The following is a 136,064-nucleotide window of genomic DNA, read 5'->3' as shown; positions in this document are numbered from 1 at the left end:
GTATACTCCTACAAGGTATATAAAGAAGGCTGAGAGTTGAGGGTGGAGAACAAACACTGAGAGATCTTTCCAGCATTTCCAGACCCCACCCTAAGCCTAAGATACCTTAAGAGGAATTTGAAGCTTATGACCCATTTGAAGCTTATGACCCAACTTGTCATGTGACCCATGACACGTTGTTAACCTCTCTGTGCTTTTGTTTCCTCATCTATAAAATGAGAACAATAATAGCACCTATATTATAGAGTTGGTATAAAAATCAAATGACTTGATGAATGGAAAGTGCCTAGCACAGTGTCTGGCACATAGTAAGCTTTCTGCAAATTTTGCTTTAGTGTTATTAAAAATTATGATGGAGCACCCTTTCGTAGGGTTAGCAACTTTCAAGCAATTAACATTTTGAAGAGTAAAATAAGGCAAGCTCTGTGGACTTGTGACATAACAATGTGAATATAACGAACGTGTGTACACTTAGAAATGGTGAAGAGGGTACATTTTATATTATGTATTTTAATGCAATTAAAAATTAAAATACAATAATCGATAATCAATAAAGATCTGGAGGTTGGAAAAACTAGGACAAATTAAATTAGTTCTAGTATTTCTTAAATTAAAAAACTTTCAACTTCATTAAAAAGAAAAAGATTTGGAGAAAGATGTTTACTTCTGTTTGGGGCATTGAGGTTTCCACATGATCAGCACAGAGTGACACAGCAAAGCAGATGGAAAAAACCTGGAAGACTGCTTCTTCATACATATGCCTTTGTCCATGCCATTCCCTTTGCCTGAATTGCCTTTTCTTCTCTACTGGGAGAATTTCTCATTGTCCTTCCACATTGAACTAATACCTCTATGCAGGCATTTCTAATCCACCTCATATACTCCACTGCTCCAGAGAGAACTAATTCCTTTTTTCTCTGCCCCAAACTTCAGTATCTAGTGAATTGACCACAGCACTATCTACCTTGTCTTGTTACTTACTTACATGCCTCTTTTCCGCACCCATACTGTCAAACTCTTTGAGAGCGAGAATTAAAGCTTACCCATCTTCCTTCTCCTAGCCTGGGTATTCAGTATAAACCCATAAATGAGGAGTAAGGGGCAAAAATTATCCCTCATCCTATCCATCTCTTCATTACCTTCAAAATAATTCACTTGGCTCCTGCTCTCCCAAACCCTTTCCATGGTCCTTCCCTCTTTGGGGCTCCTGTTTGGTATGACTTTATGATTTGTGGCATGATTAACTAATTATTCTTTCTTATAGGTAACTTCACATACTTCATATACTATAGGGAGAAGAACCCATCTTTTGTCTTAATTGATTAATTAATAAGGGAGACACACAAAAATGTTTGTTGAAATACATCTTGCTGGGCCCCAGTCCCAGAGTCTTTGACTCATTGGTCTGTAGCTGGGCGTGAGAATTTGCATTTCGAACAAGTTCTCAGGTGATGCTGCTGCTGCTGGTCCAGGGCCCACACTTTGAGAACTGCGCTGTAGTGTTGGCTCTAAGAGTAGTTTAGTCAGAAAGGCTCCTGGAGTTTAGAGCAAAGTTCTGATAATAAAGGCACAGAATTTCAACCTCTCTTCTGCATTGCTCCCACCAAAGCCCAACAGAAAGAGGCCAAGAGACTCCAGTGGGAGGGGGTTGGGAGAGGGATGGAGGGATGGAGTGGGAGGCTGAGATTAGCAGATGTAAGCTATTATATATAGAATGGATAAACAACAAAGTCTTACTGTATAGCGCAGAGAACCATATTCAAGATCCTATGATAAACCATAATGGAAAAGAATATTTTTAAAAAAGAAGATATAGATAGATAGATAGATAGATATCTGAATCAGTTTGCTGTACAGCATAAATTAACTCGACATTATAAATCAACTATACCTCAATAAAAAAATTTAAAATAAAAATTTTTTTAAAAAAGAAAGAGGCCATGAAACTGTCTTCTTCTCTCTTCATCCTCTGTCTCTTGTAGTTTGGTCCTCCCAGGACTTCTCTAGTTTGGTACTCTGCTACCTGGAATAAAATGAAAATAGTGACCATATGGGATAGAAGAAATAAGATGCCAACATTAATGAGGTCTTTGTGAAATGAATCCAAATGAACTCTCCCTTGATGGGAAAGGAGAATTGCTCAGAAAAATACAAAGGGCTGCCTCTGTGCTTTATTGTCTACAATTTTCTTTAAGATATATCCATATAAGCAATGATACATAAGGAAAACAGTGAACATTAACTTAAACCTACACCCTGGAGTAGTTAGCATTCAAAGGCTCAGAATGTACGAGTCACATCTAAATTCATTTGGAAACCTCTCCAGTGTGCACAGTCAGACTATATAAGCTGTGAGGGCAGGGGCTCTGTTTTGCTAATTATTGTATCTCCCACATTTAATATAGTACCTGGCACCTAGGAACCTTCAGTTAATCAGTCAATACTGGTGGGCATTGATGAGATCATGATCGGATTGTCCATAAATATCCCATCAGATCCATGTTAGGAATGCACTGGGGAACTCCTATCTACAGTTTAAAATAATCCGTCCATGTTCCCCTCATTCCTACAGCCTCAGCTTATCCCAGGCATCAGAATGGGACTTGTAAATTTTTGAGGAAAGCATTCCAAAGTTTGGGTCCACTGAGGCACAGAACCTGGACAGGAGCCCACTTCCCAGGGGTCTGAGGGAAGTTCTGCTCACAAAGACCTCCTCTGACATCCATTTACTTGTGCAAATTCCTTTAATAAAATCTCTTCCAAGTTTTTTGTAACACTTTTCTCAGTTGCAATTTGTATTTGTTGCGGTTTTTGTTTTTTGGTTTTTTTCCCTGGGCTGTGCCACTGTGTGGCTTGTGGGATCCTAGGACAAATACACACAATAGGCACACACATACATGCACATGACAAAGCTTTTTGTTTGGTATGGAACATTTTGTGGTTGATTCTTGTAGGCTCTGACTGATGTGGACAGAAGGGAAAACCAGTACATCCAATTTACATTTTATTCTAAATTAAATAAATTCTTAAGTAAATAATCAGTTTTATTACAAATACAATCATAGTCTACAGAAAGTTTATATGAAAATGAATACCAATTTAGAGAAACATGAAGTCAGAATTCTGAGATATTCTGAACTATATTTCTTCTTCTTTCTATTATTAATAACTGCTTCCTTTTAAGTATATGCTTCTATCCTAAACCAACCCTTTCCTTTTCTATCTACCCCTACCTGAGGTGACCATGAAGGGTAGTGTCAGATAGCTTTTTAACTGCTGATAGCGCCAGTCGTGACTTTAGAAATTTCAAAAAACAAATTATCTAAAAAAAAATGAAATAATCCCATTTACAACGGCATCTAAAACAATAAAATACGTAGCAATAAATTTAACTAAGGAGGTGAAAGATCTGTACACTGAAAACTATAAGACATTAATGAAAGAAATTGAAGAAGACACAAATAAATGGAAAGATAGCTCATATTCATGGATCAAAATTATTAATATTGTCAAAATGCCCACACTATCCAAAGCAATCTGTAGATTCAATGTGATCTTTAGCAAAGTTCCAATGGCACTTTTATAGCAATAGAACAAACACTCCTAAAATTCATATGAAACCACAGAAGACCCCAAGTAGCCAAAGCAATCTTGAGAAAGAAGAACAAAGCTGGAGGCATCACACTTTCTGATTTTTAAACTACATTACAAAGCTATAGTAAACAAAACAGTATAGTACTAACATAAAAACAGACACATAGACCAATGAAACTGAATTGAGTGACCAGAAATAAGCCCATGCATATACAGTCAACTAATATTTGGCAAGGGATCCAAGAATACTCACTGGGAAAGATACAGTATTTTCAAATGGTGTTGGGAAAACTGGATATTCACATGCAAAAGAATGAAATTAGAATACTATCTCATGACACTCACAAAAATTAAAATTAATTAAAGACTTAAATATAAGATCTGAAGCCATAAATTCCTATAAGAAAACATAGGGGAAAAGCTCATTGACTTTGGTCTTAGCAATAATTTTTTGGATATGACACCCAAAGCATAGGAAACAAAAGCAAAAATAAACAATACATCAAATGAAATAGTTTCTTCACAGCAATAGAAATAATCAACAAAATAAAAAGGCAACCTATGGAATGGGAGAAAATATCTGCAAACTATATATCTGATAAGGAGTGAATATCCACTATATATAGGAACTTATACAACTAGCAAAATAGCAAAAACAATTCAATTTTTAAAATGGGCAGAAGAGGGAATTCCCTGGTGGTCCAGTGGTTAGGACTCCAAGCTTCCACTGCAGGGGGCACGGGTTTGATCCCTGGTCAGGGAACTAAGATCCCACAAGCTGTGCAGTGTGGCCAAAAAAAAAAAAAAAGGCCAAGGACCTGAATAGACATTTTCCCAAAGACATAGAAATGGCCAACAGGTACATGAAAAGGTGTTCAACATCACAAATCTTCAGCGAAATGCAAATCAAAACTGCAATGAGATATTGTCTCACACCTGTTAGGATGGCTATTATCAAAAAGACATAACAAGTGTTGGCAAAAATGTGGAAAAATGGGAACCCTTGTTCACTGTTGATGGGGATGTAAATTGGTGCAGCCACTATGGAAAACAGTATGGAGGTTCCTCAAAAAATTAAAAGTAGAACTACCATATGATCCAGCAATCCCACTTATATATATCACATATATCAAAAGGAAATGACATCACTATTGCAAAGGTTCACCTGGACCCCTGTGTTCAGCACAGCATTACTCACAACAGCCAAGAGATGGAAACAACCTAAGTGCCCATCAGTGGATGAATGGATGTAGAAAATGTAGTATAGATATATACAATGGAATACTTTCAGCCATAAAAAGAAGGAAATCCTGCCATTTGAGATGTCATGGATGTACCTTGAGGGCATTACACTAAGTGAAATGTCAGATGGAGAGAGACAAATACTGTGTTATCTTAATTACGTGTGGAATCTAAAAAACTCAAATTCATAGACACAGAGTAAAATGGTGGTTGCCAGGACCTGGGGAGTGGGAGAAATGGGGAGATGTTGGTCAAAGGTTACAAATTTTCAGTTATAAGATGAATAGGGCTTCCCTGGTGGCGCAGTGGTTGAGAATCTGCCTGCCATGCAGGGGACACGGGTTCATGCCCCGGTCCGGGAAGATCCCACATGCCGCGAAGCGGCTGGGCCCATAAGCCTGTGCGTCTGGAGCCTGTGCCCCGCAACGGGAGAGGCCACAACAGTGAGAGGCCCGCGTACCACTAAAAAAAAAAAAAAAAAAAAAAGATGAATAAGTTCTGGGGATGTAAAGTACAGCATGATGACTATAGTTAGCAATACAGTATTGTCTATTTGAAATTTGCAAAGAGAACAGATCTTAAATATTCTCACCGTATACACACAGAATGATAATTATGTGAGGTGATGGATGTGGTAACTCACCTTATTATGGTAATCATTTACCAACATATACATTTATCAAATCATCACATTATATGCCTTCATCATACACATTGTTATTTATCCATTATATCTCAATAAGGTTGGAGAGAAAAAGAAACTTCAAACATGCTTCACTAGTTAAGTATTATATTAATACTAATATAGCCCAAATACACTACTTTGAGTTAAAATCAGGAAACCTCTCCATTTCTGCTCTCAATTTCAATCAAACTGCAGCTGAATTTGAATATTAACTCCAGAGCATAAACACTCCCTGAAGTCCCCATGAATGTGGTTTGCCCGTAACACTGGCATGTGATAGGAATATGATTGAAGCTTGATTTTGGCAAATTCTGTCTCTCCTTTGTCCATCACTCTGTCTCTGCTTTCTGTGTAAAGAGAATCGCCCAGCTCCAGTAATACCAGCTCCTCTGTAGAAGCCTAACCAATCTTCCATTGGAAGTTGTTTATTTTCCTTTACCACTCTTGTCAGTCAAATTGTCCCACCAATTATTTTTTTCTTTTCTGATCCATTTAAAAATCTATTTAAATGTAGTTAACAGCCTGATAATATGCCTGGAATTTGGCGGGGAAAATGTCGAGGGTGTAAAAATCTCCAAAAGTTAGGCTGCATAAAGTCTTATGGTTGGCATATCATGTGGTACAAACAGATAAAGCAGCTGTGTTAAAGGGTATTTTGTAAAGAGTTAGCTCACTTGGTTTTATATGGGTATTAGAATCCTGACTTGAGGGTGTTAGCCTAAATAAATGTCATAATATATTATCTGAAAGAGTTCTTGTCCACAGACCTTTTACTGTAAACAATAAAAGTATTTCTGGAGTAAGAATTATATCAATAGTATATCATATAATTATAGATTATCTTATTATCTTATCCTAATAGCTTATTATAGTATTCTATGTACTATCTTAGGCATAACTAAGGGGTACTCATAAAAATTTCCTATTCATCCTCAAAAACAAAAAAATAGTGGTAATAAGTACTCAGTACAACTAAGGAAAAAATTTGTCCTGGTGTGTTTGGAATTTTTTTTCTTTATTTCATCCCAGCTTTCCTGATCCTTGTCTATATATTTTATATTTTGTCCCACACCCTTCTGCTCCAGGATGTTATTTTCTCATTTCCAGATTATTTCCACTTTTTCACACATATTCTTTGGTCTTCCATCTGCTAACATTTTCTTTGAATACTTTGCTGTCCAAAATGTGAGTAGCTCTCTTTACTTGGTAGTCTCCTAGGATACACATTAGAACTATGATATTCTCAGCAAGCCAGCTTTCTGCTCTCCTCATTCCAGAGGAAGCCAGCAGAGAAAGGCCTGTTTCTGTCCCACTGTAGGTCTGCTGATCTGAGACTCCACCTCTGGAGAGCAGGAAGTCATACTATTGAGGAAAAAGAAGTGAGAAACCACCCGGAGCTGGGGCCACTCCTTGCTTACCTCTGGGTCTCCTCTGTCCTTCCCTACTAATTGTAGGCTCAATTCTTTCTTTTCCAAAGCCATTCAAGTGAACTATACAATATGTCAACATTCAAATATGAATGCATCAGGGCAAATGCAGTTGCCACCCAACCCCACCCAAGCTTCGACAGTACCTGAACCAGCATTTAGTTTCCTAAGCAAGAAATGAAAGAAAACTGAAAGTTCCTAATAAAAGAGGCAAAGGAGAAACAGAGAGATCACATGCTCAGATTATACTTGGGAAAAGGACTGTTTTTCAACAAATATCTATTGATCAATGTTATAGAATGGATTGTGTCCCCTCAAAATTTATATGTTGAAGCCCTATCCCCAATCAGTGCCTCAGAGTGTGACTGTGTTTGTAGCTAGTGTCCAGTCTGCCAGCTGACCCTGCAGATTTTGGACATGTCTCCACAACCACATGAGCCATTTATAAATCGTGTGTGTGTGTGTGTATTTGATTTATATATATAAAACAACTTCAGCATGTCAGACATAATAGGGGAAATATTTAAAGACCTTTCCTTTGACTTCAAAGAAAATATTTCATAACATAAGATACACACAAAAAGTCTAATAACAAATAAGAAAAATACTAAAGAAATGCCTTGAATAGCATATGATTTAGTACCTAAAGCATGCTACAGGCATTACTCATTTAGAAGACAGAACAGTGGGCTGGGTTAGAGGTATAAGGAAAAGTTCAAAGGAGTACAGTGTGTAATTGAGAAGTTTCAGGGAACCTCTTTCATACAGGTTTTCATTATGCCTTTATCGCTCTTTTTAACTTTAAATCCTTTACCGCCCACCCCCCACCCACGCCTGCCTCAACAAAAGAAACTCTTCTTTTTTGAAAGTCAGTACCTTCCTCCTCAGGCCTAACCACATTATTTTGACTATGAAGCACTGTCTGATCCATACTAAGCCACTCTTTTTGAATTTGACTGGACTATTTGGGGGAGGGGGAGAGGGAGCAGAACAGATATAAGTGCTTCCTGTGAAGTATAACCGTCCTTCTGGAGAAGTAGACTATAAGGGATTGATGTGAGAGAGGAGCAAAAGTTTTCCTGGAAAGTCAGCAATGCTGGGCACATAGTAAGCATTCAATACGTTTTTGTTGACTACTTAACCAACAGGACACAAATTCTGCACAGCAAGATACTGGATAAAATTACATTATACCACCAGCCACTCTTTTATTACTGTGGTTATATAACATGTGAGCCCCAGGGAAGAACACACTGTATCCTCAGGCCTCTTAGAACAGTGTCTGGCTGTGGTGGGCATTTAATAGATAGGAATGAATGAAAAAAATAATGACAGCAAAAAGGCCTAATTAAGGTGATTTCAGCAAAAATCATACAGTAAGAACCTCCAAAAGTTTGTCCCTCCATAAAAGCAACCAAAAAAGCCTGGCAAGAATGATCAGAATCAGCTCTAGAATTCAAAATTAACCTAAGGCTTTCAGCAATCCAAGGAACATTTAGTTAAGAAAAAGAGCTGAACCCTGGTAACAGCAATGAGCTTTGTGGCATTTTAACTTACCTTAGTCCCATCCCCCAGTTCCATGGCAGCCTTAAAATAACAGCCTGCATTTCTAATACTGGCAGCGAGCAGAAAGGATCTCATTCCCAAAGAAATGTCACTATTTGATCTATCTGCTAGGGGTTCCCTGGAAGACCACTGGAAAGGCTCTTTATTCAACTTCACACAAACTTGCCTGGTACTAACTACCTTAGGGAGGGAGGGAAGAGATTTTACGGAATTTTTCAACATCACAGCTGCCTGAGATGTTGACACACACAGTAGACTAACCAGAAAGCTTAACAAGAAAAGCTGAGGCATGAGATACCCATAGGGACTTTGAAAAACTCTGACACTGAAAACTTCATTGGAATTATTTGAAAAAGTCATTGAACAAACAAATAACTAGTCTAAGAAGTTGCAAAATGATAAACCCTGAGGAGGCAGGAGAATCTGCTTTCCCGAGCTGCCACATATTATTATTTGAGATGTTTAATAAAAAAAATTATGAGAAACAAGAAAGTATCACCTATCAACAGGGAAAAAAAAAAACTATCAATAGAAATAGTCTCTGGGATTTCCCTAGGGTCGCAGTGGTTAAGAATCCACCTGCCAGTGCAGGGGACATGGGTTCGAGCCCTGATCCGGGAAGATCCCACATGCCATGGAGCAACTAAGCCCGTGTGCTACAACTACTGAGCCTGCACTCTAAAGCCCTCGAGCCACAACTACTGAGCCTGTGTGCCACAACTACTGAAGCCCGTGTGGCTAGAGCCCATGCTCCGCAGCAAAAGAAGCCGCCTCAATGAGAAATGAGAAGCCCACTCACTGCAACAAAGAGTAGCCCCTGGCTCACTGCAACTAGAGAAAGCCTGAATGCAGCAACAAAGACCCAACACAGCCAGAAAGAAAAAGAAAGAAAGGAAGGAAGGAAGGAAGGAAGGAAGGAAGGAAGGAAGGAAGGAAGGAAGGAAGGAAGGAAGGAAGGAAGAAAGAAAGTCCGTCCCTGAAGAAGCCCAGATGTTGTACTTACTAGATAAAACTTTGGGTCAATTATTTTAAATATGATCAAAGAGCTAACAGAAATCATGTCTAAAGAGCTGAAGAATGTATGGGAATGATGTCTCATCAAATAGAAAATATCAATAAAGAGATAGAAAGTTTTTAAAAGACCTAAATAGAGATTCTGAAGTTGAAAAGCATATATTCTATGCTGAAAAGTGTTTTATATGCACTAGAGAAAATGGATTTTGCTGCTGTTGGGTGTTGAAGTGTTCCATGGATGTCTGTTAGATGTACTGTTGTTCAAGTTTATTTCCTTGTTGATTTTCCTTGTGGTTGTTTCTACCCATTATTGAAAGTGGGATATTAAATTCTACAGCTATTATTGTTGAATTGTCTATTTCTTCCTTCAATTTTGTGAATTTTTTGCTGGTTTTTCAGACCTGTTATTAGGTGCATATATTTATAATCGTTATTTCTTCTTCATAGATTGACCTTTTGTCATTATGTCATTTTTTTGGTCTCTAGTAACAATTTTTGTCTGAAAGTCGGTATTGTCTAATATTAGTATAGTTACTCTAGCTCTCTTTTAGTTACTGTTTCATGGCATATCTTTTTCTGTCCTTTCACTTCGAGCCTACTTGCATCTTTGAATCAAAAATGACAATGTATCATTGGATCACTTTTTAACTTTTATATAGCCGTATGCCAATTTCAGCCTTTTGATAATTTAATATACTTACATTTAATGTATTAAAGCTTAAGTTAGGTCACTCCCTATTGTTAGAACACCAGAATCACAACTAACCGCTGAACAATCATCGACAGGAAGACACTGGAACTCACCAAAAAAGACACCCCACATCCAAAGACAAAGGAGAAGCCACAATGAGACAGCAGGAGGGGTGCAATCACAATAAAATCAAATCCCATAACTGCTGGGTGGGTGACTCACAAAGTGGAGAACACTTATACCACAGAAGTCCACCCACTGGAGTGAAGGTTCTGAGCCCCAAGTCAGGCTTCCCAACCTGAAGTTCTGGCAACGGGAGGAGGAATGCCTAGAGAATGAGACTTTGAAGCCTAGCGGGATTTGATTGCAGGACTTCAACGGGACTGGGGGAAACAGAGACTCCACTCTTGGAGGGCACACACAGAGTAGTGTGTGCATCGGGACCCAAGGGAAGGAGCAGTGACCACATAGGAGACTGAACAAGACCTACTTGCTGGTGTTGGAGGGTCTCCTGCAGAGGTGGTGGGTGGCTGTTGTCTCACCCTGAGGACAAGAACACTGGCAGCAGAAGTTTTGGGAAGTGCTCCTTGGTGTGAGTCCTCCCAGAGTCCACCATAAGCCCCACCAAAGAGCCCGGATAGGGTCCAGTGTTGGGTCACCTGAGACCAAACAACCAACAGGGAGGGAACCCAGCCCCACCCATCAGCAGACAAGAGGATTAAAGTTTCACTGAGCTCTGCCCACCAGAGCAACACCCAGCTCTACCCACCACCAGTTCCTCCCATCAGGAAACTTCCACAAGCCTCTTAGATAGCCTCATCCACCAAAGGGCGGACAGCAAAAGAAATAAGAACTACAGTCCTGCAGCCTGTGGAACAAAAACCACATTCACAGAAAGATAGACAAAATGAAAAGGCAGAGGACTATGTACCAGATGAAGGAACAAAGTAAAATCCCAGAAAAAAATGAAATGGAGATAGGCAAACTTCCAGAAAAAGAATTCAGAATAATGATAGTGAAGATGATCCAGGACCTCGGAAAAAGAATGGAGGCAAAGATTGAGAAGATGCAAGAAATGTTTAACAAAGACCTAGAAGAATTAAAGAACAAACAAACAGAGATAAACAATACAATAACTGAAATGAAAAATACACTAGAAGGAATCAATAGCAGAATAACTGAGGCAGAAGAACAGATAAGTGACCTGGAAGATAGAATGGTGGAATTCACTACTGCAGAACAGAATAAAGAAAAAGAATGAAAAGAAATGAAGACAGCCTAAGAGACCTCTGGGACAACATTAAACACAACAACATTCACATTATAAGGGTCCCAGAAGGAGAAGAGAGAGAGAAAGGACCTGAGAAAATATTTGAAGAGATTATAGTTGAAAACTTCCTTAAAATGGGAAAGGAAATAGCCACCCAACTCTAGGAAGCACAGAGAGTCTCATACAGGATAAACCCAAGGAGAAACATGCCAAGACAATAGTAATCAAATTGGCAAAAATTAAAGACAAAGAAAAATTATTGAAAGCAGCAAGGGAAAAATGACAAATAACATACAAGGGAACTCCCATAAGGTTAACAGCTGATTCGTCAGCAGAAACTCTACAAGCCAGAAGGGAGTGGCATGACATATTTAAAGTGATGAAAGGGAAGAATCTACAACCAAGATTACTCTACTGGGCAAGGATCTCATTCAGATCCGATGGAGAAATCAAAAGCTTTACAGACAAGCAAAAGCTAAGAGAATTCAGCACGACTAAACAAGCTCTACAACAATGCTAAAGGAACTTCTCTAAGTGGGAAACACAAGAGAAGAAAAGGACCTACAAAAACAAACCCCAAACAATTAAGAACATGGTAATAGGAACATACATATCAATAATTACCTTAAACGTGAATGGATTAAATGCTCCATATAAAAGATACAGGCTCGGGCTTCCCTGGTGGTGCAGTTGTTGAGAGTCCGCCTGCCGATGCAGGGGACGCAGGTTCATGCCCTGGTCTGGAAAGAACCCACGGGCCGCAGAGTGGCTGGGCCCGAGAGCCATGGCTGCTGAGCCTGTGCATCTGGAGCCTGTGCTCCGCAACGGGAGAGGCCACAATAGTGAGAGGCCCGTGTACCGCAAAAAAAAAAAAAAAAAAAAAAAAGATACAGGCTCGCTGAATGGATACCAAAACAAGGCCCATATATATGCTGTCTACAAGAGACCCACTTCAGACCTAGGGACACATACAGACTGAAAATGAGGGGATGGAAAAAGATATTCCATGCAAATGGAAATGAAAAGAAAGCTGGAGTAGCATACTCATATCAGATAAAATACACTTTAAAATAAAGAACGTTACAAGAGACAAGGAAGGACACTACATAATGATCAAGGGATAAATCCAAGAAGAAGATATAACAATTATAAATATATATGTACCCCACATAGGAGCATCTCAATACATGAAGCAACTGCTGACAGCTATAAAAGAGTAAATCGAAAGTAACACAATAATAGTGGGGGACTTTAACACCTCACTTACACCAATGGACAGATCATCCAGACAGAAAATTAATAAGAAAACATAAGCTTTAAATGACACAATAGGCCAGATAGATTTAATTGATATTTGTAGGACATTCCATCCCAAAACAGCAGATTACACTTTCTTCTCAAGTGTGCATGGAACATTCTCCAGGATAGATCACATCTTGGGTCACAAATCAAGCCTCAGTAAATTTAAGAAAATTGAAATCATATCAAGCATCTTTTCTGACCACAACGCTATGAGATTAGAAATCAATTACAGGGAAAAAAACATTAAAAACACAAACACATGGAGGCTAAACAATACATTACAAAATAACCAAGAGATCACTGAAGAAATCAAAGAGGAAATCAGAAAATACCTAGAGACAAATGAAAATGAAAACACGACAATCCAAAACCTATGGGATGTAGCAAAAGCAGTTCTAGGAGGGAAGTTGATAGCAATAGAAGCCTACCTCAAGAAACAAGAAAAATCTCAAATAAACTATCTAACCTGAAGGAACTAGAGAGAGAAGAATAAACAAAACCCAAAGTTAGCAGAAGGAAAGAAATCATAAAGATCAGAGCAGAAATAAATGAAATAGAAACAAAGAAAATAATAGCAAAGATCAATAAAATAAAAGCTGGTTCTTTGAGAAGATAAACAAAATTGATAAACCTTTAGCCAGACTCATCAAGAAAAAGAGGGAGAGGACTCAAATCAATAAAATTAGAAATGAAAAAGGAGAAGTTACAACAGACACTGCAGAAATACAAAGCATCCTAAGAGACTACTACAAGCAACTCTATGCCAATAAAATGGACAACCTGGAAGAAATGGACAAATTCTTAGAAAGGTATAACCTTCCAAGACTGAACCAGGAAGAAATAGAAAATATAAACAGACCAATCACAAGTAATGAAATTGAAACTGTGATTTTAAATCTTCCAATAAACAAAAGTCCAAGACCAGATGGCTTCACAGGTGAATTCTATCAAACATTTAGAGAAGAGCTTACACCCATCCTTCTCAAACTCTTCTGAAAAATTGCAGAGGAAGGAACACTCCCAAACTCATTCTATGAGGCCACCATCACCAATACCAAAACCAGACAAAGATACTACAAAAAAAGAAAATTACAGACCAATATCATTGATGAATATAGATGCAAAAATCCTCAACAAATACCAGCAAACAGCATCCAACAACACATTAAAAGGATCATACACCATGATCAAGTGGAATTTATCCCAGGAATGTAAGGATTCTTCAATATATGCAAATCAATCAATGTGATACAGCAATAAAAACTATATGATCAACTCAGTAGATGCAGAAAAAGCTTTTAACAAAATTCAACACCGATTTATGATAATAACTCACCAGAAAGTGGGCATAGAGGGAACCTACCTCAACATAATAAAGGCCATATATGACAAACCCACAGCAAGCATCATTCTCAATGTTGAAAAACTGAAAGCATTTCCTCTAAGATCAGGAACAAGACAAGGATATTCCCTCTCACCACTATTATTCAACATAGTTTAGGAAGTCCTAGCAATGGCAATCAGAGAATAAAAAGAAATAAAAGAAATTCAAATTGGAAAAAAAGAAGTAAAACTGTCACTCTTTGCAGGTGACATGATACTTTACATAGAGAATCCTAAAGATGCCACCAGAAAACTACTAGAGCGAATCAATGAATTTGGTAAAGTTGCAGGGTACAAAATTAATGCACAGAAATCTCTTGCATTCCTATACAATAATGATGAAAAATCTGAAAGAGAAATTAAGGAAACACTCCCGTTTACCATTGCAACAAAAATAATAAAATACCTAGGAATAAAACTACGTAGGGAGACAAAACACCTGTATGCTGGAAACTCAAAGACACTGATGAAAGAAATTAAAGATGATACAAACGGATGGAGAGATATACCATGTTTCTGGATTAGAAGAATCAATATTGTGAAAATGACTATACTACCCAAAGCAATCTACAGATTCAATGCAATCCCTATCAAATTACCAATGGCATTTTTTACAGAACTAGAACAAAAAATTTTTAATTTGTATGGAGACACAAAAGACCCCAAATAGCAAAAGCAGTCTTGAGGGAAAAAAACGGAGCTGGAGGAATCAGACTCCCTAACTTCAGACTATACTACAAAGCTACAGTAATCGGGGCTTCCCTGGTGGCGCAGTGGTTGAGAGTCCGCCTGCCGATGTAGGGGACACGGGTTTGTGCCCCGGTCCGGGAGGATCCCACATGCCGCGGAGCAGCTGGGCCCGTGAGCCGTGGCCGCTGAGCCTGCGCGTCCGGAGCCTGTGCTCTGCAACGGGAGAGGCCACAACAGTGAGAGGCCCGCGTACCGCCAAAAAAAAAAAAAAAAAAAACACAAAGCTACAGTAATCAAGACAATATGGTTCTGGCACAAAAACAGAAACATAGATCAATGGAACAGCATAGAAAGCCCAGAGATAAACCCATGCACCTATGGTCAACTAATCTATGACAAAGGAGGCAAGGATATACAATGGGGAAAAGACAGTCTCTTCAATAAGTGGTGCTGGGAAAACTGGACAGCTACAGGTAAAAATGAAATTAGAATACTCCCGAACACCATACACAAAAATAGACTCAAAATGGATTAGAGACCTAAATGTAAGACTGGACAGTATAAAACTCTTAGAGGAAAACATAGGAAGAACACTCTTTGACATAAATCACAGCAAGATCTTTTTGGATCCATCTCCTAGAGTAATGGAAATAAAAACAAAAATAAACAAATGGGACCGAATGAAACTTAAAAGCTTTTGCAAAGCAAAGGAAACTACAAACAAGATGAAAAGACAACCCTCAGAATGGGAGACAACCCTCAGAATGGGAGAAAATATTTGCAAAAGAATCAACAGACAAAGGATTAATCTCCAAAATATATAAACAGCTCAGGCAGCTCAATATTTAAAAAAACAAACAACCCAATCCAAAAATGGGCAGAAGACCTAAATAGACATGTCTCCAAAGAAGACATACAGATGGCCAAGAAGCACATGAAAAGCTGCTCAAAACTACAGTGAGGTATCACCTCACACCATTTAGAATGGGCATCATCAGAAAATCTACAAACAAATGCTGGAGAGGGTGTGGAGAAAAGGGAACCCTTTTGCACTGTTGGTGGGAATCTAAATTGATACACCCACTGTGGAGAACAGTATGGAGGTTCCTTAAAAAAACTAAAAATAGAATTACCAAAAAATAAAATTACCATATGACCCAGCAATCCCACTACTGGGCATAAATCCAGAGAAAACCATAATTCAAAAAGACACATGCAGCCCAATGTTCACTGCAGCACTATTTACAATAGCCATGTCATGGAAGCAACCTAAATGCCCATCGACAGACAAATGGATAAAGAAGATGTGGTACATACATACAATGGAATATTACTCAGCCATAAAAAGTAACGAAATTGGGTCATTTGTAGAGACATGGATGAAACTAAAGATTGTCATACAGAATGAAGTAAGTCAGAAAGAGGAAAACAAATATCATATATTAACGCATATATGTGGAACCTAGAAAAATGGTACAGATGAACCAGTTTGCAGGGCAGAAATTGAGACACAGATGTAGAGAACAAATATATGGACACCAAGGGGGGAAAGCGGCATGGTTTGGGGGTGGAGGGGGGTTGTGTGGTGAATTGGGAGATTGGTATTGACATATATACACTAATATGTATAAAATGGATAACTAATAAGAACTTGCTGTATAAAAAAATAAATAAAATTTAAAAAAAATTAAAAATTAAATAAGCTAAAAGGAAAAAAAAAGGATAAGTTAGGATTTATGTCTGCCATTTTGCCATTTGCTTATTATATGTCTTTTTGTTCCTCAATTCCTCCATTACTGCATTCCTTTTTGTTGTAGATATCACTTAAATTTCCTTGTTTCTTTACATGTTTTTTCTTTTTTTTTTTTTTTTGTGGTACACGGGCCTCTCACTGTTGTGGCCTCTCCCTTTGCGGAGCGCAGGCTCCGGATGCACAGGCTCAGTGGCCATGGCTCACGGGCCCAGCCGCTCTGCAGCATGTGGGATCTTCCCAGACCGGGGCACAAACCCGTGTCCCCTGCATCGGCAGGCGGATTCTCAACCACTGCACCACCAGGGAAGCCCTACATGTTTTTTCTTTATTGGAGTATAATTGCTTTAAAATATTTTGTTAGTTTCTGCTGTATAACAAAGTGAATCAGCTATACGTATACATATATCCCCATATCTCTTCCCTCTTGCATCTCCCTCCCACCCTCCCTATCCCACCCCTCTAGGTGGTCACAAAGCATCGAGCTGATCTCTCTGTGCTATGTGGCTGCTTCCCACTAGCTATCGGTTTTACATTTGGTAGTGTATATATGTCCATTGCACTCTCTCACTATGTCCCAGCATATGTTTAAATTATGTCTTTAGTGGTTGCTCTGTGGATTACTATTAACACCTTAATTGGTAGCCATCTAACTTGGATTAATATAAATTTCAACAGTTTACAAAAACTTTGCTCTTACGTAGCTCCACTCCCTCCTACACTTATGCTGTATAATCTCAATTGACCTATCTTCAAGTTTGTTGATTCTTAATCCTGCTCAAATTTCCTTTAGTGCTTGTTTCCTTTCAGGTGTTATATTTTTCAACTCCAGAGTTCCTGTTTGGCTCCTTTTATAATTTTTATTTCTTTATTGGTATTCTCTATTTGATGAGATATTGTTCTCAAACTTTAGTTCTTTAGACAAAGTTTTCATTTAGTTCTTTGAACGTATTTTAAATAGCTGATTTAATATGTTCTAACATTTTGTCAGAAACTGGGCATTTCAAGTAATATAATGTAGCAACTCTGGCAGTCAGAGTCTCTCCTCTTCTCAGTTCATTGTTGTTTCTTCTTCTTGTAATTGTTGATGGTTTAGTGACTCTTCTGTACTGATTCTGTAAAGTCTATCTTTTGTGTGCAGCCACCAAAGTCCTTACTCAGTTAGCTTAGTGGTCAACTAATAACTGGAGAGAGATTTCTTTAAGGCAAAAAATGTCCTTAAACCAATAAATCTCTCAGACTTGCTGAGGAGCTCTGTGGTTATATTGGAGCATATCTTCAAATTTAGCCAGGCAGTATATTGGCCTTCACTTCCTGTTTGTGCAGTCTCAAGGTCAGTCAGAGGTGAAAGCTTAGGACCTTCTCAGGTCTTTCCTTTTTCTTTTTTTGTCATGGGGTGTGGCTTGCAGAATCTTAGTTCCCTGACCAGGGATTGAATCCAGGACCACAATAGTGAAAGTGCCAAGTCCTAATCACTGGACCACCAGGGAATTCCCTTTTTCTTTTCTTTTCTTTTTTTTCCTTATGGCCTTTCCTGAGCATGTGCACAGCCTGACTCATGCACATGGCCTCCTAGAATCCAGGAATATGTTGAAGCTTTCAAAGCCCCTATGGTCAATTCATTCTTCAGCTTTTCCCTTTTAAGCTTTTTGGTTAATCTGTTGTTTGCCCCAGCTGTGATCAAGGCTTGCTTTTTCTGTCTTTTTAATATTTGAATTTTATTGGAGTACAGTTGATTTACAATGTGTTAGTTTCAGGTGTACAGCAAAGTGATTCAATTATACATATACATATATTCATTCTTTTTTAGATTCTTTTCTCATATAGGTTATCACAGAATATTGAGTAGAGTTCCCTTTGCTATACAGTAGGTCCTTGCTGGTAAGGCTTGGTTTTAAGCTTTGTCAAGTGTGATTGAATGGCTTTTATTTATTTATTTATGTATGTACGTATTTGGCTGCGTCGTCTTAGCTGCAGCACACGGGATCTTTGTTGTGGCATGTGGGATCTTTTAGTTGTAGCATGCAGACTTCTTAGTTGCGGCATGCATGCAGGATCTAGTTCCTCAACCAATGATCGGACCCAGGCCCCCTTGCATTGGGAACGTGGAGTCTTACCCACTGGACCATCAGGGAAGTTCCTGAATGGCTTTTAGTCTGTGGCAATGTTTTCCCACCCCTGATGCAATACCCTTCTGAGTTCTCTACTTTTTGTCCCATGATATAGTTGGGTTTTCCACTATGGCTGGTGGGAATACAAAGTATTCCAGTCCTTTTGTGAGCCCCAGGGACCATTCCTACTAATAATTTCAGGTGGTTCTTTTGCTGCCCTTGGGTAGTTTCTTCACATGCATATGCTGGTAAGACTCATCTGAAAAACTCAGCAAGACCCTCTGCCAATCTCTGTATCCTCTCTCTGTGGTCATCTTTCCTCTCTGGTACTCTGCCCCGAGAATTCCAGCAGGCTGGCCCTCTAACCCTCAACTCCATTTCTTCAACTCAGTGGGACCACTGAGCTCCTTTTAAGATTGCCTTCCCCTGCACTGTGACCTGAAAACTCCCCATGTAGTAAGATGGAGCAATCACAGGGCTCACCCGAGTTGTTTTTCATCTCTAAGGGATCATTACCATGGGCTAACCGATGTCCAGTGCTTGAAAACCATTGTTATGTATACTATGTCCTATTTATTTTTTAGTTGTTTCAGATGGCAGGGTAAATTCAGTCTCTGGTACTTCACCTTGGCTAGAAGCGGAAGTCCTCTTGCCAGTATTACTGCAGGAGTCTTCCTGTTTCTACCTGTCCAGAGTCTATTATCAACAATGGAGTTTAAATGATTCTTTAAGGGCTTCCGCAGTGGTTGAGAGTCCGCCTGCCGATGCAGGGGACACAGGTTCGTGCCCCGGTCCGGGAAGATCCCACATGCTGTGGAGCGGCTGGGCCCGTGAGCCTTGCCGCTGAGCCTGCGCGTCCAGAGCCTGTGCTCTGCAACAGGAGAGGCCGCAACAGTGAGAGAACCGCGTACCGCAAAAAAAAAAAAAAAAAAAATGTAAGTTAGATCTTATTACTTCTCTGCTCAAAACTGTCCAACGCTTCTCAATTTCTCTCAAAATAAAACAATGTCTCAAAAAAAAAAAAAAAAAACCAATGTGCAGTTATCTTAAGGCCCGTTTAATCTGGTCCTTAAATGCCTTTCTCCCACTATTGCTCTCTGTGCTCCATCCATACTGACCTCATTGCTGTTCCTCAAACATTCCAGGCACACTTCCAGCTTAAGAACATTTACTATTTACTATCTGTTTCCCCTACTGTGCCATAAAGCAAATGATGGCAAGGATTTAACCCTAACATCTAAAATAGTGTGTGGCACATAGTAGATCCCTTAAATATTTGTTGGATGAAACTCTGAGCCCAATCATAGAGCACTTAGGGTATTAGGAAAGTTACAAAACAGGCGCTCAGCCACAGGAGACAAAACAGAAATCCAATTATCAAAAATGGAGTATAATATCAGAGTCTTGCCAGTAACAAAGATCATTTGATGCGAAGTGTTATTGTTGGATGAGAGATATTTAATATGTTTTACCAAAGAGTAGAATTTAACCTAGAGATTGGGCTGAGATGGGGATACAGTGACGCAAACTGTGGGAAGCAGGACCTGATATTAAGCTCAGCCTGAAATACCTCAAAAACATGACTTCAAAGGGCAAAAATGTCTAATAGCAGAACTTCAGGAGGAACTTGGATGTGTACTTGGAAAATATTATTCCTACTAGAATTATTTGAAGAGTTGTTATATAAGACCATCATTCTTCTTTAAAAACCGATTTGTCAAGATTTTTAATGCTGATGAAGATGTGAAATGGGACCTTAGAAACTAACGGTAGAACTGTGTTGCAAACTTTTCAATTTTTAAGAAATTGTGGTAAATTGTATATAATGTAAAATTTACCCTTCTAACCATTTTAAAGGGTACGGTTCAGTGCTATTAAGTGCATTCATGTTGCTGTGCAACCGTCACCACCATCCATCTCCAGAACTGTTTCAATACAACCATTTTTTTTTTTCAATTTTTTGGCTGAATCGCAGGGCTTGTGGGATCTTAGTTCCCTGATCAAGCATTGAACTCGGGCCCTCGGCAGTGAAAGCACTGAGTCCTAACCACTGGACTGCCAGGAAACTCCCTCAATTCCACCATTCTTAAATGAAAACCAAAAAAAAAGTGCAACGAAAATTTTTTCTAAAAGTATTTATCCACCTATATAATTGTTGACTTACCTTCAATATCCTGAAGAGATTAGTTATACAGTATAAGTAAAAGTAGGAGAAAACATGAATAAAGCCCAGAGGACCTCCTAATTCCTTGTGTGTACATTCAACCACATCTTGTGTTCTGTCTTTGAAGCAGAAAGACTTACAGGTCTCTTTGTCTAAGAAGAAAAACACGTGTCCTAGACTCAATCCTCTTTCATAACGTCAGATCTCATCTTTCTTTCAAACATACCTTACTAGGAAGACTGCCTGGCGGTCCCTTCATTCTTTCACTCTGTGGTATCTGCCAACACCAGTTCTCCTGGCCTTGAAAATGGTGGAGTTCTACGCAGTGGGCCACCTCATTTGAAGCTGGCAGCAGTGTGTGGGCTGAGGTCTCCGTCTGCCCAAGATAGAGCAGCATGTAGTACCCACAGCAGTTCTAAAACATGTTTTTTGCTTTCCAAGGTAGTAATTATCTTGGTGTTCCCATTTAGGCCAGAGAATTATAGAAGGTACACAATATTTATTGCCTGTCATCCTTTGAGTGGCCATAAATTGGCAAGTTCAATTCCTCACAACTCACATCTCAGCTGCATGGAGAAATTCACTTCTTCCTTTATTTTCACACTCACCTCCTATAGATTCTCTCTTTCCATCCCTCCCCCAACCCCCAAATCTCCCTGTCCTCATCCCTCATCATTCTTATAAATTTGTCCCTGCTGCTTCTCTTTTCGGACCTGGTCTTTGTACGCACACAGGACATTTTTGTTCTTGAATATTTTTGTCACCACTTTGGAAAGCTTATCCTCCCTTCCAGGTTTAACTACATCCTACATACAATATAACACACATTTAATACAGGTTAGAGCTAGAAGGGACATCAGAATTAATCCAGTCTAATTCCTTCCCTTTCCAGATGAGGAAACTGAAGCTTCTCAAAAGTAAGTGATGGCTGAGGCAGCACAGAATACTACTTCCTGTCTCTCCATCCACTGCCCTTTCCATTACACAATGTTACTGCCCTAAATCATTCAATTTACTAGACCCCTGTGCCTGTGAAGCTATGAGCTATGCCCAGTACATGTTATCCCACCATCAGACAAGGCAGCACAAATCTGCCACAGCACCTATATACTATAAATATTTATATAGAATAAAGTATATTTATACATTAGATTAAACATTATTTATATTGAAAACATAATACATGTAAATATATATTTATAGTAAGTATATATTTATTTTACAGACCTATTCTTACTACAATGATACTTGTATTAGGTTTCTATTACTGTATAACTCACTACCACAAATTTAGGGATTTAAAACAACTCACATTTATTAGCTCACAGTTGTCACGGGTAGGGAGTCTGGGCACAGGTCTTCTCAGGGTGTCAGGAGGCTGCAGTCTCATCTGAGTCTCAGGCTCCTCTTGCAAATTCTTGGTAGAATTCAGTTCCTTGGGACTCTGTTCCTCGCCCTCTCTTCTCCCCTCCACAATGGCAGTTTGTTTCAAGGCCACCAGGGGTGTCTCTGCTGTTTCAAATCCAATTTCTCCTCTCTGTCCTCTAGAGCTTCTTTTAACCAGCCCAACTGATTGGGTTGAGCCCACCAAGGACAATCTCCCATTTGATTAAAGCCAACTGATTAGAGGTTTTAAGAGTTGCAAAATCCCTGTACCTTTGTCATATAACATAACCTAATCACAAGATGATAGTTCATCATACTCAGAGGTCCCATTTAAAGGGAGATAGAGCATGTATACCAGAGGATAGGAATCTCGGGGGTTTAATGGAAGAAATATCATTCTTCTCACCTCCTGAGCATCTAGAGCTATTGCAATTAATTTCCCTTTACCAGATCATCATAAAACAGACCAAAGTGCTTGAAACCCCCACTCTGAGAACAGAGACTAAGAGTTCCCCTAAGGGTACCTTTTTTTAACATTTTGGCTTCGCTACTATGTAACCATTGGAAGGTCACTTAATTCTTCTAAATCTGTCTTAATCTTTCAAATACTGTCTCCAGTAAAACAAGATAATACTCTCTATATTAATACTCCCCATCTTCATTGCATTTATTGTCTATCTTTTTAGGGAAGAAAACTGCCCTCCCCTCCCTCTTATTCTTGTGGGAAACTTGCTCTATTATGTAATAGGAGGGGCTGATCTAGCTCGGCAAAACTTATTAGCCATCCTAATGGATCTGAAGTGATATCTCAGTGTAGTTTTGTTTTTGCACTTCCCTCATGATTAGTGGTGTGTTAGCATCTTTCCATATGCTTACTGGCCACTTCTCCATGTTCTTCGGAGAATGTCTTTTCAAGTCCTTTGCCCATTTTTGAATCAAGTTATTTTTCTGTTGCTGCAATTTAGAATTTCTCAATTCTAGATATTAATCCCTTCCTTATCAGACAAAGGTTTGTAAATATTTCCCCCATTCTATGGATTACCGTTTTACTGTAGATATTATGCAAATTTGTTTTAAATTGTTCACAAGTATTTTTTTCTTCTCTCCATCTCCCAGCTGAATTACAGGCTAGTGGAAGACAGAGATTATCGTTTATAGTTCTTTCATTATCCTTCAGTGCAAAGGGGAGAAATCCTAGGTGAGCTATTTATTTAACATCAATTATGTTCCAAATGCTATTAGGTTTACTTTTAAATCAAAAAAAAACCGATCATTGATCATTTTTGCCATAGAAAAATTGGTGCAAAGAGAACTTAACTTCCACACAATCACAGAACTAGCATGTGGCAAAACTGAAATTTAGACTCAGTTCTAACTTGACTTTGACAATACTTGTCAAGTGATTAGGCTAGGGGGTTATTAGACTATTGGACAAATCATAGGCTTGACTGGTCTCATTAGTTTACTTCATTGCAAATTCCTTGAACTGGGCAATCTGTATAGATCTACTCCAAGTATAATATATTCATGTTATCCAAAGTCAGGTCTGACCCAATGTATACTCGACCCAGTATATTTCAAGCTCTTTGGCAGAGATGCCTTACATGAAGTGGTCTGGAATTATGCTAATTCATCTTACACATAAATTGAACTTATGTTTATTATCTATGTCAGCAAATATATTACATGTTTCTGACTAATGTTGGCATGTGTTTTCACTCAAATGGGTTTTCCTGGAGATGGAGTGGAGTATATACTGAAATAAAATTATAAAACTGTTTTCAAAATATTGAATTGGTTGGCAGTCTTTTTTTCTTCTGATACCCTAATTATGCCAAAAGTGGATTTTGAAAATATTCCCTGAGTGTGTGTTTAAATACTCAATTGATTTTATTGAACTGGTACAAATGACTTCACTATTCTTGTTGGCACTTTATAGTCCCTGGATGTTAATTAGACTTGGCAATTCTTTAATCTTACCACATCCCTATTATGGGCCAGCTGTCCTCCATTAGATCTAGTGTCACTCAGGCCAATCCAAGACTCTGCCTGGTTACTGGAACCAAGCCATTACTTTTTAAAAATCAGCTCACGTCTTTTATTCCCATCCTTTGGTAATTAAGCACATGACCAATTGTGGGATTCACTTTGAATATAACCATGGAAAACTTCGCTGTAGTTTTCCCAGGTACTATTTTTTACCATTAGTATACATATATTTCCCCCCCAAAGATTAGGTGTTCTAGCAACACTCAATTTGTGTTCAAATTATTTTCAATGTTATCCTAAGAAAAATCTGTCAAAGTTTATTTTCGTGTTCTCAGTCTCCTTTCCTGTATTAGAACTCTTTGGTTGCATGTAATAATTTAAACAAAGAGTAAAAATCTATTGGAAAAATACTGGGATATTTCAGGTAACTAAGCCAAGGAATTAAATTATGGTAGGTGCAAATAATAGCATTTTATATAGCTTTTTAAAAAAATTGAGGTAGGGATTCCCTGGTGGCGCAGTGGTTGAGAGTCCGCCTGCCGATGCAGGGGACACGGGTTCGTGCCCCGGTCTGGGAGGATCCCACATGCCACGGAGCGGCTGGGCCCGTGAGCCAAGGCCACTGGGCCTGTGCGTCCGGAGCCTGTGCTCCGCAACGGGAGAGGCCACAACAGTGAGAGGCCTGCATACCGCAAAAAGAAAAAAAAATGAGGCAGTAGTATACACACTTGTATGGCAAGATATTCAATGTAATATATTGTAAAGTTATGGAACACGGTTATATCATAATCCTATTGGGCTAAGAAAAAGGGACATGCTTATAAAATAAATTCAGAAATTCTGGGAGGATATGCAAGAAAATATTAACAGTGATTCCCTCTAGGGAATCAGGTCAGGAGTGGGAGAGGCGTCAGTAGATTTTTCTTTTCAGTTTGTTCTCTTCTTGAGAACTGTTTATCTACCAAGAGCACTGTGGCAGTCATACAAGTTTGCCAATCAGACCTTTCCTATAACTCGCTGTGAAAAATGTAGTTGGCTTGCCAGCCTCCAGCTGACATTCTTTTGGATCCACCTCCGTATTCTGCTCCAAGGCCACTCTCTTCCTGGTTTACTCCTAGCCAATGACTGCACACAGCAGGGATACTAGGGCTCAGGGACATAATATACAACCACTGGTATGGTAAGTGAATTTCCCCCACTATCTCCATCAGGAAAGAAGACTAGAAATAGTTTGCATCCACATGGAATGGATAATATTCATTTAGTTTTGCTCCAAGGATATGATATAATCTAAATTATAGGCCATCTGGACATTCCACAGAACATCACATAAATGCATTACATCGATGACATCATGCTTATTGGACAAATGAACAAAAGGAAGCTTGGCATACCAGAGGCCTTGCTGAGATACGTGTTCCAGAGGGTGGGAAATAAACTCTAGAGATCTGGAGATCTGCCATTCCTATAAAGTTTTTAGATGACCTGTACTAAGAGGCATCTGGAACATCCCCTACAAAGTAAAACACAACTTGTTACATTTACATCATCTGCTACATGGAAACACACACAATGCCTGGCGGATCTCTCTAGATTATGGAGGCAACACATTTTGCCTAGAAACACTATCCCAGCCTATATACTGGATGGTATGAAAAACAACTTAGTTTGAGTAGGGTCTGGAGTAAAAAAAGGCTCCGTAGAAGATTCGGGCTGTGATGCAAGTAGCCCTGCAAGTTGGGCCATATAATCTGGTGGACCTTATGGTATTCTAGGTACCACTGGTAGAAAATGATGCAATGCAGCCATTTTTGTCAGAGGCTCATGGAACTGTGGAGGAGCCGTTCCCCAAACATATGTGTGAAGAGATCTGTGCAGCATATATTAGAGGTGGAATGTGGTTGCCACAGGTGTTCCACTCAGATATCTTCAAGAAAACCTAATGTGAAAAAAAAAAAAGCCGGAGGCACACTTCCTGATTTCTAACCATGTCACAAAGGTTTAGTAAACAACCATATGGTGTTGGCATAACAACAGACACATAAACCAATGGAACAGAATAGAGAGCCTAGAAATAAACCCGTAGGTATATAGTCAATTAATTTACAATGCAGAAGTCAAGAACAGACAATGGGAAAAGGACAGTGTCTTCAATAAATGGCGTTGGGAAAACTAGACAGCCACATGCAAAAAGACTGAAACTGAACCCCTACCTTAAACTATACACATATACCATACAGAAATATTAACTCAAAATGGATTAAAGACTTAAGAGTTGAAAACATAAAACTCCTAGAAGAGTTTTCTAGGTGTTAACTAATAGGTAGTAAGCTCCTTGCCACTGGTCTTGGCAATAATTTTTCGGATTAGACACCAAAAGCAAAAACAAACAAGTGGGACTACATCCAACTAAAAAGGTTCTGCACAGCAAAGGAAACCATCAACAAAATGAAAAGGCAGGACTTCCCTGGTGGCGCAGTGGTTGAGAGTCCGCCTGCCGATGCAGAGGACACGGGTTCGTGCCCCGGTCCGGGAAGATCCCACATGCCGTGGAGCGGCTGGGCCCGTGAGCCACGGCCGCTGAGCCTGCCCGGCCGGAGCCTGTGCTCCACAATGGGAGAAGCCACAACAGTGAGAGGCCCGTGTACCGCAAAAAAAAAAAAAAAAAAAAGAAAAAGAAAAGGCAACATACTGAACAAAAGATGTGCAAATCAAATATCTGACAAGGGGTTAATATTGAAAAAATATAAATACAACTCAACAGCAAAAACAATCCATCATAGGGCTTCCCTGGTGGCGCAGTGGTTGAGAATCCGCCTGCCGATGCGGGGGACGCAGGTTCGTGCCCCGGTCCAGGATGATCCCACATGCCGCGGAGGGGCTGGGCCTGTGAGCCATGGCCGCTGAGCCTGCGCGTCCGGAGCCTGTGCTCCGCAACGGGAGAGGCCGCAACAGTGAGAGGCCCGCGTACCACGCGCAAAATAAATAAATAAATAAATCCATCATAAAAAATGATCAAGAGGAATTGATTTGATTAGACATTCTTCCAAAGACATACAAGCAGCCAACAACAGATAACGTGAAAAGGTGTTCAACATCATCGGGAAAATGCAAATCAAAACTCCAGTGAAGGTCATCTCACACTTGTTAGAATGGCTATCCTCAAAAAAAAAGGGTAGATGACTGCTAGTGAGGATGTGGAGAAAAGGGAAGCTTTGTGCCTGCTGGTGGGAATGTAAGCTGGTGCAGCCACTACGGAAAATGGTATGGAGATTCCTCAAAAAGTTAAAAAATAGAACTGCAATTCCACTTCTGGGTATACAGCTGAAGGAAACAAAATGACTATCTCAAAGAAAAAAAAAAAAAGAAACACCTCATAGGAAGAGATCAGATTTGTGGTTGCCAGAGACTGGGGGTTGGGGGATAGGGGGAAATGGGTGAAAGTTGTCAAAAGGTATAAACCTCCAGTTATAAGATGAAAAAGTCCTGGGGATGTAACATACAACATGGTGACTACACTTAACAATACTGTATTGTATATTTGAAATTTACTAAGAGAGTAGATGTTAAAAGTTATTACAAGAAAAAAAATAACTATGTGAGGTGATGGATGTTAAACTTGTGGTAAATATCTTGCAATACTTACACACATCAAATCATTGTTATACATTTTAATACAATGTGATTTGCCAATTATATCTCAATTAAACTGGGAAAAAAGTTTATCATACTATCCTAAACTATTCCTTATGGTACATGGTATGCATTTTCCTTACTTGTCTCGGTTTAGGAGCAAAAAAAGAATATTTATGTTATGATCTGGCAGGGGAAAAAATGAGATAAAAGGTTTTTTTAAAGACATATAAAATTCCTCAGCCAATGAAATGTGAGAATGAGGAATAATCCGTCTATATTAGGAGAAATCTCTCTCTCTCTCTCTCTCTCACACACACACACACACACACACACACACAAAATGATCCAACCAAAAGAATTTAAAAGGAGCTTAAAAAAGAAAACTGAAAGGAAATCATGGACTTCCCTGGTGGTGCAGTGGTTAAGAATCCACCTGCCAATGCAGGGGACCCGGGTTTTATCCCTGGTCCAGGAAGATCCCATATGCCACAGAGCAACTAAGCCTATGCACCACAACTACTGAGCCTGCGCTCTAGAGCCCGCGAGCCACAACTACTGAGCCCGAGTGCCACAACTACTGAAGCCTGTGCACCTAGAGGCTGTGCTCCACAACAAGAAGTCACCACAATGAGAAGCCCGCGCACCGCAATGAAGAGTAGCCCCCACTCACCACAACTAGAGAAAGCCCGCATAGCAACAAAGAACCAACATACCAAAAATAAACGAATAAATTAATTTTTAAAAAAAAGAAAATCAAGAAAGAAAACCTTACAGATTTCCACTCTGAGATGAAAAAATATTTGGTCTTGAATAAGATTTCAATAACCAAAATTTACAGAATTAAAAGACAGTATTTATTAAATGCTCAACTATGTGCTAAGAATTATACACGTATTATAGCTTAGCTAATACTTACACATTAGACAAGCAAAGTAGGTACAATTCTTTCCATTTTTTTACAAACACTCCTTTATGGCTTGCAGAAGGTGACTTGTCCAAAGACCATTTAAACAGTAAGTAATGAAATCAGAATTTATATCAGTATCTGCTTACAAAGCCCATTTTGTCAAAGCTTACAAAGCCTATTTTGTCAAAAGTACTAGGGCTGCCTCTGTATACTATACACATGTATATTATTAGATCCCCTACAGTTCAAATAAAGTAGGTCAGACATGGTCTCCAGTCACAAGATTAAAATGTAGTGAGCAATGCTATGACAAGTGTGTGCTAGAGCCTTGTCAGAGTGAAACAGAAAAAGGGCTGCATTTCTTCAGAGATAAAAACATAGCAATAATTATTCGCATGGACAGATAAACTGAGATGAAAGGGGTAGGAGAAAATCCACATTATACACATTTTAGTGCCTATCTTTGTGTCAAAAGGAGTAATCATATCAGAATATTTTATAGAGAGATCAGTCTGTCAAGAACCAAGGAGTTTAATCTTGCAAAAAGTGAAGAAAAAAAAGAGAATGACACATGTGGAGCTAAAAATCAAGTCTAGATATGCAGACTGAAGTGAACCCATACAAAATGGAGTGAGCAGAAATAACTGACAAAAGAACAAACCATGCTCCATGCTATTTCATTTCCAGTTCTGGTGTTTTTATTTTAGAAAGCACATTGAATAAACAGGTTAGAGCTATTGCTTCCTTGTTCTGCGTACTTCTATCCTCCATTTGAAAAAACATAGTCTTCATCCATTCTGTGAGATCAAAAGAACCTAGGGGGGAAACACACAGAGCTCACTTAAATCACAGTTTTAAACAGTCTTTATAATTAGGATGAGACAAAAGAAAAGGAAAATAAGAAAATTAACTAATGTGACAATAAAAAAATACAAATTGTCTAGATTGCCAAAAAGAATCATAACCCTTTTTGTAATTACCATATTTCATCTTGGTGTTCTCAGCTGACAAAGGTATACTAAGGTATATAATTCATTAAAAATTAAAAGCTTAGGGCTTCCCTGGTGGCGCAGTGGTTGAGAGTCCACCTGCCGATGCAGGGGATATGGGTTCGTGCCTCAGTCCAAGAAGATCCCACGTGCCGCGGAGCGGCTGGGCCCATGAGCCATGGCCGCTGAGCCTGCGCGTCCGGAGCCTGTGCTCCGCAACGGGAGAGGCCACAACAGTGAGAGGCCCACAACAGGTTTAAAAGCGCAACCTTACTTCCCAGATTTACTTGATTCTTCTTCAGGAGAAACTATTCTTATTTCCTGAAATTTCTTCTCTCTAGAATCAACAATTCAATTTATAGGTCCATTATTTTATCTACTTTTTCAAGATGCTGCCAACACAAAAGCCAAAACTTTGGTCTTTATCACTGGAGTTTTGTGAGACTTATTTCAGTTAGACATCCAGGTAAGCATATTTTCCTAGTGACTGATTTAAACTGTACTATAGAGATAATTTATATTTTATAAAAATCGACCCAATTTTAGACACTGAATTTCATATTAAAAAATACGATCATATAAAAGATGTGTCAGCAATATTAGTCCTTGACAACCCTATAATATAGACAATTGTGTTTTATTTTAGCACCAAGAGGAAAAAATTGATGTAAGAACATTTTTTTCTAAAACTTCACAGAAAGTTACTGTAGCAAAATGCCTGAACAAACAAAATTAAACTTAAATGCTCTTACTCTAGTGCTCAAGACTACGTTTTCAATAAATTATATAATGAACAATAAATTTTGGTTCAGATTAAGATTCAAGCTTCTTTCAGTTCTAAAGCACTGATATCTCCATATAATAGCCAAAATTTGTGCCAAAATTCTTTTTAAAAGTTTAGAAATTCTAACCATATTAACTGAGGCATGTATTCTTGTGTTCCATACTAATATATGTAAAACTATATTTAGCATTAAACAATTTTTTAATAGAAGGTAACTTCTTTTTATACTATCTTTTTTAAAAAAACACAGAATTCACCACGTATTTAAACAATAATATCAGTTACTCTAGCTTCATGTTACTATAATCCTTTATTCCAAGTATACACAATAAGTCCATTTAACTATCTACTTCCCGTTGCTAACCTAAAAATCTGTCAGAAAAAAAAAAAAAATTCAGAATATGTTTTACCTTTGTTGCAGATTGATTCATTATCCAGAATAGAAATAAAGGTAGGCCAGAGGAGAGGTAGAGGATTAGTGGTATAATAGATCTAAGAGATCCATTTCTCTTCTCTCTTGACCAGAAATTGCAAAGAACCTCTTTGCATCTTCTCTTAACAAGGGACACCTTTTTATTCTCAAACCCTGTAAATGATGTACTCATTAATTCTACACACAAACCACCTAAAATGGCTGCCCACAGCTTGCCTTAGTATCCTAACCACAAGCCCAAACAGTGACAACTTTCTTTCTAACTCACAGCGGTCTCATTGAAGAGCACTTCACTTACTCAGTACTACAGAAGAGTCTTTGCACATAATGCAAAGAGCACCATATTGGCAGTTAGGACACTTCAGATGTAGTCCTGGCTCTGTAATCTTGGTTAAGTTACTAACTTCTCTGAACGTTAGTTGCTTTACCAATAAATCCAAGGTTACAGTATATGACCTCTAAGCTTTCCACTTTAAAAAGTCTAAACTTCTATGGTAGGCCTCTGTAGGCCAGTAGTTCAATCTGTTACTACAGATACTATAGTAAAACAAGTAGTTGAGTGAATAAACGGGTCTGTAACTTATTAAAAGAATGGAAAATTACAGTCTTTAAATCTAGGGACTTCAAAATATCACTTCAGTTCTTTTATTCAGCCTCATCCAATTCTAAAATGTAGAAAATCACAATACTGGTACTGATGCACGCCTTCATGTCTGAAGGCAGCTGTTGATGGAAAGGAAATAGACCTATTTACCAGAAAGAACACAAATGAAAATGGGGACAGGACACACACACACACACACACACACACACACACACACACACACACACACACACACACACACATACACACACACACACACACACAGAAATAGGTAGGCAGAGACAAAAAATGACAACATTGGAAAAATGAAATCCGGAGGGACTGAATGACTAAAGAGAGAGATACGAAACCAAGAAAGCAGAAGCACAACTGAAGAAAGAGGAAGAGAAGGGCAGAGACAGATAAGCAAGACAGAAAGGTGAATATGCAGAACGGAACTGATGGGCAGGTACAGTGACAAGGAAATGGGACTAGAAAGGAGAGATATAGCCAGAAGAAAAGGTCATTTTTACCACAAAATATTGTCAAGTTACATACTTCTGTAGTTATCCCCCCAGTGCTCACACTAAAAAGGGGACACTTTAATTTTTACAAAATGATTAATAATGCATATTTCATTCATCTTGTAGATTTTTTTAAAAAAATCACATTTACTGTGAGATAGCAAAATTTTTGCCATCATTAAGGTCTACATATTGGATATGATAATAACTCGATGGAGTGGGGAATCCTTTCACAATGTATATCAAATCATCATCTTACAATTTTATCTGTCAGTTAGACCTCAATAAAGCTGGGGGGATAAAAAAGGTTTCACATGTATCAAATTTCCTAAAATTAGGAAATCCCTAATTTTACATATTGCTAATTTTTTTTCCAAACTACAGAATGATAGTACCCCAGTTAGGACAAATTCATCCTACATCAAGAATTTACAGGCATTCATGATTACACACCACAGTGACTTATGCGACACTGGTATCATATTGAAAACACATTCTTGAAATTAACTTACCATTTAAGAGTCAAGATCAGGGATCGTAGTCCCGTTTCCATTTTTGCCCCCTTTGCTTGTCGTGGTATGTCATGCTCTATCTCTTCTCCTATGCAGATTTCGTCAGTAGCCATCAGTCTGAAGAATTCTTTCTTCTGCTGCCACCTACCCGTTTATTTCTCTGCTGCAGCAGAAGAGTATATAGAAAAAGTTCTTGCTTACTATTCATATTAAACAGAAAAATTCCGTAACATTTCATATTTTCACATGTGTATGAAGTTCCTGTTTCCCCGAAACCTCCCCTCCAAGTTAAAACAACAAAAATCCCAATCACAGAAGATCAAAACATGTATGATCAATGTTCATGCTAAGCTGGAGGAGGGGGAGCTGGAAAGATTTAGACACTCAGCAGTTGCCATCTCAAGGAGCCATTCCTTTTCTGTTACTTTCCTTCTTCACCTGTCCCTACAAATAATAAATGCATAACTTAAAATTTTAACTAGGTAGTCACCTCCTCCAAATTTTAAGTTCAGAGACTACCAAAAGACTTGTGGAAGATGCAGCAATAGAGGAGTTTTCAAAAGTAATTCTAGAAACTAAGAGTGTTAGGCGCTTTACCTGCTTGAGTTTTCATGTTCTGGACTGCTTATTGCCCAATGGCTCTGAATACATTAAAACACGAACACATACGCCACCTACATTTAAAATAGGGTAGCATTTGTAGGCCCATATAAGCAATGGGTATATTTTTTGCAAAAGAGTAGTAATTTCATTAGGTCCTTTTAAAAGGACTGACCACAAATGCACATTTCCTCGAACTGTATACATACATAAAAGAATTAGGGCAAAAAAGGGAGAGTGACAAAGGTAATAGTGGTTGTAGAACTGGAAATTAATACCACATAAATGTTTTGTTTTCTAATATCCTGAGATTCATTTCTATTCCCAGTCTCTTTATTATTGAGGTCTAGGTTTCAAACTTATTCTTTATTCACTACTAAAGAACAATATGCAAGAATGAGCTAGTGATAATGATGAACTAGTAATAATGGCTTTTGTTCCACCCTCCCACTACCTTTACCCCAAAATAAAAACGTATTTTGTGAACTTAAAAAATAAAACAAGCACTGACATAAGCACCAAAGGCTAGTCAACAGTGGCAATGCCGTGGCATTGTTTCTACTTTCTCATTCCTTCCCCCATCTCAAGCCCCACCCTTTGACCTCTGTATATGGGATGAGCCTGAGCAGGAGAGTTGGTGATGTCAGGACTGCGCCGTTCCCACGGATGCTCCTAGAGGCCTGCTGTGCTTCTGGGAACTGGGGCACAGGGATGGCTGTCTGACTGAAACCTAAAACAACAACAATTCACCCCACCCCTCATGTTCCCAAACCCCACAGTAGCAGCCAGGTATATATGCTATATAAGGACCATCTAATATAGTTTGAATATGGTGAAATCTGAAAGCAAGATCATTTTTAACATGGCAGTGATCCTGGGGGGGCGGGCAGCGGAATGGAGGTTCATAAATCCTTGACATCCCATGCAATCACAGAGTGCACACATGCTAATGCTAGCCATTCTCATCAGCAAAAGAACATGATCTTTCCATACGTCATAAATTACTGCAGGAGTGCAGCCAGGATTCCTTCGTTGGTAAATTTCAGTTCAGGACATAAATATTTTTATCTTAAGATGCTTAGGGGAATGATTCTCCCTACCTCATATGAGTGAACTGAAGCACAAAACAAGTTTATGACTTATTTTATGCCTTCAGCTGTAGAAACAGCATTACAAGCCAGGATTTCCTATTCCCTAACTAGTGAGTTACTAGACTTACAGCCTCCTTGGATAGGACATCCAAAGAGAAACATATCTTGAAAAGGTCCTGACTACTGACACTGAAATTCTACCTATCAGAAAGAAGATTATCTCCCATTAATGATAATAACTCATATTAGAGCTAAAACTTTGGGAAGGACAGGAAAAAGCAGGAAAAGGGTAAGGGGACTGGGGTAGACAGGAAGGGATAGTAATATTGACGAATAGGAAGGCTATTAAAATGGATAAGTTGTATTCCTGTTCCTGCCATTAACTTTGTTTTATGGGCTTGATTAATCTGCTTCAAGATCTTGTGCTTCAGAAATGCCCTCCAATCTGTTCAAACCTATAACTTTTGAATATTTAAACCATTATTTAATGATAATCTCGAACGGCTGACATCTGTTTTAGAATTAGTGTATCAGAAATGCTAAAATCATTAATTCTGAAATCACGCTGCTCCTGAAATAACTGAAATGCTATTATTACCTTTTGCCTCGTTACCTTTCACTTTTATAATGAAGTCACAGAAAGAGAAGCACTACTAAGGTCAACTGAAGGGCTATGTTGAGTTTTTACCACATATATAACCTAGAACCTAATTTTACCTTTTCAAAACTCTAGTTTTCCATACCTGTCAACTCCTAATTGATGTCTTTATACTGTGAGCTCACTGTGTATTCGGAACACCAACCCCTGAAAAAGCTTAAGCCAGAGTAGCACAATGGAAGAAACATACAAACCCAAAACAAAAACAAAGCTAAAAAAGTCACACTCTGAAATAATTATAGACATATACGCAAGGAATGGAGATATCTAAATGGCTACGACAAATCCCCAAAGAAAGTCCTGGGTTCATCCCAACCAATTCAAACTTTACCCCCAAAACTTTTTCTATAACCAAATTACTTGCTAGATATGTTTATACATTGTTTTTTGAAATCAAAGTTATACCACAAACCCATTGGTGCCTTCAAAGTACATAAAAGAAAGGAAATTTTAAAAAGAAAGTAAAGTTAGCCTTGTGATGAAAAAAAGGAGAAAGAATCAAATTACCTGCCAGCAGGCTGGGGCTGTGCCTGAATCCAAACCGCTGCATTTACCATTCATTCTACAGCTGCATTATTGGGGGAAGGGGAGTTTAGAAGGGCACTGACCCCGAAAGTTCTCAATACTTCTCACTCATCATCAGGAAGGGGGAAGAAGGAAAGTTTTTTCTCTGGGTATTTTTTTGTTTGTTTGTTTTTGTTTTTTTGGCTCCTGAAAAGGCTGGCAAAGAACAGTAATAGTGCAAGCAGTTAGAATATTTCTTTAAAAACAATTTTAAAAATGCAAAACATTAAGGAATTTAAAACACCACATTTTCGTTAATATAGAAAGAATTTTCACTAGAGTTAGGCAGCCACCCCAAAACAGCATGGCAAAAGGGCATTGGTATAAAGGAAATAAAATACCACACAAAAATCCAAAACAAAACTAAAAACATTTCAAATTAAACCTGGAAGACTAGAAGATTCCAACAGCAGATTTCTGTCCACTACTGAAACATTCCAAAATCCAAGCTTCAAAGGCGCCTAAATGTATCTTAAATGAAATTTTGTTTTGTTTTGTTTAAGAAAAAAAAAAAAAAAAAAAAGAAAGCAGTGAACCTGGTTATAAATCCTGCAATATATTACATTTAAAAATATCCTAGTACAACAAAAACAAATTATAAAAGAAATTAAACAAACAAACAAACAAATAAAAACAGTAGCAGCAGAGGTTACCTGTCTGAGCACCTACATTTTCTTAGGAGGGGATCGTGTCTCACCAGCCATATAGCCCATAAACCTTCTCAAAAAGAGTGAGCCAGGAGAAAAACGTAACACAAGATTTGATTTCACAATGTCTCTAAGCGCCCCACACCCCAAACTGGGGACTCACTGAATGAAGAGAATTTCTTTTTCCTTTGTTTTCTTCTTGAGAAGAAGAGATGATCTTGAAAGTCAATTACTTCTTTCAATGCCTTCGATACCTTTTCAAAAGTCTGATAAAGCGCTTGATGAAAGCAAGTCTCTTGATGGATTTTTCTAATGTTCCAGGGTATTTTCTTATTTGATAGCATATACAGAAATATTTCAAAGTTCAGTGGAGTTAAAGCCAACAGAAATGACCAATCAAAAGAAAATAACTATTAAAAATTTTAAATGGAATAGTTCATATTTGTGTTTATGTATATACATAGTCCGCTTTTCATCATGGGTGACATAAAAACAATATCAGAAACAATTACTTTTAAATACAATTCAGAATTACAATTTTAACAATGTACAATAGTTTAACAATTCAGATTTTTGCATGATAAAATAACAACTATACATATTTGATAAATACACATTTTCACCTCTCATAATAGCAATAAAGATTTTAAGAAAGTTACTCAACAATATGAAAATATATTTAACTTTCACTTAAATATCTGGGCTGTTTTATTTGGGTTCTTCCAGTATGGTTTGCTCATATTCTTTACCTTACTTTTTGAAGGAATTCAAGAGGATAGTCATGTTTTTAAACTCTAAGATGTCCATTCCTGTCCATTCAGTGTACGATCCAGAAATATGTTGGTAAGGCTATGTTTTAACATAGTGTGAATGCACAAAAGATGGGCGGTGAGTAAACCTAACTGAAATAATCTCAGATAGTTCTTCTAATGTACTTTGTTAATTTGTTAACTTTTTACAAAGGCTACCTACATTTTTCCTGGTGCCTTATCCCACCCAACAGAAACCTTGAGTTTTTCATCAAATAGACAGGGTGTTCTATTTGTGTTTTAAAATTCACTAATCTATATACATGTGCTATGTAACTATTCAAAGTGTATGTATCATAATCTATGTGGCAACCAGATGGTCTCTACACACATATGAATGATGATTTAATTAAGCGATTCTTTCTCCCTTGTTTATTTCTCTATCCCAAATAGTGTGCATCTTCCAAAGTACGGTCATTTAGTAAAAGAAGTACCAAGTGAGCCAGAGGTACTTATATATTCCACAATATGTCGCACAATAACCCTGTACAAGTCAAATTCTTTTAGATGAGAATATCCTAAAATAAATTAGAAAGTCCTCTTATGTATCTTTTTCTAAGGTGAAATGAGACACTGCACAGATCAGAGGTACTATTCTATTTGTCAACAATCAACCTTTCACTCCATTTTAATATTATTTAATTCTATGGAAAAAAACAAGTTTTATTACATTCCTTTTTCAAAATGGGGGAAAAACTGTACAAGTAAGCATGATCAAACCTCTGTTAGAGCTGGTTAATACTGATCTTATTGCCTCGAAGTCTCTCTAGTAGTGTCCAAGAAATTATGTTTAATGTCCATCTGAAGGAAAAAAGCACTGGAGAAGCAAGAAAGGACTCGGGTAAAAAGCTTCAGAGGATTGTAGGGAGATGGAACTTGCCGCTTAAAAAAATTACGTTGAGCTCTGGTGCATCTCCATTTCTTAACACACCTTCTAAACCATTCACTTGGATAGCTTTACCCATGTTTAAAGGCTCATATTATATGCAGTTTGGGGGCTTTTATAAATTCAGAAATAAAGTAATATAAAGAGTAGAATTTTGAAGGCTTCAGAGTAGGGCTATAAGAGACTCAATACTGCTAAGTAAGTCCCCAAACAAAAACGGTCACTCCACCCCAACCCAAAACCTATGTGTAATAGGGGAAAATGCACAGCAAGAAGCAGAGGAAAAGCATGTAGCCTGGAATAAATCATACACTGAACAGTCTAGAACCAAAGAAAAAAAGCAAACAACATACATATACACAAAAGCCTAAGCAGCAGCTATTCTCCTCATGTCTTTAGGTGAGTACCTCTACCAGTAGATTATAGTTATGAAAATGACTCAGTTGTTTTTTTTTTTAAAGTAAAAAACTGTTTCCCAACATGCTCCATTTTCTAGAATCTTTCCTTTTTGATTGGTTGGTGTAAACAAAAAGCAAAGCACATAAACATGCAAGCATGCACGTGCGTGTACACACACGCACGTGCACACACACACCCTCCTAAAATGTGAAAAATGCAGATATGTAACGCTGGTATTAGAAATCACTTCAACTTTATACTTAGGAACTTATAGACCCTTGATTTGCCCCCCAAAAATATTTTTTCTTGTCCTTATTCTTTAAATGCCCAACCACCAAAAGAAAAAAGGAAAAAAATAAAAGGCTTTAAATGCACATGTTTCAAGTCAGTGTCTTGTTAACAAAAAAGGTAGCATTTTCTTCACTTTGGCCATTGTTAAAGATGCAGGCATAGATCAGGGAATGTTAAGACTAGCATGTATTAAAAAAAAAAAATGCAACATTAACAGAGCATATATCTTTCAAAAAAGGCTAAAACACTAACAAATACAAGTCAATGCACATATTTTTAACTAGTGCAATTTTATCTACAATGGAGTAAATGTTATTTTGTGTGCCAGACATTGCAATACTGTTCATTTCCCTTTTATCATGCAAACATGCCAACTTTATCATTAAAAAAAAATCTTTATTGGGTCACATTCACGTTGCCCTCCCACCCAAATTAAGGGGGAAAAAGTCAGTAACAGAGCTCCTCAAGATTTCATAACTATGAACATAAAGCTCCTAGATAATAGTGTATAGGCTGAATTTTCAGATTTGTATAAAAAAATTATAATTTAGGTAGATGTCTTCCTCATGGATTACAACACAATGTTAAGTTACACTACTCTGAAATCTGTACCAACTGTACAAAAACAAAAGCAAGAGACCATGAAAATATTATGTTCTTCATGGCCTGAGAGCCTACACATTTCTGAGTAATGTAAAACTATGAGAGCCTGACATTTTTCTGTATCTCACCTCTTCTGCCTCTCTATCTGTAGGATTTGTATATCAAAGTCAGTAACATCTTAGTAGCAAAGGTCTCGTCTATCTCCCCTTTCTTCCCGCCTAACTAATCCTACTCAATTTTCTCTCATCTTTCTGAGCATTCTCCATGAACAGCATTGCAAGTTGGTTTTAAAAAAAGAAAAAAAAGAAAAAGAAAAAAGAAAGAAAAAAAGGAAAGAAGAAAAAGAAAGTTTTACAAGGGTTTTGTTGGTTAATTATTTACTGGTGGAATCACTCCACCAGGAGTTTGATTTCATTGGCTAGCAGTTGGTTCATGTTGAATAGGCCCCCCGGGAGCTTGGTGATCAGCTCTCGCTCCGTGGTTTCAGGGTCGCTGTCAACAGAGCTGGAACTTGCGCTCATGTTGTCGACAGCAGTGTTGGCTGGGGGACCCAGCTCCGGCTCACTAGTCTCACTGGCCGTGGACACCACGGAGAGCAGGGACATACGCCGGGTGAGCCGGCCAGAGGGCAGAAGGGAGGCGGCATAGTCCGCTATGATACCAGCTACATCTAGATTACAAGCCTTATCAAAGGCTATGAAACCTACATTTGCATTGGCCTCGCAGACACAGAAGGAGCCGTCGTCTTTCGTCAACAGGTCAATGCCACACACATCCATTCCCAGGATATTAGACACCTGGATAGCTAGCTGTTTCCCTTGTTCACTCAATGAGCACATCATCCCGACACCACCTGGCAAAAGGGAAATGAGATAAGAAGTTACCAAAATGATAAAATTTTGGAGTAAAACTAAAGCTGACCTTAAAGTTAGCCTCCTAGGCTAAACCTCTCTTCCAAATCAGCAGAATAGCAAAAGTGTTATTCTAGTGTAAAATTGGGACTCTGAAGTCTAAGATTCTTTCACTAGGGAATCCCCTTCCAATGCAGTCTCTCGACAAATTCATGACTTAGTACTTTTTCCATATGCTATTTTTTTATGAAGACATTAAACTTTCACTGAAGCCTATCTTACTTGCAATAACATGGAACTTTTGCATAAATACAGTTAAACCACTTAATGTTGTTATTGGTTTTTATCAGTTTCAGATTTTGATTTGTAAAAATAGAGATGCATAACAGGGAGAGGACAGAATCTAGGAACATGCTTCTCTTCCTCCACAGTCCCAATTCTAATCTCTTTGCTGTTCCTAAGCCAAAAGCATTCTGAGGTTTCAGGTAGCTGGAGGAGTGTACGTGAAGTCTTCACTGGTATCTGAGAGAAAAGAATTAGAACTAGTTGGAGACATGCTTCAAGACTAGAAAGGACTAGATAAGGACTAGAAAGCAAAAGAATTTTGACAAAACCTTGGCTAAAGGAGCTCAACAGGAGGAAAGCTGACATCAGTACTAGGTAAGTATGCCTGACCCAAAGAGACCAAAGGTAAATGCACATATGACCAGAGTCCCCCTTACCACTGTGGCTGGAAGAGTAGGGGAGGGGAGTGCAGGAAGGAGGGGACTGGCACACTAGCCAATGAATTAAATGACACTGCTTCTCAGCATCCACAGTACTGAGGCCATCTGGATTGCTCCAAATAACCAGAGCAGAGCTGTGATGTGATGTGACAATAACAAGAACAAATAACAAGCTGTCTATGACTTGAATGAAAGAAATAAGAGCACAAATTCAAGTTTAGCACAAAAAGACTCTCTGAACTAAAACAAAAACATGATTACCCAACTTAAAAGTTTCAACAGAGGAACTGAAGGAGAGTTGCTTTTGTGAGCCTAACTTATAACCTGGAACATCTACTGTAAGAAATATTTTGAAGCACATAACAAAAAACCTGAGTTGAAGTCACAAAAGAAGGATAAAAAATCTGGATAACTGAATCAGAAAAACCCTAACACCCAGAAGGAGAGAAGAAATTTTCCTGAAGCTTAGAAAAACTGAATCTGATAGAAACAGCTTACTAAAATCCAGGTTGGGCTGACTGAGGAGAGACACATATCTAAAAATATCCTGACAAAATTGTTTAGCATTTCAAATAAAACAAAACAACCAAAAATAAGAGAACAAAACAAAATAAACAACAAACTTACAAAGAATATAAATTACCTACCCCCCCTCCCAAAATCAGAGTAGATATGGACATTCAATTGCAAAAGCAGCAGAGCAGAGGCAGGACTCACACAATTTAAGAACCCTCTCAGCCAATATATCATTCTCCTTTGAGCAAGCAAGCAAGCTATGAGCTATCTACCACTCACATACACCATCCAGGGAAAGTAATCAAGAAAAGATACTAACATAACAGCAAATGACTAAGGACAGAAACCTCAAGATATAGGAAGATGCAGATGCGGAGTAACAGTGATGAGTAGCGTGATTCTTGCAGTACAGGTGTAATTAACTCTAAACAGATAAAGACTGCCTGGGAATGGATAAAGTAAGTGCTACATAAGGATTCTTGAAACAGAACAGACACACAATAAAAGAAATTCTATTACAGATTTGAACTAAAACTATTAAATGGTTTCAGTAAAACACTGGAATACAAAAAGCCCAGGGAAGCAGAAATTTTTGTCTGTTTTGTTCACTGCTATATACAAAATACTGCTATAACAGTACTTGATACTTAGGAGGTACTCAAAAATATTTGTTCAGTGAATGAATGAATGAAGAGGGAGGAGTAGAAGGGGAGTAAAACTGTTCTAATCCTCTCATGGGAAGAGAGAGGGAACAAGAGGTGATGCATTTGAGAGTAGAGATTTCAAGGAGTTTGGATATGAGGTGTTAGACTAGAGAGGAGATCAAGAATGACTCCAAGGATTTTGGTCTAAACTAGAAAGATACAGTTGCCAAAAAACAATAAGGAGAAAACTGTGGATGGGACATACTGGGAGGAGGAGTTAGATGAGGAGTTCAGTTTTGGACATGTTAAGACTAAAATGTCTAACAGACATTTACATGGAGATATTCAGGGGCAGTGATTTACATGTGCCTGGAGTTCAGGAAGAAAGCCTAAACTGGAGAGATAAATTTGAAAATAATAACATAAATAGCATCTAAAGCCATGAGGTAGATAAGATTACTAAGAACGTAAAATAAACAGAGAAGAAGAAAAAACCCAGACTATGCTCTGAGGCGCTTCAACAGTAAGAAATCTCAGAAGATACACACTTAAGCAAATCAAAATCAGCAACATTCTTTGGACCAATGGGTAAAATGGGTTAGAACACAGCTTAAATGAAATAATATGACCGAAGAGGGAACTTGTTAGACATTTCACACACATGTGCAAATTGGGGTACAAATTGAGCCTGGGTGAAAGCAAATTTATGATTCAAAGAAATCCAATTTCATTACTAGAAAAACAATTCTATACATTTATTATATTCGTGGTAAATCTATGAATCATATTTACATGTGAAAGATACGTTTTTCAACATATTAAATAAAAAGATCTAAGTTATATACAAATACTCACTGAATAAGCTTTAATTAATATTACTTCATATCCTACAAAGACACTTGCATTGCTTTTACCTAGTGAGCAGTTGCTTTGCATCCTCCCATCCGTTGAACAGCGTAACATGGTGCCAACCACACGGCCTCCCACAACTATGACACGTACATCCCTTCCATGAGACTCTTTAACATACTTCTGAAACAGGTATGGAGCTTCATGGCGAATAAGATGGCTCAGATCAGCCAAATGGTGTTTATCGCGAGCCAAGAAAACTGCTTTGCCTGTGATTGAAGAGAATAAAAAATGTAGTCAACAAACTATGAGCAGTTGATATCATTACCTGCATTTTCTTGTGTCCCAATCTACTTTCTCAGAACCAACTACTTTTTAACCAAAGTAACAGCGCTATGGTAAAATGTATATAAAGACAAAGTAAATATTGGGGTTCTTAAGATTTGTATTCCTCCAGGTTAGCCAATAACACTAGCCCCACTTATCAACAAAACATTTTTCTGAGTTAAAACATAGGTTTTATATATTACACAATATTAAGATGCCATGTTTGCATATAGTAAAATAGCAGTATGTTGCTATTTCTATGCCAACAGAAGTGTCTGCTTTTAAAACATGGTTATAAATCCTTTGACATTCTTGCCATCAAGAGGAGGCGGAATCTATATCTTATCTCTTGAATCTAGGAGGGGACGTAATTGCTTCAGAAAAATACAGAATAGGCAATTCTATCTGACTTCTGAGGCTAGATTGTAAAAGGTCACACAGATTCTTTGTTCACTGGAGCATTCAGTGCAGGAGCCCTGAGACTTCTTGGCTGCCATACTGGAGAAGCCAAGTAGAAACAGTGCAGTCAAAAGTCCCAGCTGAACCCTGACCCAGCTATCTCTGTCAAAGCACTAAACCTTGTGAAGTACATGGATTTATGAATCATTTTATGCCTTAAGAAATAGTTACTCAATCTGAAGTTATTAAGATATTTTATAAACTGTCTTCAAACTATATAAATTGGGATGGGGATGATGGAGTTGGTGATCTAGAATCCTTGCATTGTTGAAAAGGAAGATAAAGATATTGAGACTCAGCCTACATTAAAGTATGCATCTTAAAATCTCTAGGATAACCACTAAACAAACATAAATGTGAGTTGTTGTTCCAGCCTAGCGGAACAACGCACGAAAGCCTTCTGTAAGTCTGAGGTACCATGTACCTAGCAATTTCCCTACAGTAATTCTTCAGAAGCTCTGTTTCAAAAGCTATAAACTTCAATTGACAAGACTACTGTCTAGTCAATAACCATGAGCAAATACAAGGTAGATCTAATTTAAGCCTTAAAAAATCTGTTTTGTATAACCACTTATTAATTCTCAAGAGTAATTTCAACATTATGTGTGGTAGCAACTACTCATACACACCTCTATGACCCCGTGTATTCTTCACTACCATTGGGAACTCCAGTACCTCTGCTTCATCAATCATTTTAGCAAAATTTTCATGACCACCTGGTTTGAGCAAAAAAGAAATTTAAGAACAGCAACAGAGGTGTTTTGTGATAAATTTTATCTATACTAAAGTCAGCAAGACAAGAGAGGTATAAGGTTAAGAACCTGATGGCTAAATTTTGTCTTCAGTTAAAGAACCACTCCTTTTAAAATGGATAAAAACTATCTTAAACTATAAATATTCTAATATACAACTCAAAGAAATTAAAGTTTCCTGATTCTATAATATTTTTCATATTTTTAGCCCATATTTCTCTACCACACAAATAATAGAAGCCAAGATCTACTTTAGTATATAGAATTCTATTTGGATTAAGAAACAGAAGAGTGTTGGGCTTCCCTGGTGGCGCAGTGGTTGACAGTCCGCCTGCCGATGCAGGAGACACAGGTTTGTACCCTGGTCCAGGAAGATCCCATGTGCCGCGGAGCGGCTGGGCCCGTGAGCCATGGCCACAGAGCCTGCACGTCCAGAGCCTGTACTCCCCAACGGGAGAGGCCACAGCAGTGAGAGGCCCACGTACCACAAAAAAAAAAAAAAAAGAAACAGAAGAGTGAGGCAGTTGGGTTGACTCATCCAAAGCTGAGAAGATGACACATACGCAAGCATGGCTCTCTCTCTCGTCAAATACACAAATTAATATTTCTTATCTCTATTATAAATCAGAGTTCTTTCTACACAGAGCTACAGTACCCGTGGGTTATGTCTTGTTCTTTCTGCTTATATTCCTAGGAACAAAGCTACAGCAAAAAATGGATTGGAGTCGTAAAAAATCAGCATGATGACAGAATAATCAGACCAAGAAAAGGTTCATTAAACTGTGATATCATAAATTTGCAGCTTAGAGATATTAAGATGACCTAGTCTGCAAATTTAAAACCTTAAACGTGAGAGCACAGGTAACATTCATTAATTTGGTTAATATACTTTTCTCCTTTCCATTCTCTTAAAATCAGAATTGTAGAACGATGAAATAAGCTATATAATATCTCAAAAGCATCAAGAAGAGAGAACTCTCAAACTGTAAAAGGACAGGAATTTCTTTTTAAAGCCTCGTTAACTCTCCAAGCATTCTGCTGGACATTTTAAGAAATATTTTTATGAAAAAGTATACTGATTTATAGCAAGTCTGATTCTTCCCAAACTAGAAAAACTGGAAAGGCAGGAAATATATTAACATAATACTGTTTATAGCAGTGCTACTCCCAAGTGTGATCCAGTAACACCTGCCTGTTTGAGACTTCTTTGCTACTGATATGTGTCCAAATAAATACAAAAACAGTAATAAGCACAAGAAAGCAATTTGGCACTGCTCTGCTATTTTTATGGTACTTTATGTGTACTTATCCACAGCAAATGGGTCTTAAAAAAAAAAAAGTCCTCTACCACAGATGATTTTAGAAGCACTGGTTTAAAGCACACCTAGTATACTGTAATTTTCTTTAAAAATATGAAAATATTTATGAACCATTATCATGAAAATGGTAATGAAGATAATCAGAAATTATAGAGATGACAGATTCTTGTACCTCAGGAGTTGGAGCTGCCATACTAAGGACTGATTTGGCATACAGCTCTTTTTTGTAATTAAGTTTTACTAGAAAACAGCCACGTTCATTGTTTAAGCTTTGTCTACAGCACGTTTCACAGTACAACAGCTTTACTGAGGGTCAAAAGAGAGAACTTATAGCCTGGAAAGCCCAAAATATTTACTATTTGGCCCACTACAGAAGGTTTGGTCAGGCCATTCATTCTACCCACACCATACACAGATTCATAATTCTCCTGCCCAGTTTGTTAAAACTGAAAATCGCTTCTAAGAGTTCTTCCTTGTTCACAAATTTCCTTATATCACATAACCCTATTAGTTTAGTAGGGCTTTCAAAACTTATTGGTGCTCTAAAATTTAGGCTATAAATTCTTATTAGTTAACTCACCATAAGAGAACGTATCTGGCAGAGGAACACCATGACCTGCCAACTCTTGAAACGTCCAGAACTTGTTAACACAGTTCAGGATGGCTTGAGGTCGGTTCATCAACCTGCATCCCATCTTCTCTAGATGACGCAACACGGTGATGTCACTATCACTTTGCACCCAAGGGGTTGGTACTCTCACTACCACCACCTGAGGGTAGGCAGTAATTAGTTCTCCATTGATACGAAGACCTGAAATATACAGGAATGAAACCATAACCATTAAAGGGGAATACACAATAAAACAGAGAAATAGATATATACCAAAGCTTAGGTCTCAAAACTAAATGTACTATTTTGCTAACATTTCACTGGGACAGAGAGACATTCCTTTTAAAATAATTTTCTTTTGTAAGAACAAAGAAGATGTAATGAGAAGAATGTATGCCTGGGTAAATAAATAACAGTACATGTCAATACAATTAAGCATTACATATCCATTAAAAAGAATGTCATAAATGTCTATGTTCAAAGATGGAAAGAATGTCCAGATGCATAAGGTTAAGTTTTTTAAAGAGCAAATAACTTTTGTGTTTACATATGTACAGAAAATATATAAAAATGGCTTTCTCCGAGTATGTGTGGGTGGCAAGGCAGGAAGAGAAAGGGAGAATGAGGAACTTTAAAACATTTTGCTCCATGCAATCCTCTTTTTTTTTTTCTGCGGTACGCGGGCCTCTCACTGTTGTGGCCTCTCCCGTTGCTGAGCGCAGGCTCCAGACGCGCAGGCTCAGCGGCCATGGCTCACGGGCCCAGCCGCTCCGCGGCATGTGGGATCTTCCCGGACCGGGGCACAAAACCGCGTCCCCTGCATTGGCAAGCGGACTCTCAACCACTGCGCCACCAGGTAAGCCCCTTTATCTTTTTTTTTTTTTTTTTTTTTTTTTGGTATGCGGGCCTCTCACTGCTGCGGCCTCTCCCGTTGCGGAGCACAGGCTCCGGACGCGCAGGCCTAGAGGCCATAGCTCACGGGTTTAGTTGCTCCGCGGCATGTGGGATCTTCCCGGACCAGGGCACGAACCCGTGTCTCCTGCATCGGCAGGCGGATTCTCAACCACTGCGCCACCAGGGAAGCCCACCCCCTTTATCTTTTTAAAGTGAGGATATATGCTTTTAGCACAAAAAGAGAATTTTTTTTAAAAAATTAATTAATTATTTATTTATTTATATTTGGCTGCGTGGGGTCTTCGGTGCTGCTCGTGGACTTTCTCTCGTTGTGACGAGCGGGGGCCACTCTTCGTTGCAGTACGCGGGCTTCTCACTGCGGTGTCTTCTCTTGTTGCGAAACACGGGCTCTCGGCTCATGGGCTTCAGTAACTGTGGCACGAAGGCTCTAGAGCGCAGTGCTCAGCAGTTGTGGCGCACGGGCTTAGTTGCTACGTGGCATGTGGGATCTTCCCGGACCAGGGCTTGAACCCCTGTCTCCTGCATTGGCAGGGGGATTCTTAACCACTGGGCCACCAGGGAAGCCCCAAAAAGAGAATTTTTAAAAGAGCAGTTTTTTGAGTTTTATCCAATACCATTCTATTTTTAAAGAGGTCCCAAATAATAAAGGAACAAGGTACTTGTTGCTCCTTACAACCTACTTTCATTAAAAAAACTACACATACTTATTTAAATAACAAAACTACACATACTTATTTAAATAACATTCAAATACGAAAATATAACACATTTACCTCCCATCCAACATCCTACATAGTGTTAATAGTATATATTAACTAATAGTTAATAGTTAACTAATAGTATGTTAATAGTGTTTTCCCCACCATTATCTAATTATAGAAAAATATATAGATAATTTTTAGACAAATGAGATACTTTGTTTACATCATTTTATGTCACTTTCTCTCTACTCTTAAAATTATACCAGATATCTAAGTCAGTGCACATGTAACTGTATTGGGCTCAACAGAATTATATTTAAAGTTACACCATCTGATCAATCCCTTACTCATGGACATTCATTCATTGAATAAACATTAAGTAATTACTATGTGTCAGATTCTTTTCTAAAAGTTGGGAATAGATTGGTAAATAAGGCAGATAAGGTCCTTGACTAGTCACTGTACTCTATATACATTTACATACCCAGGATTTTTATAGTGAGTGAGTGAGTGAGTGAGTGAGTGAGTGAGTGAGTGTGTGTGTGTGTGTGTGTGTGTGTATCTGTTCTGATTAAGGGAACTGAGGTTATGTGCTTGATATTACCTGTTGATACTTCAACACCATCCCCATCTTTTACTCCCTCCCTGTATGGCAGGGACTAGAAGCACTTCCTACTCTCCCTTGCCAGCAGGATTCCATTTTGAGAATCCACCAATGAGAGACAATTACACAAAATTTTAAAGGTCAAAGAGAAGCAGAAGTCATTATTCTCCAGGGGCAGCTACAGGTAGCGCTGTGGTCATCAGCAGATGTGAGGGTTTTTGCCAAAGGCTTCAGGCATTCTCCTTGCAGTCATTCACTGACCATGCTGCTACAGGCATCTTGAGATCAGCAGCAGCAGACTTCTGCAATCCTACATTTTCTCATTTCCTGGGCTTTTGTGCTGACTTGCCAACAGGAAAATCTAAACAGCATTTTACTTGAAATCAGAAAAAAGCCTAGTCACCAAATTGGGAGTTAAAAGGGGACATGGAGAATGGGAAAGGTGAAAAGGGAACCCAGTTTATGGCAAAAGATGCCGCCTCTGGATGTAGATATGAAAGATTCTGGTGATAACATCAAAGTAGAACTATTCTGTAATAGTTGAAGTACGGATGGGAACTATACAGATGTGCATATGCAATACACATGTGTATTACAGGTGTGTAAAATAATTCATATCTGGTGGTGTGGAGTGTGTGTGTGCTTACAGAAGGAATCAGCCCAAGACTTAAAATACCTAAAGAAATGGGGATGTATAGGCTGAAAAAAGAAAAAGAAAAAATGGAAATTCCTAGGACTGGATTTGATGAATCTCAGTTAAGGGACACGAGAAAGAAGCAAAAACCTGAGGAAAAATGAGTCAAAAAACTAGGAAAATCTAGTTTTAAGTAGTAATATGAAAAATAAGAAAAGTCAGTGCTACCTGGAGAGAATAATCAAATTCATTAAATGAAACAGAGGTAAAACAAAGATTGAGTTTGGGAAAACTTGAGTGATCAGGAAAAGAGACACTGTCAACTGTCAAGAGAAAATTCATCCATTATGACATTATCTTCTCACTTCTCTAAAATGGAGGCACTTTTTGCTCCTTTTAAGAAAGGGGATAGAGAAGGCAATGTGTTCCACTCTCGGTCTGCTGCCAATGGAAATTGGGAATATGGGAGTACTTTATCCAAAGCACAGTCAGATCTGCATAGTACACTATATGGGCATTATTGAGGATGGAAAGAAATTCAATGCCTCCTGTAACAGAAACAGACACTTTATTATCCTAGACAAGCAGAAGGTGATTCAAGGCTGCCCAGAAAGAAGGGCAGGTACAGATGAATGTGAGCCAAAAAAAAAGGCAAAGTATTACTGATCTCTTGAGTACTCTTAGTAAATACCACTCATCTTTGATGCAGAGCTTATAAAACTGAAATATAGAGAGAATGACTCTTTTCCTTAGATCCCTGTTATTCATTATACACATGCACAATTCCACTCTACTCACTGTGAAAACAGCTATTCCAATTGAATGTGCTACCAGTCAGCTTTTCTTTCAATTCCACTTCCTCAAGCATATACTGTCTTTTTTGCTCATCATCTTAAACAGCAACTTATGAAACTATTCATCTAGTTTTGCTTCATACTGGGATAGAGATTTCAATATAAATATTTTGGGTAAGTTTTGAATTAAGTATATGATTAAACGTTAAAAGCCAATAAATAATGAGTTAATCTTAGAATAGCAACGGGGTTAGGAACAATTTTTGTTCCTACATTTTTTGGATAAAAATGTATTATGTATTAAAAGGCTGCTACTGTTGTCAAGGCAGAGTGAGAAGGTGCTGAGGGCTGATTATTCTCCTAAGTTGAAAGATTCCTTTGGGATATTAATAATCTCCTTGCCAGTAATGAAGTGGGAAATCTCTCATGTAGCCTGCTCTACACCTGTGCTTTTTGAAACTAGTTTGTCTACATGATAAGTACTAGGTGTTTTCATCCTCAGGAAATAAGGATAGGCTTATCTGCTAACTGGCATTTCTTTTTCTTCCATTCTTTAGTATTCCAGAGGATTTACCAGGACCTCTGGAATCACTTTAAAGCTAACAAATTTTAAGAATTTAAACTGGAAGCTTCCAGTGAAGGAGCTATTTGTACACAATTTAAAAGCTACACAGTCTCTGTGCCAAAAATCAAGGATGCACTCAAAGATTAAGACAGATGAGTTACTAGAACACGGGAGACAGACTGAAAGAGCTTTCATTTAGCCAAATTTCAAAGAAAAGAAAAACTACTAACAATGCAAAAAAAAAAGCTCATTAATCTATAATGATAATGGAGAAGGGGGGCTCATTTGCCATCACTTGAGGAACTATTACATAAATCTGTATTCTAAAAACTGGTAGGGTCTTCCTGGTGGCACAATGGTTAAGAATCCGCCTGCCAATGCAGGGGACGTGGGTTCGAACTCTGGTCGGGAAACTAAGATCCACGTGCCACAGGGCAACTAAGCCTGCGTGCCACAACTACCGAAGCCTGTGCGCCTAGAGCCCATGCTCTGCAACAAGAAAAGCTACCACAAAAAGAAGCCCACGCTCTCCACAACTAGAGAAAGCCCACACGCAGCAACAAAGACCCAATGCAGCCAAAAATAAATAAATTTATTTAAAAATAAGTAAAGAAATAAAAACTGGTAAATAATGAGGAAAAATTACATTTATGCCCCCATTTCAGGAGGAGCTATTTATCACCAGTAGGAAAAGGTCTTCTTTAGAGAAGAATGCCAATTAATATAGAAGGAATAGCAAAATTAGAAAAATCACCACAAAATCGCAATGAAATATCAAAATATCATTATAAGGAAAGGTGGATGGGATATCTGTATAGTGCCAAAATATCAAAGAATTGCTAGGCAAAAGATAAAAATAGAATTTTTCTAACAGACCATGCAGATACTGCCTGTCCCAGTGATCAAACTTATCCTAGACAGTGGCACAGACTATCATTTTGGGCCTCCTGGAAGGATGCACTATGAAGTATCCATGGTCAACTAAGAGGTAACTGTGTGCACAAAACACATGAACTCTATCTAATCATGCCAACTCACAGCAAGCTTCAAGAGGCAGAGATCACAAGAAAACTATCACACAAATCCAGGATATGAGACATCGTTCTGATCACTTCAAACAGTTGATGTCACTTTAGAAATAAAGATGGGAAGAATGTCTAGAGTTAGAAAGACTAAGTAGACATTATATCCAAATACAATGCATGAACCTTATAGAGCCTGATTTGAAAATAACTGAAAAAGGTATTTTGGAATCAACTGCAACACTCTGATTCTAGAGTATATATGAGATGATATTAAAGAGCTTACTTTTCTTAGGCGTGCTAATTGTGTTGGCTGATAGGGAACAATGTCCTTATCTTTTGGCCTCAGATACTGAAATATTTAGGGGTGAACATTAGGATAGCTACTTGTATTCAAAAGATAATGACTCTCTCAAAAAGCTGTGTGTAATGTACAAATGTTTATACATACTAGGAGAAAGAGATATTAAAGAACTGTGACGGGGGGTTACTATTGAACACTCAATCTAGGTAGCAAGAATATACCTGTTCATAATTCTAGTCCTTCAACTTTTCTCTTCGTTTAAAATTCTTAACAAAAACCCGATTTGGAGGGGAGAACCCAAGACGTATCAAATTCTTAAGTATTCTCTAAAGAGAACTGATGCTGGTCATTCCAGTTTCAAAATCTCTTGGGTTTTGCTGCTCAGCTCTTCACTTTTTTTTGTTTTAAATGCTTTCTCATCCTTTCTCTCACCAAAAGCCCATTTACTATTCTGCCAGTGACCCATCTCCCTTGCCATTTTTGTTTCAAGTGCTACTACCGCAGTAAAAACTTTACATTAGTTCATCTTGGAAGAGGGAGGAGGGAGACTAACTGAAAGCTAAAGTAACTTGCTAAAGGCAGTCAAAACCAAATTTAGGACAAGAAATCTAACCTGTTCTTTCTCAGGCTGTGAATTCTACTTAGAAAAAGCAAGGAGTCAGGGTAAGAGATTTATAACTTCTGAGCTCCCTACTTCCAGCTAAATTCACATAACAAACTTTAGTTGTTTAGGTCAATAATCCAGAATGCTAAACCATTACTTAACTGACAAAGCTATTAAATTCACCACCACATGTAAAATAAAAGGAGCTATATTAACAAAAAAGACGAGATAATTCTGAACGTTTTAAAATACTCAACTCACTATAAATCTGTTTATCAATTAATCTACTTTAGGACATTAAAAAAAGATTGCAGCAAGAGGGCTTAGGTCACACAGAACTGGTGCCTACTATAAATGCAAAACTGTCTTCACATGAGAATTGTCCTCCTAAGCTTTTTTTAAAAAAATCACTGGCTTGGGACTTCCCTGGCGGTCCAGTGGTAAAGAATCTGCCTTCCTATGCACAGGACGCGGGTTCGATCCGTGGTCAGGAAACTAAGATCCCACATGCCGCACAGCAACTAAGCCTGCGCGCCCCAACTACTGAGCTCTCGCATCTCAACAAGAAAGCCCAAGTGCCGCAAACTACAGAGCCCATGCGCTCCGGAGCCCACATGTCACAACTAGAGAGAAGCCCACGCGCTACGAAGAAGAGCCTGCGCGCCAACGAAGATCCCATGTGCCGCAACTAAGACCCGACGCAGGCGGGGGGGATAAATAAATGAATATTTAAAATATTATCACCTTAAAAAAATCACTGGCTAGTTTCCCCTACCAGGTCCCAAAAATGTAGGATGAAAAGTAATTACCCAAATTTTGAGTATAGGACAACTGGTAATGGAAATTTACAGTACCAAGGGTCAGATAATTCTCAGAAGAGTTATATAAAACACTAAAAAGTCTTCATTAAGGCTGGGTTAGAACTCATACATCTAAATTATCAAATATCAAAAACAAGAATAAAAGAATCCATTCTTTTGAGAATATATATGCCTTTTCTATCTGCTTACCTGCTTCCTACGAAGATATATTTTATGTTTCCTATCAAACTACCCCTGTTTAACATCCTCAGCAATCCTTTTCCTGTCCAATTTGTTTCCAAGCCTTATCTCACTATTAATCCCAGGTAGCAAGAAAATTTTTCTCTTCAATGGTATGCTCTTTGGGGAATGATAAGGAACCAATAAAATTCCTTTCCCAGGTCCATCAGTGGTACTGAAACAAAAGGAAGTCTACTATAACAGTGTGTCTCATCACTGAGCACTGCCACTTTGCAGCTGACCATCATGTGTTTGAAAAAAGAGAGAGAAAAGGAGAAAGAGATGAGGAAAGTCAGATTATGACTGTCTGTTTTAAAAACATCTTTTATTGAAGGTAATGACTGGCTAGTTTCTGCTCTAAGTACCTTTAAAAAATATAGAATCTGGGGGTCAAAACAACCGACCCTACCCCAAAAAGCAGGTAGGACATATCAAATGTAGAGAAATGTGATGCCACTAGCTAAATAATTCTAATTAATCTTAATTTTATAAATGCTGGCATTCAAGCTCTGCATGTTTGAGTACATTCTCTTTACCATTTCTATAGATAGAAAAAAATGGCTCAGGAGAAAATACTTCATGAAAGTGATAAAAAGATAAAATACCCTTAAAGGACTCATCCACTTATCCACTCATTCTTTTATTCATTCAAAAACATTGAGCATCTATTTTAAGATACTCTGAGCCTTGGGATAAAGTCTAAGCCCCACTTAAACAGTTTTGAGGAGGATGATGGGGGAAAGTGCATGTTAAGTATTTGATAAAGATTGGCACATAGTAAGTAGTTAATAATTGTTAATGGCTATCAATTACTCTTAGTTTACAACGGTGGGTTGGGGTAGGCTGACGGCACATGTGGTAGCTGTTGATTCTTCATCTCCTTTTTTTTGTCAACTCCCAAGCAAACTTGATTTATTTGATACCTGATGCATAAGGTCTCAGTATTAGAAGAAGACATATTTCTGTTTTGTTAACTTAACATGAAAACTTTATGAATTTTTTTCTATTATCCAAATATGAAATGTTATATCTAACCCAAATTACATTTTCTTCCCCCATAAGAAAGAAACCTATACTGAAATATTTAACAGAAAACTACATAGAAGTGGGGAAATGTATCATTTAGGTCGCTATTAATGAAGCCAACCATAAAAATTTACAGCAGTCTCCCAGCAACAGACTAGTGTAAAAAAAGGGGAGAGTATAAGCAAACTATCTTTGTGATGTCCTTTAAATGTCAAGTCCCTGTCCACTTTGAAAAAGAGTAAACTTTTTAACAGTGGCTCCAGGTTAAGACAAATATTTATATCAGTCTGTTCTAACCTCCTTTTGGCAATCGAGAGCAGGTGACCTAACTACATGATATCTAGAAATTTCTCTACTTGTCAAGGAGAGAATTTACCAGCAGACTTAATTTAGCAGTATCAAGACAACCAGTCTGACCAACTGCAAAACAGTTTAGTTTAAAAACTAAGTCAGCCAGGATAGCTAGATCTAACTAGTTCTAAAGCAGAAGCTCTTTTCATTATAGCACATGAATTCCCTCCAAAGCCCTAGCAGCATGACAGCTGGAAGACTCCTTTCAACATGAATATACTCTAATGGTTAGGTTAAACCTATAATCCTAAATACTGGAAAGCCCCTGAATTTTGTTATTTGCCTTGAAGGAAGAATTTAGAGATCTGAGCTCATCATTCCTTTCCTTTAAGTTCCCCAATGCCTTCAGAAGGCCATTCAGTCTCATGTTTCCAAATCCCTCATACTCTTTAAAAAACGTTTCCTGTGGCAGTACCTAACAGATTCCAAGGCTTTATCTTCAAAAAGACCATGATTCCAAGTGAATAAAAGTAATTACTTAATTACCAGTTTCACCATTGTGTACCATGGGTTATGAGATTCCCACTGAAATAAGAAAGGTAGTATTAATTGATTTCTGCCCTATCTATGCCAAGTAACCAAGTCTCTGAGCATCTATTTTTGGCAATATGCTCTCTGGAATTAATTTCTGTAATGGGGAAGGTTATTTGATTTGTAAGCAATTAAAATATCTCTAGTTAACTTGAGCAAGAAACAACTTATAATCTCATCAAAGTGCCATACCAAAAATGATTAAATTCCAAACTTTCTCCTTCTATCCTTGAGTCAAAAATTTTCATCAGTTAAACGTTCTCTCCATGTACTTTAATTTTATTAAGAAAACTCCTAAACAGAAAATAAAAATACCGTAATGAATCCAATGTACCATCACCTACTTTTAATTATCAATACATGGCCAACTTTGTTAGAATCAGAGTAGTCTAGATCATCCCTGTCCTCTTGAACCTTTTCTTTTCCCTAAGGTAACCATACTTGGAAAATTATGACTTATCCTTCTATTAACTATATTTTAAGCCAGCAAAAGTTACAGTCACATACCCATCCTCCCCTTAGAAAATAGTATATGCCCTTTTACCTAACAATAATTTCACTTAACAATGTTGTATTTTATGAAGTAGGTTTTTGGCATGTATCTCAAAATAAGGACTCTTGGGCACATACATTTTCTTAACTAGGACACAAGAAGCACTAATCAAAAAATAAGAAAAAATAAACCATACTTAATTAAATTTAAGAACTTTCACTGACCAGAAGATGCCATTAACAGAGTGAAAAAGGCAAGCCACAGAGTGAGAGAAGATATTCACAGTACATGTATCCAGTAAGAGACTTTTCCCCAGAATATAATACAAGACTACAAAACAAAAAGAGACACACACCAATTAAAAATGAGTACAGAGAGGATTCCGGGAAGATGGAGGAGTAGGGAGCATCAGGACTCTGTCTCGCCACCTAAACAACAAATGCATTGTCAATCTGTTGAAGGATAATGAAGGAAAATACTGGCATGGTAAGTGCAGTTAATTTTCATCAATTTCAGCTCTAGAAAAATAGCAACTACCCATCCCCCATTCTTTAGCAATACTGCACTTGGTTCTGGAGCAGCTGACATGCCTTGCAGGAGTCAGGGTGGTCTATAAAGATGCTGCCCTCCAAATATCTGGCATCTCTGCTCTGATGGCTGGATGCAGCTTCTGATCAGAGGTGCAGACAAAGAGGCCAGTAGCCATTTTTACTGTACCACTCCTCCCACTTTTATAAGCCCCTCCCCTTCCAGCTGAAGTCGCTTCCAGGGGACTTATTTATTTCTTCAAATATCCTCTTTGCCTCTTTCTCCTTTGTCATTTTTCCCCTCTCAGAAGCCATACACTAAACACTAGGACATTCAACTGCATATACGGGGAAAATTTTAAAAGTGACTGCAAGTGCCTAGGCAAAGGTTCAGAAAAGACCTTAGAAGACATTAAGATTGCACCTTAGGCTGATCTGAGGTACAGAGACAGCCTATGACAATCAAAATAACAAAAACAGTAAACAAAAAACAGCAAACCCTGGGGAAGGGGGAGACTGATTTCCAGAGTTTCCACATTAGATTCAAATGTGCAGAATTCAACAAAAACCCACAAGGCATACAGAAAACCAAGAAAGTATGGCCACTAAAAGGAATGAAATAAATCAACAGATACCATTCCTGAATTCCTAATTAATGGCAAAGAAATTAGACAAAGACATTAAAAGAAACTACCTTAAAGATGATCAAAGAACTAAAGAAAGATGTGACGAAAGTCAAAGAAACAATGTGTGAACAAAATGTTAATACCAGTAGACAGAAAACATAAAAAAGAAACCAATAAGTAATGCTGGAGCTGAAAGGTATAATAACAGAAATGAGAACTCACTTAGAGGGATTCAAAGCAGATTTGAGCAGACAGAAGAAATCAGTGAACTTACACATTGTGGGAGTCCCAGGAAGATTGGGGCGGGGAGGCGGCAGGGGTGGGGGGTTGTACAGAGATAATATTTGATGAAATAGTGGCTGAAAACTTCCCAAATCTGATTTATGAACTCAAAGAGACACATGCTGATACACTATACTTAAACTTTCAAAACCCAGGACAAAGAAACAATTTTGAAAAAAGCAAGACAGAAGCAAATCATCACATTCTATGGATCCTCAATAAAATTATCAGAAGATTTCTCATCAGAAACTTTGGAGGCCAGAAGACAGGGGTCTAAATACATTCAAAGTGCTAAAAGAAAGACTGCCAACCAAAACTCCTACATCCAGCAAAACTCTAATTCAAAAAAGAGGGAGAAACTACCACTGGCATTTTTCACAGAACTAGAACAAAAAATTTCACGATCTTTATGGAAACACAAAAGACCCCGAATAGCCAAAGCAATCTTGAGAATGAAAAATGGACCTGGAGGAATCAGGCTCCCTGACTTCAGACTATACTACAAAGCTACAGTAATTAAGACAGTATGGTACTGGCACAAAAACAGAAATATAGATCAATGAAACAGGATAGAAAGCCCAGAGATAAACCCACGTACATATGGTCACCTTATCTTTGATAAAGGAGGCAAGAATATACAGTGGAGAAAAGACAGCCTCTTCAAAAAGTGGTGCTGGGAAACCTGGACAGCTACATGTAAAAGTATGAAATTAGAACACTCCCTAACACCATACACAAAAATAAACTCAAAATGGATTAAAGACCTAAACGTAAGGCCAGACACTATCAAACTCTTAGAGGAAAACATAGGCAGAACACTGTATGACATAAATCACAGCAAGATCCTTTTGACCCATCTCCTAGAGAAATGGAAATAAAAACAAAAATAAACAAATGGGACCTAATGAAACTTAAAAGCTTTTGCACAGCAAAGGAAACCATAAACAAGACGAAAAGACAATCCTCAGAATGGGAGAAAATATTTGCAAATGAAGCAAATGACAAAGGATTAATCTCCAAAATTTACAAGCAGCTCATGCAGCTCAATATCAGAAAAACAAACCCAATCCAAAAGTGGGCAGAAGACCTAAACAGACATTTCTCCAAAGAAGATATACAGATTACCAACAAGCACATGAAAAAATGCTCAACATCACTGATCATTAGAGAAATGCAAATCAAAACTACAATGAGATATCATCTCACCCCAGTCAGAATGGCCATCATCAAAAAATCTACAAACAATAAATGCTGGAGAGGGTGTGGAGAAAAGCGAACACTCTTGCACTGTTGGTGGGAATGTAAATTGATTCAGACACTATGAAGAACAGTATGGAGGTTCCTTAAAAAACTAAAAATAGAACTAACATACGACCCAGCAATCTCACTACTGGCCATATACCCTGAGAAAACCATAATTCAAAAAGAGACATGTACCAAAATGTTCATTGCAGCTCTATTTACAATAGCCAGGAGATGGAAGCAACCTAAGTGTCCATCAACAGATGAATGGATAAAGAAGATGTGGCACATATATACAATGGAATATTACTGAGCCATAAAAAATGAAATTGAGTTATTTGTAGTGAGGTGGATGGCCTAGAGTCTGTCATACAGAGTGAAGTAAGTCAGAAAGAGAAAAACAAATACCGTATGCTAACACATATATATGGAATCTAAGAAAAAAAATGGTCATGAAGAACCTACGGGCAAGACAGGAATAAAGACACAGACCTACTAGAGAATGGACTTGAGGATATGAGGAGGGGGAAGGGTAAGCTAGGACAAAGTGAGAGAGTGGTATGGACATATATACACTACCAAACATAAAATAGATAGCTAGCGGGAAGCAGCCGCATGGCACAGGGAGATCAGCTTGGTGCTTTGTGACCACTAGAGGGGTGGGAGGGAGGGAGATGCAAGAGGGAAGAGATATGGGAACATATGTATGTGTATAACTGATTCACTATGTTATAAAGCAGAAACTAACAGACCATTGTAAAGCAATTATACTCCAATAAAGAGGTTAAAAAAAAAAAAAGAGGGAGAATTTAAGACGTTCACAGAAAAGCAAAAATTGAGAGAGTTCGTGAACCTGTAAGGTGAAACGAAAGGACATCTGCCAGTAACTCAAAGTCGTATGGAAAAATAAATATCTCAATAAAGGTAAATAAATGGGCAATTAGAAAAGCTAAATTACTGTAACAATAGTTTGTAACTGTACTTCAGAATTTAGAGACTAAATATAATTCAAGAAAAAATAAACAATCATTAGTATAAAAGCTAGTATTGCTATAACTTTCGTTTGTAACTCCAACTCTTGTTTTCTATATAATTTAAGAGACTGGTGCATTTAAAAGGATTACCAGTTTATGTTTTTGGCCACAAAATGAATAAAGGTGTAATTTTGTGACATCAACAAGTGAAAGGGGTGGAAACAGAGTGGTAAAGGAGCAGAGTGTTTGCATGTTACTGAAGTTCGGCTGGTATAAACTCAAATTAGAGTAGTATAACATAAGGATATTAAATGTAATCCCCATGGTAAACACAAAAAGCAAATGAAATATACACAAAAGGAAATAAAAGGAATGTGAAGATTTCTACAAAAATGTCAACTAGGGCTTCCCTGGTGGCGCAGTGGTTGAAAATCTGCCTGCTAATGCAGGGGACACGGGTTCGAGCCCTGGTCTGGGAAGATCCCACATGCAGCGGAGCAACTAGGCCCGTGAGCCACAACTACTGAGCCTGCACGTCTGGAGCCTGTGCTCCGCAACAAGAGAGGCCGTGACAGTGAGAGGCCCCCGCTCGACGCAACTAGAGAAAGACCTCACACAGAAACGAAGACCCAACACAGCCAAAAGTAAAATTAAATAAATAAATAAAAGAAATGCATTTCTATTTAAAAAAATGTCAACTATACACAAAAGAAGACACTAATACAGGAGACATCAATAAAATCGGCAAAACTTTAACTAGATGGACTAAGAAAAAGAGGGAAGACTCAAGTTACTAAACTCAGAAATGAAAGGGGGAACATTACTACTGATTTTACAGAAGTAAAAAATATTATAGGAGAATGCAGCAGTCCCCTTATCCACAGTTACCGCAGCTAACTGTGGTCCAGAAATATTAAGGTGTATTGCAATATATGAGCAAAGACAAAGAAACAGCAATGAGCTCAAATGACATTGAGCTTCCACAGTGAACATACTGATCCAAGGCAAACAATACAGACTAATAAGAGACAAGGTTGGACAAATGGTCTATCTGCAGCATTTACAGCAGAGTTAAAAATATGTAAGAGGAATTTATTCTAATTTATCCACTTAATTCTTCAAGAGTCTGTTTCCTCACCTGTGAAATGATAATATTACCTTCCTTACAAGATGGTATGAGATTTAAATAATTCAAAATATGCAAAATGTAAAAAAAAAACATAGAAACTCCTAGATTTATGGGACATGCATCAATGAAAAGTCTTTAAAATAAGATTAAATGTTATAGGGAAGTAGAGAGTTTCTGAAGGTTTTATCATGTTAAGATGATAAAAGTAGTGTTTATTGAATGAGAAAGGGCTAGAGAGGAAAGACTTCCGAAAAAGACACAGAGGGCTGCTGCGGCATTAAAATTTGGGGACCTAAGATCCTGACCCAGGACAGTAAGAAGTAGAAGTCAGAATAGCTGTGGCTTGGGGGGAAAAAAAGTAACAGAATTTTGTGGCATAAATGGCTCTTAAGGATGAATTAGGTCAAAAGAGACAGAGACAGAAAAACTGAAATTAGCGCATGAGTGAAATTACCTTAAAAGCAGATCTGTACTCTGCATTATTAATTCTCACAATAATCACCTCTCCCTAATAGAAAGTACCAATTTAGCTGTAACAAATCCTTTTACAAAGCTTAAAGATTCCTGCAAGTCAGTCCTAAAGAATTTCTACACATTTCCAAAATATCTTCCCCTAGTAATCTGAAAACAATATGGACTACTGAAAATATTAAAAATACTTATCACCAATTAAGTCAAATCATTTGGACACTTTTATCCAGAAAGAAAAGCTGTATTTAACATTATAAAGAAAAAAGAAAATGAGAATTACACATGGATTTTGATCAATTTACTAGAAGGACCCTGATGGGGTACAAATTCCCTTAGAGGCACCTTATAAACAAGGCATTTTAAAAACAGAAAACAATAATGGAAGAAAACTAGTAGGTTATCTTTAATTTCCCTCCCATCTATTTCCTAAATAATACAATAAGGGGTTTAACAAATACCGGTGTTGCCATTTCTTCCATAAAATATACTAGATTTTTAGACTAGATGATACTTAGTAATAGTAAGGCTATTAACAAATCCTTTGCCGTAATGATTCCTAAAACATGCAGAGTCACCAAATTCTAAGTAAAAATGCAAAGAAGTTACTTAACTGTAGACTTACCCAGGTTTCCTTGCTCGACTGTTAGCACCACCTCATCCATCACCACAGCCCTAAAGTCCAGTTCCTCCTCACAACATTTGGCCTTTAATGCTCGTAAGATCTCTTTTTGGGGATAGTCTTCCCTGATTCGACGATCTGTCAAAAACCACAACTTGGCGGCCACAGAGCTACACATCTTGCTCTGCCTGTTCTTCCTTTTCTGTGATTACTTCCTCCTGAATATAGACTTCTTCTAGCTGGAAAAGAAGATATACATACAAAGTAAATCGAGAAACCTACTCAGTTTTTTGCTTTCACACAAATCACACCATGATTATATACTACTATACCCCATCTTTTCCGTCTCTACAAACTCGAACAAATTATGTATATTCATGTATCTATAGCTATTGTTCAATTATCTTCCTTTATTTCATATGTGTATAGTTTCTTATAAACATATTTCTAGGTATGTTTAAAAATCAGATGGTAGCACATATTACTAGATGAGCACCAACAATGTCATTACAAGAGCAACTTTAGTCAAAGTAAGTAATTTGAAAATGTGTGGAAAAAATTTAAATAACTGCCAAAGTTATTTAAATAAATGCCAAAGTTCATTCACTAAAATTTGTTTTTCAGTCAGGAGACAGCATGCTCTTACTCACTGTTTTTATTCTATTTTTAAACAGAATTTTTCTTAAACAAACATAGCTTGTTTACTAGAATGCCACCAACAAAAAAAGAGTGCTGCTTCTCAGTTTATATCATGAGCAAGACAACTGAAAATCATTTTCATGAAAAGAAGAAAAAAGCTACAAGTTTTACTAACAAGCCTAACAGGTGATTTCTAGTATCATCCCAGATGACACGGCAAACCTAGCACAGAAGGACAGGACAAGGGCGAGGAACAGAGGAAGCAATGGCCCTACAGATGGACGGCTTCCAGCATCACAGCAGCTGGAACTGGGCCCTTATGCACCGTTCACGTGCTTTCCAGTCTCACCCAGAAGGGCCTGCTCCACAGATGCACACAGTCACGGGACAGAGGCACTACCACACACATACACATACTCATGCACACACACACCACCCCCTCCCTCCAGACCTTGACCTGTCCTGCCTACCACACTCACCCACCTGCCTGGGGACCCACAATCTCAAAGGCATCAAGGGATTGGAGCTCAGTTTATACACGAGGAACATGGGCTATGGCCCTCCAGGCGAATGGAAAGGGTCTCACTCAGAAAGAAAAGCTCCACAAGTCACACCAGAGCATCTAATGTAGATATGTCCAGTTTCCCGTGAGAGAGGAACTATAAAAATGCCCTTAAAATGTTTACAATGGGTAGGTTTTGAAACAACCTGTCATTGACCTCCAATACTCCGAAGCCATGTCTGTGCCTCCCCTGACAGTTCTTGACCACTGTCTGTTCTATGATTGACGTCATTGCATGAAATTGCACTGCATTACTAGGGCAGTTGTGGACCCAGCAGAAATCAGGATGGGATGTTATAGCCACTGGCAACTGGGAAGCAGTTATGGCATGTCAGCTTTCAGGAAAATGCCCAGGCCACAACCGTAACACAACATCGTGTTTTCAGTGATTCTATAACCAGACAATAAAAATATTCCAGGGCTGCAATCTCACAGTCATGCAGCAACTCCTAAGAGATGATGTCAATGTGCATATCCATCTTGTCTGGCTTCATGGCCACAGCCCTGATATCCTCATGTAAAGTTTGGGTGTTTCTACACTGGTGTGCAACCAACAACTAACTACAGGCTCATATTAGGCTCCCCATCGCCTTTCATGTTCTTTTTAACGAAAGGGCTCGAAATCCTCATGAACCTAAGGTTTTAAGAAAGAAAATGATTCCCCTCTCTGTCTGGAAGACATGAAGCAAAGGTAGAGAGCGCATCATTGGCCGCAACTGGACCACATTCTTTCACGGGGGAGGCCCACACCCCCTAATCTGGAACTGGAGGAATGCTCTCGCCCTGCAGAAAAAGTGGTACCATGGGGGCTGTCACCTTGTCCTGAACTGAGGTATCTTCAGTTCAATCACGTAGAATACATTTTCTTTATCATCTTCAAAAGATTTCTGTGTTATGCCCTGGTTTTCCTGTAAAGATTTGTAGAGGTATGCGATACTGTATTCCAACTCAGTCTTCCTGTACAAGTAAATGACATCACCAGTTTCTAAAAGGCAAAGTGTGCTTAACAACCCTCAGTTGACTGGTGTTAGTATCTTCAAGTAACACCTGTCTAGATTTTTTATCTACTATAATTTTAGTCATCTCCAGAGACCAGTTTATTGCCAGGGAGTGAAAGGGCACAACGTCTTCTCTGCCCAGTGGTCCCCCCCAGTTTCCACGGGAGGATAAGTGGCTGACCATCCTTGGTGCCCCGGGATGCTGCTGTTCGCCTTTTTCAGACTGTTCCGTTGGGATTCACATTTAACAATACCCAGGAAACAGGTAAAGACGCCAGCCGCAAAGCAGAGGCTCTGTATCTCCAACAGCCCTCCTGGCCTGAAGGCCACCAATGCATTCCTATAGGCCAGGCAGAAACCAACAGGTTGGTATCTCCTCCCTATGATTTTAAAACATCTACTTTTCTCTTTTTATTCCCCATCTGTTAACATCAAGGAAAAAGACAAAACAAAAAAGCTGATAAAAAGTCAAAAGCATAACAGTAAACCTACACAGCCTAGGAGCACAAAATATGCCAATAAAAGGTCAGTACTGAAGTTCATATCATATCCACTGTTTTAAAAAAGACAGGAGGGACTTCCCTGGTGGTCCAGTGGTTGGGACTCTGTGCTTCCACTGCAGGAGGCATGCATTTGACCCCTGGTCGGGGAACTAAGATCCCGCAAGCCACACAGCAATCAATCAATCAATGACAGGAAAGAGTCCCCTGTAAATTAAAATGGTTCCCCTGTTTTCCCCTGACATTTTAAAGTAGTAGGTTTGACTACCCAATAACATATCTGTAGGAAAAGAGTTTATTCTCCAACAGTGTAAGATCAATAGGGCATTTGCAAACGTCCACATACACATAGGAGTTGATTTTTCCTCTTAGAATATAAAAAAAACAAAAAAACAAAAAACCAGATCTACTAATTCTCTATTTTTTTATTTCTCCAAAAGTACCAAAGAAAATAATATATAAACATGAGATAATAAATAAATGCTAAAGTAGCCTTTTTGCAATAAAGAGAAATCTATAAAATTTAATTTATATTAGAGATAGTTTTCCCGTGAAAACTTCTGGATAAGCACACCAATTTTTATGACTGTCATCTTCAAATACTCCAGGCAAGGCTAATTAAATGAGAATCATCAACAAAGTGATTTCTTGTGAGGCCTCCTTCCCAGTGGTAATTATTCTGGTAAAGAAAAAGCAAAATCACAATCTACCATCTGACGATATTGAGGGCATCTCTTACTACTAGAAAAATTCTTTATTCCAGATAAGACATACCAAATGAACTTAGAATCAAAAGACTGAAAAAGAAATTATGTTGGAGGAGAGAATATATACATACTTAAATATAAAAACTAGAATTTACTCAATTTGGCAGTAACTACAGCTGTACTTTCAATGACATCATTTTGTCCTGGATGTGGATTAGGTTTGTACAGAAAAATAACAAATGTGTGAATAGGCACTCTTTCACTATTATTTCCTGTAACTCTTTTCTCCTGACAGCTTTCCCCCTGTACATAATCCCCAGGACTTCATTCTTAAACCCTTCTTTCCTTTCTCTAGAAAAGTCATTCTCAGTCCAGTTTCAACTACTATCATTGACCTACTAAATATATTTTTCCAACCAAGAGTTCAACTGAATTTCAGATCTTGTTTCAATATGCCTAAACGGGCATCCTTAACTAAATGCCACCCACTATTGCCTCAGTTAAGCAAGTACTGCAGTACATATTTATTGAAAAAGGATCCACAAATCATTGGACTTGCACAGTTCCAACCCACATTGTTCAAGTTCAACCCACACTGGTCAACTCTGTGTGTGTGTGATAATATACATACATATGATAAATGTATATATATATATATACATATATATACACACACACAAATATATAAATAGATGTCATAACAGAAGCATAATGTTTAAAGATGTTGAATGACATGCCTTATCAAACTCCAAATACTGGGCTATTTTAAAACTAAAAGTTGAATGAACACTATTTCAAATTAAACCTCGGGTATTAATAGTAACCATTTTACAGATTAAGAAATGAAGGTTAAGAGAGTTAAGAAATGCACCTAAAAAAAATTTTTTTAACTAAGTAATACTAAGTAGCATAGCTTATATTTCCAGAGATTTTCTAAATCCCAAGTCTCCCGCCAAATCAAACTACATGCCTATATTGACTTCAATTGTACCTTTCTTCCTTTTTTTTTTTTTTTTTTTTTTGCTGTACGCAGTCCTCTCAGTGTTGTGGCCTCTCCCGTTGCGGAGCACAGGCTCAGCGACCATGGCTCACGGGCCTAGCCGCTCTGCGGCATGTGGGATCTTCCCGGACCGGGGCACGAACCCGTGTCCCCTGCATCGGCAGGCGGACTCTCAACCACCGCGCCACCAGGGAAGGCCCTAATTGTACCTTTTAACACCTACTTTGTTATGCTTAAGGTTTTAAACCAAGGATCTGTTTATCAAGGCTTTTCTCTAATCTCAATAAGTTCTAATGCTTCCCCACCTCCCCAAAAAATCCAAAACACAACAATTTTTACCGTCTTTCCTTTCCTTGTCTCATCCAGTGTCTCTTTAGGAGGTGGATCTGAATTACTGTTAGAAATGAGAATGAATGGGAATAAGAGGCAGAGGAACAAAAGCATTCAGAAGAAAGATGGGAGAAAGGTAGGAACACCCCGTGTGTGTGTGTGGGGGTGCTTATTAAAGGGGTACAGGAAATGAATGATAAAATGAAAATCTCAGAAGTCTAAGAGACAACCAATTAATAGTGTTAAACCTGTTACCCCATCATCCACTAAAAGAATGTCCCTTTGAAACTTCGGTAGTTCCTCCACAATCTCATCCTTTAGCTAAGATGCCACTTTAAAAATATCACTGTCTGGGTGCCATTTTCCTTAGCACATTAACTTGAAGTTAGACTGTAAGGCTGTGAAAGCAGGAGCAGGTTAGGGATTAACCAAAGTTGACTTTACAGTGACAGAAATGGATGACAGTTCCCTACTTATTCTTTAAAGAGTATACCTCAAAAACAGAGCAAACATCTAATTTTCCAAACTTTACATGACACATTCACTCATACTCTCTCCTTACAGCTCTATCATAATACCTTTTCTTAAAAAAAACTATATACAAGATTTTGCATGAAAAATGAGGATAACCATTTTCCTATACATACTCAATATGGTCCCTTGTACTCTTTTCTACTATATCTAAAGATATCAAAGGGAATTTGGATAAATTCACTTTTGAGTAATTATATGTACCAAATACCGTGTTAGACAGTTTATTTGTATCTTCTCACTTAATCCTCACAATCAACGCTGTGACACATTATTGTCCTCATTGGGCAGGTGAGGCTGCACTAGCAGAGAGGTCACTTGTCTAAATTAGAAAGTGGTAGAAGAGCCCAGAGTCACTTCAAATTCCACACACTCTATGGCAGAGACTGGCACCTGCCTACCAATATCCACTTTCCACTTACTCCTCTGTAATAACAGATCTGATATTTACCTGAGCACAATGCCATATGACTAAGAGACTGCATTTGCATTCCGTAGGCTTTCTTGCAGCTAGATATGGTCCAAGAGCGCTGAGCCAAAGTACTGCACTCCAACTTCCAGGAAGCATGCTAAAGAGATGTACTCTTCCTTGACCCTTCCTCCGTTCTGCTACCTGGAATGTGGGTGTCATGGCTACACCTCCAACAACCATCTGGACAGAGGACAAGAGTCGACCCTAGGAAAAGCGCAGCTAAGTGTTAGAAGAACTTGAATCCCTGACAACTGTGCAGTGCTGTGGCCTTAAACTGCTTACTATCTCTTTTTCATGAGGAAGAAATAAACTTCCAACTCAATGATATTTTGGGATTCTTTATTATAGCCAAAAAAGATAAACTACTAAGTACACAAAACTAAGCATTCAACTGTATAGTACATTCAATTAATATGAGTGCCTACTACACACTCTCCCTAAAGATACCATGGTAAACAAAAGAGACAAACCCCCAGCCCCAATAGAACTAAAAATGATCTGATGTTAAAATGTCATGAATAAGAAAAAATGCTCAACATCACTAAGCACTAAGAAATGCAAATAAAAACACAAAACTACCTCACAGGATGGTTACAATAATAAAAAAAAAAAAAAAACAGAAAATAACAAGTGTTGGGGAGGACGTGGAGAAACTGGAAGCCCTGCCAACTGCCGGTGGGAATGTTAAATGGTGCAGCTGCTGCCGAAAACAGTATAGCAGTTCCTCAAAAAATTAAAAATGGAATCACCATACAATCCAGCAATTCCACTTTTAGGTATATGCCCGAAAGAACTGAAAGCTGAGTCACAAAGAGGTATCTGTACACATATGTTCAGAGCAGCATTATTCACAATAACTAAAAGGTGGACGCAACCCACGTGTACATTTGACAGATGAATAATAAGCAAAATGCACATATCAGAATCTAATGCCTTAAAAAGGCATTAGCTTCTGATACATGCTTACAACATGAATGAACCTTGACGACACTATGTCCCACAATCTAAAGTACTCAAATTCACAAAAAGTAGAATGATGGTTGTTAATGGCTGCGGCATTTAAAGATTAGGGAGTTATTGTTTTATGGGTATAGGGTTTCGGTTATGCAGGACGAAAGAGTCTGGAGATGGATATGGTGATGGCTGCACAATATGAATGTACTTAATACCACTAATCTGTTAAAACGGAAATTTTGTGTGTATCTTACAATAAAAAGAAAACTGGAAAAGGAAAAAAACTGTCATGAGCAAATTAACATGCAAATGTTTACACATTCCCAACTAAAGGGTCAAAAAAATGTTACCTTTACTTAAATAACATGTAGCTTTGTTACTAAAATCCCTAAAATAGTCTGTGGTATAAACAAAACCTAAGTTTTCTCTGGAATCCAAATAACATTTCTAATGATTTCTCTTAACAAAGAAATGTTACATCAGAGTATCTGTGGAAGGTGGCACAAAATTTTAAAAATGTTCCTGAGATGCAATGCACAGTACAGTTCAAAGTTCATCACACTTAACATGTTAAATGTCAGGCCTTCCTTCGAAATTTTCTTTCTGGACACGATGCTGTAAAAAGGGTTGGGAAGCTGTTAACATATTGAAGAAGGCTTTGCAGATATGGCTAACTACATCACATGTCAAAGGAATAAGCTAACAACTGAGAACTCCAAAGCATCAGGGAAGAATTCCAAGCTTGCTGTATTTGGGCAAACCTGCATGAATTTTCAAGATGTAGTTTTCTGATAAAGCATCAAAGTCTGAAATACTGCCAAATACGGTACAGCAGAGCAGTAAGACAGAACCGGTCTGATCTTTTATAGCAAATCCATGCTCTATCCTGGAGACCTTATTTCTATATTTCTAAGAACATGAAGCTAAGAGCTAGTATCAGAAGTGGTTAAAAGAGAGAGAGATGGAGAGAGGGAAACAAAAAAGGGACTGTTAAGGAGCTGAATCGAACAAAAACATTTAAGAGGTAGATTTGGATTATTTTTTTTGATCACAACTTGGTGGTGTGCTGCCACTTTTGAAAGAAAGGTAGTAAAAAAAAAAAATAACTTGGCACATCAACATTTACACAAATTTGTTCTAATTCATTAATTCACAATCCAGTAGACTCCTCCAGACATTGCTGAGAGAAGTGATTGACAGGGGAAAGGACCAAACAGTAAAGTTTCCAAGTAATGAAAGACAATTTACCCCACATCTGTACCTAATCTGCTTCCCACCTCCATTCAACCTCTCTTGAAACAAGAGGACCAATGAAATTAGACAGTAAACTATATGAGGACAGAATCCCCATCTGTTGTATTCTCTACTATTATCGCCAATGGGCAGCATAGAACCTCAAAAGGACATGGTTAAGGGTTAGGAGATATATATATATATGTATGTATGTATGTATGTTTTTTTTTTTTTTTTTGCCGTTCGCGGGCCTCTCACCGCCGCGGCCTCTCCCGCTGCAGAGCACAGGCTCCGGACGGGAGCACAGGCTCCGGACGGGAGCACAGGCTCCGGACGCGCAGGCCCATAGGCCACGGCCCACGGGCCCAGCTGCTAGCGGCACATGGGATCCCCCCAAACCCGGGCACGAACCCGCGTCCCCTGCATCTGCAGGCGCACCCCCAACCACTGCGCCACCAGGGAAGCCCCAGGAGTTACTTTAAAGGACTTTGTTATACTGAATTACAAAGGAGTATCAAAAAACCAGAGCTATTTTCAAAATTAAACACCAAATTGTACAACAAATTGTAAACATAGCTGTTTGAAATTTTATTTTTTCAGTTTCGCATAAAAAACAAACAACCCAAAGCTATTGCTACTTTCTATCATCACCATACAACCTGTGTTAACAATTAAAGTGGGGTCTGGGGTTAGGGGCAGTAAGGAGAGGGAAAAAGATATAAGCAGATGGGTTCTGTGCAGACCAAGCTCTAAGGGAGTAGATCTGGCTAGCTCTGTGACTTTTGTCCTCCAGGCCAATTTTGAAAGGGAAAAAACATTGGAAAAGAAAACACTGAAAATGACACCATGGCATCAGTTACCATGAAACCAGAAAATCAGTCCTTTTCTGCAAACCAAACATTTACAGAGATAGAAATGACACATAGGGCTTCCCTGGTGGCGCAGTGGTTGCGAGTCCGCCTGCCGATGCAGGGGATGCGGGTTCGTGCCCCGGTCTGGGAGGATCCCACATGCCGTGGAGCGGCTGGGCCTGTGAGCCATGGCCGCTGAGCCTGCACGTCCAGAGCCTGTGCTCCACAATGGGAGAGGCCACAACAGTGAGAGGCCTGCATACCTCAAAAATAAAAATAAAAATAAATACAAGGCCATTGAGGTACTTCTTTAAAAAAAAAAAAAAAAAGAAAGAAATGACACATAAATCTAAAATATATTATGGACAGATATTTAGATATTTTTGGAGGTACTATATTATTTCTTCACAACACTTAATATGACAAGCAGGAAAATTCCCAAGTAACGCAGGACAATTTACCCAACACCTGTACCTAATCTCCCCGATTCAACCTCTCTTGAAACAACTGCACACGCCAGTACAGCTAACATCTAAAAATACTACTTTCTTCATTGTTCTTATCACTATCTACCTACCCCTCAATAGCGTAACTGTAACAATTCTAAAGGCTCTTTTCTCAAATGCTTATGACTTAATCCCACTTGCAGAGAATATTCTTTGTAAACCAATCAGCCATAAAATCTCTCTACAAAGCCACTCCCAAAAAACAGTTGTCAGCAAGCAACATACAATAACTCACCCTCCTTACTTTATGTTTGGTATTCTCACTCTTCATGGGCTGTTTGTGGGTACAGAAGTTCTTCCTCCACCCATTTTCTGTGTTTAGGTCTCTATGCCTACTCCCCAGAAGAAGATGATAAAAGCTATGTCCCAAAGTGTGGAACAACTCACTCTACTCCATCCCATTCCCCTAATTTGTTCCAGAGTTCATGGTACTCAGTCTTTTAGCTCCTTGGGAGGGGAGAGGATTTGAGAGATCGATCAGTCTAGTGACTTACCCCATGTGAATACAAATTGGGGAAAGAAAGAATTGGGAGATAATTTAAAAGGTATGTTTCATCCTGTGCCCCAACAAAGTAATGCATGAAGTTTGGTTGGTGTTTAGAGAAAAACAGAAAGTTCATTTTAGAACTTTCTTTACAGTATGGCTAAGAAGTGGTATAAGATTTACAAGATATTGCTGGTATTTCCCTCTGGTGAGGAAGAGGGGACTGAATGAGAAGGGAAAAGAAAAAAAGGATAATTTCTTCTTGTCACTCTCCCCTGCACCCCCAGATGCTATCATATTCAATAGGAAACATGAAAAAAAAAATTTCAAGCTATCCAACTAGAAACTAAGATAAGTGGAATTTTAGCTCATAGCCAGAAGTCTGAAGGTTAGATATACAGCTCCTTACCCCCTACAGGGGGAAAGGCAGGAAGAGAAAAGTGGCTCTTCACTGAGTAGAGGGGCTGAATGTGACTCAATTTGCTGCTTCCCTTCTTGGCTCTGTTTTCAGAATCACACAGACTGCCTCCCTGCCTGACAAGCAGACTCCAGCACCTGGCGGGGGTAAGAGAAGACAAGAGAGAAAACAAGGGAGACAGAGAAAGAGAAAAACATCAACAGCCACGAACGAAGGAAACTAAAACCTAACCAAGATAGACTGGAATAAACAAAAGATTATGTCAAAACAAAATAGGCCTCCTCCCCTTTGACACACTAACTAAATCCAGTAATCATTATAAAAGAAATCTAACTAGATTATGACTATATTAAAGCTTTTCATTCCAGAAGTTATGGTGACTCTCCATGACTAAAATTTCAGAGAGTGTTTTATTTCAAGTGAATACGTTAAAGTATCTGGACAGTCAATTGTTTAAGAAATCGTTTGTTTCTTTTTCAAAAGACCTTAGAACTATCCGATGCTATGAAATGAGGTCTAAAATAAATAACATTTACATTTTAATGGTTACAGTTAGAAATTAAATCATCCATAAATATAATCAAAATATCAAGCCCCCAAAAGGAAAACCTTCCATATTAGGCTGCCCATGCAGTTTCCATCCAGACTTCAAATTTAACCCAACTCCACAAAGATGTGGGAACAATTCCTGTAATTAATGAGAAAACGGCACAAGCAAAGAATTTACACCGAGGTTACATTCAACACGGTTACTACAATAATCCCACTCAAAGAAGAGAATTAACGCCCCATCTCTATCCGTAAACACAAATGGGAGAAAATACAGGGGATGACAAATCTGCTATCAGCGATAAGGAAAAATTAGTAAGGCAAATCTGAAGTAATTATCCCCTAACTACTTTGGATTTATTGCAGGGGGGAGGGGTAAAGATCTGCATCACGGTCAAATGCTGTTAAAAAAAATCAAACGAGACAAGCAATTATTGTCACCCATCGTATTCAGAAAGCTTTCAAAAGAAAAAGAGGAATGGCTGTCACTCTTCTAAAAATGTACACGTAAGGAGAAAAGCGTGGAATTAAAACAGAATAACTGCAATGCCAGCCCCTCCCGCCTCGGTCACACACCACAGGAATCTGTCTGATGGCAGCGGTGGAGGCAGAGATCGCCACGCTGCCGAGGACAGGTTAGCGCCACGCGTGTGTGGCTCCGACGCGCATCCCCACGGTCACCACACCCCCTCGCCGAGGGGAGACCACACTGCTCCCCGCCCGAGGCCGCCGCCTCCCTCCAGCCTCCCGCACCCACCGGCATCCTCAGCCCCTCCCGGCGCAGACGCCCGGCCCGGGGTCCGCCAAGCGCCCCGCCGCCCCCGGCTCTGAGGCGACCACCGGCCTCCCCAAGCCCCGGGCCCCAGCCGCGCACGGCCCCGTCCTCTCCCGGGCCCGGCCCCGCTCGTCGGGAGCCCGTTCTGCCCAACTCGGCCGCGGCGCACGGCGGGGGTCGGGCGCGCCTCCGCCTCTCGCCACGACCCCCGGAAGGGAACGCGAGGGTCCCGCTCACCTGTGGGGCGACTCCTCCCTGGCTCTCGGCCGGCGGCGCCCGCCTGGGGCCTCCGAGGGCGGCTCGGGCTGGCGGCCGGGCGGGCAGTAAGTCCGAGGAGAGGAGGGGGAGGGGGTCGGGATGCCGGGAGCCGCCTCCTTTCTCCGCCACGGCTCCCACAGGCTGGCCCGGCGCCCTCGCCCACTCGCCCCCTTTCTCACAGCCGCGCGGTTGGTCTGGCTCTCCCTCACCCCCCCCCACACCCACTCACACACACACACTCACACACACACACTCACTCACCCCCCCACATCCACACACACGCACAACCGACTGCTCCACACTCCCTCACTCGCCTGGCGTGCGCGCGCGCGACCCCGCTCTCACACAGCGCGCGCGACGCCGGCGGAGGCCGCCCCGCGCTCCCCCAGACCTAGGCGAAGCGCACCGTCCGCCCGCGTGCAGAGGACCCGTGCGCGCCTCGGCCCCGGCCCCGGCCCCGCCCTCCAGGCGCGGCTGCGCGGCGGCGCAGCGAGCGGCCGGCCGAGCGAGGGGCCGGGCCAGCCGGCCGGCCGAGCCTGGCCGAGCGGATCTGACACCTGCGTCGGGACCCGACCCCCAGGCGTCCCGTCTCCACTCGCAACCCTCGCCGCCTCTGGGGTCGAGGAGAGGCGATGGGGGGCGCGCGCGCGCGCCGGGAGGATAAGGGTAGCGCGAGAGCGCTTCGAGGACGCGCTTTCCCCACCCGCCCCCAAACCGTCCTCACTGAGAAAGGGAAAAGGGTGGAGGAGCGAGGTTTGTTCCCAACTCGAAACCGCGTGGTGAATCCCTTCCTTTGTACACCCTCCCCGCCCTCACCGTCCCTCCTCCAGCCCCATTCACCCACACTCTGAACCCTAACGCGAGCCCACCGAGTCTCCCAGGCGCAGTGTGCGGAGTGCGTGTCCGCGCCTCCCGCCCGTCCCCGCCCACCTCCCGCGCCGCCCTGAGGACCGCCTCCCCCTCGAGTCCCCTCAAACCGTGGTCTTCGCTCCGGAGGCAAAGGTTTCGGGGGCAAAGACCGTAAACACCCATAAGGTCCTTGTCCCTGTACAGAGTAAGGACAATGCCTCTGTATATAGTGAGCCCAATTTTTAAACATCGTGTATTCGCCAGGCTTTAGGCAGGTTTTAAGATATAGGCGGGGCACCGTGGTACAGCCAGCTCTGCCGCTTACAAACCAGTGTAAACCTTGTTACTTAACTTGTTAATTAACCTAGTTACTTAACTTCCTCTGATCCTTTGTTATGAAAAGAGTATATTCCAAGGTTGCTGTGTGAATGAAATGTGATAATAGACTTACAAGCATTTTGTAAATTTCCAAACTGTGTAAAATGAATGTTTTACACTTTTTTTCATTTACACTTGAGTGTGTTTCTTCGCAGTATGGCTGAGAAGGGGTAGATTTTTTAAGATGTTGCTGGTAATTTCCCTCTAGTGAGGAAGGTCGAAAAACTCCTCCACAAAGGAGGGTAAGAATATGAACAGGTCGGCAAACAACCTAAATATTCATCCACAAATGAATGGGTAAAGATGTGGTATGTATATACAATGGAATATCACTCAGCCATAAAAAAGAATGAAATGATGCTGTTTGTAGCAACACGGATGGCCCTAGAGATTATCCGTACTAAGTAAAGCCAGAGAAAGACAAATACCAACTGATGTCGTATGTGGAATCTAAAATACGACACAAATGAACTAACTTATCTACAGAACAGAAACAGACTCACAGACAGAAAGGACTTCAGGGAAGGGGCTTGGGGGAGGGATGGAGTGGGAATTTGGGATTAGCAGGTGCATTCTATATACTAGAATATCCAAACAACAAGGTGCTACTGTATTGCACAAGGAACTGTATTCAATATCCTGTGATAAATCCTGTGAATCTTCCATATAAAGATTCATTTCCAAATAACCTTAGTCATTTATTACACCAGATATCTCAGATGTGAGAGAGTTATGTCCTAACACATTTGCCTTCTTGCAGATCACACAACCCCTTCTCAGTCCCCTCGGCCAACAAATCCTTTTCAGCATTCCTTTCCCAATCTTTAGGGTCTGCTTTTTTTTTTTTTTTTTTTTGCTGATTTGCCTCAAGGGGACTTGAGAGTCCCCTGACTGAGAAATGTAGTTAGGGTGGGTGTTAACTAAGTGTTTACTGCACGTTTTGACACAGAGTAACCTAGGATGGTGAACTATTTTCACGAAAGATACGTTTAGAGGTACAAAAGTGTTATATGATATACTACCTTCAGAAGAAAGGGGGGGGGGAAAGTCTACAGAACTAAAATGTTGCTATTTACTCCACTCTGATATTATCTCCTGGAACATGAAGTACTTCCCTTCAATCTAAAGAGGAAAAGAAGGAATCATTTTGTGATCGAGGAAAGCTTGATCACAAAGATATGAGCACAGTGAGAATCTGACACAAAATACATAGGGAGATTGGCACAGAGAAAAGGTCGCGGGTATGCCCAGCAGAGGATCCCAATTCACAGTAACCATGCCCTGCCCAAGAAAACCAGGCTGTATAGGTGAAACTGTGCATACGGAGTATGAGACTATTAACTCACAGGCCACTTGTCTCTTAAAAAAATGCTGTCGTTCATTATACCGTCACTATGTGCCAGACACATCCTAAGAAATTCAGAGCACACACAACTTTGCTTTTCACTTAATCTAGTCAGGGAAATAAACCCAGATGTGTATATATATATATATATATATATATATATATATATATAATTTTTTTTTTTTTTTTTTGCCGTACGCGGGCCTCTCACTGTTGCGGCCTCTCCCGTTGCGGAGCACAGGCTCCGAACACGGAGGCTCAGCGGCCACGGCTCACGGGCCCAGCCGCTCCGCGGCACGTGGGATCCTCCCGGACCGGGGCACGAACCCGCGTCCCCTGCATCGGCAGGCGGACTCTCAACCACTGCGGCACCAGGGAAGCCCCCAGAAGTATATTTTTAAAAACAAAGCCAATGGTATGTCACTCTATAAGATAATCTTTACATGAATAATGATCAAATTCATACTTCCTATTTTTGTATGAAGTAATGAGGGAGCAGAAATTGTTTTTAGCATTTCCAGAAAGGCTCCGTTTCTCAGATTCAACCGTAATCTTTGTGTTTTCACGGTAGTTATGTCTGGTCAGGTATATGGACTCACATCTCCTTTTGGTGGCAAATGTGACTTATCTTGGTTTAATCATGTGCCACTCATTCTTAACCCATAAATTGATACTCTTCAGGAGGGGGTGGGTTGAATCCCTTGAGAAGACATATTATAAGTAACCTCACATCTCTGGAGTCAGATAAATCTGATTTCTCTGATTTGAAATCCCAGCTTTATTTGCTGGTGTCATGGGATTGTTGCCTCTATGAGCCTCAGTTTTCTCATCAACAAAATGAAGATTAACTATTTCACTGAACTATAAGGATTAATGAAGTAACAAACATAATGCACTACATGTGAAGCGTGCAATAATTATTAGCTATTATTACACAAGACTGATGTTCACCCAAGCTGAAGGGACCAAGGATTAGACAAGAGGTGCTGGAATTATCCGTGTATCGCCTTATTGAAATGTTCTTGGTGGACAATATGAAGATAGTGGGAGAGGCACATAAAACAGAGGATTTGATGAAAACAAAATCTCCCGCAGCAAAGTTGCCCAGGTTCTCCGATTCAACTTGAGTTGCACTGGTGTATATATCAGCCAGAAAGCATAACTCACCTATTATCTAGACCGTGGGTCAAGCAAAAACTTTAAGTACCCTATAGACACCATCTGGTGCAAATCTTTCTCTCCTGGGGTTAAAGACAAACAAACAAGCTGGGGTTTGATCAAAACTAAGGCCTGGGGCTTCCCTGGTGGCGCAGTGGTTGAGAATCCGCCTGCCAATGCAGGGGATACGGGTTCGTGCCCTGTTCCGGGAAGATCCCACATGCCGCGTAGCGGCTGGGCCCGTGAGTCATGGCCGCTGAGCCTGTGCGTCCGGAGCCTGTGCTCCGCAACGGGAGAGGCCACAACAGTGAGAGGCCCGCGTACCACACACACACACACACACACACACACACACACACACACACACAAAACAAACAAACAAAAACAGTAACTAAGTAGTGAAGAGAAAAACTGTAAACAGGAATGAATCCAGAATTATTCTCAGTACTGAAAACAGTCTGCATCACTGGGTATCTAACGTGATTCGTGTGGATGGAGAAAAGGTGGTGGGTGTCTTAGAACGTACACTAGCAAATAAGGGACAGTAGCAGCAGCTGCAGGGGATGTAGCTCTCCCTGTGCTTCCTCTCCCAGAGCCAGCCGGCTAGAACCAGCCTGGCGGCAGCAGTCTCCAGCCAGAATAGCTAAACCCTGATCTAGCCTTTCTCCACCCACATCCCTCCTCCTTTCCCTCCACTCCATTTGTGCACAGTAAGCTGAGCGCCTCTCTAACTATGCTAAGAAAATACAGATGCCAGACACAAAGGAGGATGGGGTGGGGAAAGGGAGGAAAGACCGTACAGATTGGCTGCAGAGAAAGAAAAAGTGTAAAGCAAAAAAAATGACTTAGAGAGGTGATGTAGGTTTTTCCCCTTCCTTTAATTGTATCTGGCTACTATTTCTTTCTCTCTGTTACACAGGAATAAACCAGGATGTTTAAAATGCAGATTCCTTGGCCTTCACCCCGACCTTCTGAATGAGCCAGGGTACCTGCATGTTTTTGAGCCAACCGAAAAACTTATGGAATCAGCCAATAGTCTGCAAATTTAACAAGCCTACCAAGTTGAATCTTAGATACATGACAGCTTGAGAATAGTGTCTTAAAGAGATAACCATTTGTAAAATGTTCTTAATTTAAAGCACTCAGCATTTATAAACTCAATGTAAGCCTCAAGCAACCTTGAAATGTTGAGCAAATATTGTTAGTCTCTTCTGACAGAAGGGAAAATCAAGGCAATGAGATAAAATAATTGGTGGCAGTTCCCAGTCTCCTGATTCCCTATCCACCGGAGTATCATAAAAGTATCTCAGTCTGGGAAGGATAGAAGAAGAGAGAATGGACTAAGCAAAGGTGGAAAGGCAGCAGCATGTTCTCCTTTAAAGAAAAGAGGAAGCCTCAAATAATAGGGGAAGAAAGAAAACAAGAACCCTCCACTAGGTGCAGGGAGACACCCGATTGAATTTGTTGACATTTCAACCATAGAAATGATGTTATCAAACCACGCATGCGCTGTAGGATCCGCCACACACCTGTGTCACCAGCAGCACCTTGAATGATTAACAAACATTTACAGACTGAATGGATGAATGAATGAATGCGTTGTGGGATATTCCTAATGATCTGCCACCATCATGATTGTCCTGGTCCAGTTTGCTATCTTTTGCACATCAAAAAAGTTAGACTAGGCAGTTCTGTTCATTAATCTAAGTTCATGTAGTTATCCTTGATGCAAAGAAACAGAACAATTTATATCTGTGTCCAAATCCTTATCTACCCTATTTCTACATTTTGTTTTCAAATCATTTTTGCTCTCTTGGGTTACAAACCCATTTTGATCATCAAGCTAGATTTGTTTAATCTTCCTTGCTCTTCTATTTAACCCTTCTTCCATCGACTCTACCTGACTCCCCCAAACTAAGTGTTTCCTTGATTTTTTGGTCTCTCTCTCTCTCAGTGCCTTTCAGTTTGGGATTCATCCTAGGAGCATGAGGAGACAGTAAAGAGAAAGAAAAAAAAATGAGTGACACAGTGGAATTACTAGGCAAATCTCTCTAAATATACAAGTTCCAAACCTTCTGGCTACTTTCCCAAAACTTTTCTAGACAACTAGGGCAGACAACGGAGACCAAGATAGAGGATCTATAACACTGGCTTGCTTAATAAATGAATGGTGAAAGAGGAAGTTGCCACAGAAATATTTGTAACGCATATAGTTCTATATCTGTCCCCCAGCATCATAATAAACCGAACATGTCTCAGAACATGTTTAATCCTCCTAATAACCCTACTGCGCTTGAGTTATCTCCTTTTTACAAATGAGCAAACTGAGGAACAGAGACATTGAGTAACTTTTTCAAACTCACACAGCAAGTGGCAAAACCGTGCTTTGAATCCAAGCATCAAAGTACATACTTTTAACCAACTCCTCATAATCCCTCAAAGGCTACACAATTGATTTTGTCGGCAGTTTCTTCCCATTACTTTGTATGTAAAGTTTTATTTGGATATTGATGCCTGCTATTTTGGCTTATGTCTCTAACATCATATACAAACATTTGATAAATAATGGTTATTTTTATATATATATATATATATATTTGGAATTCGTCACAAAGCATCTCCTAGTCCATTCCTCAAGCATACATATAAAGATTCAACCAAAAAATTATTACTAATGTTATTCTCCAAACACATATAGATTCCATTGTAATCAACAAAGTGCAAATCCACTTGTCATAGATGGATTTGCTAAAGTCGTAGAAGCTTTTTATCATTAAGCTTTTTCTCCAACTTCCATTACTAAAAATAAAAACTACGATTTTTGTGGGGAACTGAAATGTTTGGCGGTTCAAAAAGGGACCCACTGATACGTTGGGGCAAAAAGGGTTTAGCAGAAAGTCAGGGTTTAAAAGACAAACCAGGGTTTAGTGCCTGACCAAGAGGGCAAAAGTAGGTCAGTGTCCCTGGCAGTCACAGCTGGTAGAGAGTGATGTCACCCAAGTAGTGGGGTGGGGGGTAGGGGAGGTGAGATTTACGGTGGGGAAGTGGAGAGACCCTTTGCAGGGGGGACTGTGGGAATGGGAGGGGAGGAATTTACAGAGGCAGACTTAAGGCAGCCTTTTATAGGCTAATGGCAGAAACAGCTGAAGCACTGCTTCCTCTGCCCTCTGCCCTCTTCCAAGGCTGCTTTCTCCCAGGCCTCATTCCCTACCTCATATCAACATCAGACCCCTCTGCTGGAGACAAAGACACCAGAGAAGGGAATGAGGAAAAAGACAAGCCTGAAAAGGAATAACTTCCATAAAGGAGAGAGTGGTGGAGAGAAGTGAAGTCAATTTTAATCAAAACCAGGGAAACATGATGGGAAAGAAGGAAAACAAAGGAGAGGGGCAGATGAAAAAAATAGTGGAAAGGGAGGAAAAGATGGCTGAATGAACCAAAAAACATATTAGTGCATGGAGCAAAATTAGTATACTGGAAATACAATTATAATAACTTCTAAGGTTTTAAAACTGAAGCAAGCAAAGAGCTGAGGAAGACACCATAATAGTTGCAATTTGAAACCATCCAAAATATGTAGCGTGTTTGCAACAGAGCGAAACTGGGATGGTCCCAACTAGGACTTCCCTCCCCAGTCCACATCCAGGTTCAAAGTTATGCTGCCTCTGTCTGTGTTTATCGGTCAGTGGCGATCTAGAAGTTCTCGTGACTAATTTAAATATCTCATTGCAGGTGTAGGTAGTGCCTGTTAAATTGTCAATAATCATAGTAGTAACAATAACCACCTTTGGAATGTGGAAACTGTATTTCAACACCCCTGCTTTTGAAATGTCATGCACTTCACGTACTGTTCTAATCACTTAAACATTTTAAACAATTAAAATTCAACTAATCTCCGATCAAAACTGAATGTCTGGGCTTCCCTGGTGGCGCAGTGGTTGAGAGTCCGCCTGCCGATGCGGGGGACACGGGTTCGTGCCCCAGGCCGGGAGGATCCCACGTGCCGCGGAGCGGCTGGGCCCGTGAGCCATGGCCGCTGAGCCTGCGCGTCCGGAGCCTGTGCTCCGCAGCGGGAGAGGCCACAACAGTGAGGCCCGCGTACCGAAAAAAAAAAAAACCAAAACCTGAATGTCTTTCCATTACGTCCAATAGCGCTCCTGTCTAACAACAGCAACCGAAAACCCTTTCTCATTTAAGAGCTACTAATGTTCCTTTCTGGATAACTGTTAAGTTTTACAATATCCCCTGGTGTAACCAAAATATACGTGTAATAAATATGCCACGATGAACTGTGTCTAGAAAGAAATAAGGGAGAAAAGCTAGGAAATATCTCACCAAGGGACCAGAAGAAGTAGGGATATATATATAGTGCCTTTATCTGGAAGAATGTTGCTTTTCTTTCTCTTCCTTTCAAATTTCTTCCTTTTCTAAGGAAGGAATTTTTATTGCTTATTTTCTGTTTTCTCATTCATTTCCCCTTTCTCCAAGTCTTTTTTTTTTTTTTCCCTCTTGTTGCAACAGCTTCTCTATTTCCATCTCAGGTTGCCCCCATATTTCCTTCTGACTTTGTTGTGTCTTAGCTTAGTCGGCCAGACTTCCACTAAACTCTCAGAGCTGGCATCAGAACAGCACATTTGGCAAAAAGTCAGCCACACATACCACACAACCACAAACAAGCACTCTGACTGCAAAATCCTTTCAACAATACATTCCTGTTTCTTGCAGTCAGCGGTTCACATAGACCCACGATCTGAAATAAGCAACGCATACATTCACATGCAGTCTGCACGCACATGGCCTCTGCAGTCAGCTCACAAAGACACAACATCTGCAGAAAGGTCTTGCAGGCAGCATATACAGGCAGCACAGTCTCCGCCCCTTTCCTAGCTCTTCCTGACTGGCTCTTTCTCCCAGCCACCTCCTCCCCTCACGCTGCCTGGCAATGTCTCCCCTCCTTTTCCGGCAGTTCTCCGTGCAGCACCATCCATCACTCTCCCAACAGATCCTCGGGCAGAGCAATTGTTTCTTGAAGCTCTCTTTTCCCCTGACTGGGAATTTGCTCTTGCAAAAGGACTGTCAGAACAGAATCTCCTTCTGGAACACGATACTGTGGCCTGGTCCCTAGTGCGCTAACTGGTTTCTACAGATTTTAATTTTGCCATGGAAGGCTTCAGGAGAAGGAAAAAGAGGAGGAAGAAAACAGAAAGAAAGAAAAGGAAAGGAAAGAGAAAGCCCCGGGAGACATTTCAGCGAAGACAACTTGAACAAAAGCAGAGAAACAGATTTAGGAGGGGAAAGCAGTGGAGAGACAAAACGGAGGTGTGAAAGTAAACGAAGAAACTAAGAAAAAAGATCAAAGTATGAAAGACTTGGTATAACAGTTGATTAAGCTTTTTGTTACCCACTACATTACCAAGGTGACCGTAGGAGTAGGACAGAAGATTCTTATAAAAAGGTCAATAGGTGAATCAGACATAAAGAGAATAATCTCCTGATGAGATTGCATCATTTGGAATTTCTGAAAAAGACAAAACAGACAACAATCACAAATAGCTGCCACAAGGAAAATTTAAACTGCTATTTTGAAGTATTTAGTGACACTTGGAAAGAAAGCACATTTGAATTTTAGTTAAAACAACAGATGATGTCCCAATTTTTGAGATATACTAAAAATGTGAAATTCAAATGTATTTGACCATTCCACATTTTATCTGGCAATCATATTCTCAGAGGATTCTGACTCACACTCAAGTTTGAGAAATACTGGTGTGAAGTGAGACGGCCTACCTTCTTTAGTAAGGAAACCTGGAGGTGTTTGCAGATTCTCATCCCTACCCCACAATCATACCAAACTGAAATCCCTAAGAAGAAGCTGAAGACTCTTCATTGTGATGATATACATTGGTTTATTTGGATTCACTAAAGTTTGATAATCACTGATTTCCTCACAATTCTTCCATGGAGCCCTCGCTAAACCTTAATAAATGTTCGGTTAATTAAACCAGGGGGCCATTAGAATGAATGGCCACTAAATAGGCTTTAAGCTACATCCCATCAATAATTTCCTTGTTTCTCCCTTTTCCCTATGAAACGCTCTCCCCAGCTCCCATCGGTAGAAAGCTGCCCAATTAGAAGTGATTTTAGTTCACATAAACTCTTATGTTTATGTTTAGTTCACATAAACTCTTTAAAGGTTTAATATGCCTCTTTCCAACTGTTCTGTTGTCAGAAGAAGGAACCAAAGGAGCCCCCCAGGGACCCCCTCCCAGGAGAAATGAGGAACCAGGTGGAGGTATCCATGTAGCCCCTTTAACTCACTGCTTCTCTGTGTCTGCTCCTCTCTGTCCAAGTCCCTCTTGGATCCTCGTGTTATGAGCTGTCAGACTTTATCTGAGTTTTTCCAGACCGGGTCCGGAAACCAGCCAGAGTCCAACTTAAAAACCGGACTGGGTCGGGGATTGGACTGGGTCTGACCTAAACTGGACTAGGTCCAGTGTGAGGCTTCAGGTGAGTAAAATTTTAAGACTGAACAAGTATATCAATCTCACCACAGATAATCTTGAATTACAGTGGACATAGTGGGGAACTTTTAACCTAGATCCAGTCAAGAGGTACCCTAGAGAACAAGGGCACTTCTCTCACTATAAAGAGTAGAAAGAAAATTATTTTTCCTCCTCTACAGTTTCTAGTTACCAGAATAAGAGCTGCTGGGGGGGGGGGGACTTCCCTGGTGGCGCAGGGGTTAAGAATGCGCCTGCCAATGCAGGGGACACGGGTTCGAGCCCTGATCTGGGAAGATCCCACATGCCACGGAGCAACTAAGCCTGTGCGCCACAACTACTGAGCCTGTGTGTCACAACTACTGAAGCCCGTGCACCTAGAGACTGTGCTCCACAACAAGAGAAGCCACCGCAATGAGAATACTGTGCACCACAACGAAGAGTAGCCCTCGCTCGCCGCAACTAGAGAAAGCCCACACCCAGCAACGAAGACCCAATGCAGCCAGAAATGAATTTATTTAAAAAAAAAAAAGACCTGCTGGGACACCCTGCTCTCTCCTGCAGACAGGATCTCAGGGAAACTGGCAGAAGTGAGCCAAGGGTAAGAGTTCTTAAAAAGTCAACGCTCCCAGATCTCTGTCTGTAGCGCCTGGTCAAGAGAGGAAGGTAAAGTTTCAGTTGTCCCTTCCTTACCAAGTTCAGGGTTTGAATTTGATTTTGGGGTACCCACTTGTTAGCCTTCGCTTCTCTCCTAGAGGCAGCGATTGCCTTCTTGTCTCAACTTGTGTCCTGAGGACATGGCTTGGCTCTCTGCCTGCCTGGGGCACTCAGGTTGTTGGTTCTTATGTGCATATGCAGCCCTCAGGTTGGGGGCACAAAAATACCCCCAGACAGAAACGAGGGCTGTATTCTATTTGTGGCTAAGGTTCTACTGATTTTTGCTAGCTCTCTCTTTGGGCTATTTTTGGAAGTGGCTCTGGATTTGGGGGAGGTAGTATCTTTTCCACCCTCTTTGGAGACACCTCTTGCATCCATGGGATTGGTCAAAACTACCAGGCATTTACTGTTTGCCCTGGCTGAAACCTGATAAGATATTGGGGGGTGGGGGGGGATATATATTTTTAAAAATAGGCCTGTGGTCAGAAGTTGGCCTTATTGGAAGCTGATTTCAAAACCTTTTTTTAGGCATTCTCTCCTAAGCTAAAATGAAACTATGTACCCAGAGGGAAAGAAAAACATCCTGAGGTCATTGTGGAAGCATTTACGAAAATATTCCAAAGACACACACACGGCTGTAAATCTAGAACATGGGAATCTTTCCCTCTTAGTTGGAAATCTCCCTAATATGAAGAAACTCATTGAAGATAATGTATTTGGGTGGGTGGGTCAGCCTCTTGATCTCGTTCAGGCTGCAACACTATTCTTTGTGGAATTAAAAACAACTGTACTTGCCTTATAAATTGAGTCCTTACAAGAACAGAAGTGCAGCTCTAGAAGCAATTTAAAGCCCAGAGTAAAACTAAGGTTGACTTTGTGGAGACAATAAAGCCCCCTTGGGAAAGGCTGGCCTGCTACCCTGTTTGCAGGATTCCTGGCAGCCTTTCCAGGTAGATAAGGAAGGTCAATTCCTGGAAGGCCTTTAACTCTGGCAATCATCTCTGAATCTATAACTAAGGCCATAGTTGCACAGCAAGAGTCCCTAGACTTTCTTACTAGGATGGTTTTAGATAATAGAATTGCCTGACATTACTCACGAGCTGAACAAGGAGAAATGTGTGCCATAGCAGAATGTCTCCTGTTGCAGCTGGATCAATGCAACTGGTACTGTACCAAATACAAGAGATTAATAAATAGCCACTTGACTATTTATTAATAGCCAGGAGTTGATGACCCTTCAGGTACATTCTCTGATTTATCTGAGAACCACTGGTTTGGTTCATGGGAGGTCCTGATTAAGGAATATACTTCACTCTTGGTATTATTACCCTCTAATACTCATCATGGTTGTTTCCTTGGTGCACTGTGTTGTCCTAAAGGTCTTAAATGCATATTCACGGCCATCAGCAGTACATCAGATGGTCTCGCTGTGCTTGCAGAACAGAAACAAGATGAGTAACAAAAACAAAAAAAATTTTTTTTTGGCTGTGCTGTGTGGCTTGTGGGATCTTAGTTCCCCAACCAGGGATTGAACCCAGGCCCTCGGCAGTGAGAGCTTGGAGTCCTAACCACTAGGCTGCCAGGGAATTCCCAAAAGACAAATTCTATGAACCTGACATCATAATCAGTTTCACAATGAGACAAGAGCAACTGAACTCTGATGGTGACTGGGAGGTGCCGCTAATACCAAATTTTTGGTGAATCACATACAAGATGACGGGCAAACGAGAGAAATCATGAAATTCATTAAGCAGGGGGCCAATAGGCTGAGGTGGCTCTATTTCCAAGGTGGCCTACATAAGCAAACCAAAATCTAAGCCTGAAAATACCTCAGCGTTACAATATTGAAACCTAAGGGTGGCCCAAGAGGCCTTAAGCTATAGCCAAGCAAAAATGCTCTTGCTTTGCTTCTGCCCTTTCTCTCCAAGTCTCACCCCAAGATCCTGTTGGTGGAGTACACCTAACAACTTCCAGTTTCGCACTACCAGGTTCACATCGATTTTTGCTCCAACTCAGAATATTTAACATGCCTCAATTCAGCTTTAATGTGTTGAACACTGCTATTTTATGTATTTATATATGCATGTCACACTACATCACATTAACTTTTTAAAAGTCAGCGGGAAATGAAAGTACAATTTATCAAAATTTGTGGGAAGCAGCAAAAGCAGTGTGTAGAGGCAAATTTGTCACTGCATGCATATACTAAACAAGAAACATGCAAGAAATTGGACATCCACATGCAAAAATTAAAGAAAGAACCTAGACACAGACCTTAGGCCCTTCTCAAAAAAATTAGCTCAAAATGTGTCATAGACCTAATGTAAAACGAAAAGATATAAAATTTCTGAAAGATAACATAGATGACCTTGGGTATGGTGACAACGTTTGAAATACAAAGTCACTACGTCATTAACAAGCTGAACTTCATTAAAATTCCAAACTTCTGCTCAGCAAAACACCGTGTCAAGAGAATGAGAACGCAGGCCACAGACTGGAAGAAAACATTTGCAAACTACATATCTGATAAAGACCGGTTATCCAAAATATAAAAACAACCCTTAAAACTCAACAATAGGACTTCCCTGGTGGAGCAGTGGTTGAGAGTCCGCCTGCTGATGCAGGGGACACGGGATCGTGCCCCAGTCCGGGAAGATCCCACGTGCCGCGGAGCAGCCGGGCCCGTGAGCCGTGGCCGCTGAGCCTGCACGTCCGGAGCCTGTGCTCCGCAACGGGAGAGGCCACAACCCACAAAAAAAAAAAAAAAAAAAAAAAAAAAAAACAACTCAACAATAAGAAAATAAACAACCTGACTCTAAAATGGGCAAAAGACCTGAAACATACACCTCACCAACAAAAATATAAGGTGCCAAATAAACACATGAAAAAACGCTCCACATCTTATGTCATTAGAGAAATAAGAATTAAAAACAATGAGATATCACTACATGCCTATTAGAATGGCTAAAATCCAGAATCCTGATAACATGAAACAACAACGAGGAACTCTCATTCATTGCTGAGAGTCCAAAATGGTATGACCGCTTTGGAAGACAGTTTAGGGTTTCCTAAAAAACTAAACATACCCTCACCATACATGATCTACCAATCGTGCTCCTTGGTATTTACCCAAAGGAAATACCAAAAACTGCACAAGGAGGCTTATCACAGCTTTGTAATAGGCCCAACAGAAACAATCAAGATGTTCTTCAATAGGTGAATATATAACTTAACTGTTGTTCAGCCCTAAAAAGAAATGAACTAACTACCAAGCCATGGAGAAAATTTAAATGCATTATTGCTAAGCGAAAGAAGCCAACCTGAAAAAAAATCACATACTGTATGATTCCAACCATATGTATTTTGGAAAAAGATAAAACTACGGAGCAGTAAAAAGGTCAGTTGTTGTCCAGGATTAGAGGGGAAGGAGGAATGAATGGGCAGAGCACAGAGTACTTTTGAGGGCAGTGAAACTGCTCTGTATGACACTATAATGGTGGATACATGTTATTACACAGTTGTCAAAACCCATAGACTGTACAACAGAAAGAGTGAACCCTGACTGACTCATAACAATGGGCCTCTCTGGTACAGGATGTTGAGAGTGGGGAAGGATGTAGTTCTGTGGGGCAAGGAGTATAAGGGAATTCTCTGTACTTTCCACTCAATTTTGCTGTGAACATAAAAACTGCTCCAGAAAGAAAAGTCTATTTAAAATTGGTAAGGGGTGGGATTCCCTGGTGGCGCAGTGGTTGAGAGTCCGCCTGCCGATGCAGGGGACGCGGGTTCGTGCCCCGGTCCGGGAGGATCCCACATGCTGCAGAGCGGCTGGGCCCGTGAGCCGTGGCCGTTGAGCCTTGCGCGTCCGGAGCCTGTGCTCCGCAACGAGAGGGGCCACAACAGTGAGAGGCCTCCGTATCGCAAAAAAATTAATAAATAAAATAAATAAATTAAATAAAATAATAAAATTGGTAAGGGGGTGGGGTGGCTGCAGAGATGGGCTTAGGACGAGGCATGCTTCTCCCGCCATCCTAGAATTACCTGGGGTTGAACTAGCTGGATTGGTGGTGCGTGTTTTTCAAAATTGTCACTTAGGAGAGTCTAAGTTTCTGTCTTAGTTACACCCAGTAGTTAACCCTTCTACCATCTTAAGAAGCCAATGATACTGAAAAAACGGGTTGTTTCTTCCTATGTCACTTGTTTCTTCCTATGTCAGGGAGTAAAGGAAGTTCAGTTCACTTCTCTTTCCCATTAGATTCTTGATTCCTTGAATGGAGGACTTGGGACTGATTCATCTTTTTAAATTACCGGTAGGTAAGCGAAGTGCCTGGCACTGAAAAGACAGCCAGGATATCAATGAAGTACAGTTCTGAGTCATTAAGAATCTTTCATTCTGTGGGGCACAGCTCGGGTTGTGCTCCATAAACTACGTCATCAGTTTGAAGAGTAAATGAGGTGTAGGAAAGGGCAGCCAAACTTCAAAACAGGTCTGGAGAAGTGATTCGCTGCCCTCTTGTGTTCAACTTTAGGAAATACAGTCTCTCCCATACACGGGCAACACATCTCTCTGATGTACGAATATGAGTTGCTGGGTTTGGTCTTGGGCATGCAACAGTGAACAAAGCATCTGCCCACAATAAGCGCACATTGTAGTGGACACACTCAGGAAAACAACCCAAAGCTGAGTTGGAAAGGATGAGCAGAAATTAGACAGATGAACATAAAGGTTATGTTGAATTTGGTAAATTAAAGATCCTGGTGGAGGTGTTGTAAATGGAATATAGTATGTACGGCAGCTTAGAGAGCTTGGAGCTTTTGCAGGACTGTAAATGATTCAGTGCGTCGGAAAGAAAGATGCAGAATGTGACGAGGTGGGTGGGTTAGAGCACTGGTGATGAGAGAGGGAACTGAGAAGTTCCGACCGTATCCTAAGGATAATGAGGCGCCTCTAACGTTTTTAAGCCAGAGTAACCTAAGTTGAGTAATGCTAGAAATATTGCTGAGTGTCTTTTTTGTTTTTTTCGTGTTTTTTTTTTTTTTTTTTTTTTTGCGGTACGCAGGCCTCTCACCGCTGCGGCCTCTCCCGTTGCGGAGCACAGGCTCCGGACGCGCAGGCTCAGCGGCCACGGCTCACGGGCCCAGCCTCTCCGCGGCACGTGGGATCTTCCCGGACCGGGGCACGAACCCGTGTCCCCTGCATTGGCAGGCGGACTCTCAACCACTGCACCACCAGGGAAGCCCACACAGGTAACTTTTTCTTTTTTTTTTGCGTTGCGCGGGCCTCTCACTGTTGTGGCCTCTCCCGTTGCGGGGCACAGGCTCCGGACGCGCAGGCTCAGCGGCCACGGCTCACGGGCCCAGCCGCTCCGCGGCACGTGGGATCTTCCCGGACCGGGGCACGAACCCGCGCATCCCCTGCATCGGCAGGTGGACTCTCAACCGCTGCACCACTAGGGAAGCCCTGTTTTGTATTATAAGTAAAGGTGGGGAAACGCCAGAAGTGGGAGACCAGTTAAGACCCTGTTAGAGCAATGACTGGACCGAACTGAGCTAAAGTGGCGATGGAAATAATAGACAAAAGGGATGGATTTGAAAGACTCTGTGTGTCTGTGTGTGTGTGCGTGTGTGCGTGTGTGTTGTGTGTGTTGGGACTCAAGGTGAGGGAGAGAGAGAAACCGATGAGGCCGGGGGTGACTCCCGCGCTTCAGCTGGGTAATGGGGTGATGGCGGCACCATAGTCCTAGTATGGGGCGGGACTGTGCTGGGAGCATGACTCAGTTTTACACATGCAAAAATAAGGCTTACTCAACATTTACTGAAGGTTCTTCCTTGGGCACCGTCCTGGATTACAGAGGGTGGAAAACTGAAAACGACATACCCTAGACTCCCCTATAGCTAGAGTTTGAATCCTATAGCTAGCTTTCAGCAACCATATGCACTCATCTAAGTCTTGAATTCAAAACCCAGGTTAAGTGAAGAGAGAGGCAGGTAGTGGGGATCCGTTCTGCTGGTGTGGATTCTAGCAGAGCCAGCGTGGTTCCGGAGCTTGAGTGGCGATACCTCAGCATGGAGGGTGGCCTCCAGGAGGTGGGAGGGACACTAGAATCTTGGGAGTTATTCCTGGGAGTCTGGGCTTTAGCTTCCCCTCTTTCTGCTTAAACGATTCTGCTCCGATATGAAGCCTGGCGGACTCAAGGAGCTCGTGGGACATCCAACGAGAGATGTGCTATTGCACCTTCAGGTGTAGAAGAGACTGAAGTATAGATCTAGAAGCAGAAGCCAGTAGATGGTAAATAGAGACACAGGAGCGGGGTGTAGAAGGAAGAGATGGCAAGAACCTTGAAAACTACCAGCATTTAAGGGTAAACACAGAAGGAAAAGAAATTTAAAAAGAATGCTGAGCCAAGCTAAAGAGGAAAACAAAGGAAGTGATGTCATAGATGCCAAGAGGAAGACACATTTCAGAAAGGAAGGACAGGCCAACGGGGCCTGATGCTGCAGGAAACAAGAAAATAACACTGAACTTTTTCTATCATATTGAGCATCCAAGAGGTCCTTAGAATTGTGAAGAGAGGTAAATCAGGTTTCAGGGAAATGGCAAAATACAAATGTTCTTTGTTTGGCCTTGTCTAATCTGTTAAAAAGATTCATTTTAACTTTGTGACACATGTGGCTACACACTTTTTTTGCCACTCCTCCCATCAAGAGGTAAAGTCTATTTCTCCTCCCCTGAACTTGGAACTGAGACCCTACAGACCAACAGAACATGGGAGTGATGCTGGGAAACTGATGCTGAGCCCTGAGAGATCTGCGGCTTCTTCCTTTGCTTCTGGGAACGTTTCCTCTCTCAACCAAGACCAAGGGAATCAAATGTAAGTGTAGATACTACGTAGAGTGTGGGTATAACAGTGCAAGACCACCAGCGCCATCTGAAAATTTACACAAAGCAAAATGATGAGACAAAAGCACTCATTATTGTTGATAGAAGTCACTTATGTTTCGCCTGCACCGATTTTACAGCCCTTCTGCCAAAATTCCTTTATTTCTGGAATAACTGTTGCCCAGTCTCTGTGCCTGTTTCCTTTAGGTCTATTCCTGTCGTATTGGATCAAAACACTGGTTATTTATTCCAGCACTGGCTGTGCTCCTGTATCCTCTCAAACTACTTTCTTCTCTAGAACTTTCTCCTTTACTTTGCATTTGACTCGGGTTTTGAATGTTTCTCTCTCGAAATATTTCGAGTCTTCATCTCACCTCAATTCAAATGAACAAAGTTTGAGTTGTTCTGTGCTGATCATTATGTCAGCCAGAGACAAGTAAGAACCTCTCAGTCTAATCAAGAACACAGACATGTAAAACAAAGTATATAGGGACTTCCCTCGTGGTCCAGTGGTTAAGAATCCGCCTTCCAATGCAGGGGACGCAAGTTCAATACCTGGTCGGGGAACCAAGATCTCACATGCCTCGGGGCAACTAAGCCCGGGCGCCACAACTAGAGAGAAGCCCGCGCGCCACAATGAAGGATTCTGTGTGCTGCAGCTAAGACCCAATGCGGCCAAAAATAAATAAATATATAAATAAAAGAATACAATAAAGCTGAGGGGAACCTCCCTGGCAGTCCAGTGGTTGAGATTCTGCCCTTTCACTGCGGGGGGCAGGGGTTCGATCGCTGGTTGGGGAGATGGGATCCCGCCTGCTGCATGGTGTGGCCAAAAAAATAAAATAAATTTACAAAGAATATAATAAAGCTGATGCCACAATGATGAAAAAAGAGAGGTAGCTCAATAGAGGGAATGATTAACTATTCAGAAGCAAAGGGGACCAGGAAAGGTTTCCGGGAAGAGGAGCACGGGGGCTGCATTTTGATGTACACGTCAGCATTTATTTCCTGGAGCTGGGAAGGGGATATATATTTCAGAAAGGAAGGAACAGAAAGTGCAAGGCGTGGAGGCGTGAAGAACAGAGAGGTATGGGTTACTAAGAAGTGGGAAGTTTTCCCTTGCCCAAGTTCTCTGAGGACATATGTTTGCTGGCTCTTAACTCCTCCACTGGGTCCATCTCTTAAGTTTGGCTGTTACCACTTTATTGCTTCATCCCCTCTACACACAGCACTCCCCCCGACCCACCCACCTCCTATAACCCTTCTTCCTTCCTTCCTTTCCTTCCTTTTATGGGATTTTTGTGTGTGTTTAGGCCCTGGATTTAATTTAGTTGGATCGGACTGTAGTAATAATGTTTCTGTACGTTTGCCCAGAGGCCTTCAGCTAATGGGTGTATTCTTCACAGGCCAGTAAACAGATGAATAAACCAGCATGCTGTCTCGCATCCCTGTCTCCCTCCTCTTTCTCTGCATTCTACCCATCGTCCCCTGATTGGAGACCTCTTTTGAAGACTAATATTTTCCTGGATGTCTCAGACATTAGATTGCCTACATTAAGTCGCTTCTTGACCTGCCAGTCAATTCCACGGAGGACTTTCCTGCATCCTCGACCCTCAGGAGATCCACCCTGTGTTGGATGAGATTTTCCCCAGGGTCAGCGAGAACCTCGGAAGAGTCTAGGTTCACATCTCTGGATGGCAGTTGCTCATTCCTGACCGTGGGTGCTGACTTTGACTTGATGTCATTAAATGATAACCACCAATGAGAAAAGTAAATCAGAGGATCTCTAAAACTGGGGGTCCAAGCGGAGACTCTGAAAACAAACAGGGACTTGTGCTAGAAGGGGCCACCAGAGCTGCCATGAACAAGAAATCAACCCAAGTCCTTTCAAGTAAACGGCATTCTTGAATGACCAAGAAAGACCACATGGTGGTTTCTGCTCTTCGGCCACTTCCTGCCGTGCTTCCTTGCTTCCTCTCCCTTCCTTCCTCCCGAGGTCCTGCTCGCCGCCTGCCGACTCCTTCTTCCTTGAGCTGAACATTTTGTTCCTGTTTTTACTGCCCTAACTTCAGACTCCCCCTTGAGACCCTAGGAAAGCACCCCCTCCTAGCGCCTGGGGAGGCTTTCCTAAGCTTCAGTCTCTGGCTGGGAGCACAGTGAGGTCATTGCTGGCCCTGCCAAATGACTGGCCTGAGTTCAGTTTCTCCATCTGTCTGTGCTTCATGGAAAACATGAGTGTGGCTCTAGGCTCTCTGGTGCATGCCTGCCTTAGTTCTGCTTTGCGTCTGCTTTTGTCTCTTCCCCCACCCCTGCCTCCCTGACTTCTCTTGCCCTGGCTCTCCCCAGACATCTATTCTGTAGCCTCTGCACTCTCATTGTGGAACAGATGGGAAAAGAGCAACTTCTGGACAGGTCCGATAAGGAAGAACTGGGTTTTGTACACAGATTTGTTCTGGGGACTGACCAGAACCCATGTATCTCAGAGATGGAGCAAGTATAGCTTCCTAAGAGAAACCAGAGGTGCTATTTGCTTATTTCTGACTATGTCTATAGTTCTTCCTTCCTCGTGACAGCTTCCTTCCCTCCCTCCCTCTCTTCGAAGCTTCCTCTTCCCTTCCATCATTTACTGTCTTCTTTCTTTTGGTCTGTAATCCATTAATACTATCTGCTCTGTCTACCTGTACACTTCTCTAATTTAGCTCATCAGGGAAATACAAAATATAGACTAAAGAAGCTAACAGATAACTGGAAATTGACACACTGCGAGGGCACATAAGAGCAACCATTCTTCAGATTTGAAGTTTCTGTAATTCAAGTTTATTCCTCCGAAGTGGAGATGTTGTAATGGTCTAAGCACTAGAGTTTCTAGGAATAAGAGGGAAGGCAAAAGCTTTTATAGCTCCTGGATCAGAGAAAACATTATGTACATATTACGTGACATGAAGGAAAGTACTGATGGAAAATAAGGCAAGCAGAATGAACTTGGCTCCCAATTTTCTTTGGGCTTCTGATAGCATTTTTGTCCCTAACATTCCAGAAACCAAGATTCTTAATATAAGCTTCAACAAAGACAAAAGACAACATAAGGCTGGAATCTCCTCTCAGGGAGCTCCTCCATATTTCAAAAAGATGAGGGTTCTATGTTCCTTAACTTTTCCTAAGACAGCAGCCCTCCTCTTGGACAAAACTCACGTACTGTCTGTTTGCTTGGATGTAGCAATATGTGAGATTCTCAAAGGCGTGTGACGGGGGCGGCGGGGGGTGGTGGGAGAGTCAAACGTGTAGGTCAAGAAAGAGGCAAAGAAAAAAGAGAAACATAAGGATACAAAGAGGGGCTTCCCTGGCCGTGCAGTGGTTAAGAATCCGCCTGCCGCGCTTCCCTGGTGGCGCAGTGGTTGAGAGTCCGCCTGCCGATGCAGGGGACGTGGGTTCGTGCCCCGGTCCGGGAAGATCCCACGTGCCGCGGAGCGGCTGGGCCCGTGAGCCATGGCCGCTGAGCCTGCGCGTCCGGAGCCTGTGCTCCGCAACGGGAGAGGCCACAACAGTGAGAGGCCCACGTACCACAAAAAAAAAAAAAAAGAATCCGCCTGCCAATGCAAGGGACAAAGGGACATGGGTTCGAGCCCTGGTCCGGGAAGATCCCACACGCCGCGGAGCAGCTAAGCCCGCGAGCCACAACTACTGAGCCCACGAGCCACAACTACTGAGCCCACACACCTAGAGCCTGTGCTCCGCAACAAGCGAAACCACCACAGTGAGAAGCCTGCGCCCCGCAACGAAGAGTAGCCCCCGCTCGCCGCAACTGGAGAAAGCCCGTGCGAAACAGTTAAGACCCAATGCAGCCAAAAAATTAAAAAATAAATAAAAGGATACAAAGAACTTTTTTGGTGTGGAATTCTAAAAGGACAAAAGTGAGAAAGGGGGCTAGAGGAATGATTCCAATATGGAAGATGGCCGGAAAAATAGAAACAGATTGTGGGCGCATGACCGGGGAGGGGGCTGGGGAGCTGCTCTTTAGGTAAGAAGGGACTCGAGGAGAAAGGGGGGCTGGGGCCACAACGTGGCTCACGGAAGAAAGGCCTATATGAGCGCCAGCCAACCGTTCAAGGGAGCAGCAGCATCAATGCGGTCATAACCTTTGGAATGAGGGCGTGAGGGACTGCAAAGCTCCAGCCCCCTTCTCCTCCCGGCCTCACACTGTAGCACAGCACCCGACTCCTCTAGCCCGGCTTTCTCCCTCCCTCCCTCCCTCCCTCCCCCTCTCTCTCTCTTCCTCGCTCTCCCTCATCTCATTGTTTCAGAGTAGGCCAAATTTGAAGTCCTTTCCAGGGAGTGGCCCTGTTCATCTTACTCTCCAGCCAAAGTGGGACAGAGTAAGAAGCAGAGAGACACATTCAACAACCAAAGGACTCGGTGGAAAGAGCAGAGAACCATAAACAGTGAGTTGTTTTGATTGTCTAAAACCCTCAACAGACAGGGGTAGGGAGTGTGTGTGTGTGTGTGTGTGTGTGTGTGTGTGTGTGTGTGTGTGTGTTTTGAAGGGCTGGGCAATGGGGAATGTCACTGACTTAGAATTGAACAGACATCCCAATTATCCATGGAATCCCAATGAGGAGACTCCAAGAGGAGCAGGTGATATTAAAAAGCCACAGATTTCAAAACAGAAGATTAGACACTAGGGTTGAAAGAGGCCACCGGGTGGGGGCCGGCATGAACCGTTTCAAGTATAAAATCTCCTCTGACTTGGTAGAAACAAAGGACAGAGACTAATGGCAAATGATCAAAGAATAGAATTTGAAGGAGAAATGTTGAGGGAAAGAGAGGAAGGGTCTGAGACTTACGAGGCACTAGGCAAGCTCCTGGGAAGATGCAGAGACAGAGACCCTACAGGTATCCTTGCCTGGAATTGAAATCTCCCCTCTCGCCACCCACCTGTCAGATATGCTGCTGCTGGGGCCCAAAGTACTGCTGTTTCTCACTGCACTCATCATTCCCTCTGGTGAGTCCCTACCTTTTTTTTCTCCCTAAAACGTCAGCTCCTCAGATGTGGGTGGAGGTGTATGTTACGGGGTGGATGGAACGAGGCTGAAGGGGAATAGGAGGAGAGATGCTTGCTATTGAGCTCTAGAATTGCCATTAAAGAGAAGAACACGGCCAGTTCCCTGGTGGTCCAGTGGTTAGGACTCGTCACTTTTCACTGCCGTGCGTTCAATCCCTGCTCTGGAGAACTAAGATCCCGCAAGCCGGACAGTGAAGAAAAAAAAAAAAAAAAACCCAAAGGAGAAAGAAGCTGATATATACAAATGCATACACAAACATATAAGGATCACCTCACAAGAAACTCAAGTTTAAACCGTGAAGGAAAACGGTGGGAATATATACACCTAAGAAACTCTAGTACCAACCTACACACAAGCAGAGTCACATGCACACAGAAAATATGTTGCCACATCTATACACAAATGAAAAATGATCTTCACAGATTTCAAAGACTCGACCTAGAAGATTGACCACAGAAAAAGCGAACCTTGGCTTTCAAAAAAATCCTACTCGTTTTTTTTTTTTTCCTCATTTGGCCTAATGCAGACTGTGAGATGACACCTTTTGGCCTTGTTCAGTAGTACAGTTAAGAGGGGTTGGCTGTGGGGACAGAAAGATGAGACATCAGAAAGTCTGCTGGCCTTGTGTGTGGATCAGGACCCTACCCCTTCTGGCTGGACTGAAGGCAAGAGGGCCTCTTGAGTCAGGGCACAGCAGAGCTCGTCTTTGTTCTTAGGGATCTGCTCTCTGAGTGTTCCCATGTCTGTGTGTAGCACTAACGGTCTGAGTACTTTTATATTGAGCTCTAACAGAAATAAAACACTGAAAGATAAAGTACCATTTTCCCATCATTTTCTGGTTCATCTTATATAAGCTTTACGGGGTACAGAGCTGGACTCATTCACATACATTTTCTCCTTCCTTTGATACAGACTGGACACCCCTAGGCGTCAGCAGCCAGAGAGGAGGTAGGTGAACCCTTGGAACTGGGCTCTGATGAGGTTCTTATTAGGACAATGTAGCCAAACGGTTAGAGTTCAAGAATTTGTAATACAACACAGAGATGCATTGCCAAGGTGTGGGAAATCATAGGATCTAATTCACTGGTTCAACAATCCTATTATCCTGGTAATCGCCTGGTGGTCCAGTGGTTAGGACTCTGTGCTTCCACTGCAGGAGGCACGGCTTCGATCCCTGGTCGGGGAACCAAGAGCCCATTCATAAAACATTCTTGTTCTCTTTTGAACTACTTACTGAAATAACTTTCCCCAGACCTTCTCTATGTCCATCTCATTTCCACTCCCTTGGAAAATGCCCACAGACCCTAACAGAAAACATTTTCCTAGCCATGTAATAGTGGAGAAACTAAAATGCAGACATAAGAAGTCTTCCCAGCACCAGAGCAGCTGTGGCACAGTGAGACAGAACCCAAAAGTTCTGGCTTGCAAAGGGCCACTTCCTTCAGCCTGATGAAGGATACTCTAATCAACATTCCCAGGCTGCCTCCAGGTATCTACCCGTAAGTTCTCTTACTTCTCCCAACCCGAGGGCACTGCAGTGCCCTGTTAATGGGTCAAGAACCAAAGGAGTCACAACTGGGGCTTTTAATGAGTTAGGATAGACTACAATAAAAACGGAGTACACTGCAAGTACATTACCAGAGGAAAGTATTATCTTATTCAACTTGTTTCAGTTTTCTTTGTGTACACTGAGGCACAATATCATTTCTCACTGTGCACCCTGGTAGAGAAGCTAAAATACAGAAAAGCGCTTTTTTTTTCCTCTGTTGTGGGTATGGAGGTCTGAAACCCTACATTTTTGAACCTAGGTCATAATCAGCAGTAGCAAAACTAAAACTCCAAATTCCTTTCTTTGGGCTGGTTAAGGTCCAGTCCCATTTTATGATTTGTGATGCAGAAATAGTACAAGAGATGATGAAAATGTTCCTTCAGGGAACACTCACAAATCCTTAAGAAAGCATTCAGATGGTGGTAGCTCATGGAAAAGGTGGGTAAACTGAGGAATCTACAGAAAACTAGTACTCTGCCTGGAATTCTGAGGATACAGCCAGGATACTCTCAAACCCTTTGTTCTCAGACCGCTCGCTCCCTGTTTCTGTGCGTGGTTGGACTGGAATATAGCTGGAGAGGATGGGAAACAGGGCAGGATAGGGCTGCACCCCGGGGAGAATCCACTCCCTTCTTACAGCTTCTGGAATGGTTCAGGTCAGTGGCTTTTCAAATATCCTGTGGGACTGGAGCAGACTTGAATTCCTTTTATCAAAATCTGTTCCGGAAGACAAAAGCTTATACCGAGTGTTAAAGATTGAGGCTGTTTGTCAGATCTGATGACCTTCTATCCGGAATTTTTTTTGAAAGGATGAGGTAAGGAATAAGCAGGGGAAATTCCTTCAAAATGTTTTGTGTATTGCTTCTAGTGCAAGGATCAGTAACTCTGACATGCTTTATAAAAATGCTATTCTTGCCAGATTTTAAATCTGACATTTGTAAGCTGACCTCCAGGCAAACTGTGATTTTGCTGACCTCTAGTGGGTAAAACAGATTATGACTATAAGCCATTTACAATGAAGGTTAATTACAGGTGGGATGTTTAACAAACATTTAGTTCTTCACACTGCTTTGTTATGTTGCTTTTTAAAGCAGAGACTATTTGTTTCAGGAATTCCTGTTATTTACAGTTTCAGATACAGTTTTCTTAGTTCATGCAAATAGCTTCCACCTTAAGACCTGGACCATTTTTATTTCTTCCCCTCCAGCATTTACTTTCCAAGGATCAACAACAAGGCATTTCCTCTCCCCTCTCTTTACCTCACTTATCACTGAGCATCAGAAAACTATCAATGTTACCTTTTGTGAACACTCTTTTGTGTAAAGCCTATCATCAGACTGATATCCAATTATATCCAAATTATGAATATCAAAATCACAGTCTGTTTGAAACAGATTCAGACAGAACGAACTTATGGTTACCACGGGGGAAGGGATAGCTAGGGAGTTTGGGATTGACATGTACACACTGCTACATTAAAAATGGCTAATCAACAGGGACTGTATACTGTATACAGGGAACTCTGCTCAATATTAAATAATCTAAATGGGAAAAGAGTTTGAAAAAGAGTAGATACATGTATAAGTAAATAACTTTACTGTACACCCGAAACTATCACAACATTGTTAATCAACTATACTCCAATATAAAATAAAAAGTTTTTAAAAATCACAGTCTGTTTGAGAAAAACAATTTTCATTTTATTTATTTATTTTTATTTTTTTTGCGGTACGCGGGCCTCTCACCGTCGTGGCCTCTCCCCTTGCAGAGCACAGGCTCCGGGCGCGCAGGCTCAGCGGCCATGGCTCACGGGCCCAGCCTCTCCGCGGCATGTGGGATCTTCCCGGACCGGGGCACGAACCCGCATCCCCTGCATCGGCAGGCAGACTCCCAACCACTGCGCCAGCAGGGAAGCCCCAATTTTCATTTTAAATAAGTATCGCAAAGAGGTCATCAATCCATTAATTATTAACAAGCTCTATGACCTTGTGTGAGTTATTTATTCTCCCGGTCCTGAGTTTTACCATCTGTAAAAGCAAATTAGCTGTATCTGTTATTATATGCTAGGATGAAGAAGTCGTTCTTGCAGTCCGACGCTTAACCAAAGTCTAACCGAGAAAGAGCGTGCCTGTGGTGGACTGTCTAATGGCCATGTAGTTCATTCATTCCTCTAAATAAGGAGCACACAGGGAGAAGGACTCTCTAGGGTTAGGACTGTACAGGTATATTCATGGAAGTAGGAAAGTGTAACATTTGTTTGGGTTACAGGGGAAAGGACTTAGGCTGGGAAGCAAAGAAAGAAAAACACTTTGGGATCTTACTATGAGTCTACTGTGCTTGTCAATTTCACTTACTGGGAGTGCAAGGGTAGGGGTGGGGGACAGAGAATGCTCAGAAAATGTTTCCGGATTGTTTTTATGCAGATGATGTGACTCCAGTGACTCCAGAGACATTCACAGAAGATCCTAGTAGGATACTCTTTTGTGTACTTCTTTGCTTTCAAATTGGGGATAGAAGGGTTGAGGTCTGTACATCCTTCCTTAAAGGAAGATTAGAACAGTAAGTCCCCTTCACACAAACCTTCAAGTTGCCAACTTTCAAAGATTTGAACATTCTCATGTCCAATCACCTGAGTTAGTTCTCGTGTCTGGCGTACATTGTCACGTGTGTGCATCCTCTACAAGTGGATGTGCTTTTGTGTACTTTACTGTACGGTACTGTATAGAGTACAGTAGTACAGTATCTTTATTTCAAGCCCAGATGTCCAGAAGCAAGTGTAAAAGCAGCAGTGATGTACCTGGTACTCCTGTACTTTTCAAGGTACTGTACTGTAAGATTAAAAATGTTTATTTTTTATGTATTATTTGTGTGAAAAGTGTTATTAACCTATTACAGTACAGCACCACATAGCCGATTGTGTTAGTTGGGTACCTAAGCTAACTTTGTTTGACTGATGAACAAATTGGACTTACGAACGTGCTCTCGGAATGGAACTCATTTGTACGTAGGGGACTTGCTGGGGTTCAGAGCTCTGTTGTCTATCTTAGATGCCACCGAGGGCTCTAAACAATGCCCAATCTTTTTATCGCTCCCTTATATTTTCCCCAAGAGTCCACATTCTTTCGCTTCAATCTTGCCTCCCTCTAGATCATCACCCCTTCGTCCTGCTCCTCTTTGCTACTTTTCCGACTTGCATTTTTCATTCCCTATGTTGTATCTTTGCAGATCTGGTGAATGATCCTGCTACAGATGAAACAGGTAGGTTTCACTCCTACAGGTATGTTTCATCTCCTTAAAGATGGTGTGATTCTTGTTAATAGTCACAATTACTTATTCCAGCTCTTGAATTAATCATGTATTTTCATCACAGGGAAAGGGATGTCGTTCAGTGACGGTGGGATAAAAGGAAAGAATCCTCCTAGTCCTCTAAAAACAGGAAGCAAAGTGGATTAATAGCTTTAAAAAGCATGAATTAAAGTCTTCCAGAAATGAGTATAATGTCAACAGGCCAAAGAATATTCAAAAAATATTTAATTATTTTCAATTAACTTTATTCCCCTGGACATAATACACAAACCCAGCCACAGCCTTGACTTTGTCCTGTTATCTATATTTTTCCCTCTTGCCTTCTGCCTTCCCCTTTGCCAATTCGAAACCCTCCTCACACCGCTGTTTTGTGCCTTTTCAGTTCTGGCCGATATCAAGCCTCCCACAGATGACCTGGGTAAGTTCAGATCTGGGATCCCAGGGCCACCGGGCCCGTTCTGGTCTTTCCCCATCCCCCATGACAGAAGGCAGTATGGCTGGTGAAGGATCCTAATTAGGGCTACCATTTTATGTAGCACATTTGTCCAACAGTATAATTTAAATTAAAGACATTTTTGATCCCCCTAACAAGCAAGAACTGCACAAGGGGTTTGATACACAAAATACCAAGACTAGATTTTTCTCTCCAAGTTTCTGAGGCTGGATGGGTAAAGGCAAGATAAGGGTGAACAAAACTGATTTTCTTCTAGATATCTTTTGTCTAGTAGACAAGATAGACAATGGAATGGATAACCGTATTCAGTTTTACAAATGCTATCATCAGGATAAGCAAAAGGAGCTATGGAAGACTCAAAGAGTCCTTGACTATACTTTGTGTTGGGAGTTAGGAAAGGCTTTTACAGAAGGCCTACTGATTGGTTGATTCTTGAAAGACAAGTGAATAGAAAGGGGAAGCGCTTTTAGGTAAAGAAAACAATATGGGCAAAGGCCTAGAATGGAAATGAAAACAAATCAGAGAATCGTGCATGCAAAGGAAGGTCCTAAGCAGATTCTCGAACTGGAAAGCCAGCGAGAATGCTTTTGCGTAGTCCCAGTAAAATATGGTGGCCTGAACTACGTTAGAGGTAAGGGAGAGAAATGAGCTGTCAGTGAGCAGGGACTGTTGAGATGATGTCCAGTTTTCTATTAGGTAGATGGTAGCTATTGGGTGGATGGTGGCACCAATGTGAATTGGTGAAGGGGAAAGGTAAGGCAGTTTGAGATATGGAAGGATCTTTTTAAACAAAAATCCATGAACTCTTCCACAAAATGGCAGTTGGATTTGTAGGTCTTGAGCTTATTAGGAGAAAGATCTGGGCTAGACATATAAGTTTGAGAATTCTCAACATATAAACCTGTAATTCAAACCATGGGATAGATATAGCATTCTTCCTGTGGTATCCTATAAGCAACCCTTCCAAAGACATTTTTACAGATAACTCCTGTGGTTAGTCTATTTCCTCAAGACTCATCTTACTCCTTGACTTATTCTCCATTTTATAAACTCCTCTGGTATTTAACTTGCCCCTACGTTAGGGCTGGATGTGACTATGACCCTTGCTATTCTTTACCAAATAACTTTTATCCAAGAACCCATGATGATGTATCTAGAGGTTCCACAGCAGGATAATAATCTTTTCTCCCCTTAGCTCTAGGATGACGCTCTTCTGAGCATGGCTCGTTGCCTTGTGTTTCTACTAAATGTGCCTCCTGATAGAAACAAAGATATTCTCAATACAAGTGAGTTTCTCAACTCTCTAGGAGAGAAAGGAGAAAGACAAAAATCATGTTAAATCTCTTCAACTTTGTGGATCAGAACACCCCATTATGGGTTTTCTTTTAGAAGTTGCTAAAAAAGAGTTATTAATTCATCTATTTATGGGTGCCCCACGTGGGTCTCAAGTAAGGCAACATGACAGTTACAGGGCAGTGACTTCTAGAAGCAGTAATAACTGAATAAACTTTTTGCCTTCTAGCCTCGCCTGATAAAAATACCACCACAGGTATGATTGTCTTTTGCATGTCTTTTTTAAAGCTTTTTTTTCCTTCCTGAGAATTCCTTGTCCTTGTTCTTGGGAGGATACTTGGTACATCTTCTAGTTTATTTCCAATTCTTTCTCAAAGTGTATTTGTAGTACTCTTCATTACCCTCCCACCCCACCCCACTGTTTTACGAGCTCCTGTTCTAAAAGTCATGGGAAAAAAGATGGGACCACTGTTGCATGGTTCCAGACCAGTCCTTTCCGTAAACTACCTTTGGACACTATCTGTTGGTTAGTGGGTTGGGAAGTGACTTCAAGGACTCCATATTACTGTAGATGTCATGCTTTCTCTAATGTACTGATAATTCAGATGTGCAGATAAGGTTGAAAACCACCAGAACAGAGAAATAGTGACCCACCTTAGAATTCAAATTCTTCAGAATGGGACTGCTAGCATTTGATATTTCATGTTGCCACCTGTATAACCCTAGAAGGATTTTTTCCTAGAAGAGACCTCAGGGACTATTTTCACCCACTTTCCTTCCAGGTAGGGAACCACCTAAATTTCATTTTTTAGCCAACTTCTATTATTGCTTTGTTTTGGTGACAGGAAGAACATGCCCTAACTTACAGTGATCCTCTGTAGAGATCACTTTGTAGGTTTTCCCCAACTCTATCTCCCCTCCTCCATCCCCTTAACCCTTTGTTCATACCTGTTTGTTATGCCTGCCCGTGTTTTCTATGTTGGGCCTCTTCAGAGTGCCGGGATGAGAAATTTGCCTGCACAAGACTCTACTCTGTGCATCGGCCAGTGAAGCAATGCATCCATCAATTATGCTTTACCAGGTAAAGGTCCCAGAACACCTAGAGAGCATCGTCCATGATAGTGCTTTCATGTCAGTAACTATGTAATGAGCATCCACTGTGGAATTTCAGTCTTTGGAGGGGCAGACGTTTTTTAGCATAACCCTCTTAGCTATTCCTGAAGGTGCCAATGAGAATGTGGGGTATGGATTGAGGCACCCAGAGAACAGTTTGACCAACAAGTGTAGACGCTAGAAGGCAAATGAAGGTGGGGGCTGGAGGTAGGATCATCATGAGGGAAACTCCAGTCTATCAAATTTACCACCTCACTGAAAAAGGCTGGAGCTAAACATCCAAGTGTGAAGGTAGCAAATAGTAGGGAATAGTGGGGAGGAGTAAGAAGCTTGAGTCTAGGTGGAGTGTGCAAAGCGTCACCAGGAAGAGCGATGGATTCCATTCCATCTCCTACACTACCTGGGGAGGTGGGGTGGGACTCGGAGCCGGAGGAAGAAGTCTGCAATACTTAAGGAAATCCAGATAAGGGGAGAGCAGAGAGGGAAGAGTGGGAAATACAGGAGTTGAAGAGGCATGGCAGGCCGAGGCTAGTTCTCCCTCTCAATGCTTTTTCTATCTCCTTCCTGCACCGTGACATTTGCACCGGTGGCAGTTTACGGCGTATGTATATCATCAACAATGAGGTCTGCTCCCGTCTTGTCTGTAAAGAGCATGAAGTTATGAAAGGTAAGACCGGCTTCTTAGTGGGGAGGGACAGTAATTAAGAGTGATAACTGGGCGCAAGATGCTAACAGATCCAAGGTCTGGCTTTGCAGAAGGGCTTTAGGCTACTGCCTGACTTACAATAGCTCCTGTTCTACCAAGTTACCCCAAATAAACAATCGAAGGAAAGCAGTATGCTTACTAAATATATATATATATATAAAACCCTAAGAAAAGCACCCCTCCCCAGACCTCTTTCCAACTAGACAGGAACCCCTAACTTCTCTTATATATAGATAGAAATTTCAGATGCTCTGGTTGCTTTGAAGATCATTCACCAGAGTTCTAGATGGAAGGCCAAGTCAGCCATTAAAAATAAGTCTCGGGGCTTCCCTGGTGGCACAGTGGTTGAGAATCCGCCTGCCGATGCAGGGCACACGGGTTCGTGCCCCGGTCCGGGAAGATCCCACATGCCGTGGAGCGGGTGGGCCCGTGGGCCGTGGCCGCTGAGCCTGCGCGTCCAGAGCCTGTGCTCCGCAACGGGAGAGGCCACAACAGTGAGAGGCCCATGAACCGCAAAATAAATAAATAAATAAATAAAAATTTGAAGATAACAGTCTCTACTAGTGGGGTTGGGGGGCGGCGGGGAAAGCCGCTGATTTGGAGGCAGTAGCATTTGGATATGTGAAAAATCCACTGGACTCCTGGACACCGGCTACCTTTTTAAACAGTCCACCAATTCCAAGAACCATTTACCTTGCTTACTGTGAAATGTCTGAGGTAGAGGAAGGTAGAAAGGTTTTACAAGGGTCCAGAGTGTGTGGTTATAGACTGTGCATAGTGGGAAAAAAGATGTTTCTCACCTTGCCCCTGGCCAGCCCCAAACGATGGCTGTGGTCGGTAAAGCCACCACACGAAAGCCACTCTGACTCAGCAGCCCGCCTTGCACCGAGCCCCTGAGTAAGAGCTGTACTTAACTTCGCAGAAGGAAACTTGCTGCTTGCCCCCAATTGGCTCTATGCAAGCCACCTGCAAGGGAAGCACCTTGACATTGAGGATGAGTATTTGGGACCCTAGGCACTTTCAAGTGTCTCAGGGGACTTGCTAAAGTTAGCCATTTGCACATAGTAAATATTTAAATATATAGTGAATGACTGGACCTCATATTTTTGCTGTTTAATAAGTCCACGATTAGAAGAATTGGGAGCAAGGTGTATAAAGGAAACTAAAATTTACCGACCACCAGTGTGCTAGGTACCTTTGTATCCATTTTTTCATTTGCATACTGACAACTACCTTGTTGAAGTGGGTGTTTTAATGCTTGTTTTACAGAAAGGGATAGTGAGGCTCAGAAAAGTTAGACTTTCTGGTAGGGAGTAAATAACCAGTAAGTGGCAGAGCTGGGGTTCTAACCCTGATCTATTCCTCTTCAACGACTTCACTTCACCACCCTGCAGTCTTCCCTTTCCGTAAGACACGAGCCCTGGCCATCTTCCCGCATCCTCATCCCATTATGCTCTGCTTCTCTTCTAGATGAACTCTGCCGTCAGATGGCTGGTCTACCCCCAAGGCGACTCCGTCGCTCCAGCTATTTCCGCCTTCCTCCCTGTGATGATGTGAACTTGCAGAGACCCAGTGGTCTGTGATGTCAAGGAAGAGGAAAGAAAGAATGTGTGGGTGGGAGGGAGAGAATGCTCTAAGAGGGAACTTCTTGTCCAACCTTTGTCAGCCAACCCATAGACATGAGTATTTCTTAAACCAATCCCATCGCAATGTCTAGCTTTTGCCCCTACTTCTTGATTTTTCATCCATGTATCTCATTTTTCAGTACTTAAAATAGTCTACAGTATTGCATGGTTTTCCTGCTTCCCCATATCATAGACCTAGTAGATATACCATGTGGCTTAGATACATTCTACATACAATTTCAAGGGAAAATAAACTTCAATAAAATTATTTAAAATAATAATTAACTACTGAATCTGTTTGAGATAGATCTTAGGGTGGAAGACGTTATCACTGTCTACCTTAACTAACCATAGACCTTTATTTTTCATTCAAGGGTTTCCTAGATTAACCCCCATTCACCTCCATAGTCCCCTTTACTTTTATTAATTATTTTGCTGGATTGTCCTAACATTTGCCTGGTAGGTCCTTTTTAGGAAAAGAATTATGGTAATTTTTGTAGTCGTAGAAAATTCTCCAGAGCCAAGAGTTATACAAGACGGAGGTTAAAGAGAGAGGAGTACACCAGGTATAAAACTATTCAATTTTTCGTGCAGTCGTTCAGTCGGCAAGTAGGGCTAGCAAGTCTCATTTACCCACCCATCTATGGTAGTATGGGGGGTTAGCCCACCTCCACAAGTTAATTAGACAACTTAATGTGAAACCATATCATTGCTCCTAATTTCCTTGAGTGGTTGGTACTTCTTTCATCCTCACCACTTACCAAAATCTGTAGAGATTATATTGTGCAAATGGATTCTGGAGTAGCCTAATTTGGGGCATAAGAAGGGAATTCAGACCTGAACTTTAACACACAAGTATAACGTTTACCTGATGGTTTACAGGAAAGAGTAAAAGAAACACAAGATTCAGACAACCTGCATTCTAATCCTGCCTCTAGCAGTAACCAGGTAGCCTCAGTTAAGTCATGTTTTCTCTTTAGGCCCTGGTTTGATTTCCCCATCTTTAACCTGACAAAGTTAAATTTATGGTAGTTCTAAGGTTTCTTTTAATTTGATGGTTTGAGATTTAAATGCATTATTCGTTTTTCTCAAAGCCTAGATGTTACATGTTACAGAATTCAACTTGGTATGGGTTGGATTCCTTTCACATTGTGGAAATACTACCTAAATGAGGACCAGATTCTTGCTGTTAAGAAGCAATTTCGTTTAATAGGATTAGCACAACTGATTAAAGAGAAATGCTAGAAGAGCCCCAAAGCATGTAAGCCCTACCCCAATCTCTCAAAGCAAATGTACTCGTGTACACACAGACATAGTCAATGCACACTGTAGCCACTGCAGAGGCATCTCATAGGCACAGAGTTTCCAAGAATCATTTGAGCCTCTTCAGGAACTTGACCCTCTGATTGCTTATTGAACGAGAGGTGGCATTCCTGCCAGAAAGCACCCCAATCCCAGTATTGGGTATAATGCAAATTAAACATTTAAAATAAAGGTTCCCAATTTCCTTCTCAGAAGACAGTGGTCTTTGGTCTGGTTATTTCTTTCTCTATGTTTAGAAAGAAGGCCTGAACTTAGACTTTTATCCCATTTTGAAAGCTGAGTAGCAGCATTGCTCACATGTCTCTGTTCTGCTCTTCTCCATTGCTTCCTCCTTCCCTCCACAACTTGACCACTGGTTCTCCAACATTACAAATTTGTTTACTCTCCCCCAGATGTGGTCCGCTCCTAGGTCCTCCAGAAAATTCCATCTGTTTTCTGCCTCCTTTAGTCTTACTAAGTGAAGTTTTGTGTTTCACTCTCGCTTTTCTTTTGCATCATCAAAGTCCTGTGCTTTGCCGTTTCTCACTGTTCTGATAGCCTCTGCCTTTCATACTCTTCTCTATATGTAACCCAACACTTCTAACTCACTTTCCGTCCTTTCTTTCCTTACCCTTACAAAGGCTTATTTTGCCTCATAACTTTCCTCTAAGAACAGTCCCAGGGCAATTTGGGGGGGTTGGTTTTGGTCCTAGTTCTTTCCCTCTGTCCTTTCTTCCCCGTTTGCAGAATTCCATTCACCTCCTTCTTGCTGCATTTTACTCTCGACCCGTTTCAGTTCCCGATGTTATAGTTTTCTTTCCTTGATCCTCCCCATAAAAGGATGTGAAAACATTTCACTCTTTATGGTATTAATATTATTTTTTTTTCCTGGTGAACACAAATGACAACCTTCTTAACCAAGGAACTTGATGAAAAAGTTATTTGAACTAAAAAATGGATCTTTCATGTTGGAATTAACAAGTTGGGTAAAAGTACCGTTAAGCAATTTGTGACTGAATGCCTCCCTGGTACCTTGAAGAGACTCATCTGCCTACTCACCTCACCTAAAAAAAAAAAAAGTTTGACTCTTATTTTCTCTTCCAAAATTGAGTTGATCCTGCTCTGATCCTAACCTTTTCCCATATTTCATGCTTCTGATTAAAGAGAATTCTCCTTCGTCTTGGAATGAAGAAGTTCTGGAAATTCAAGTGTGCACTATACTCTCTAACAAGAGCTCCTTGCACACTTTCTCTAAGTATTCATTTGACTCTGATGGTGCAAACCCCAAGCTGTCTCCCCACTTTTGATGACCTCAAGCAGTCTGTGCTGCCAGCCACAAGCCCCTCCCTCCTCTGCCTCGGGCACTTGTGCTGAAAGCTGATGTTCAGCCAACTACTTTACACCTGGTCAGAGGTGCAGGCAACTGGCAGTCTCTTAACATCCACCTTCCTTCTGCACTGAAGCAGCTGTAACACAGTTTAGAGAGACATCTGAGAAGAAACAGAAGTTGCAAGAGCACCAGATAAGGGGGATAAGGAGATGGCACAGGGATGATGGGTTGACATCAGAGCAGGGGAACCCGGAGAATCTGGGGTCTGGGAGAAGGGAATTTGCAAAGTGTGGTGAAGAGGACCCGAGTTCCAGACCCATCCATCTGGAACCTTACAGGGTAGAATGAACATCAGAAGCACAGTGGAGGTGGGGCAGGACTGTGCTTAGAGTTTAGTCAAATTCAGGGAGGCAAAGATTAGGTTAAGACTACAACACTCCAATAGAAATTGAAATCCTTGGGGCCTCCCTGGTGGCGCAGTGGTTAAGAATCCGCCTGCCAATGCAGGGGACATGGGTTCTGTCCCGGGTCTGGGAAGATCCCACATGTTGCAGAGCAACTAAGCCCGTGCGCCACAGCTACTGAGCCTGAGCTCTAGAGCCCACGAGCCACAGCTACCGAAGCTCGCGCGCCTAGAGCCCGTGGTCTGCAGCGAGAGAAGCCACCGCAACGAGTAGCCCGCGCACCGCAACGAAGAGTAGCCCCCGCTCGCCGCAACTAGAGAAAGCCCACGCATAGCAACGGAGACCCAAGGCAGGCAGCCAAATAAATAAATAAATAAATAATTTTAAAAATTGAAATCCTTGTGTGTTTTAGCATTTTTCACTAACCAAACACCAGCGAAAGTGACTTGACTTTCTCTGTGGTAGAGAGAGGAACAGGTGGCCACAGTTTGTGTTTTTTTTTTCTAAAAACCAGTCAACTAGAGCCAGAAGCAGCGTCAGACGACAACTTCTGGGCAGAACCCAAGATGGAAAAGCAAATGTTGTTTATATAAATAGAGGTGCAGAGCCCATAGCTTCCTGTTGACAAAATGAGCTTCACTTCACCTCAAACCCTCAATGGTTTTAAAAATAGCTAATAGTCACTTAGTAACGAGCTTTGCAAACCCAGCCTCTCCAGCACGTTAAATTCAAAGCAGGGCTTTTGTGTGTGTGTGTGTGTGTGTGTGTGTGTGTGTGTGTGTGTGTGTGTGTGTGTGTTTTGGATAGAAACTGGTGTGGGTGAAGAGAGAAAGAAGGAACTGGGAAGAGAAGGAAGGTTAAGAGGGAAGTTAGACCTCCCTTCCCTCCTTGTCTTTCTCAGAAAACCAAACACGCCATCTTCCATGAAGAGCTTGTTTTCTGACCACAGCAGATATGCTGAATATTTCCGGAGGTTTCTCGACAATTCCACGGAGCATCAGTGCGTGCAGCAATTCATGGACAAGAAGCTGCCAAGCATAATAGCAAGGATTGGAGACACAAAATCGAAATTAAGATTCTAAGCATTGGTGGAGGTGCGGGTGAAATTGATCTTCATAGCCTCTCCAAAGTGCAGGCTCAATACCCAGGAGTTAGTATCAACAATGAAGTTGTTGAAGCAAGTGCTGAACAAATCACCAAGTACAAAGAGCTTGTAGCCAAGACGTCCAACCTCGAGAACATAAAGTTTACCTGGCATAAGGAGACATCATCTGAATATCAAAACAGAATGATGGAGAAGAAAGAACTTCAGAAGTGGGACTTTATTCATATGATTCAGATGCTGTATTATGTAAAAGACATCCCAGCCGCCCTGAAATTCTTCCGTAGTCTCTTAGCTACCGGTGCTAAGATTCTCATTACTCCTGTGTCCGGAACCAGTGTCTGGGACAAGCTATGAAAAAGTACTGATCTCACTTACCCCGGGATGACCTCTGCGCGTATGTCACGTCATCTGACCTCATGCAGATGCTGGACAACTTGGGGATTAAGTACGAGTGTTATGACCTTCTGTCCACCATGGACGTACCTGACTGCTTTACTGACGGCAATGAAAATGGAGACCTGCTTTGGGATTTTTTGACAGAAACCTGCAACTTTAGTACAACAGCACCACCTGATCTCAAAGCAGAAATTATGAAAGATCTGCAAGAGCCTGAATTCAGTATAAAGAAAGAGGGAAAGGTTCTTTTCAATAACAGTCTTGAGTTTCATAGTGGATGAAGCATAAATATCCACCATGAGAATGTATTCAAAAACTATAGTTTGAGGCTTCCCTGGTGGCGCAGTGGTTGTGAGTCCGCCTGCCGATGCAGGGGACGCGGGTTCGTGCCCCGGTCCGGGAAGATCCCACATGTTGCGGAGCGGCTGGGCCCGTGAGCCGTGGCCGCTGAGCCTGCGCGTCCGGAGCCTGTGCTCCGCAACGGGAGAGGCCACAACAGTGAGAGGCTCGCGTACCACAAAAAACAAAAAACTATAGTTTGAACAATTTTGATCATTCACTTATTTGTGTATTAAAATTATAAATATATCTCATAACATAAACAGAGCATTTTCTCTGATATGTAAAATCTAGAAAATCCCAAGATATTCTTGGACTTCCATGCGGAATCATATATGACACTGCTGGTCTTATCCCATCCCTTCTATCAGTAAAGAGACTACATGCTGTCTACATACCACATAATCTGGAAAAATGAGACAACTAAGTTTCATGGGCTTATTGACAATAAAATCCTTTCCATTTGTTGATTATAATGGAATTTCCTGGAATACTAATAAAATATGTGCTATGGATCTTTAAAATTAAAAAAAAAATAGCTGATAATGGGTTTTGTTTTTTTTTTCTTTCAATTTGTCCAATCACTTTCAGTAAGATTCTAGCTTTTTCTTAACCCAGGGGTCCTGAAATTCTTTTCTCTGTCTCTGGTGTTTTCCTCTTTCATTCCCTTTTCCTTTCTTCTGTGTGTTTACCCAGCCATAAATCTGTAGTTTTGGGGAGTACATAATCGGAGTTCCATACCAATCAATAAGGGTGGAACTCGGAATGATCTCATACATTTGTGAGATTCACCTCCCCCCAACTCTTTAAAAAAGTAATAGATGCACTTTGAGCAAGTATAAGGAAATATTTTAATGGAAAATAACCTGAATTATACTTAAGGACTGATGGGCATCGAGGTATCAACTGTGTCATTATATGTTTTCCTAATATGTTGTTCTGTCCCAAATGGCCAAACACAAGGAGTTACAATGAAGGGTAGTGAGAACTGCACAGAAAAACACTCATATATTCATTCATTCTTGAAAATGGGTGAAATTTAGGGGGGAAGGAAAATAAAGTAATATAAATACAAATCAGCCTATGAAAATGTGTAATATTAACATCAAAATCAATGTGAAAATAAAAAAGTACTACAAAAATGTTCATATAAAATCATGCATGGGCTTCCCTAGTGGCGCAGTGGTTTAGAGTCCGCCTGCCGATGCAGGGGACACGGGTTCGTGCCCCGGTCCGGGAAGATCCCACGTGCCGCGGAGCGGCTGGGCCCGTGAGCCGTGGCCGCTGAGCCTGCGCGTCCGGAGCCTGTGCTCCGCAACGGGAGAGGCCACAACAATGAGAGGCCCACGTACAGCAAAAAACAAACAAACAAACAAAAAAAACCATGCACGGCAGCTCCTTAATTGGCTATTAAGAGAAACCAATTTGTTTGTTGGAAGGTGAGCTATAACTTAATTGTGTTAAACAACTATGCTCTTTTCTGTGCCATTAGCTACCCAGCATCGAAAGACCTGACATTGTGTAATAAATTGACAAGTACAGTAATTCATAATTAAATTATGAATAATTAAATTACAATTCAGAAGAATCACAGTATGTTCTAATGACATAGGACAAGAATAATTTCTCTTGCCATGTAAAAAAAAAAAACACTAAAAATTATATCATCTAAACACGGGGCATCTAGACCCTAAAATCAGGTGCCTTTGTATCATCCTCTTTGTTTCAAGTAATAGAAATGACTTGATATTGGTTTCTGGGCCAGTCCTGATGTAGCACCCACATTCTGTGGTCCTAAGGTAATAACCTCTGTTATAACTGTAAATTGGTGGTGAAACATCTGCCTTAATGAGTGGTTCTGGGGATTAACAAGACCATGTATTCAGAGGTTTGGCGCCTGTAAGACTATTATGTAGTAAAATTATGGGACTTTTTTCCTAGTTAAGCCGATTGGTTTCTCCCTAACTGTCCTAGAGTATGTTGGCTCTCTTCTTTCTTTCTCTTGTGACAAAGGGAGATGACCCTTGTGGATTAACTTTTGCGGGGAGAGGTATGGAAGCCTGCTAAGGGTGTACAATGCCACCGATGCTAGTTTCTCAACAGTTTGAGCTTCCTAATTTAAATTTAATTTTTTAAGCATCTGAAAATCTATTAGCAGGGCAGGTTCGTTTTTGTAGCAGCGGCTGGCAGGTTGGCCTCTGGCGCTTGGAGAGCAGACAGGATGGGTGGAGCTGTGCGGTGTTCCCTGGGCCTCTCCCAGACACCTGGACGGCTTGCAACCCTCGAGAGGACCGGAGGGCAGGACGGTGCCACAGCTTTGGGGGGAGTCCAGAGCCAGGTGATGGAAAGTAAGGATCTTGCCTCTGGCCTTGGGGATGCAGCTCAGCCTTTGGGATGCAACTCTGGGCGCAGCTGCCCCCCTGAAGCGCACACCTGGACTTTGGGCAGGTGTGCGTCATCAGTTTGGGGGTTATACTGAGACATGCACATCGTCAGGTATAACTCCCATAACCACAGCCATTCTGTCTTCCCAGCCAGGAAACCATCTTCCCGACCATCCAGCAAAGGGACAGGGGCAGCTGGTTAGAGCAATTCATAAACAACTTCTCCAGCACAACTTGGCCGAAGGTGGAGTTGGTTGACCAGAAACCTGTACAGCTTGACAAACAGCCTTCAGGGGATGTCCTGGCTTTGAGCTCCCGGCCCTGAAGTCTTCGGTCCTTGTTGTGGCCAAAGTTCCCTCGCATGTTGGAGTCTACTGCTCTGCCAGGTGTTTTGTTTGTTCATTCATTTTAACCAACATCATTATTTCATTCTGAGAGTGACCCTGTGAGGTGGGCAACAGAGAGATCATTGTTCTGATTTTTCAGACAGGGAACAAGGTTTAGAGAAATGAAGACTGACTGGATAAAGTTTAGCGTGGCAGAGCCATGCTTAAACTAAGTTCTCAAACTTAGGTTAACGCTCATTCAGTTGCAAAAGGAAAACTCAATAACATCTTGTTTAGAAATCAGAGGGAGTTTACTAGCTTTGCTAAAGGTTTGTAAGGGAATCTAGACTGCAGGCGACCGTTTTGCTTTCATACGCCACACGCACTACCCAGCAACTGTGCTCCTCTGGAATTCTGTGGAGACAGCCAATAGTTGTGAGCCATGGATCTGGTTAGAAGAACGTGGACGAACATGCGAAATGCCAGAGATGGTCATGTTTTTTCCTCTTCTCAGAAGGATGGAGAATTAGTTTAGTCAACCTTTTCATCATGGTTTCTTTGATTTCTTCAGGAAATTGAGAAAGTGTTTCAGAGCACAAACACCGTGCTAGGCCACATGGGTGCCAATCCTGACTCCATCATTGTGAGCTTAACTGTTCTGTGCCTCAGTTTCCTCATCTGTAAAAGGAGAGCACAATGTCTTTGAACCTGGGGACTGTTTTAAGATCAAATGAATTAGATGTTTAGAATAGCACTTGGAGGACTTCCGTGCTGGTCCAGTGGTTAAGAATCCGCCTCCAATGCAGGGGACGCGGGTTCGATCCCTGGTCGGGGAACTAAGATCCCACATGCTGCGGGGCCACTAAGCTCACACACTCTAGAGCTCGCAAGACGCAACTACTGAGCCCGAGCCCGCTGCCATGAACGATGCCGCAACGAAGAGCTCATGTTCCACAACTAAGACCTGATGCTGCCAAATGAATAATTTTTTTTTTTAAAAGAAAGAACAGCACTTGGCATATAGGCCCCCATGTCAGTGTGAGTCATTATCTTTAGGTCAACAACTTTTGAGCCTGGCACAGTGCTGGGGATACAAAGATGAGTAAGACATGGTCTCTTCCATCAATGAGATAAGTGTCTTTATTACTCAACTGGTTTCTACTTTCACCTCTTACAATGGCACATGTTTTCTTGTTTTCTTTTCAGCTTATATTTTTGATCAGAGATAACGCAATGCTTTAATTTATACTGTCTTTCCTCTTGTTCAGGGACAGAGGGATGCTTAAGTTTGTACAGTCCCACCCATATCCTTCAGTTCCCTGTAAGCACCCTGTAAGCAACTGAATTTCCCATTTCTGTCTGGGTTCTTTCTTCCCATTCCCATTTCTATTCTTTCTTCTCCTCTGTTCCAGGGTATATATCACCTTTGCCTCTTATTACAGACTTTATCCTCTGTTTTCACCAACAGCTGAGAGAATACCCATCATCACTCTCAACCTTTTTCCAGGTGTTCAGCCCCTTGAAGTCTCTAAATTAATCAGGACTCTTAAAATTTTTTATTTATGTGAAATTCACATGACATAAAAATAACCATTTGGGCTTCCCTGGAGGCGCGGTGGTTGAGAGTCCGCCTGCCGATGCAGGGGACACGGGTTCGTGCCCTGGTCCGGGAAGATCCCACGTGCCGCGGAGCAGCTGGGCCCGTGAGCCGTGGCCGCTGAGCCTGCGCGTCCGGAGCCTGTGCTCCGCAACGGGAGAGGCCACAACAGTGAGAGGCCCGCGTACCACAAAACAAAAACAAAAACATTTAAAGTATAAAATTCAGTGACATTTACTGCATACATTGTTGTTCAACTACCTCCTCTATCTACTTTCAAAACTTTTTCATCACCCTGAAAAGAAAATCCCATATCCATTAAGCAGTCATGCCTACTCCCTGATCCCTCAAGCACCTGAATAACCATCAATCTGCTTTCTGACTCTCTGGATTTATGTGCTCTGGATATTTCATACAAGTGGAATCACACACTGTGTGGCCTTTTGTGTCTGCCATAATCAGGATTTAAGGTTATCTGTATAGGACATAAGTTACTAATAGGAAGAACTTCTACTTTACTTTTTATACTGTAGCCACATCTCCTTTAAGGAACCTGTGGATGGAGGTCTAAAGTAGCCAGGACATGTGAGAGGCAGGGCCAGGCTGAATAAAGTAACCAAGGTGCTGAGTGTACTGAGTTTCTAATTGTGCTGAGCAAATTGACTCTTCCTGTCCTCTGGTAACAAACTGAAGAGATCTTGCTGGTGCATTTAGCCAATGTGTGGATGGGTTGGGGGGGGGGGTGAAAAACATGGGGGTCTTGTTGGGGGTAGGAAACCAGGTTCACACACTAAGGAATTGGGGACTATTTGATATCAAGTAGCTGTTTCTCAAAACTCAAAGATACTGAATTTAGTTAAATCAACAGGTGATGTGGGAACTTCCGTGGTGGCCCAGTGGTTAAGAATCCACCTTCCAATGCAGTGGATGCGGGTTTGATCCCTGGTCAGGGAACTAAGATCCCACATGTCACGGGGCAACTAAGCCCGCATGCCACACTACAGAGCCCGTGCACTCTGAAGCCCACGCCACAACTAGAGAGCCTGTGCACCACAGCTACTGAGCTCTGGAGCTCACCCACCGAAGGATCCCCCGTGCCGCAACTAAGACCCAACGCAGCCAAAAATAAATAAATAAAATAAATATTTTTTTTTTTTAAAAAAGGTGATGTGATCTAATTAGTAGTGATGGAATGATTATTGCAGAAGACAGTGATCAACACAGATCTTCAAAAAAGGTGAGAGCCAAGGAGTAAGAATTTGCCAATATTGTGCCAGGGCTTCCTAGAGGGGATGATCTGATACCAATGAGTGTTGGTCACTAGACAGAGTAGAGAATAGCAGTTCTGCAGATAACATTTAATCTGCTATCTTTACTTCAGAACCTGTCCCTTAATCATTTTAGAGCTGTTTTTTTTTTTTTTTTTTTTTTTTTTGCGGTACGCGGGCCTCTCACTGTTGTGGCCTCTCCCGTTGCGGAGCACAGGCTCTGGACGCGCAGGCTCAGCGGCCATGTCTCACGAGCCCAGCCGCTCCACGGCATGTGGGATCTTCCCGGACCGGGGCACGAACCCGTGTCCCCTGCATCGGCAGGCGGACTCTCAACCACTGAGCCACCAGGGAAGCCCTTTAGAGCTGTTTTTATCAAGATTATCTCTACCAGAACTTCCCAGGTGGCACAGTGGTTAAGAATCTGCCTGCTAATGCAGGGGACACAGGCTCAATCCCTGGTCCAGGAAGATCCCACATGGTGCAGGGCAACTAAGGCCGTACACCATGACTACTGATCATGAGCTCTAGAGCCTGCGAGCCACAACTACTGAGCCCACGTGCTACAAATACTGAAGCACGCATGCCTAGAGACCAGGCTCTGCAACAAGAGAAGCCACCGCAAGGAGAAGCCCGCTCACCACAACAAAGAGTAGCCCCTGCTCACCGCAACTAGAGAAAGCCCGCGTGCAGCAAAGACCTCACGCAGCCAAAATAAAATAAATAAATAAATAAATTATTTTAAAAAAGATTATCTCTACCAGTGAAATCACATCACTCCTTATACTACATCACTGAGCAAACAAATACTATGGAATTTGGTCTTGGGAATACACATACCCACAAAGAGAAAGACCTGCATGTTATTTGGAGCACTTCTCATTTTCCCTGACATTTCAATTGCTTACTAAGTAAGCAAACAAACACATCTCACACACACACACACACACACACACACACACAGTTTCAAAAGTATATAAAGTCACATAATCATAGAATTTTATCACTGGGGAAGACTTTAGAGGTCTACTAGGCCAATGTAAACTAACTACCTGCTTGGAATTAATGCGTGTTTGTTGAAAAGGCAGAGTCCTGGGCTGCACTCCAGAATCACTGAGTCAAAAAAAATCTGCAGGGATTAAACACTGGGACATGCAATTTTATACACTTGCTCAAACCTCAAAGTGTGAGAACCTCAAAATTACGCACTCATATTTTATTGCTAATCAGAAAACTTTGAACCATGGGAGGAGTTAACTTTGATGACACTAATTTATTTTTTCAAGTATCTGGTCTCCTTAATATTATCAGATATTAGAAGATACTAATTTTTTTTTAATTTTATTTATTTGGCTGTGTTGGGTCTTTGTTGCTGTGTGCGGGCTTTCTCTAGTTGGGGTGAGTGGGGTCTACTCTTCATTGCAGTGCGTGGGCTTCTCATTGTGGTGGCTTCGTGTTGCACAGCCCAGGCTCTAGGTGCACAGGCTTCAGTAGTTGTGGCACACGGGCTCAGTAGTTGTGGCTCGTGGGCTCCAGAGCACAGGCTCAGTAGTTGTGTCTCACGGGTCCAGTTGCTCCGCGGCACGTGGGATCTTCCCGGACCAGGGCTGAAACCCATGTCCCCTGCATTGGCAGGTGGATTCTTAACCACTGCGCCACCAGGGAAGTCCCTAGAAGATACTGTTTTCTAAAAGTAGTTGTTCTTATAGCATACCTTCCCTGCACTAGGCCACATGCAGAGCCACTGATTTTAAATAATTTTTAGCAATCATAAGATAATGATTTCAACTCTTTAGGCCTCAGTGTTCACAGCTGAAAATTGAGATAATAGTTCCTACCTCTTAGACTTAAGTGAAATAATATATGCAACATGCTTAGCACAGAACCTGGCATAAATTAAGTGCACAAAAAAGGTTAGCTATTATTACTATTATTTATTCACATTTTATACATGGGGAAACTAAAAATCATATGGCATCAGGCAACAGCCAAAGACAATTCACTAGGAAATGGTGGAGACAGAATTCAAGTTTTCATATGTTTGATTACAGAAACCTAACTTTTTATTCTTTCTTGTATGTGTGTGATCAATGAAGCTTTGGTTACTGTTCCCATCAAAAATAACTCTTTTAGACCTTTGACCAGCCCCAGGCTTTTGATGAATATTTATTTGCTCTCTCAACCTCGATAAGTCCTGGGCAGCTGCACAGCAGAAGCCGAGTGAGTAATTCCTGTATATGTCCCTCAACTTCTTCATACCCCCAGAGAAATTCAGTAATATGCCTGGCAGTAAAGTGAGAAAAACAAAAATTGGGAAATGCAGAAGTTGAAGCACTCCAAAAACCACACTTTAACCCACGTGGAAACCTTTTTGGGCTGTTTTCAAAAACAACAAAGTATCACATTGAACAATCTACCTGGTGTCCAAAAATAGTGCTCTGAGGAGTCATTGTCTGAGCGTCTCATCTCTCAGACACAGGAATGGATACCCTGAAGAATTCCCAGGGGGCCTTCTGGCCTCAAACACGGACCATAACGAAACCCCACCACCTTGTCTTGTTCTTCTCATGAAGGTTACCCGTGGCGACGTCCAGATGTCCAAGACTTAACTCAGCCACCAGAGGCACAATTTCCAAGTCATGCTGTTTCTGGGGTTTTTAAGTTTTCAAGAGAAGTTGGTGAGGGCAGAGGGTAGGTAGTAAGGAAAATAACTTTCAAAATAGCTGTAGGAAACCCCACAAAATTGTTTCTTTTAATCTCACTAACTCCAAATCTCCAGGAATGAAAAATGCTATTGTCATCATAAGAGATGTATTTTTCTTTCCTTTAACAGAAAAAAAGGTGAGCAGGAACTATAGATTTCTGAGAAATAAAGTTATTTCCTTATGCTGGATGAATCATGCCTCTTTAATAATTTTTTTACAGCCATTATGCAAGTTATTTAAGTCTCCATTTTGTTAGAAAGCGTTCCTTAAGCAGCTTATATGAACTGTGAATGTCATCTTATTTTTATCTGTCATTATTTTTTGTTATGAGCCATCACTCAAACCAGAATAAGCTTCTTGTTACTAAAACATAGGAAGCCCATTCCTACAGTTCTGCCTTTGTTTATGTTGTTTCGGCCCCTTGGAGAGAGGACGAGAAATTTTTTAAAAAAATATTGACATATGTCGTGAATTTTTAAATTAATTTATTTATTTATGGCTGTGTTGGGTCTTCGTTTCTGTGTGAAGGCTTTTCTCTAGTTGTGGCAAGCGGGGGCCACTCTTCATTGCGGTGCGCGGGCCTCTCACTGTCGTGGCCTCTCTTGTTGCGGCGCACAGGCTCCAGACGTGCAGGCTCAGTAATTGTGGCTCACGGGTCCAGTTGCTCCGCGGCATGTGGAATTTTCCCAGACCAGGGCTCAAACCCGTGTCCCCTGCATTGGCAGGCAGATTCTCAACCACTGCGCCACCAGGGAAGCCCAAGGATGGGAAATTTTCTCAAGCATATTCATGTATTCCAGATACCTTGCTTTCTCACTCACACAGTAAAGCTAAGTAGATTCTTGGAATGACTTTGCAAAGAATTCTTTCCCAACGTCATGTGTTTCACAGGTGAAAGGTCCAGTTGTAGGGCCCAAGTCTATCTTCAAAGACTGTTCTCCAGAAACTCTCTGCTCTGTACTCTTTATTTGTTAAAATTTTATACATTCATCAGAGTCTCAATCAAGAACTAGGTCTAGGGCTTCCCTGGTGGTGCAGTGGTTAAGAATCCACCTGCCAGTGCAGGGGACATGGGTTCGAGCCCTGGTCCGGGAAGATCCTACATGCTGTGGAGCAACTAAGCCCGTGGGCCACAACTACTGAAGCCCACGTGCCACAACTACTGAAGCCTGCGAACCTAGGGCCCGTGCTCCGCAACAAGAGAAGCCACCACAATGAGAAGCCCATGCACCGCAACAAAGAGTAGCCCCCGCTCGCCGCAACTAAAGAAAGCCCACACATAGCAACAAAGACCCAACTCAGACATAAATAAATAAATAAATTTATAAAAGGAAAACAAAAAGAACTAGGTCTATTATGAAGCTTTAGATTATGGAGTCTCTCCTTCCTCTGAACTCATGGCACCGAGTGGGCAATGGTGTCCTGTTAATGGGATTAAACAAGAGGGTAGGAAACCACCGTTTGGGATGCTTTAGCAAAAATTCTCTACAAAGAATTGTGGAACCATTGGTTCTCCATTTTTCCCATTAAACTGTCCTATAAAGAAGAGTAAAATAAGAAATGCTGAGTAACTGAGGCTATAATCTCAAACCGCCCCCCATCTTGGGCTGAAATTTCCCTGGAATCTGTCTTTTCTCTTTAACATTTTACATGATGCTCTATTTACCTGTGGGCCTGCCAGATGTGGGCTTACTCTCCATATGGGGAGAATAAAAATTGTTGAAACCTTCCATGTCATGAGGAATTTTACTTTTTAAATGGGGGTGATAGAGGGTAATGTGGAAAAGCATAAGCGTAAGGAAAACTAACATGCATATTATAGTCTACTCTAAATAATTTTAAATACAAACACTATTTTCCCCATATCTTTGGAAAACTTTTATGCTCTAGGGTAACATGACCTGTTTATCTTGTAGTTTTGACCTACTCCCTGATATATTGCCATGTACTCAAATTTACGTGTAAAGATACGTGTATCCCATCTTGAGAAGCACAGGGCTAGATGAACGCTAAGGTCCCTTCAACTTTGAGATGCTATGATTCTGTCATTTTTATTTTAGTCTTTTATTGACACTTAAATTTTTTTATATTGTCATTTTAAGTATTGTCTATTTTTTATTTATTTATGTATTTATTTATTTGGCTGCATTGGGTCTTAGTTGAGGCATGCGGGATCTTTCGTTGCGGCACATGGGCTCAGTAGTTTCAGCGCGTTGGCTCTAGAGCGCGCGGGCTTAGTTGTTCCATGGCATGTGGGATCTTAGTTCCCCAACCAGGGATCGAACCCGTGTCTTCTGCATTGGAAGGCAGATTCTTAACCACTGGACCACCAGGGAAGTCCCAGTATTTTCTATTTTAAAGCTTTAATCAAAATTATAAATTCCTTGAACTATAATGTGCATAATTGTTCCCCTTCAAAGCTCAGCTTTCTCATAATAGGCCTTCAATAAATATTGAATGAATTTCAGTTTTCAAAGATGCTTTTTATAAATTACTTATAGAAGCACTTTTTGAGTTGCCCCAGAAGGGATAGAACATCAAGACAAATACAGTAGATATTTTTTCCTCCCTAGCATCTTCGTTTTCAAGTACTGGATATCTAAAACATTTGTGTATGTTGGAGAGAATCTTCTTTATGTAGCCTATACACTGAAAAGTAAGATTTTCAAAACAGGAGATAGGATACAGAAATGTACATTGACTATTTTGTGTTTATTAGCTTCTGCCAACCCTATCAAATCTAACTTATAAAACAGAATAGATATCCACAGGTAATTCTGCTTTGGAAACTAATTTGGAGGAACTGACTTGATGGCCACCTTTCTCTATTTGCTCCCAGACTGCCTGGTCTTGTATGTTTCCCAATATGTAGTGTCTTATTTCTCTTTGCTGCCTGGCTAAGACTCACGTTCCATCATTGAACTGAGAGATGGGAAAACATTCTGGTTAAAAATGGCCAACAGAGACTCTTTTGACAAAACAAAGAGCTCCAAAGTCCATGCTTCAATTAGATTTAGATTTAATTACTCACTAGGCCAACAGTCTACATTTTCTATGTGGGAGAGAAATTGTATCTTGCATAAGCAATCTATTGAGTTTGCTTGACATTTGCAGCCAAACCCAATTCTAAAGACACAGTAATCTGGGGGAAAAGCCCCTCTGTGCAGCTCTGAGGAAGTTTTCTAAACTGATATCGTCAACGGATAATATCTGCAGGGTTGATTTTACCTGCATGACAGCACCGTGTGGGTTTTGAAGTAAGGCTGACCATAAAAAGGAATGAAGTTCTGCTGCATGCTATAACATGGATCCATCTTGAAAACATTATGCGGAATGAAATAAGGCAGACACGAAAGGACAAAGATTGTATGTTTCCACTTACGAGTGTTTAGAATAGGCAAGTTCATAGAGGTTACCAGGGGTTGGATGGCTGGAGGAGTGGTGCGTTTTGGCTTAATGATTATGGGTTTTCTTTTTGGGGTCATGAAAAGTTTTGGAAACAGATAGTGGTGATGGCTGCACGTTATGAATGCAATTAATACCACTGAATTGTGCATTTAAAAATAGTTGGAGACTTCCCTGGCAGTCCAGGAGTTAAAGACGCTGCACTTCCACTGCAGGGGGCATGGGTTGGATCCCTGGTCAGGGAACTAAGATCCTACATGCCACGCACGTGCTGCCAAGGTGGGGGAAATGTTAAAATCCAAGAAACCAAACCAAGCCAAAACTAAACAAAAGAGAAGCATGTGCATCACCAATGGGCCTATTTTCCTGTTTCTGGCTGGAACAAAAGGTCATAATTTGAAAAGAGAGAATATACAAAAGGAGCTAATACAGTTTTGCCTAATCATGTGAAGTTACCACCTGCAGTATCAGTGAGGGGTCTTCCCGTTGGGGCAGCTAGGAAATTTTTTTTCTAGTTTTTGGATTTAGAGATGTTACCATCTCTGAGAATTAATATTTATTCTTTGGAAGGGTGTGTATGTGTGTTTGTGTTTGTGTTATTCTCTGGACAATCCGTTGATAATAGGATAAAAAGTGCAACTCGTATCTGAGGAAACAAAGGATCACATTTTTACATGCCCTTGGATGATCCCACCTTGTCTTCTGCTGAGGAACTTTAGTTTTGTTTTTTTTTTGGCTGTGCTGCAGGGCTTGTGGGATCTCAGTTCCCCCCACCAGGGATTAAACCCGCACCCTCAGCAGTCAAAGTCCTAACCACTGGACCGCCAGGGAACTCCCTTCAGAAGAATTTTGAAAAGTCTCCAACCCTATGTTCCTCACTCATCTGTTCTATGCCAAAGGTGACCATCTCCTGTCTTTCTGGTGCCCGGAGGAATTATTCCACAGATAAGTAGACTTGGAGAAAAGAATGTATAGAGAGGAAGCTTAGATCCTTGGGTGAGAATAACCCATGACAACACAGGGTAGGGTTTTGTAACAGAGGAGTGGATGTGAAGACAGGGGAGCAAGGCTAGGAGTGGGGTTTGGTCATGAGCAGAGCTCCTGTGTAGAGTTTAACTCCTTGCAAGTATTCAACTATAAAAAGCTATAATTAATGTATTGATGTATATGACAATGAATTAACGTATGTGACTTCTCTTTCTCTCACATGTGTCACTCCCTTTGGCTCTCCAAACTTTGGTAAAACCTGCTGTACCTTGGGACTTCCCTGGTGGTCCAGTGGTTAAGAATCCACCTTCCAAAGCAGGGGACGAGGGTTCGACCCCTAGTCGGGGAACTAAGATCCCACGTGCCGCGGGGCTACTAAGCCCGTGCGCCACAGCTAGAGGGCTCACATGCCGCAACTACTGAGCCCGTGTGCTGCAGTGAATGATCCCGCGTGCTGCAACTAAGACCCCATGCAGCCAAATAAAGAAATAAATATTTAAACCTGCTGCACCTTTACGACTTAGCGTGGCTGTACTGGAGGAAAGTTATTGTAAAGGGAAGTGAGGCTTGCCCCACATTCAATCCACCCGCTCCCAGAGAGTCCTTTAGAACGAACTAGCATCATGCCATCCCCCTCTGGGGACCCACACTAGAGCAAAGAATTCGTAATCCAGAGAATCAGTGACCTTTATCACAACTCAGGAGCTGACAAGAGAAGGCCCCCACCATCAGTTTTCCTAAATTTGCCTAGCTTGTATGTAAAGCCTCGGCACAAACTTAACCATAATAAGAATTCAAGGCATTAGCTGTTATTTGAATTAACACTCACTTTAGAAATTCCCCTTAAAGTTCTGGTATTGATGGGTGAGGACAGGTGCAGGACAAGTAGGGAAGGGTAGAGTTCTATGGTTTAACAAAGGATGTGATTAGAAAGTTTCTGAGTTGGGCCTGGAAATGTAGAGAGGAAACAGCATATACTCCTTCCTTCCATAATCTAAAAAGGATCTTGACTTATTAGAGGAGAGCTGTCACCACCTCCCACCCAGGAATGCTCTCACCGGTCCCTCGGCCAGTTAGGTCTCTTGTTAAGAGATGTGTACTTTTCTTTCATATTAAACATCACTGTTTTGCTTTGTTTTGCGGTACGCGAGCCTCTCACTGTTGTGGCCTCTCCCCGTTGCGGAGCACAGGCTCCGGACGCGCAGGCTCAGCGGCCATGGCTCACGGGACCAGCCGCTCCGCGGCATGTGGGATCCTCCCAGACCGGGGCACGAACCCCGGGACACGAACCCGTGTCCCCTGCATCCGCAGGCAGACTCTCAACCACTGCGCCACCAGGGAAGCCCTAAACATCACTGTTTTAATTATATATTTACATGTGAATGCAATTACTTAATTAATGTCTCTTCCCCACTTGAATTTAACTTCCATGAGATCCTTATTGGTTTCACTCAACACTTTTTTCAGTGTCTATTATACCAGGTACTATGTACTTTTTCTGCATGTGGGTAAAAAAGAAACAGACCAAAATATCCTCCTGTCATGGACCTAAGGCTCAATGAACGCAGACAATACTGCATTTTAAGTGATGCGTGCTAAAGAGAAATATACATTAGGAAAAGGGAAAAGGAAAGGTCAGGATGATGGGATATAGTTGAAATTTTAGATATGGGACAAGAAAAAGCCTCAACTACAAGGGAGTATTTGAGTAAAGATAAGGGATCAAGCTGTAACAATATACAGGGGAAAGCATTCCAGTCAGAAGGGCCAGCAAGTATTCTTTGCTCCACTGTGTTCTTTGTGTGAGCAAGGAGAGAGGTATGGCAGGGGCAGGTGGTAGAGGGTCTGGTGACCCACTGTAAGGATGTTGGCTATTACTGAGAAAATGAGGGACCATGGAGAGTTTTGAGAGCAGAGAGACATGAGCTAAAATATTTCAGGGGACTTCCCTGGTGACGCAGTGGTTAAGACTCCAGGCTCCCATTGCAGGGGGCCCGTGTTTGATCCCTGATCAGGGAACTAGATTCCACATGCATGCTGCAACTAAGAGTTCGCATGCTACAACTAAGGAGCCTGCCTGCCACAACAAAGACCCAGCACAACCAAAATAAAATAAATAAATAAATAAATATTTACAATTAGAATAAATAAATTAAATATTTCGGAAGGATTGCTGTGTAGAGAATAGTCTGTAATTGAAGAAAGGAAGACCAGTTGAGAGGCTGAATGTAACCATCCAGGTTCTTTAGACCTGGAGGTGGTGAAAGTGGTCAGTGAACAGGATTTGGGCATGGGATTTATTTATTTTTTTAACTTTTTAAAAAATATTGGAGTAGAGTTGATTAACAATGTTGTGTTAGTTTCAGGTGTACAGCAAAGTGATTCGGTTGTACATATACATGCATCTGTTCTTTTCGAATTCTTTTCCCACTTAGGTTATTATAGAATACTGAGCAGAGTTCCCTGTGCTATACAGCAGGTCCTTGTCTTGTTATCTATTTTAAATAGAGCCGTGTGTACACGTCAATCCCAAACTCCCAGTCTATCCCTCCCTGCCCCCACCCCCAGCCTTCCCCCTGGGCATGGAATTTAAAAGGAAGAGCGCAGTCAAGAAGACGGCCAGGTTGGCCTGAGCAATGGGAAGAATGACGATGCCGCCATGATGCCGCCATGATGCCGCCATGATGCCGCCGAGACAGGGAAGGCAGCAAGACGGGCAGGTTATATGTTGGGAGAGAGAACAGGTGCTCTGTTTCAGCCAGGTTTGAAATTCCCATCAGACATCCAGATGGAGATGCTGAGGGGTGGAAGATGAGGTCCAGCCTCGAACTACAGACCTGGGGTGTCATCAATGTATAGATGGTATTCAAAGCCTCGAGGCAGGAAGAGAGCAGGAACCCTTGCTGCTTTGCTCACTATTGTAACACCAGCACAGTTTCTATCATCTAGGGGGTATTAAGTTTCTATTGAATGAATAAATAGAATGCATATGGCCTCAGGTAGGAGGGAGAAGCAAAATCTTTAATAGACCAGCTTGCATGAGGGAAGGAATTTAAAGCCTTTTATTTGAAAAGCCCGACCTGTTTTCCAAGTTCAGTGCAGTCATTTAGATGCTGATTCTGATAAAATAAATCTCTTTTTTTTGTTCTTTGAGATGCTGCTGCTTCTGACTTCAAATTAGTATATGGCTTCCACGTTTGTGGAAAACATGGCTTATGCAACGATCCTTTGGTGTAATCATCTAGCCTTCTAGCAATTCTTGTAAAGCAATCAAAGAAGTGGTTTGGAAAGCAAAATCTCTGTCCTAAGTCCCATATAACTGAGTTTACTTGTCCGGCCACAAAGCAGGAGCAGTTAGTGCTGGTCTCTATTGAGACTCAGAGATATTGTGTAATTAAATGAGGGAATAGATGCTTTTGGCTGATGGAACACAGGATGCCTTTAAATAAATGTTACAGGCTTCCCTGGTGACGCGGTGGTTAAGAATCTGCCTGCCAATGCAGGGGACACGGGTTCGAGTCCTGGCCCGGGAAGATCCCACATGCCACAGAGCAACTAAGCCCGTGCGCCACAGCTACTGAGCCTGCGCTCCAGAGCCAGCAAGCCACAACTACTGAACCCATGTGCCACAACTACTGAAGCCCACGCGCCTAGAGCCCGTGCTCTGCAACAAGAGAAGCCACGGCAATGAGAAGCCCGCGCACCGCACCGCTCGCTGCAACTAGAGAAAGCCCACACGCAGCAACGAAGATCCAACGCAGCCAAAAATAAATTAATTAAATAAACAAAAAATTATAAATAAATAAAGTTACTATGATTGTTATTATGCTTCTAAAATTAAAGATATCATTTTACCATGATTACAATTTACAAACTGTCTACTGCTCCGGTCTCCTGATCTTTATTACCTGTGGAGCTTGGACTGGACTTTTAAAGAGGCAGCCCTAAAGGAAACTATGCATTAGGCAGAGTGGCCCTCAATCATTTTAACTGTGTGAAAACCCCGCCCATCTTCACTGGACCCGCACAGGAGGAAGGCTGCCTGGTGGTGGTGATGTTGTTTTGGGGAGGAGCATAAAGAACTGAGTTCAGATTTGAATGTGTAGGGCCCATGCACTGTCAGCCAGTGCAGCAGCAGTGCTGGAGGAAAGCTTTCCTTCCTAAGACTTTCAGGGAGCCAAGAAAGACACGCTGGAGTCCACCATGGACAGGTAAAGCAGTCGGCTCGTGGGTGGTTGTGTTGGCATTCCTCTCAGAGCAAATCTGAATAGTAAGATGGGTAAACTCTCCCCTTCTCCCCTGTCACTGTCTGACTCACAAGATCTGCTTGGTCAAGATGCACATTTATTTTTTTCTAGTTCTGTCTCATTGTCTGTTCAGATCTTAACATGCTTTCCACCCAACTGTCTCTTTCTCTTTTCTCCCATAGTCAAAAGAACTTCTATGCACTATGTATTGACTTGTCCTTGCAGTTAGAACGAGTTTATGGTAGTAATATGAACCAAGCAAATGTTAAGAGACTGAAATCATGAAAAGCTCATAGCAATACTATACTAACAGTAGTGGTAACTGTAATAATTCTGTAAACATTCAACTATGAAACCCCTTGAAGAAAAACTTTACTAGGGAGACTTTACTGAATAATTATACAGTCAAGAAATTATTTTTTAAATGCCAATGTTCAAAATTAATTGCTTGCAGGTCACTACGACTGTGTCTACTATTATGAGGAGATAAATCAGTCAAGCAACTTGTTTAATATTATAGGACCAACTGTTAGACAGTCAAATGGCATTTATTATTTACCTAGACTTTCCATCGCTTCAGACATGACTTAACTTACTTCTTCAGTGTGTATTTTGTAAGATTTTCACAATGTCTTCACATGAAGTTTATGACCATTATGTTATTGTCAGAGAACTTAATCTATTCCTATTTTTGATTTTTGCAAATGTATGAAAATTTACACCTAATCCATACTTTATCTCAATTTAATTCTTTTACAAAGAATTTAAACTAGAGAGCTAAGAATCTTAATGGTAGATTCAATGTTCTTCAGAAAATTGAGGGCAAAAATGTCAAATGTCAGCTCAGTTTACAGTGAGATTTTGAAAACTAATCTGAGGTGAAAGAGAGAGGAAAAAGGCTCACTGGAGAGACTTGTAAATAATGAAATGCAAAGCAATGGTAAAATCGGAGCTGAAATTCAGAGAAAGTCAGAGAAGGCAAAGGAGATGAAATTCAACAGGAGCAAAAGGGAAATATATGATTTTCATTAAGGAAAATACGATCTGCAGAGCACAGTAGTAACGGCACACGGCAGGAGAGGGTGACCTTGTCACGATTATTTTTAACCCATTTGTCTCTGGTTTGCATTGTTGGGGATGCAGCCAGCGTTCTGCCTCAGGGAACACAGCTGTCCTGCGCAGCTGTCAACCTGCAGGCCTTACAGACTGTCTCTCTGCTGAGTCCTTCGTACACTTAAAAGAAACCAGGGGCGCATAGGGTGCTGGAAATAGGCCCCCAGCTATAGGTAAAGAAAGTGATGGATTAAGATAGTTAATTAACAGGGCCATAGTCATGCAATTCACTTCACTGTGACTGGTAACTTCTGAGGGAAACAGAGCTATTGTATTTTCATGTGGGGTAGGAGATAGAAGGCTACCTGAATTCCTTAATCTATGTCCTGTCTTTTCTTCTACTCCCAGGACACTTTTTTGTTCCTCATGGTAACAGGGCTCCCACACCACCTGCAGAGCGTCCTATAATCCCCGTCCCTCCACTTCTCACCCACACACCCCAGGCAGACAGGTGAAATGTAAAAGGAATTTACTGGTATAGATTATGAATATGAATTATGAATGAATAAGATATGAATAGATTATGCTTAATCTATTTAAAACTGGGCCCCAAAGAGAGAATTTTTTTCTTCCACTTCAGTATTTATTAAGCATGTATTATGTATTCGGTTTATGTTCTATGCTGAGGCTGATTCTGTTAATTATTTAACAATCGTAATAGTAACAGAGGTAGTGCTGTGGTGGTCACCATGTAAATTATTATCACTTTAAAATAAAGCCAATTAGTATTAGATCTTTGTTAGCATCCATTTCGGATTCCTGTCAAATGTGCATTTTTAATGCTAAAAATCTGATTGACTAATTTTTATGTGGTTTCACATACATAATGTATATACTGGTGATTTAGATGTATCACCATCTCTGCCTCAGGATTTAAAGTGCATTCCAGGGCTTCCCTGGTGGCGCAGTGGTTAAGATATTGTGCTTCCATTGCAGGGAGGACAGGCTCGATCTCTGGTGGGCGAACTAAGATCCCACATGGCCTGCAGCATGGCCAAAAAAAAAAAAAAAAAAAAAAGTGGATTCCAATAACCTTCATGTGTGTGAGGAAGACATTCAAATTGCAACAGCTTTAAAAATCTCCAGCCCTTGCTTATCTACTTAATAAGAGTGACATTTGAGAACTTGACTTCAGGGTCTATCTTACATATTTCATTATTAAAATATCAATAATCAACGTATGTCCATGCAAAGACTAGTACATCAATGTAGAAGCTTTATTCACAATAGCCCCCAAATGGAAACAATCCAAACGTCCATCAACAGGTGAATGAATAAACAAAATGTGTTGTATCTAAGCCATGGAATATTGCTTTGCCGTAAAAAAGAACGAACTATACTGATACGTGCAACACCGGGAATGAACGTCAGTCATAACATGCTTAGTGAAAGAAGTCAGACACAAAGGAGGAATAATGTGTGCTTTACATGAAATTCTAGAAAATAATTTATAGTTGCAGAAAGCAGTTTAGTGGTTGCCTGGGGGGGGGGGGGAGAATTGACTGAAAAGTTGGGTGAGGAAACTTGGCAGGGAGGGGTGCCCTGAAAATGTTCTGTATCCTGATTGTGGTAGCAGTTTTGGGTGTTTACATCTGCCAATATTCATAGAATTGCCCATTTTAAATGGGCAAAGTATGTAAATTATACCTCAATGTAAAAAAAAAAAAAATTGAAAAAAGTTTCAATTCTCTTGCCAGCAAACCGTATTCAAATTACTGACTAGGTCATTACTTTGACAAGTCCTCTGCACCTCTGCTCAGTGCCACTAGGTGGCAACATTATCTCCACAGATTAGATAAGTACATTTCTGGAAAAGTCCAAGGACAAAAACCAGGGACACTCACTCCTGATGCTTTGGTATCAACCACACGGTATAGCTTGTGGTGTGTTCACAACCACAAAGAAACTTGTGTTAGCGGAGAGTATTTCCACAAATTCAACTCAATTTAGTGCTTATGATATGCAAGACACTGTGCTGGGAAACAAAAAGCAATCCGCCCCTCCCCTAACCCGCCCCCCCCCACACACACACACCCGTGTGTGAAGAACATTGCAAAATATTTAGGTTATATTGCAAATTTACACAGGAAATCAGCCTAATCTAAATCCTGTAAATACATGCCTATAAAAAAGACTAGAACGAAAAACGTTAAGTATATTAACAGTAATTGTATGTCTAATTATCACTAGATATACTGGTTAAGCATTTAAAAAATTTTAACTTTCTACTTTTTAGTAGTATTCAAGTTGACATACTTTTAAAAAGCGTGACTCAAAAATTGATACTTCCTGACTCAAAACACAGAAATTCTAATTGAGGAGACAGATGTAGCAATCAATTGATAACAAAGGTTGAATGCTTTGATAAGGATAAGCAGAGAACAGTAGGAAACTACAGGAGGGGTTTTTGTTGCTGTTAATGTTCGATTTTACCTAGAAATTTTGGCATAGTGGCAGTGAGAAAGGTCTGAAATTGTGGTTAAGGCTTTGAAGGATGGGTAGGTTTTGCCCAGTGGAAAAAAAGGCAGGGAAGCTTGCAGTCAGGTGGCCAAAGAAGAGACTAGTGCCAGGGGTCCTGCTGCAGGCATGGCGGGGAGGCTGAAGTGATGCGGAAAAGAGAAAATACGAGGAAATACTAGGAAAAGAGGCTAGAAATGTAGATTGATGTCCAGATGTAAAAGCTTTACTGCATTAAAGAATTTGGAGTTTCTACCAGCGGAAGTTAGGGGCTTTTCGGTATCAGAATGACACGCCCACACCTGGGCTTTTGTGAGATCTCTCAGGCACCTCGTGGAAAATGTTATTTTGAAGGGACTGCGGGCAGAGAGACCAGTTAAGAGGTCAGGACAACGGATAAAGGGAAAGATTCGAGCTTGGACTGAAGCAGAGAACAGGGGAAGTAGAGCAGGAACAAATCCAGAAATATTTGAAATATTTGAATCAATAAATTTAGATGATTAATAAATTAACTCCAGATGAGGAGTGAAGGAGAATCAAAAATGATTCCAAGCTTTTAGCCTAGTTACTTGGGATGGAAAGTCGGCAGGAGAGGAGGGCCAGCTCAGGAAGGGCAGTTTGGGAATACTGTGTTAACCCTGTGAGTCAGAGGTCCCTGTTGGACATTTAGATAGAGATCGGAGGGGAAACCTGCAAAGATCGGTATGGGACTGCGGAACAGGTTTGTAATTCCAAGTTATCAGCATCTAGAAGGCAGCCGTGGGAGGAGCCTGTCCTGTGAGCGCCTGTCCTGTGGCTTTGGGTTTCTTGCTGTCTCAACTGGTCCTAAATATAAGCATGGTGCGGGGGTTGTAATGGATTCCAAGCTCAGTCAGTCTCAGGCATCCAACAAAGGGAAGCAAGAGCATCTCCTCTGGTTTGGCCCACGTATTACAGATTTTTTTTTAAAAAAGCTGAAGGGAAGCCAGGAGTGACCAGAGGGTCAGCGGTGCCCCCGCACGACCTCCCTCCTCTCACCCACAGCCTCCTGATGAAGCGGAGGAAGTTTCTTTACCACTTCAAAAACGTGCGCTGGGCTAAGGGCCGCCATGAAACCTACTTGTGCTACGTGGTGAAGCGGCGGGATAGCGCCACCTCCTTCTCACTGGACTTCGGGCACCTTCGAAACAAGGTATCAATTACTACCTGCTTCCCAGCGCATTTTTAGAGCCACCTGCTGATGCTACCACTTTCAGCCTGTTTCATTTGTCTCCACTAGATTCCTCAAATCTCTTTTTTACGTGTCCCTGTAACCACAATAGAAATACCCCAAGGGGTGTCATTTAATGTCCTCCCCAATCATGCTGAGCACATCAAGGCCACACCTTGCTTCAATGCCGAGAACAACTGCCCCCAAACTTCCTTCTCCTTTCCCCAGCATCCAAATTGCATTTGAGATTAAAGAAGACATCCAAAGAAAGAGGCTTTTGATTTGGGGGAATATATACAGCTCATTTAAGCTGAATTTTAAATGTCGAAAAACAAACTGTGGCTTTAGAATTTTTAAAAATTAAGGAAGAAAAATTTAGGAAAAATTAATGTCTCCATTCTGTCTTCCAAAATGAGTTCTATTCCTTCCTGCTCACCTAGATCGTAGGCCAGTAAGTACATACGTAATAGTGAGCCTCAGAAAACTCAGGGAAGCCATTAATTAAAACTTGAAGATCAGAGAATTACATTTCCAAGAGACTTCTTCACCAAAACCCAGATGGGTTCACATACTCTTCTGCCAATGAATATTTCCTCTCACATAACATGCAGTGACATCTAGTCTTGGTAGAATCCCAGGGAAGAATCCATGGGTGGAATGACACTGGCTAGTTTCTAGGGCTACTTTTACTCTCTGATTTTTTTGGCCTCCATTTGTATTGTGTAAATTATCTCACTGTAATTGGTTTACATTCGAATCTCTTTCCTATCTGGTAATAAGACACATTCTAAACATAGAAAGCTTTTGTGTTAACAACCCTTTCCTTCCGTCTCTCTCTCTTTTTTTTTTTTTTTTGTGGTACGCGGGTCTCTCACTGTTGCGGCCTCTCCCGTTGCGGAGCACAGGCTCCGGACGCACGCGCAGGCTCAGCGGCCACGGCTCACGGGCCCAGCCGCTCCGCGGCACGTGGGATCCTCCCGGACCGGGGCACGAACCCGCGTGCCCTGCATCGGCAGGCGGATTCTCAACCACTGCACCACCAGGGAAGCCCTCCTCTCATTTAATCCTCACAACAAAACTTCATGCCACTGATGAGGAATCAGGAGATCCAAGAGTTGGGTGACTTGTTTAAGTCACAAGAGTGGTGATGCCAGGAAATGGAACCTGGGTCTTCAGATTCTGGGACTAATGACTTTTCTGCAGTATTAAGGGGACTTGTTGGGAATTCCCTGGCAGTCCAATGGTTAGGACTCTGCGCTTCCACTGCAGGGGACACAGGTTCGATCCCTGGTCAGAGAACTAGGTCCCGCATGCCACACCGCAACTGAGTTCACATGCAGCTACCGACCCGGCATGCCACAAGTAAAGATCCCGTGCACCACAACTAAGACCCGGCGCAGCCAAATAAATTTTTTTTTTTAAAGAGTGCATGCCTTAATTTTAAAAGCTTATTGCTAAAAACTGCTATCATATAAGCCTTCAGCGAATCATAGTGGTAACAAAGATCACTGACCACAGATCACCATAATAAAGATAATAATGAAAAATTTGAAATTTGCAAGAATTACCAAAATGTGACACAGAAACACAAAGTGAGCAAATGCTGTTAGAAAAAATGATGCTGATAGACGTATTCAAGACCGGGTTGCCACAAACCTTCAAAACGCAAAACATCTGCAAAGTCCAATACAGCCAAGCACAAAAATATAGGTATGCCTGTATTTAATTGCTCTTAGCCCCAGTGGCGCCTATTACCTCGCTCAAAACAACACTCAGGGACTTTCCCTGGTGGCGCAGTGGTTAAGAATCCGCCTAGAGGACATGGGTTCGATCCCTGGTCCAGGAAGATCCCACATGCTATGGAACAGCCAAGTCCATGTGCCCCAACTCCTGAGCCAGCACTCTAGAGCCCTCAAGCCACAACTACTGAGGCCACATGCCACAACTACTGAAGCCTGCGCACCTAGAGCCTGTGCTCTGCAACAAGAGAAGCACTGCAACGAAGGCCCAACACAGCCAAAAATAAATAAATTAATTGATTAATCAATTTTTTAAAAACAACACTCATCTGTCAGTCTCATAATCTAATTGATTAATCAATTTTTAAAAAACAACACTCATCTGTCAGTCTCATAATCTAATTGATTAATTAATTTAAAAAAACAACACTCATCTGTCAGTCTCATAATCTAATTGATTAATTAATTTAAAAAAAAAACACTCATCTGTCAGTCAGTCTCATAATCTATCTCCTAACCCTAAATTTTCTGACCTCCACTTAGTGGTCCAGTGTATTTCCACAACATTACACCAACAGCCCTTCCAAGCCATTTTCCTTCCCCTCCAAGGAAGAAAAAGGAACTTCACAAACAAAAATTAAATCTGAGACAGCGTGCCGCTCCTTCATCCATCCACCCAACTCATTCCATCCTCCCCATTCCATCCTCCCCATTCCACAGAAAAGCTGTACGCTTTCCCTTCCTAGGGCCAGAAATGCAAAATGTTTGGGCTCACCACTTATACACTGTGTCCTTTCCGGCAGCTGCTTAACCTTCCTGTAACCTAGGACAAAACTGCAGACACCCCACAAAAGATCACCCGGGGAGGGACACGAATTAATGACTGTAAAGCTACTGGCAGGGCAGTCAAGGTCAGTAACCCTCCGCTGAACTTTCTGGTCTCTCCCCAGGCCGGATGCCACGTGGAATTGCTCTTCCTCCGCTACATCTCTGACTGGGACCTGGACCCCGGGCGGTGCTACCGTGTCACCTGGTTCACGTCTTGGAGCCCCTGCTACGACTGTGCCCGCCACGTGGCCGACTTCCTGAGAGGGTACCCCAATCTGAGCCTGAGGATCTTCACAGCGCGCCTCTATTTCTGCGACAAGGACCGCAAGGCGGAGCCCGAGGGGCTGCGGCGGCTGCACCGCGCTGGGGTCCAAATCGCCATCATGACCTTCAAAGGTGCGCAGGGACCTTTCTGCCGGGCTCAGCGAAGCACGGTTTGCAATTCAGATTGGGAAGAGTGGGGGTGGGGGAGGGAACGGACGACACCAGGGGGGCAGAATTCTGGGAGTTCTGGTTCGCCTTTGGAGCCAAAAGTTATCAGCTAGAATTGGAGGAAAAGAAGCAATGGCTTGGGACTTCCCTGGTGGCGCAGTGGTTAAGACTCACGCGCCCAATGC

General features: G+C 41.1%; 3 protein-coding genes, 1 long non-coding RNA gene and 1 pseudogene across 11 annotated transcripts in view; 3 read left to right on the top strand and 2 right to left on the bottom strand.

The window, feature by feature from the left end:
- Positions 1-29,482: 29,482 nt before the first annotated feature.
- LOC136792248 (uncharacterized) lies at positions 29,483-33,525 on the bottom strand. Of its 2 annotated transcripts, XR_010835756.1 has the most exons (3): positions 33,230-33,525; positions 32,633-32,795; positions 29,483-29,622 (listed from the first exon to the last, which is right to left on the bottom strand). It is a non-coding gene; the product is annotated as an uncharacterized lncRNA (long non-coding RNA). The 2 variants fall into 2 exon arrangements; XR_010835755.1 differs by lacking the exon at positions 33,230-33,525 and having other exon boundaries at positions 32,633-33,215.
- A 2,560-nt stretch (positions 33,526-36,085) lies between these two features.
- RIMKLB (ribosomal modification protein rimK like family member B) lies at positions 36,086-83,566 on the bottom strand. Of its 5 annotated transcripts, XM_067008715.1 has the most exons (7): positions 83,502-83,561; positions 82,597-82,701; positions 61,690-61,925; positions 46,203-46,433; positions 44,181-44,267; positions 42,831-43,034; positions 36,086-40,033 (listed from the first exon to the last, which is right to left on the bottom strand). In XM_067008715.1, exons 3-7 carry the CDS (start codon positions 61,862-61,864, stop codon positions 39,570-39,572), a joined length of 1,161 nt encoding a protein of 386 aa, XP_066864816.1. In that variant the 5' UTR covers positions 61,865-61,925; positions 82,597-82,701; positions 83,502-83,561; the 3' UTR covers positions 36,086-39,569. The 5 variants fall into 5 exon arrangements, with proteins under 5 accessions (XP_066864816.1, XP_066864815.1, XP_066864818.1 ...); XM_067008714.1 differs by lacking the exons at positions 82,597-82,701; positions 83,502-83,561 and adding an exon at positions 73,433-73,891 and having other exon boundaries at positions 36,617-40,033; XM_067008717.1 differs by lacking the exon at positions 82,597-82,701 and having other exon boundaries at positions 36,623-40,033; positions 83,502-83,566.
- Positions 83,567-95,330: 11,764 nt separating this feature from the next.
- On the top strand, positions 95,331-106,607 carry MFAP5 (microfibril associated protein 5). Of its 3 annotated transcripts, XM_059082623.2 has the most exons (10): positions 95,331-95,659; positions 96,160-96,219; positions 97,193-97,228; positions 100,253-100,297; positions 101,055-101,087; positions 101,518-101,553; positions 103,112-103,138; positions 103,876-103,963; positions 104,589-104,662; positions 106,172-106,607. In XM_059082623.2, the coding sequence occupies exons 2-10, from the start codon at positions 96,162-96,164 to the stop codon at positions 106,282-106,284; spliced, it is 510 nt and encodes a 169-aa protein (XP_058938606.1). In that variant the 5' UTR covers positions 95,331-95,659; positions 96,160-96,161; the 3' UTR covers positions 106,285-106,607. The 3 variants fall into 3 exon arrangements, with proteins under 3 accessions (XP_058938606.1, XP_066864814.1, XP_066864813.1); XM_067008713.1 differs by lacking the exon at positions 100,253-100,297 and having other exon boundaries at positions 95,403-95,659; XM_067008712.1 differs by lacking the exon at positions 97,193-97,228 and having other exon boundaries at positions 95,471-95,659.
- Positions 106,608-110,285: 3,678 nt separating this feature from the next.
- On the top strand, positions 110,286-111,144 carry LOC131766780 (histamine N-methyltransferase pseudogene; annotated as a pseudogene).
- A 21,251-nt stretch (positions 111,145-132,395) lies between these two features.
- The window catches only part of AICDA (activation induced cytidine deaminase), a 4,489-nt gene continuing 820 nt past the window's right edge, over positions 132,396-136,064 (top strand). The window contains exons 1-3 of the mRNA XM_059081456.1: positions 132,396-132,412; positions 132,715-132,862; positions 135,570-135,843. Coding sequence (XP_058937439.1) covers positions 132,396-132,412; positions 132,715-132,862; positions 135,570-135,843 — 439 coding nt within the window. The remainder of the gene's footprint in view (positions 132,413-132,714; positions 132,863-135,569; positions 135,844-136,064) is intronic.

This window comes from Kogia breviceps, chromosome 12, assembly GCF_026419965.1.
Source record: "Kogia breviceps isolate mKogBre1 chromosome 12, mKogBre1 haplotype 1, whole genome shotgun sequence".
Classification (NCBI taxonomy): domain Eukaryota; kingdom Metazoa; phylum Chordata; class Mammalia; order Artiodactyla; family Physeteridae; genus Kogia; species Kogia breviceps.
The sequence above is the reverse complement of the archived record's forward strand: the minus strand, read 5'-3'. Positions and strand labels throughout refer to the sequence as shown.

Bases quoted from the DNA above. Each gene is read 5' to 3' on its own strand.
- MFAP5 (XM_059082623.2), top strand. From the start codon at position 96,162: ATGCTGCTGCTGGGGCCCAAAGTACTGCTGTTTCTCACTGCACTCATC. The intron at 100,298-101,054 runs GTAGGATACTCT...GTATCTTTGCAG, and splicing joins GACATTCACAGAAGATCCTA to ATCTGGTGAATGATCCTGCT. The intron at 101,554-103,111 runs GTAAGTTCAGAT...TTTGCCTTCTAG, and splicing joins GCCTCCCACAGATGACCTGG to CCTCGCCTGATAAAAATACC.
- RIMKLB (XM_067008717.1), bottom strand. From the start codon at position 61,864: ATGTGTAGCTCTGTGGCCGCCAAGTTGTGGTTTTTGACAGATCGTCGA. The intron at 46,434-61,689 runs GTAAGTCTACAG...TGTATATTTCAG, and splicing joins AGTCGAGCAAGGAAACCTGG to GTCTTCGTATCAATGGAGAA. The intron at 40,034-42,830 runs GTAAAAGCAATG...CCCTTTTGCCAG, and splicing joins GCAAAGCAACTGCTCACTAG to GTGGTGTCGGGATGATGTGC.